Source organism: Coregonus lavaretus, assembly GCF_964263955.1.
Source record: "Coregonus lavaretus genome assembly, chromosome: 26".
In the NCBI taxonomy this organism is placed as follows: domain Eukaryota; kingdom Metazoa; phylum Chordata; class Actinopteri; order Salmoniformes; family Salmonidae; genus Coregonus; species Coregonus lavaretus.
The window spans coordinates 4,514,664-4,636,659 of record NC_140013.1 but is presented as its reverse complement, the minus strand read 5'-3'; the positions used below and the strand labels follow the sequence as shown (position 1 = coordinate 4,636,659).

At 44.2% G+C, this 121,996-nt stretch overlaps 1 protein-coding gene across 1 annotated transcript; it reads left to right on the top strand.

The window, feature by feature from the left end:
- The first annotated feature begins 1,343 nt into the window (after window positions 1-1,343).
- On the top strand, window positions 1,344-109,051 carry LOC311101907 (dedicator of cytokinesis protein 10-like). Its single transcript, XM_084143148.1, has 54 exons — window positions 1,344-1,427; window positions 4,249-4,331; window positions 28,454-28,526; window positions 29,108-29,236; window positions 31,632-31,766; window positions 33,074-33,272; window positions 37,228-37,313; window positions 37,451-37,534; window positions 42,293-42,451; window positions 43,201-43,434; window positions 43,809-43,931; window positions 44,989-45,071; window positions 45,290-45,412; window positions 45,727-45,806; window positions 48,040-48,227; window positions 50,248-50,313; window positions 50,423-50,515; window positions 52,660-52,783; window positions 53,332-53,453; window positions 53,975-54,058; window positions 54,406-54,498; window positions 54,695-54,813; window positions 54,983-55,052; window positions 56,412-56,525; window positions 57,064-57,135; window positions 58,871-59,017; window positions 59,828-59,911; window positions 60,113-60,209; window positions 60,343-60,375; window positions 61,062-61,240; window positions 63,653-63,769; window positions 64,462-64,579; window positions 64,696-64,817; window positions 65,508-65,622; window positions 67,894-67,960; window positions 72,734-72,781; window positions 77,934-78,038; window positions 79,521-79,630; window positions 79,933-80,048; window positions 80,786-80,923; window positions 81,198-81,380; window positions 81,648-81,758; window positions 82,820-83,035; window positions 84,790-84,847; window positions 85,804-85,902; window positions 86,730-86,836; window positions 87,047-87,169; window positions 87,286-87,399; window positions 94,608-94,754; window positions 100,874-101,084; window positions 101,658-101,848; window positions 104,609-104,709; window positions 107,221-107,359; window positions 108,103-109,051. Exons 3-54 carry the CDS (start codon window positions 28,512-28,514, stop codon window positions 108,148-108,150), a joined length of 6,039 nt encoding a protein of 2,012 aa, XP_083999274.1. The 5' UTR covers window positions 1,344-1,427; window positions 4,249-4,331; window positions 28,454-28,511; the 3' UTR covers window positions 108,151-109,051.
- The last annotated feature ends 12,945 nt before the right edge of the window (window positions 109,052-121,996 follow it).

Here is a 121,996-nt window from a genome sequence, read left to right as displayed (position 1 = left end):
GGGGGGGGGTGCATATGTGTATGTGTGACTGTGTCTGGCTCATGCCAGCCATACCAATGTTTTACAACAAGACGGAAGGACAGAAAGACACACACACACTCATTTTGCATTCTGAACACCTCATTCCCCCCAGTGCTTCTGCTTCACCAATGTAAAATAATAATAATATGCCATTTAGCAGACGCTTTTATCCAAAGCGACTTACAGTCATGCGTGCATACATTTTTGTGTATGGGTGGTCCCGGGGATCGAACCCACTACCTTGGCGTTACAAGCGCCGTGCTCTACCAGCTGAGCTACAGAGGACCGCTGTTTGCTCATTAGTGACTTAATTAGCGCGCTAGTGTGACTCCTTAAGACTGCCACTTCATGTTAACTGGTTTTAATTGGTTTTAGGGAAATGACTTGGCCTTCGATCCCTGAGTTGATGTTTAAATGCATGACTCTGCTACTGTGACACACACACACACACACACACAGGCCCGGCAACCTAACAGTCCTGTTTTGTTTGCTGTGTCTCCATAGCTCAACCTAATAGAACTCCAATTCAGTTGCTAATAGACCTACCTAATTCACTTCCAAAACCTAATAAAGTTTTGGAACGTCTTTTGGAACGATTTTAAACAGCTGACTGCAGACACAGTAAATCAGAACCAAGCATTGATCAGAGAGGGCGGGAACTTGGCTGTTCTCAGTGGCTACTTCCCAATTGGCACCCTATTCCCTATATAGTGCACTACTTTTGACTAGAGTCCTATGGGCCCTGGTCAAAAGTAGTGCACTACATAGGGAGCCATTTGGGACACAAGCAGTATTGCTTGTGAGAGCAGTATTTCTCCAACTTTCAATCTTTCCTTCTAGGTATGGATGATTTATTTGAGCCCTTTATTTGAGCCATTTGCTATTTCTGACCTCAATATTTCTGAATGAATTATGATGGCACCGGAGCGCTTGGTCAGATGTTATTCATCAAGTGCTGACACACTGGAATAGGGCTCAGTGATCTGACTGCACATCGTGGTGGTAAAGACTGTATCCTTAGATTTCATATGTCCCTTCAAGCATTTTCATATTCAGACCTGCACATATATCCTATCCCACTCTGCATATGTCAGCTTTTACCTAATCTCAGTAATCCAAAACCAGATGTCGCGTGAACTTTGGCCTCTGGCCAGCTACTGAATTTGGTTCTAGGGGAAGAGGTTGAGAAGTCAAGTCCACACCCCCTCCACCCAGACAGTCTTTCACAAGAGATTCGCTTTTACCTGACATCAAACTGTCCCTCCCCCTCTGATGGTTCCTCCCCATCTGATTTCTCCTCGCCCTCTGTCCCCCAGGTGTCCACAGTGCCTCTGGAGAGACGAACACTGCAGTCCACCGTGCCCCAGGGGGCCGAGCTCCAGGCCGAGTGTCTGCTGGTCAGACAGGTGAGTGTGTGTTTTTGTGTGTGTGTGAGAAAGAGAGAGTGCGCCATGCTTAGCTGACTCCACATTAAGTCTGGCAGGCAGGCAGCTTGGCGTGGTGTGGTGGTTGTGCGGGTAAGGGTCTGGACTATATGCTGTTGTTTACATTAAACATATTCTCAACACAGAGGTCAACATCAACATCATGAGCTCATAAGGCAGTGACATAAGGAACACAGATGTGTTTTGTTCCTCCAGGAGCTGTGTGTGTTTCTGTGTGCCAGCGAGTGTGTGTGTGCGTGTGAGAGAGTGAAGGAGAGTTTCTCTGGCTAGCTATATGAGTGAAAGTGCAAGCCTTCAGAGAGAGAGAGAGAGAAGAAGAAGAAGAGAGAGAGTTCCATAGCTTCCTGGGCCTTGACCCACTTCAGTCCTTATGTACGGAATACATATGAGAAAGTTCCTAACATGTATTCCGTACCCATGCCTTGGAGTTACTGCTCCTCTTCTGAACCAGAGGGAAAGAGAAGTACAGTTGTGCAGCTTGCTGCCGGATCATGTTTCTCTCTGTGGGAATCAACAGCATCTGGAGCGGGGGGGACCCAGCCGTGTTGTTGGAGCTGACTGGACTGCTGCTTCCAATGAGCTCATCTATGGAGCTGAATCATCTGAGGCTGCCTGCGAGGGAGGGAGGGAGGGAGGGAGGGAGGGAGGGAGGGAGGGAGAGAGAGGGAGAGAGAGGGAGAGAGAGAATCCACTGCAGCCGGTTGTTTTGCAGGGGCTCAGCTTAGTTGGGCTGGCTTGCAAAGACACTAAGGGATGTGGTGGGGACTGGGAGGCAGTGAGGTTGCAGCCTAGTGCATGGCCTGCGTCCCAAGTGCCACCCTATTCCCTTTATAGTGCTCGCCCTATTTCCCATTGGGCTCTGGTCAAAAGTAGTGCTCTATATAGGAAATAGGGTGTTATTTGGGATGCACCCTGGGCATGTGTGAGAGCAAGGCTGTGTTTCACGAACATTACTTTATCCATCTAAAGTAGTTGAAAAGTTATGTCTGTGAGTGATATAGACATTTCCCCTCAGTTGACTGTTGTGTTGGATTTGATACAGTGTCTCCTTAGTTATGATAGCTACACAGCCATGACTGCAACCTTTTAAAACATTTGAACCATTTCAGATATTTTTGAGGAACCCTAGAAATGCAAATGATGACGACCAGTTCATTTCCCCTATTGGATGGTCAGTTGAAGAGGTGGATCTGATAAGCCTATACTGTGGCTGTGACCCAAACGGCACCCCATTCCCTTTATAGTGCAATCATTTGGGGTGGTACCCTATGGGCCCTAGTCAAAAGCAGTGCACATTTGGGACACAACCAGACTGCGTGTGCAGGTGTGCCTGTTTTCATGCTCTAATGGTGACAAGTAATGTTTGATGGTGAGGCAGAAGTGAAAGACTTGCAGCACTCTCTGGCTAGGAAGAAGTTATCAAATTAGCCACCCAATGTCTCATTCACATCCTACTGTAGAAGCCTCGCTGCATACGAAAACACACCAGACACAACACCGTCACAGCTTACTGAAGATGGGGTGTGTGTGAGAGTCCATAGAGAGACACAGAGTGAGATAGAGCTGAATGAAAGAGAATGGCTATTTAAGGATGTCCTCCCAGACATGTGTTATTGCCTTGTGGAAGTAAATATGTGTAGAGTGTCTTTAATAATAAATGTGATGATTGCCAGTGGAGCTGTGTTTAAGTGATAGACAATGATACCACCACTCAGACAGAAAGAAGATGAGAATCCACAAAACAACAGAGAAAACATACTGCTGAGAGAAGAGAAAGAGAGGGTGAGAGTGCATGCGTGCGTGAGGGTCTGTGTGTGTGTGTTTACAAGTGAGAGAGAGTGCGCTTGTGCGCAACTGAGCTCGTGTATTCTCTCTGTGAGAGACACAGAGAAGAGAGGGAGAGAAAGTAAGTCTGTAACTCAAGCCCGTGGGACAGAATGTTAATTCAATTCTTCTTATGGTTTGATTACTCTAATCATGGATTCAATCTTGTAAATCTGTAAGCTTGTGGGGCTCTAAGACAACTTGTGTGAAGCAAGCTAGGGCTGCAGAGTCCTCTACAACATTAAGGGTGTGTCCCAAATGGCACCCTTTTCCCTATGGGCCCTGGTCAAAAGTAGTGCACTATGTAGGGAATAGGGTGCAATTTGGGACGTAGGCATCATGTTGTAGAGGGAGGCAGACTCTGCAGCCCTAGCTTGCATCACACTGGGTTGTATGAGGCCTGCTACTCATGTAAAACAAAGCTGTACATTGCCTGTACATTACCATTACTGCACCTTGGATCTACTTATTTCAATGGAGAGAGATTTGTGTGTGTGTGTGTGTGTGTGAGAGAGACTACTGTCTGATAGACATCTGTAGAGCTGTATAAGAACCACATTGTGACAGAGAGGGGATTTCAAACATCAACTACCCATGCCAAGACACACACAAATCTCTATTTTTGTTGATTGAGGACCTCTTTGCTGAGGAATGTGATTGATTGTTTTTCACGAAAAATATATATTTTTTACATTCTCTTTATATTTTTATTTTCTGGTATGTTTCCTATATGTCATTTTTTGTGTAGTTGTAAGATGCAGGGCTTCCTTGCAAAAGAGACCATGGTCTCAATGGTACTCCCTGTTAAAATGAAGGTAAAATAAATACATTAAATAAAACACACAAACACAGTCATATATACAGACAGAATCAACTGTCTGTTATTCACCTGCACTAGGCATTAACAGAACATCTCTCCCCTCCTCTTCCTCTTCCTCTTTCTCCTCCTCTATTCCAGGCCTGCGAGTACTACAACTCCCAACTACACGTGGTCCATTACAAATATGAGGAGTACGCAGGAGATTACCGGCTACTTCCCAGGTACAGAACAGGCTATGAAAGAGTTGCAAAATTCCGGCAACTTTCCCAGGTTGTGAAAGTTACCAGAATTTTACAACCCTTGTCTATGATTACACTTATGTACAGAGCAGTGTGTGTACATATTGTCATTGTTCTGCATAAGAAAAATACAGTACTTCGCCACTTCATGTACTTCTAAGTGTTATGAGTATTGAGTTAGTCAGGGCCCACTCCAGGGCTTAACTGTTTTGACATGGCGTCTTTGTCAGGAACGCATGCCAGACTTTCCAAAAGCGTACTTCACATAAACACTAGGAAAGACGCAGCTGAAAACCTCAGCTAGGCCAGAAGATCCATGGACTGTGTTCCTAATGGAAACCTATTCCCTATGTAGTGCACTACTTTTGACCAGAGTTCACTAAATAGGGAATAGGGTCCCATTTGAGATGCAGCCTCAGTGGTCTGCGGTTACATAAAATGCCTCTCGAAAAATAGCTCTCTGTGATGTCAACAATGGGAACAAAAAACAAAATCGTGGACGTCGGTGGGCTGTGTTGTTGTGTGGCAGGCTGTCCAGCTGCGGGGATGTCAGGGCTGTGCATCGGTTACTCAACCCCGGGGAGACCAACCATCAGAGCAGGGCCTCTTTGACCTCTGACCCCTATCCAGACCACTGTAATGTTCTCCATGTCTCCCATGGGTTGGTTATGTTGGAGTCCTCTAGTTCAGTTCACGTGACCTTTCTGAGTTTGTTGAACTTCAAATCAACATCATATACTGTACATCAACTCTAAAACTGATCCATAGTCTACTTTTGATACTGTGTAGTTAACATCAATAGATATCAAGAGACTGAATGTACATGCTTCTATAGAGGTTATATCCACATGATGAGTTTTCTCTCTGAATCAGTTCCTCTGTCTTTCCCTGGACACAGAGTTGGCAGCGGATCTAGGATCAGTTTGGGAGCTACCACTAGCCTTTGTGAGATACCCTGGACACACAGTTAGCAGCAGATCTAGGATCAGTTTGGGCTCCTCATACGATATGTCTGTGATCCAGTTGACAGATTGACAGCCCAGTTCACTCTGAGCTAGTCGTCTTCACAAGCTGTGTCTCTCCAGAGATCACATAGAAGAGCCTCGAAGTCTGGCATGATGCAAGGCTATTCTAACTGAGGTCCAAACACAGGGGTGTCCCTGAAGATTGCCATTATTATTTGTAAGCCTGTTGGAAACACTTTTAAAAAGATGGCATGTATTATTTTTGCTGGGACTAGTTCCAGTGCTGGGTCTGTTATCCTTATAAAAGAGGGAAGCCTTTCTGTCTCCAGCTCAGAGCACACACACAAACACAGGGTGGCTCATGAACGCGCTGGAGCGAGGGCAACCCTTTGTTGTGTCCTTTTCGGGAGGAGATGGAGAGGACTCGGCCACACATAAGTCAGGGCTCAGCTCAGACACCCAGCCATAGATATAGAAAAGAGAGAACACCTATCTTTGCTATGATGATCACTCCAAGGGGCAATCTGCTGTTTACCAAAACTGAACTGAATATTGCCACTTTAACCGATTTTAAAATGGAGAAATCCCTCAATGGCGTTACCCATACTATAATAAGCTTTTTAGCCAGTCTGCCCTCTATCCAACTCAATGCACCCAGCACCTCTACAGTAAAGCTTACCGTATGCTTCCCAGTCAAAAGAGTTCACGCATATATTAGACAACATTTTTGACATTTGTTCATTTTGGTGTTCGGCAGCGTTCAGCAGTGTTTTTTCCGTCTGTTCGAGCAAATTTTTTTTTTTATTGAGGCTTGTCGAAGTTCGGTAGCCAAAGTTTACGCCCCTTCGTCGGTGATTGGTCAAAAGCAGAGATTCTTCAATGAAGTGTTTGTTGTCATTCAACGACAGACGACTAGTTTTCATACACATTTCACTTGAGAAATACTGCACCAAACATCTTAGTTACATCTGCGCGACCATGACTTCCTCGGCAAAAACGTCAAAACTAATTACAGATTTCTTGACTTATCTTAGATTAATTCTGACTATTTTGAGAAAGTGTACTTGTTGCTATGGCGTCTCAAGAGGGACAAACAGTAATATTGCTGCTTTTTTCTAGTTTTCACGCAAAGGTATTTTAAGGGAGTATGCAAGCGCAGACGTTCACGTCGCCTAGCTGAGTTTTGCTAGGAGCAAACGGAACCTATGTATGCGTACGCCTTCAGGGGAGTGAGAGAGCCAAAGGTTTCTACAGTGGGGAGAACAAGTATTTGATACACTGCCGATTTTGCAGGTTTTCCTACTTACAAAGCATGTAGAGGTCTGTAATTCTGGGGAGGATGGATGGGGCCATGTATCGCGAGATCTTGGCCAACAACCTCCTTCCCTCAGTAAGAGCATAGGTACACTTCAACTGTGAGAGACGGAATCTAAAACAAAAATCCAGAAAATCACATTGTATGATTTTTAAGTAATTAATTTGCATTTTATTGCATGACATAAGTATTTGATCACCTACCAACCAGTAAGAATAATGGCTCTCACAGACCTGTTAGTTTTTCTTTAAGAAGCCCTCCTGTTCTCCACTCATTACCTATATTAACTGCACCTGTTTGAACTCGTTACCTGTATAAAAGACACCTGTCCACACATTCAATCAAACAGACTCCAACCTCTCCACAATGGCCAAGACCCGAGAGCTGTGTAAGGACATCAGGGATAAAATTGTAGACCTGCACAAGGCTGGGATGGGCTACAGGACAATAGGCAAGCAGCTTGGTGAGAAGGCAACAACTGTTGGCGCAATTATTAGAAAATGGAAGAAGTTCAAGATGACGGTCAATCACCCTCGGTCTGGGGCTCCATGCAAGATCTCACCTCGTGGGGCATCAATGATCATGAGGAAGGTGAGGGATCAGCCCAGAACTACACGGCAGGACCTGATCAATGACCTGAAGAGAGCTGGGACCACAGTCTCAAAGAAAACCATTAGTAACACACTACGCTGTCATGGATTAAAATCCTGCAGCGCACGCAAGGTCCCCCTGCTCAAGCCAGCGCATGTCCAGGCCCGTCTGAAGTTTGCCAATGACCATCTGGATGATCCAGAGGAGGAATGGGAGAAGGTCATGTGGTCTGATGAGCTAAAAATAGAGCTTTTTGGTCTAAACTCCACTCACCGTGTTTGGAGGAAGAAGAAGGATGAGTACAACCCCAAGAACACCATCCCAACCATGAAGCATGGAGGTGGAAACATCATTCTTTGGGGATGCTTTTCTGAAAAGGGGACAGGACGACTGCACCGTATTGAGGGGAGGATGGATGGGGCCATGTATCGCGAGATCTTGGCCAACAACCTCCTTCCCTCAGTAAGAGCATTGAAGATGGGTCGTGGCTGGGTCTTCCAGCATGACAACGACCCGAAACACACAGCCAGGGCAACTAAGGAGTGGCTCCGTAAGAAGCATCTCAAGGTCCTGGAGAAGCCTAGCCAGTCTCCAGACCTGAACCCAATAGAAAATCTTTGGAGGGAGCTGAAAGTCTGTATTGCCCAGCGACAGCCCCGAAACCTGAAGGATCTGGAGAAGGTCTGTATGGAGGAGTGGGCCAAAATCCCTGCTGCAGTGTGTGCAAACCTGGTCAAGACCTACAGGAAACGTATAATCTCTGTAACTGCAAACAAAGGTTTCTGTACCAAATATTAAGTTCTGCTTTTCTGATGTATCAAATACTTATGGCATGCAATAAAATGCAAATTAATTACTTAAAAATCATACAATGTGATTTTCTTGATTTTTGTTTTAGATTCCGCCTCTCACAGTTGAAGTGTACCTATGATAAAAATTACAGACCTCTACATGCTTTGTAAGTAGGAAAACCTGCAAAATCGGCAGTGTATCAAATACTTGTTCTCCCCACTGTATCTCTGTCTTGTAATCGTGAGTTAGTACCTAGGCGATCTTATAACTTATACACAGAGCCAGGAGTTTTTCCTGACAATGTGACCTGGTCAGAAAAAACTCTGGGCTCGAGTTAGCCCATGCCTGTGTAGTTAAACAGGCCCTACTACTACTACAATATACTGCTGGACTGTTATGTTGCTATCACAATACAGGTATCAACAGTAGAGTTGAGGTTGAATGTCATTACGGAAGTCTAGTACATCTACGATATGATGATAGGGGACATAGAGAGAGGACATCCTCCTTGTCTGCATCCCATATGGCACCCTATTCCCTACCTGCATAGTGCTCTACTTTTGACCAGAGCCCTATGAGCCCTGTTCAAAAGTAGTGCACTATGTAGTAGGTAATAGGGTGCCATTTGGGACGCAGCCCTTCTCTCTTTCTGCCTGGAGGCTTTTAAGTGTAGTCTTCTCCCCTCTTGACATCCCTAATGGAAGACCCCCCCCCCCCCCCCCCCCGACTGTCTGTGAGGAGGAGAGAAGGAGGGGAGCGGAAGGGAGAGGGAGAGAGAAGTGGGGAAGGCAGAATGAGGTGAGTAGAAGAGAAGAGGGTGGGGAGCAGAGCATGTGAGCGGAGTTGAGCGGGACGGTGCTTGTGCACCACTCCGGCGCTCCATGTCCTTTCCAACAGCTCCGCTACAAACCGCTCAGCGCTCACAGGAAAAAAAAGCTGACGCTCCAAATTCGCTCCATTCATTAAAATCACAATTTAACACCAATCTATTTTTGTGATTACCTGGACCTACCATTTGGTTTTTAAGTATTGAAACCAAACCATATGGATTTGAATTAAAAGTATTTGAATGAACATGAAAAGGTGAATGTAAGAAGCGCACATAATTTCAAATAGTCTACATGTCATATTAAACAGCATATACAGTGCATTCGGAAAGTATTCAGACCCCTTCCCCCTTCCCTTTTTCCACATTTTGTTACGTTACAGCCTTATTCTAAAATGGATTACATATTTTTTCCCCCCTCATCAATCTACACACAATACCCTATGATGACAAAGCGAAAACAGGTTTTTGGAAATATTTGCGAATGTATTAAAAATAGAAAACTGATTTACATAGGAATTCAGACCCTTTGCTATGAGACGAAATTGAGCTCAGGTGCATCCTGTTTACATTGATCATCCTTGAGATGTTTTTTACAACTTGATTGGAGTCCACCTGTGGTAAAATAAATTGATTGGACATGATTTGGAAAGGCACACACCTGTCTATATAAGGTCCCACAGTTGACAGTGCATGTCATAGCAAAAACCAAGCCATGATGTGGAAGGAATTGTCTGTAGAGCTCCGAGACAGGATTGTGTCGAGGCACAGATCTGGGGAAGGGTACCAAAACATTTCTGCAGCATTGAAGGTCCCCAAGAACACTGTGGAGTTTGGAACTACCAAGACTCTTCCTAGAGCTGGCCGCTCAGCCAAACTGAGCAATCGGGGGAGAAGGGCCTTGGTCAGGGAGGTGACCAAGAACCCGACGGTCACTCTGACAGAGCTCCAGAGTTCCTCTGTGGAGATGGGAGAACCTTCCAGAAGGACAACCATCTCTGCAGCACTCCAACAATCAGGCCTTTATGGTAGAGTGGCCAGACGGAAGCCACTCCTCAGTAAAAGGCACATGACAGCCCGCTTGGAGTTTGCCAAAAGGCATCTAAAGGACTCTCAGACCATGAGAAACAAGATTTTCTGGTTTGATGAAACCAAGATTGAACTCTTTGGCCTGAATGCCGCCAAGCGTCACGTCTGGAGGAAACCTGGCACCATCCCTACGGTGACGCGTGGTGGCAGCATCATGCTGTGGGGATGTTTTTCAGCTGCAGGGACTGGGAGACTAGTCAAGATCGAGGGAAAGATGAACGGAGCAAAGTACAGAGAGATCCTTGATGAAAATCTTCAACTGCATACAATTTCATTTTTGTCTTAATATATTGACTTGAAGTACAGCTTAATATAAAGATAATTTACATTTTGAAACATGTTGCTAAAGTGGCGTTATTGGAATGTCGACACACGCTAAAAACTTATTCAAGCCTAACACACGGTATTCACAGAAGGCCACATCGACTAGCAAACAAACAGCAAGTCCTCCCGAATCCCCCCACCAAGACATGGATTAACACGTAAACCCAGAGAAATCTGTAAATCTGAAGGATCTATTTGAGCGAATGGGAAAGATGAACACGATTTTGTTGGATGTTGCATCCGATGTCTCCACGATAAAAACAACAACTACCGAGCTAAAGGAAAAAGTTGATGCGATACAAGAGAGGATGGAGTGGGCAGAGGGATGGATTTCGACAGTGGAGGATGCCATCTCCCGTCTGGAGAAGGGTAATTAGAATCACGAGAAAAAGCTGGATATGTTGTGGAATCGTGTCGACTTGAGAACAGAAGTAGGAGAAATACGGTGAGATTGGTTAATCTGAAAGAGGGGAGTGAGGCTGGCGGTGGACTAACCTTGTGTATGCAGCAAATCATTACAGAAGGATTTGGTTTGATGACAGGCACAAATTCGAAATTGAACGAACCCATCGCAGTTTAACCATGCCTGACGAGAATAGGCCCCCAAGAACAGTCCTCATCTGCTTCCTACGATCTACAGTCCGGGACAAGGTACTTAAAGTGACGAAAAAAAAGGGTGGCGTTCAGTGGGAAGGCCGCCGGCTGTCTTTCTTCCCGGACCTGTCCAAGGAACTGGCAATGAAGAGGAAGAAGTTTGCAACGGCGAAGAAACAACTACACGAGAAGAACGTCAGGCACACACTGGCATTCCCAGCGACCCTGCTCTTTACTTGGAAGGGAAAGAAAAATATTTTCAAGGACAACTTGGAGCCAGAGAGATTCTTGCTAGAGCAAGGTGTTTAGTCTAGATAAAGAAGATGAGTCAAGTTGCCGTTTACTATACAAGTGAAGGTAGCCTATGTATTTGCGGGACTCTGGGGAGTGTTGCGAATTTAGCCTTTCAAGCGCCTCACGGACCATAAGGAATTTTGAGTTAAGACTGCAGGTTATCTTCTGCAGCATCAAAGACAGTTCTGTGATGATTGACTCATCGAGAAGCAACATTACGTACCTAGTTGCTTTGTTTTATTTTGGGATTGGTTTTCTACATTTATTTACACTGGAGCATATATTGTGAAATGTTATATAATTATGTTCATTAGAGTTTGTTAAATGGGACACTTCACGCTCACAGGCTATAACTAATCAGCGCAGATATGGCTAATGGTTATGTAAACATAATCTCTTGGAATATAAATGGTTGTGGTAACCAAGTGAAGAGGAAAAAGATTTTGACATATTTAAAAACAGGCGGATATTGTGTTCATACAGGAATCACATTTAACAGATACAGATGCACTGAAATTTAGAGGAGGCTGGGTTGCAGAAGTTTATCATAGCTCATTTAATTCCAAACAAAATGGGTTGATTATTCTGATAAGCAAAATACTTAATTTTGTAATGTTGAAGCAACACTGATGAGTTTGGCAGGCTTATCTGCATTGAGGCTCTTATAAATGGGATTAAGGTAGTGTTATGCAACATATATGCTCCCAACAAGGAGGACCCAGATTTTTTTTGAGGTCAATGTTATACTGGGAAATATGGAGGGGCAGATCGTCCTTGCTGGAGACTTTAACCAAGTAATGGACAATATTATTGATAGAAGTAAAATGTACAGGTAACTCCATGCCAAAGGATAGACTTGCAATACATATGCTAGCAGAAGATATGGGCCTTACAGACATATGGAGATTAGTCCATCCTAATGATAGAGAATATACTTTTTTTCTCCCAATGTCAAAAGACACACTCCAGAATAGATTTCTTCTTGATAACTAATTTCATGGTTAATAATGTGATTGATTGCAAGATTGGTCCCATTGTCCTCACAGATCATGCTATAGTAGAGTTACATGTTGATATAAACTCCGAAAATATGAGGAAGGGTAGATTTAGACTCAACACCATGCTATTGCAAGATTAGATATTTAGCCAATCACTAGCGGATTATCTTAGATCCTTTTTTGAGATCAACATAGGCTCAACTGAAAAGTTTTCCACAGTGAAAATAATAGCAGATGCGTCCAAAAAAAGAAAGAAGCAGTAAAAATGTATAACAAAAAGGCAGAATATGCATTGTTTAGACTTAGAACCAGTTTTTATGAGGGAGGTGAGAAGACAGGCAGGCTACTAGCAAGACAACAAAAAATGCAGAACACTTCTAAAGTAATTCCAGCAATTAAGAAGGGCAATAAGATGGTGACCTCATCCAAAGAGAAAAACAGTGTGTTTCAAAGTTTTTATGAAGATTTATATACATCCTCCTGTTCAGCGAGCCCCATAGATATGGATACTTTTTTGTCTGGTATAGAATTACCTAGATTATCAGATAGCCAGGTGGAGGACCTGGACTGTACTATAACTGAAGAGGAGGTTAGAGCTGCCATTTTATCTATGAAAGCAGGGAAATCACCTGGTCTGGATGGCCTTCCTGTAGAATATTATAAAAAGTATATTGACATTCTTGTGCCTCTATTGACAGTGGTTTACCAGGAGGCATTTAAAAATGGCTCCCTTCTGGACACCTTTAATGAGGCTTTGATATCGCTGATTCCTAAAAAATATAGAGATACTACAGAACCCGGGAATTTTAGTGCTATCAGCCTCTTACTAAGACCCTTGCGATACGCTTAGAGAAGGCACTACCTAATATTATACATAGTGACCAAGTAAGATTTATTCTGATAATATGAGGCTCTTACATCTCATGTGGTTAAACCGCTCAAATATAATTCCTACCGCTGCTGTCTCCTTAAATGCTGAGAAGGCATTTGATAGGGTAGAGTGGGCTTTTCTCTTAAGAACCCTACAAAATTTTGATTTTGGACCTGACTTTTGTAAATGGATAGGGGTCCTCTATTCCAATCCTAAAGCAACAGTACTTAGGAATGGAATTATGTCTAATTTTTTTGTCTTTCCAGAGGCACAAGGCAGGGTTGCTCACTCTCCCCTCTCCTGTTTACCATAGTTGTAGAGCCTCTTGCGACAATGATAAGAACAGATCCAGAACTAAAGCAGGAAGCACCAGTGACTCGGTTAATAGAAAAGTGGTCAGATGATGCAGATGCTAAGCTACAGGACTGTTTTGCTAGCACAGACTGGAACATGTTCCGGGATTCTTCAGATAGCATTGAGGAGTACACCACATCAGTCAGTGGCTTCATCAATAAGTGCATCGATGATGTCATCCCCACAGTGACCGTACGTACCCCAACCAGAAGCCATGGATTACAGGAAACATCCGCACTGAGCTAAAGGGTAGAGCTGCCGCTTTCAAGGAGCGGGACTCTAACCCGGACGCTTATAAGAAATCCCGCTATGCCCTCCGATACAGGACTAAGATTGAATCGTACTACACCAGCTCTGACGCTCGTCGGATGTGGCAGGGCTTGAAAACTATTACAGACTACAAAGGGAAGCACAGCCGCGAGCTGCCCAGTGACACAAGACTTCCAGACGAGCTAAACCACTTCTATGCTCGCTTCGAGGCAAGCAACACTGAAGCCTGCATGAGAGCACCAGCTGTTCCGGATGACTATGTGATCACACTCTCCGTAGCCAATGTGAGTAAGACTTTTAAGCAGGTCAACATTCACAAGGCCGCAGGGCCAGACGGATTACCAAGACGTGTACTCCGAGCATGTGCTGACCAACTGGCAAGTGTCTTCACTGACATTTTCAACATGTCCCTGACTGAGTCTGTAATACCAACATGTTTCAAGCAGACCACCATAGTCCCCGTGCCCAAGGACTCTAAGATAACCTGCCTAAATGACTACCGACCCGTAGCACTGACGTCTGTAGCCATGAAGTGCTTTGAAAGGCTGGTCATGGCTCACATCAACACCATTATCCCAGAAACCCTTGACCCACTTCAATTTGCGTACCACCCCAACAGATCCACAGATGATGCAATCTCTATTACACTCCACACTGCCCTTTTCCACCTGGACAAGAGGAACACCTACGTGATAATGCTATTCATTGACTACAGCTCAGCATTCAACACCATAGTGCCCTCAAAGCTCATCACTAAGCTAAGGATCCTGGGACTAAACACCTCCCTCTGCAACTGGATCCTGGACTTCCTGACGGGCCGCCCCCAGGTGGTAAGGGTAGGTAACAACACATCTGCCACACTGATCCTCAACACGGGGGCCCCTCAGGGGTGTGTGCTCAGTCCCCTCCTGTACTCCCTGTTCACCCATGACTGCATGGCCAGGCACGACTCCAACACCATCATTAAGTTTGCCGACGACACAACAGTGGTAGGCCTGATCACCGACAACGATGAGACAGCCTATAGGGAGGAGGTCAGAGACCTGGCCGTGTGGTGCCAGGATAACAAACTCTCCCTCAACGTGACCAAGACAAAGGCAATGATTGTGGACTACAGGAAAAAAAAGAGGACTGAGCACGCCCCCATTCTCCTCGACGGGGTTGTAGTGGAACAGGTTGAGAGCTTCAAGTTCCTTGGTGTCCACATCACCAAAGAGCTATCATGGTCCAAACACACCAAGACAGTCATGAAGAGGGCACAACAAAGCCTATTCCCCCTCAGGAGACTGAAAAGATTTGGCATGGGTCCTCAGATCCTCAAAAAAATCTACAGCTGCACCATCGAGAGCATCCTGACTGGTTGCATCACCGCCTGGTATGGCAACTGCTTGGCCTCCGACCGCAAGGCACTACAGAGGGTAGTGCGTACGGCCCATTACATCACTGGGGCCAAGCTTCCTGCCATCCAGGACCTCTATACCAGGCGGTGTCAGAGGAAGGCCCTCAAAATTGTGAAAGACTCCAGCCACCCTAGTCATAGACTGTTCTCTCTGCTACCGCACGGCAAGCGGTACCGGAGTGCCAAGTCTAGGTCCAAAAGCTTCTACCCCCAAGCCATAAGACTCCTGAATAGCTAATCATGGCTACCCGGACTATTTGCACTGCCCCCCCACCCCATCTTTTTACGCTGCTGCTACTCTGTTAATTATTTATGCATAGTCACTTTAACTCTACCCACATGTACATATTACTTCAACTACCTCATCTAGCAGGTGTCCCCGCACATTGACTCTGCACCGGTACCCCCCTGTATATATAGCCTCCCTACTGTTATTTTATTTTACTTCTGCTCTTTTTTTCTCAACACTTTTTTGTTGTTTTATTCTACTTTTTTTTATTAAAAATAAATGCACTGTTGGTTAAGGGCTGTAAGTAAGCATTTCACTCTGTCTGCACCTGTTGTATTCGGCGCATGTGGCCAATACAATTTGATTTGATTTGATTTGAGAAATTAGGGGTGTACATGGAGGAGGAAAAGAACACAAGCTGCTTATGTATGCAGACGATATTCTACTGCTGGTCTCTGATTCTCTTCAGTCTGTACCACCATTACTTACTTGTATTAAATCATATTCTAGTATGTCAGGCTACAAAATTAATTGGAATAAGTCGGAAGCAATACCAATTAATGCCATGTGTTACTCTGGAACCGTTACCCCATTTAATTTCAAATGGGTTCCTACTGGGATGAAATATTTGGGTATTAAGTTGAGCTCAAATTTGGAGGAAGTGATGGGACTAAATTTTGAGCCACTACTAGTCAAGATTAAGGCCAATTTAGAAAAATGGGAAAAGATAAAACTTTCTTTATGGGGAAAGATCTACGTGAATAAAATGGTTGTGGTCGCACAATTTTATTATATCTCTGCAATGTTACCTATGAATATTCCAGACCGGTATTTTAAACAATATGACAAATTAACTAAATACTTATATATGGGAAACAATTTATATATATATATAGGGGAAAAAATGTATTAATATGAAGAAGATGTGCTCACCAAGGGATGTAGGAGGCTTGGCTTTACCAGATGTTAAATTGTACAATTTATCACTAGAAATGGCTAAATTGGCGAATCATTGGGGCAAAGGGAATGCTGGGTTGGATTGGATAACAATAGAACGGGAACTAAGTTATCCTTTCACCCCTGTTGATACTCTGTCAAATAGTCTTACAGGGGCGAGGTCTGTTGAAACTCCCAACCCAATTTTGTTACACTCAAAAGAGGTGTGGAGAACAGTACACAAGGTATGTGGAATGTCACTTCTAAAACAAGGATACTCATCATTGTGGCACAATCCTAGGCTACGGATAGGAAATAAGTCTGTGTACTGGAAACAGTGGCTAATGAAAGGAATTCATACTATAGGTGATCTGTACAATGAAGATGTTTTAATATCATACTCAGATTTGGTACAAAAATATGATGTGGGAGAGAAGGGACATTTCTGGAAATATTTATAATTGAGAGAATGTTTGTTAACCGGCTATCAACAAAATCCAGGAAAGAACCCAATAGCTGAGTATTTGGAATTACCCAAACATAAAGCAGCAATGTATTACTCAATATTTAGTCATCTGCAGAGTAAAGACAGAACGATATGGTAAATTGACCTTAAGTGTGAAATTGAGGATGATACCTGGTTGAAGATCTTGTCCAGCTCAGGGAGGAACATAAGGGAAGCCAGGGGGAAACATACTCAATATAAGATACTACATAGGTTTTATTGGACCCCAACAAGGCTTCACAAGATTGGTCTGACCAATAATTCTCTGTTGGAAATGCAAAAAAGACACTAGAACATTTTTACACACAATATGGGAATGTACATTAGTGCTACCTTTCTGGAAGAATGTTAAAAAATATCTGGAGGAATGGTTGGGGTTAAGAATTCCAGTTTCACTGAGAATATGTCTCTTGGGCGATAGAACAGAGTTACCTAATGTAACAAATGAGGAATTTGCACTGATCACTGTTGGTATGGTTACAGCAGCTAGAGTAACCCTTAGAATTTGGAAGGGTCATGTCACTCCTACTCTGAAACAGTGGATAGAATCAATGTTGGAGGTAGCATCTTATGAACAAATGCTTGCTAGGATCACTGGTAGAAATGACAATTCTAGAAGCTGGACGCGTTTTATTTTCATGTTCCTAAGACTGGAAAGTGATTACTTATGCTTGTGAACCCATTTAGTTCTGTATTGAAGCTTGTGAGCTATGTTGGAGGATATGTCTGGATGTCATATTTTTTGTTTGTTTGTTTGTTTGGCACAGTGGTCTAAGGCACTGCATCACAGTGCTAGCTGTGCCACTAGAGATCCTGGTTCTAGTCCAGGCTCTGTCGCAGCCGGCCGCAACCGGGAGACCCATGGGCGGTGCACAATTGGTCCAGCGTCGTCCAAGGTAGGGGAGGGTTTGGCCGGCTGGACAGTCGTGAAGAGGGCACGACAAAGCCTATTCCCCCTCAGGAGACTAAAAAGATTTGGCATGGGTCCTCAGATCCTCAAAAAATTCTACAGCTGCACCATCGAGAGCATCCTGACTGGTTGCATCACCACCTGGTATGGCAACTGCTTGGCCTCCGACCGCAAGGCACTACAGAGGGTAGTGCGTACGGCCCAGTACATCACTGGGGCAAAGCTTCCTGCCATCCAGGACCTCTATACCAGGCGGTGTCAGAGGAAGGCCCTCAAAATTGTCAAAGACTCCAGCCACCCTAGTCATAGACTGTTCTCTCTGCTACCGCACGGCAAGCGGTACCGGAGTGCCAAGGCTAGGTCCAAAAGACTTCTCAACAGCTTCTACCCCCAAGCCATAAGACTCCTGAACAGCTAATCATGGCTACCCGGACTATTTGCACTGCCCCCCCACCCCATCCTTTTTACGCTGCTGCTACTCTGTTAAGTATTTATGCATAGTCACTTTAACTCTACCCACATGTACATATTACCTCAACTACCTCAACTAGCCGGTGCCCCCGCACATTGACTCTGCAACGGTACCCCCCTGTATATATAGCCTCCCTACTGTCACTTTATGTTACTTCTGCTCTTTTTTTTCTCAACACTTTTTTTTTGTTGTTGTTGTTTTATTCTTACTTTTTTTGTTAAAAATAAATGCACTGTTGGTTAAGGGCTGTAAGTAAGCATTTCACTGTAATGTCTGCACCTGTTGTATTCGGCGCATGTGACCAATAAAATTTGATTTGATTTGATTCCCACGGGGGGCCAGTATGAAAAAAAAACAAAAAACTTATCCATTCACTAACTGTAAGTCGCTCTGGATAAGAACGTCTGCCAAATGACTGAAATGTAAAATGAAATGTTTGTGGAAAAAAGGAAAAATAAATACAACTTTAATAAAATAAAATAAAAAACCTGTTTTTGCTTTGTCATTATTGGGTATTGGGTATAGATTGATGAGGGAATTTTTTTTTTTTTTGAATAAGTCTGTAACGTCACAAAATGTGGAAAAAGTCAAGGGGTCTGAATTTTTTGGCTATATTATTTCAATTATGCGAGTGCAATACAATAAGCTGGTAGGGACATAAAGCTATCAGCATTTAAACAACTTCTTGGTATTACATCATTATAGTCTATAAATTGCACATATAGGCTGTGACTTACTTAGAATTAAATACAAATTAAACGAAAACTGACTTATTAGTACCTTTTGAACTCATTTTTAAAAACACGAGTTTGGCCAGTCTGTGGCTTCAGGCTCATGCGATGGTGCCTGAAAAGCAGGCCAGCAGCAGAGAATACCCTTCCCACACTTGCAGAGCCACAGGGGATGCTAAAGGGCTGGGCGATATATAGAATTTTCGATTAATTTGAATGTATGTTTTTGCGCGATATTCCAAATGCCTGTTTCTCAATAATCAAGGTTTTGTAATGTGTTTTTTTTATGAGCGTTTATGTCCGCTTGTTCTTGTGTTGTATTTTTGGCCCGTCTTTCGCTCCTTCTGTGCTGTGTGCACCTCCCCATTTACACCAGAGATCTGTATATAATGAAGAGATGCACATCTCCACCCTAACAATGGGAGTCGTTGTCCCAAAGGCGGGAAGGCAGGCAACAAGCTTAGGTCCAAAATAAGCTCATAGAAACGCATTGGGCTTATTTTGGACAGATTTTAGCGAGTGTAACCTCTCGCTTCGCCTCTTCCTCTATGATTTACACACACCAAGCCTATCCCCCAGCCTCTCACGCCAACAAAGTTGAGAGGTCACATCTTCCTCTCTGACAAGCGGTTTGAACTCGCTATTTTCATTTGAAGTTTGGTCCAACAGAATGGACACCAAAACACATTGATAATTAAATTATTAGTGGGTCTTATGGTTGTGGAAGGCTTATATTTAGCCTAGGTATAACTTCACAAGCCCTGAATTCCTTAGATTATTGCTGACTGTTTGAAATGCAGTGTATTTGGCCTTTAATTGTACAACAACGCTTATTTAGAGAAAACATAAAACATTTGAGATATATATCGTGAATCGGCCATAAGTTTGAAAAAATTGAGATACGATTTTTAGGCCATATCGCCCAGCCGTAGGGGCAGACAGACCAAGCGAGCGAGAGCTCGCAGCTTTGGACGGGGAGTATGTGGAGCTCCACTGGATATGATGAGAGGCAGCTAACGTAATGAGTCTCCTCCCTCCCTCCTTCCTTCTCCCACCCCTTTCCGTCCTCCCAACAGACAAATTATGGGAGAAGACAGTCTGCAGTCAGTCAGGCCTCCCTCTCGCTTTCTTTTTTTCCTCTGTCTGTCTCTTTCGTGTTCTCCATATGTCTCCCCCTTCCCCATCTCTTCCCTTTCTCTCTCTCTCTCCCTTTCTCTTTCCCTCTCGTTCCCTTCCTGTCTCTCTCTCTCTCCCCCCCTCTCTTTCTCTCTCTCTCTCTCTCTCAATGCAATTCAATTAAAAAGTCATTTTGGCATGGAAATTGTTGTATATTAAGGTTGTACGTTTCGTACCTCCGTACTTACCATAGTTGTATGTGCAAAGCATCATGGGTGTAGAATGTTGTAGAAGAGCACGTTCAGATAAATGATCCCCGTCTCACGTCTCATCATTATTTAATTGTTATAAAGACGTGGTTATGAAACCCACGAGACATAACAAAAGATTGGCGACGAATAAGTCTGAACCTATGGGAACTAGCTATTCTGTCTGGAAGAAGTCGGTTTTTACACGTTTAAAACTGTTATTTTACATGGTACAGTCTAGGCTAATGTTAGCACAGTGTATTGCTAGCAGAGGCAAGTGCATAGTCGAGCTAGCTAAGAGAGAGTGTTAGTATTGTCATCTAGGCTTGAGCGGTATACCGTATAACAGGCTATTTGGAAATAGCCATGGGATGGTTTTTCAATACCGTCAATACCGTTTCTCAAATAATATATATATTTGTAGGTACTTCTTAATGAAATACCTGCAGTCAACTTGTGCAATACATTAGGAGATAAAGCAGATCGTGTTCTTCATTTCACCTGTCACATTATTTGACATTATGAAGCTTACTGTAGTTCCCCAGAACAGTTGAGCCAGTCGTGTGTTTGTTTGTAAACAACGGGAGAAAGCGGGAACGGGCGAGTCCAGTTGTGTATTGACAGGGGTCGCGTTTTATATTGAAAGTCAACGGTGTTGTTTAGCTTCAATAGAGTGATCAGGGATGTACAACTATAGTTTTCCTTCACAGAAAATACATTAGTACAACACATTTGGCAAATCATTTTCATCCGATGACAACAGAAGTGCAATTGGCTGAGTAAATTAGCTTCCAATGAAAAAGCAAGGTATATTTTGCAAAAACGATGCATGGCCATCACATTTTATAATGTTTATCATAGAAATAATGTAGCCAGCTACATTTCCTAATGTTTTGCTTAAAGTTCATCTTGCATTTTACTGGAGAAAAGTAGCTCCACATCAGTCAGAGCGCTGTCTGGCGATAGAATGCCTGTTAGTGAATACTCATCCGAGTGGAGAAGTGCAACTGAAGCACAAAATTAGTCTGATGCCGAGCAGAAATTACAATAAGAAGCATTTTAGATTTGCATTTACAAAACGCAGCAAGAGATTTCTTATGTGTTTTATCTTTTTGTCCTGCGTGAAAGACGTAGAATTCTGCGTTAACCCGACCCCTAAGTTTTACTTGATAGTTATTTAAGTAAGTGGCTGAATTAATAAGGTGACGGGGCATCATATTGTGTTAGCTTTTTGCTATGTTTGATAAGTCAAAGCCATTTGGATGAGTTATCTGTACAGCTGCCAGTGCTATCTTGATTTCCTTGCGTTCTTTTCCTCTCCATTCTCGGCCCATCTGCTCCTCCCTTATCTTCTCCGAGCAGAGCAGGCAGGCCCGTTGCCCTATCGACTCTAGACTTCACACAGACACAGCGTGTAAACATGTTGCTCCAGAGCCAGTACTGTTCTTCCTTCACATAGGCATGCGTCAAAACTTTGTTCATTTTTCATAATGTCTGTCATTTACATTTGCTTGTAAATATCCAAACTCACCAAAAAGGACATTCGGTAGCTCCTACCTATATATGTATAACTTTATGAGCTGGATTGCTGGTCTTTGCAATTCGTTTATTTTCATTTGTGCTCGTTAGCATATTTAGTTAGCAGCCTCCATGGAAACTCACTATTAGTTGTGCTAATTTTGTTAGCATTCTGATCATAAACGGCCAATGGGATTTTTTGCGTTTTTTTTATTTTCTGCACCCCCTTGTGTACTAAGCCGGTTATACCGTAAATGTGAAAAAATGAAAATCTGGATACCGCCCAACCCTATCGTTATGGACGGCAGAAAAGGATTTGAGATACAATTTGGGAAACATTTGGGAAACAATGTGATTAAAAGGGGAGGAAAGCAAAGGGACATTTATTCAACTGTGAAGGTGAACTTTAGGTACTGTCCTTTGCCGTTTGGAATCACAAGTGTGCCAGCGCTGTTCCAGAGGGCGATGGACCAGATCGTGAGTGTATTGCCAGGAGTACAATGCTACCTGAATGACATCCTCGTTACTGGAAAGGACGAAGAGGACCATCTCCAAAATGTAGATTCGACCTTACAGAGATTGAAGGACTACAGACTGCGAGTTCGTAAGGACAAATGTGCATTCTTTCAATCGTCTGTTAAATACCTTGGACACGTCATTGACGCTACGGGCCTCCACAAGGCTCTGTCCAAGGTCAATGCTATCTTGGACAGCCCAGCTCCTCAGAATGTGAGCAAACTACGTTCTTTCCTGGAGTTACTAAATTACTATGGACGCTTTATCCAAAGCTTAGCAACAAAGCTGAAGCCGCTGCATCAGTTGCTTTGTCAGGACAAAACATGGAAATGGACAGAACAATGAAAGGAAGCATTCGTGAAAACCAAGGAAACACTTCTGAAATCTGAGGCATGGACACACTTTGACCCGTCATTGCCCATCCAACTAGCTTGTGATGCTAGTCCATATGGTGTGGGAGCAGTCGTGTCCCATATCATGGCTTCAGGTGAAGGGAAGCTGATCGCTTTCGCATCGAGGACATTGAAGTAAATACGCACTGATAGAACGAGAAGCTCTAGTGTTTGGAGTGCGTAATTTTCACCAGTATCTGGACCGCATACTTGGATTCTGTCACTTGCTACAAGCAGAGTGCAAAGGTGGGCTTTGTTGTTGTCAGCACACACCTACGACATCAAGTACCGCAAGTCAGAACTGCACAGCAATGCAGATGGACTCTCCAGGTTAGCACTACCTGTGGTCAAACCAGATTCATGCCAAGTGGACATCTTCTACTTCAGGCAAGTGGAGAACGCACTAGTCACTTCCTCACAAGTGCGGAGAAACACCAGAAACTACCCAGTGTTATCTGAAGTGATGGACATCAACATCAAAGGTACAGGAGATGCTCCGGAACTGAAACCTTACCTTTCCAGGAGAACTGAGCTGTCAGTACAGACCGGTTGCCTGGTGTGGGGGAGGAGAGTTATCATTACGCCTTCGCTGAGGAAACCAGTGTTACAACAGTTACGCTCAGGTCATTGTGGAATGATTTGCATTGAGGTGAAAGTGAAAACATGTTCCTCATGTCAGAAGGTTCGCAAAGTACATCAACTTCCACCTCTTCATCCGTGGGATTGACCGGAAGAGGCGTGGCAATGCATACACATCGACTTTTTACATTTACGTCATTTTGCAGACGCTCTTATCCAGAGCGACTTACAAATTGGTGCATTCACCTTATAGCCAGTGGGATAACCACTTTACAATATATATATTTTTTTTGGGGGGGGGGTGGGGTGGGGTAAGGGGGGGTAGAAGGATTACTTTATCCTATCCCAGGTATTCCTTAAAGAGGTGGGGTTTCAAGTGTCTCCGGAAGGTGGTGAGTGACTCCGCTGTCCTGGCGTCGTGAGGGAGCTTGTTCCACCATTGGGGTGCCAGAGCAGCGAACAGTTTTGACTGGGCTGAGCGGCAACTGTGCTTCCGCAGAGGTAGGGGGGCCAGCAGGCCAGAGGTGGATGAACGCAATGCCCTCGTTTGGGTGTAGGGACTGATCAGAGCCTGAAGGTACAGAGGTGCCGTTCCCCTCACAGCTTCGTAGGCAAGCACCATGGTCTTGTAGCAGATGCGAGCTTCAACTGGAAGCCAGTGGAGTGTGCGGAGGAGCGGGGTGACGTGAGAGAACTTGGAAAGGTTGAACACCAGACGGGCTGCGGCATTCTGGATGAGTTGTAGGGGTTTAATGGCACAGGCAGGGAGCCCAGCCAACAGCGACTTGCAGTAATCCAGACGGGAGATGACAAGTGCCTGGATTAGGACCTGTGCCGCTTTCTGTGTAAGGTAGGGTCGTACTCTGCAAATGTTGTAGAGCATGAACCTGCAGGATCGGGTCACCACCTTGATGTTAGCGGAGAACGACAGGGTGTTGTCCCCGGGAGGAAGAGCAGCTCCTTCTTGCCGAGGTTCAGCTTGAGGTGGTGATCCGTCATCCACACTGATATGTCTGCCAGACATGCAGAGATGCGATTCGCCACCTGGTTATCAGAAGGGGGAAAGGAGAAGATTAGTTGTGTGTCGTCTGCGTAGCAATGATAGGACAGGCCATGTGAGGATATGACAGAGCCAAGTGACTTGGTGTATAGCGAGACTTCACAGTTCCATTCAAAGACAGAATGTTTCTCGTGGTAGTGGACCTCGTGGTAGTGGCCCAAATCCCTGTCATTCGCAGGAGAAAGAGACGGAGATATCGTGGACGTAAGTCGGGGTGCCATGTAAGGATCCGACGGCGAGCAAGTAAACTGCCTCTTCCATCAATCCTATTAGCCAATGTTTAATCATTTGAAAATAAATTAGATGACCTAAGATTACGGTTATCCTACCAACGGGACATTGAAAACTGTAATATCTTATGTTTCACCAAGTCGTGGCTAAACGACGACATGGACAACATACAGCTGATGGGATATACGCTACATCGGCTGGATAGAACGGTTGACTCCGGTAAGACAAGGGGTGGGGGTCTGTGTATATTTGTAAACAACAGCTGGTGCACAAATCAAATACTAAGGAAGTCTCAAGGTTTTGCTCGCCTGAGGTAGAGTATCTTATGATAAGCTGTAGACCACACTATTTACCAAGAGAGTTTTCATCTATATTTTTCATAGCTGTCTATTTACCACCACAAACCAATGCTGGCATTAAGATTGCACTCAATGAGCTGTATAAGGCCATAAGTAAACAGGAAAACGCTCATCCAGAGGCAGCGCTCCTAGTGGCCGGGGACTTTAATGCAGGGAAACTTAAATCAGTTTTACCTAATTTCTACCAGCATGTTAAATGTGCAACCAGAGGGAAAAAAACTCTAGACCACCTTTACTCCACACACATAGACGCATACAAAGCTCTCCCTAGCCCTCCATTTGGCAAATCTGACCATAACTCTATCCTCCTGATTCCTGCTTATAAGCAAAAACTAAAGCAGGAAGCACCAGTGACTCGGTTAATAAAAAAGTGGTCAGATGACGCAGATGCTAAGCTACAGGACTGTTTTGCTAGCACAGACTGGAACATGTCCGGGATTCTTCAGATAGCATTGAGGAGTACACCACATCAGTCACTAGCTTCATCAATATGTGCATCGATGACGTCGTCCCCACAGTGACTGTACGTACATACCCCAACCAGAAGCCATGGATTACAGGCAACATCCGCACTGAGCTAAAGGGTAGAGCTGCCGCTTTCAAGGAGCGGGACTCTAACCTGCACGCTTATAAGACATCCTGCTATGCCCTCCGACGAACCATCAAACAGGTAAAGAGTCAATACAGGACTAAGATTGAATCGTACTACACCGGCTCTGACGCTCTATACCAGGCAGTCTCAGAGGAAGGCCCTAAAAATTGTCAAAGACTCCAGCCACCCTAGTCATAGACTGTTCTCTCTGCTACCGCACGGCAAGCGGTACCGGAGCGCCAAGTCTAGGTCCAAAAGGCTTCTCAACAGCTTCTACCCCCAAGCCATAAGACTCCTGAACAGCTAATCATGGCTACCCAGACTATTTGCACTGCCCCCCCACCCCCACCCCATCTTTTTACACTGCTGCAACTCTGTTAATTATTTATGCATAGTCACTTTAACTCTACCCACATGTACATATTACCTGAACTACCTCAACTAGCCGGTGTCCCCGCAAATTGACTCTGCACCGGTACCCCCCTGTATATAGCCTCCCTACTGTTATTTTATTTTACTTCTGCTCTTTTTTTCTCAACACTTTTTTGTTGTTGTTGTTTTTTAAAACTTTTTTATAAAAAAATAAAGGCATTGTTGGTTAAGGGCTGTAAATAAGCATTTCACGGTAATGTCTACACCTGTTGTATTCGGCGCATGTGGTAAATACAATTTGATTTGATGTGCAAAGCATCATGGGTGTTGAATGTTGTAGATGAGCACATTCAGATAACGTGAACTGAACTGATCAGTGTTGGAAAAAGTACTAAATTGTAATACTTGAGTAAAAGTAAAGATACTGAAATAGAAAATGACTCAATTAAAGTGAAAGTCACCGAGGAAAATACTACTTGAGTAAAAGTAACTGTTTTTAAATGTACTTAAGTACAGTGGTGTAAAAAGTACATCAAAATCCCTATATATTAAGCAGACGGCAAGATTTTCATGTTTTTATTTTATTTACGGAGAGCCAGGGGCACACTCCAACACTCAGACATCATTTACAAAGGAGTATTTGTGTTTAGTGAGTCCGCCAGATTAAAGGCAGTGGGGATGACAACCTTTTATATTGATAGGTGTGTGAATTGGACCATATTGCTGTCCTGCCTGAGCAATCGAAATGTAACGAGTACTTTTGGGTGTCAGGGAAAATGTATGGGAGTAAAAAGTACATATTTTCTTTAGGAATATAGTGGAGTAAAAGTAGTCAAAAATATAAATAGTAGAGTAAAGTACAGACACCCAAAAAAACAACTTACAGTGGGGAAAAAAGTATTTAGTCAGCCACCAATTGTGCAAGTTCTCCCACTTAAAAAGATGAGAGAGGCCTGTAATTTTCATCATAGGTACACGTCAACTATGACAGACAAAATGAGAAAAGAAAATCACATTGTAGGATTTTTAAAGAATTTATTTGCAAATTATGGTGGAAAATAAGTATTTGGTCAATAACAAAAGTTTCTCAATTATTTGTTATATACCCTTTGTTGGCAATGAAACAGGTCAAACGTTTTCTGTAAGTCTTCACAAGGTTTTCTCACACTGTTGCTGGTATTTTGGCCCATTCCTCTATGCAGATCTCCTCTAGAGCAGTGATGTTTTGGGGCTGTCGCTGGGCAACACGGACTTTCAACTCCCTCCAAAGATTTTCTATGGGGTTGAGATCTGGAGACTGGCTAGGCCACTCCAGGACCTTGAAATGCTTCTTACGAAGCCACTCCTTCGTTGCCCGGGCGGTGTGTTTGGGATCATTGTCATGCTGAAAGACCCAGCCACGTTTCATCTTCAATGCCCTTGCTGATGGAAGGAGGTTTTCACTCAAAATCTCGCAATACATGGCCCCATTCATTCTTTCCTTTACACGGATCAGTCGTCCTGGTCCCTTTGCAGAAAAACAGCCCCAAAGCATGATGTTTCCACCCCCATGCTTCACAGTAGGTATGGTGTTCTTTGGATGCAACTCAGCATTATTTGTCCTCCAAACACGACGAGTTGAGTTTTTACCAAAAAGTTCTATTTTGGTTTCATCTGACCATATGATATTCTCCCAATCCTCTTCTGGATCATCCAAATGCACTCTAGCAAACTTCAGACGTGCCTGGACATGTACTGGCTTAAGCAGGGGGACACGTCTTGCACTGCAGGATTTGAGTCCCTGGCGGCGTAGTGTGTTACTGATGGTAGGCTTTGTTACTTTGGTCCCAGCTCTCTGCAGGTCATTCACTAGGTCCCCCCGTGTGGTTCTGGGATTTTTGCTCACCGTTCTTGTGATCATTTTGACCCCACGGGGTGAGTACTTGCGTGGAGCCCCAGATCGAGGGAGATTATCAGTGGTCTTGTATGTCTTCCATTTCCTAATAATTGCTCCCACAGTTGATTTCTTCAAACCAAGCTGCTTACCTATTGCAGATTCAGTCTTCCCAGCCTGGTGCAGGTCTACAATTTTGTTTCTGGTGTCCTTTGACAGCTCTTTGGTCTTGGCCATAGTGGAGTTTGGAGTGTGACTGTTTGAGGTTGTGGACAAGTGTCTTTTATACTGATAACAAGTTCAAACAGGTGCCGTTAATACAGGTAACGAGTGGAGGACAGAGGAGCCTCTTAAAGAAGAAGTTACAGGTCTGTGAGAGCCAGAAATCTTGCTTGTTTGTAGGTGACCAAATACTTATTTTCCACCATAATTTGCAAATAAATTCATAAAAAATCCTACAATGTGATTTTCTGGATTTTTTTCTTCTAATTTTGTCTGTCATAGTTGACGTGTACCTATGATGAAAATTACAGGCCTCTCTCATCTTTTTAAGTGGGAGAACTTGCACAATTGGTGGCTGACTAAATACTTTTTTTCCCCACTGTAAGTATTTTTACCTAGTTACTTTACACCACTGGAACTGATCCCCGTCTCCCGTCTCATCATTATTGAATTGTTATGAAGACGTGGTTATGAAGCCCACAAGACATAACAGAAAGTGTTAATCACATACATGCCAAAGCAAACACAAAGAAACATATCAAATCTCTCTCTCCCTCACAGGAAGCTGTACAAGGCGGAGAAGTTGCCCTCCCACTCCTTTGAGATTGACCATGAGGACATGGACAAGGATGAGGTCAGGCCTGTTTCATGGATCCTTTTCCCTTTAAAGTGCACTACTTTTGAACAGGGCCCATATGGCTCTTGTCAATAGTAGTGCACTATATATGGAATAGGGTGTCATTTGTGATGTAGCCTGAGTATGATGAATAGTCAGAGGCCATTGATTAGCCCTACTGTTAAACTGTCATAATGCATGTCTGCTCGCATATTTCTTCTGTTTTTGGTCGAGCGCCATTGAGTACAAGCTTAATTCAATTGAGTTCAACTGAGCCAGAATCAATGACTCTCCAAAAACAATATCCTGGCTCCTCCAGGTCTCGGCTCTGTTACAACAGATGTATGTTCCTGACAAATCAGGCATCATAGAATGAAATAAAACAAAGTATCATATTGTATCTCGATGGCAGACATATTTAGACCTTGGTTATTGAGACATGGGTTAGTCCCAAATGGCACCCTTTGTAGTGAACTACTTTTGACCAGAGCCCTATAAAGTTGTATTCCCTAAAAGTAGTGCATTTTATGGGGAATAGTTTGCCATTTGGGACATACCCATCGAGCCTGATTTAAAGATGTTTGTTTTGGTTTTTGCAGGACACAACGTCTTTGTCCTCGTCTAAAGGAGGAGGAGGAGGAGGAGGAGGAGGGATTGGTGTGTTCCGATCGGGGTGGCTCTATAAAGGGAACTTCAATAGCACTGTCAACAACAGCATCACTGTTCGGGTGAGGAAGTGTGCCCCCCCCCCCCCCCCCCCCCCCTCTCAATTCAATTCAAAGGGCTTTATTGGCATGGGAAACAGACACTATATAAAAAAAAGTATGTGGACACTCCTTCAAATTAGTGGATTTGGCTATTTCCCGTTGCTGACAGGTGTATACAATCGAGCACACAGCTATGCAATCTCCATAGACCAACATTGGCAGTAGAATGGCCTTACTGAAGAGCTCAGTGACTTTCAAAGTGGCACCGTCATAGGATGCCACCTTTCCAACAAGTCAGCTCGTCAAATTTCTGCCCTGCTAGAGCTGCCCCGGTCAATTGTATGTGCTGTTATTGTGAAGTGGAAACGTCTAGCAGCAACAACGGCTCAGCCGTACAAGCTCACAGAATGGGACCGTCGAGTGCTGAAGTGCGTAGCGCGTAAAAATTGTCTGTCCTCGGCTGCAACACTCACTACCGAGTTCCAAACTGCCTCTGGAAGCAACGTCAGCACAATAACTGTTCGTCGGGAGCTTCATGAAATGGTTTTCCATGGCCGAGCAGCTGCACACAAGCCTAAGATCACCATGTGCAATGCCAAGCGTCAGCTGGAGTGGTGTAAAGCTTGCTGCCATTGGACTCTGGAGCAGTAGAAACGCGTTCTCTGGAGTGATGAATCACGCTTCACCATCTTGCAGTCCGACGGGTGAATCTGGGTTTGGCGGATGCCAGAAGAACGCTACCTGCCCCAATGCATAGTGCCAACTGTAAAGTTTGTTGGAGGAGGAATAATGGTCTGGGGCTGTTTTTCATGGTTCGGGCTAGCCCCTTAGTTCCAGTTATGGAAAATCTTAACGCTACAGCATACAATGACATTCTAGATGATTCGATGCTTCCAACTTTGTGGCAACAGTTTAGGGAAGGCCCTTTCCTGTTTCAGCATGACAATGCCCCCGTGCACAAAGCGAGGCCCATACAGAAATGGTTGTCGAGAACGGTGTGGAAGAACTTGACTGGCCTACACAGAGCCCTGACCTCAACCCCATCGAACACCTTTGGGATGAATTGGAACGCCGACTACGAGCAAGGCGTAATCGCCCAACATCAGTGTCCGACCTCACTAATGCTCTTGTGGCTGAATGGAAGCAAGTCCCCGCAGCAACATTCCAACATCTAGTGGAAAGCCTTCCCAGAAGAGTGGAGGCTGTTATAGCAGCAAAGGGGGGACCAACTCCAGGTTAATGCCCATGATTTTGGAATGAGATGTTCGACAAGCAGGTGTCCACATACTTTTTGTAGTGTATGTTTACATTGCTAAAGCAAGTGAAATAGATAATAAACATTTCAAATGTCATATTATGCCAATGTACAGTGTTATAACGATGTGCAAATAGTTAAAGTACAAAAGGGAAAATAAATCAACTTCACTGAATGCTCTTTTCTTGTGGCAACAGGTCACAAATCTTGCTGCTGTGATGTCACATTGTGGTTTTTTTACCCAATAGAAATGGGAGTTAATCAAAATTGGATTTCTTTTCAAATTCTTTGTGGGTCTGTCTCTCGTGCTCTCTCTTTGATACCTGTACTCCTTTCTTTTTGAAGTTTCTTCCCCTCTCTCCACCATCTTTTTTCTACATCTTCGTAGGACTCTTTCCTACTACATTCATTTCTCTCACACATACTCTCTCTCTCACACACACACTCTCACACACACACTCACACACACACTCTCACACACACACACTCTCACACACACACTCTCGCTCACACACACTCTCTCACACACACACTCTCACACACACACTCTCTCACACAAACTCTCTCTCACACACACACTCTCACACACACACATTTCTTGACTCTCTCTCTCTCTTTTCTCTATCATCGCACTCTTTTCCTGGTCTCCCTCTCAGCCTCTCCCTCCCATCCTGTCTTCTGACAAAGCAGACTCTTAGTCTGACCGGCCCTGCAGGGTCCTCGCGCTCTTTTATGACCTCATCAGTCCCCTGATTGTGGCTTTATGTTATGGCCTGTTCTCTTCTAAGGAGACCTTGTGTTAATGTAGAGCACCACTGGCCCAGGCCACGTCTAATTTACTGTCACACAGGTCACATAATCCGTGACTGCGTCCCAAATGGCACACTCTTCCATATAGTGCACTACTTTTGCACTACTTTTTCCCCTATATAGTGCACTGCTACTTACCTTTATACAGAGCCCTACCCATAGGGCCCTGGTCAAAAGTAGTGCACTTTATAGGGAATAGGTTGCCATTTGAGACACAACCTCAGATCACGTACTGTAGTGACACGTTCAGTGATGAACAGAGTGTGTTATTGTCTGGGTTAGGGTGACTACGTCTTTATTGCCTGTAATTGATTTTGATGGGGTTGTATTTTTATTTTGACGTCCCTGTAGTCGTTCAAGAGGAGGTACTTCCAGCTGACACAGCTGACTGATAACTCCTACATCATGAACTTTTACAAAGATGAGAAGATCTCCAAAGAACCCAAGGGCTGCATCTTCCTGGACTCGTGTACCGGTGTGATTCAGGTGGGTAGAGGATGATGGAGTCCCAATGGACTGTGAAATTAGATTTACACGCACGCAAGCATGCATGCATTCGGCTATACATACACACGTGCGCATGCACAAATACATACACACACACCACACATATACATAGACACACTTGCTAATGAACTTATCAAGTCAGCAGCTGTAAAACGCCACTGGCACACATTAAAAACCAGTTCCCTATAGACTATCCAATTGAGGAGCTCGGAGTGTTGCAACTTTCCCTGGCTAAGACTCTTGAGAGGAAATACACTGAACAAAAATATAAACGCAACAAGTAAAGTGTTGGTCCATGTTTCATGAGCAGAAAAAAAAATCCCAGAAATGTTTCATATGCTCTAAAAGCTTATTTCTCTCAAATTTAGTGCACATATTTGTTTACATACCTGTTTTTGAGCATTTCTCCTTTGCCAAGATAATCAAGAGGCTGATTAAACAGCATGATCATTACACAGGTGCACCTTGTGCTAGAGACAATGAAAGGCCACTTTAAAATGTGCAGTTTTGTCACACAATGCAATGCCACAGAAGTCTCAAGTTTTGAAGGAGCGTGCAATTGGCAGCCTGACTGCAGGAATGTCCACCAGAGCTGTTGTCAGATAATTTAATGTTAATTTCTCTACCATAAGCTAAAACGTTGTTTTAGAAAATGTGGCAGTACGTCGAACCGGCATCACAACCGCAGACCACGTGTAACCACGCAAGCCCAGGACCACCACATCCGGCTTCTTCACCTGCGGGATCGTTTAAAGGGGGGTGCTGAGGAGTATTTCTGTCTGTAATAAAGCCCTTTTGTGGGAGAAAACTCATCCTCATTGGCTGGGCCTGGCTCCCAAGTGGGTGGGCCTATGCCCTCCCAGGCCCACCCATGGCTGCACCCCCGCCCAGTCATGTGAAATCCATAGATTAGGGTCTATTTAATGTATTTCAATTGACTGATTTCCTTATATGAGCTGCAACTCAGTAAATTATTTGAAATTGTTGCATGTTGCGTTTATATTTTTGTTCAGTATAGGTGTAGTCAGGTCTATAAATGCAGCAGGAAGGCTATCAAAGACCTCTTATTAACTGCATCCCAAATGGCACCGTATTCCCTACATAGTGCACTACTAATGACCAGAGCTCTATGGGTTATTGTAACACAATGTTACAATCTGGATACGATAGGAGATTTCACAGACGCAACCAGTCGTGCACTACCCAAATGCACAAAATTCACTGATTTACTGACTTGTCTGTCAAAGTACTGTGCAAACTAACACTAACCAAAACACCACCTCTAGAACAACCGTCTGAGGAAGCACGCCTTTGAGCTGAAGATGAACGAGGTGACGTACTTCGTGCTGGCGGCGGAGAGCGAGCAGGACATGGAGGAGTGGATCAGTACCTTGACCCGGATTCTCCAGATCAGCCCCAATGACGGGCCCACCCCGCTGATGCAGCTGGACCGCAAGAGTTTAGACCTCATCGACACACGGAAAGGTGAGTACTCTGGACCTCCATACAGATTCAGGATCAGCTTCCCTGGTTCCAGATCTGTTTGTGCTGTCTAGCCAACTTGTTATGTATTTGGCGTGACCATAGGAGTTGGCAAGACAGCACAAACAGACATGGGACCAGGCTACCAGAACCCTAGGGTGGATTACAGAACCATAACAGTAAAATAACTTCATACTTATTTTTATTTGTTATAATTTTTTTACCCCTTTTTCTCCCCAATTTCGTGATATCCAATTGGTAGTTAGTCTTGTCCCATCGCTGCAACTCCCGTACGGACTCAGGAGCAGCTAAGGTCGAGAGCCATGCGTCGTCCGAAACACGACCCTGCCAAGCAGTGCCTTAGACCGCAGCGCCACTCGGGGGAGCCAAATAACATCATACTTAACGAAGTGGCAGAACACATTTGCTGTAATTAAAGTCTGGTATTCATCATGGCTGTAGGATATTCTGCCATGGCTAAGGGGAGACTTAATGTGCGGTGACATGATCCTTATTGTTAGTGTTACACCAGGAAATTCGACCCGGCACAAGGCAAAACACTCCACCTTGGTTTTTATAGCTTAAACAAAGTAAAAAAGCCTCAGTCTCGAATATAACCAAACAAATTGCTCACACCGCCCTGGACCATGGAGAATTGAGGTTGTCAAAACGACTACAAATGATGTAATAACCGTAGTCATCATGGTTCTGTGTTGCTGTACTAACATGGTGTTAAATCAAGTTGGGGGTACGAACTGACCTGAGCCTTATTAGCCATTAAGCTCCATATAATATCACCTGGAAGTGGTGTGGTGTACAGTTTCGTCAACCGCGCTGGCTGGTGGAGCTCCCAGGGCTAATCCATAAACTAAGTCACACTTAGTTAGTTATTATCCAGGTGTAGGAGTAGTGGTGGCTATTCAGCAACCTGATGGTCCGTACCAGGCTGTGAAGCAGCCCGACAGTATGCTCTCTATGGTGCTCCTGTATAACACTGTGAGGGCCCTCAGGGACAGGTCAAATTTCTTCAGCCTCCTGACGTTAAACAGTTGCTGTCGTGCCTTCTTCACCACGGTGTCCATGTGGTTTGACCATTTCAGCTCATCTCAGATGTGTACGCCGAGGAACTTTACGTTTTTGACCGTCTCCACGGCGGCCCCATTGATGAGAATGGGGGCGTGTCAAGCCTGGTTCCTCCTGAAGTCCACAATCAGCTCCTTTTTTTTGCTGACGTTGAGGGAGAGTTTGTTTACCTGGCACCACACCGTCAGAGTGCCTAACTCCTTCCTATAGGCCGCTTCGTAATTGTTGGTAATCAGGGTTACTACTGTCGTGTCATTAGCGAACTTGATGGAGTTGTAACTGTGTGAGGCCATGCAGTCGTGGGTATACAGTGAGTACAGGAGGGGACTGAGGACGCACCCTTGTGGGGCCCCCATGTTGAGGATCAGTGTGGATGAGGCAAGGGTTGTAACCAAAATTATTTTCTAATCGTTTTGTTCCGAACAGAACCACTTTTCTTTTTCTTCGTTCCACTGTTCTGACCAGCAAAATAAAGTTCTGAACCGGTTTGAACCCAAAAAAGTACCCGTCTATAAAGTTCCTTTCTGTTACTTTTTTAACCTGTAAAATCTACAGTTTTGTACATTTAGCTCATTAAATTACTTCACCAATCAGTGCGGATAGAGCAGGCAAGCTTTTAGTTGTTTACATGCGTGATGGACAGACAAGTGTAGCCTATGGCGCAAGATGTGACTGACATTTTATGGGTGGGGAGAGAGCGAGAGGGTTACATTATCTGAATTAGGTCCACAGAATTATACCCAGGAGGAGCGGCTTCTATGAAGGAACTTTGAATGTCCTTTGAGCTAGCTAGCTAACAAGCTTGAGCTATCTAGCTAACAAGCTTGTGTGTGAGAGCGGCACCAGAATTAAAAACACATCTTACCTTTTTGTAGTTAATAAATCCAACATGAAACATGATAACTAGGCCTATAGTATCCTTAACTAGCATTGAAAACGTTAATCCATTATTCTCTAGCTAATAAAAAATCTCTATCTTCGCATGCTTCTAACGTCAGTAGAGTAGCCTATGCTTCGGAGGGGGGAGGGGCAGGTAGCCTAAACAGGCACACACAAAGATTTTCAGCTCGCAGACAGATGCTGGAATACGTTTCTGAGTGACAAAGTGAGGGCTTTGCATAGGCGCTTTTGTTGCCTGCCTGAAACGTAAAAGAAAGTTATTACCGGTTTTCATGCTTTTAAAATAACGGTTCTAGTTCTGGAACAGTATGGATCACTTTCGTTCCCGGTTCCATTTTGGTTCCTTGAAAAATGACTTTATTTTCCGGTTTTCGGTTCTGTTCGCTGAACCTGTTCCAACCCTTTGGACGAGGTAATGTTGCCTACCTTCACCATCTGGGGGCGGCCTGTCAGGAAGTCCAGGACCCACTTGCTTAGGGAGGAGTTCAGTCCCAGGGCTGTGAGCTTTGTGGTGAGTTTAGAGGGCACTATGGTATTGAAGGCCGAGCTGTAGTCGATCAACAACATCTTCACATGCATTCCTCTTGTCCAGATGGATGAGGGCAGTGTGCAGTGCAATGGCGATTGCGTCGTCCGTGGATCTGTCGGGGCGGTAGGCGAATTTGAGAGGGTGGAGTGTGTCAGGGAAGGAGGAGGTGATGTAGTTTTTGACTAGCCTCTCGAAGCACTTCATGATGACGGAAGTGGGTGCTACGGGACGGTAGTCATGTCAGTGGACATCTTGCTGGTAGGGCTAACGGCCTGAGCTAGAGAGAGATTGAAAATGTCAGAAAACACAACAGCTAGCTGGTCTGCACATGCTCTGAGGGCACGGCTAGGGATGCCATCTGGGCCGCCAGCCTTGCAAGGGTTAACACGTTTGAATGACTTACATACTTCCTCAGTGGAGACCATAAGCACTTAGCCCTCGTTGTCCTCAGGGGCTCTCCTCGGCAGCGCAAAGTCGTTTTGCATGAAGAAAAAGGTGTTTAGCTGTCTTTTTGTAATCCGTGATTGTTAGGAGCCCCTGCCACATACGCCTAGTATCCGACCCGCTGAATTTCTCCTCCACTTTGTCCCTATACTTGTGTCTCGCCATCTTGATCGATCTTCGTAGGTCGTATTTGTTCTGTTTAACCACACAATGAGAGGAGAGGAGCAGCAGACCTTGGTGCCCCAGAGCACTAATACACATTCAGGCCCCTGCACTACTTCTGATCTTTCTCTTTCTCTCTCTCTTTCTCTCTCTCTCTCTTTCTCTCTCTCTCTTTCTTTCTTTCTTTCTTTCTTTCTTTCTTTCTTTCTTTCTTTCTTTCTTTCTTTCTTTCTTTCTTTCTTTCTTTCTTTCTTTCTTTCTTTCTTTCTTTCTTTCTTTCTTTCTTTCTTTCTTTCTTTCTTTCTTTCTTTCTTTCTTTCTTTCTTTCTTTCTTTCTTTCTTTCTTTCTTTCTTTCTTTCTTTCTTTCTTTCTTTCTTTCTTTCTCTCTATTCCCCCTTTCTCTCTCTCCCACCCTCTCCCTCCCTCTCTCCCACCCACCCCAATCTCTATCGATGTGGAAGAATACAGCTGTCCATTTCCATCCCTCTCATTGTGTGGGGCCTCTTTTACAGTACCACATAAAAGGTTGACCTACACTGGCTGAATGGAGGGATGGTAGTTAAAGGATAAAGACATACAGTAAGCTCCATTAGAGGCCAGGGGAAGGCCAGTGTGAGAGAGAGAGCTCTCCCCTACTCCTCCTCTCTCCTCCCCACCTCTACCCCTCTCAGAACACACTCAGGGATGGCGGCTTCCATGACAACAGCCTTGCAGTCTCCCTCTCATACAATAGCCATCATTGAAGACCAGAGGAAATAAGCCAATACTAAAAACAGGAATGGTAGACATGAATTTCACCGGAGATGTTGACTGTAACTGTCTCTCTCTTTCTCCACCAGACGTGTGTGATCTGTCTATAAGCGATGTGTGTTTACCTGAGAATGAAGAGATGACAGAGAACGGCATCAACCCTGAGCTGGCCAAGGTGGGTGTGTAGAGATGTAATTTGCTCTACAATTACCCTTAAAAAATTATCAATGCTTCTACTTGTATTATGCACATTTTAATACATATTCTGTATTTTATTTGTGGGGATATCTTCTCTCTTTCTCTCTCTCTCAGTATATCTCTGAAACTGATGAGGTGGTCCGATCGGCCAGAAGAGAAGACAGGCTCAACCTGTTCTCCCTGGACCCTGACACCACGGTAGGTACACTTTAGGGGTTAATATACTGACACCGTAGGTACGCTTTAGGGGTTAATACACTGACACCGTAGGTACGCTTTAGGGGTTAATACACTGACACCGTAGGTACGCTTTAGGGGTTAATACACTGACACCGTAGGTATGCTTTAGGGGTTAATACACTGACAACGTAGGTATGCTTTAGGGGTTAATACACTGACAACGTAGGTATGCTTTAGGGGTTAATACACTGACACCGTAGGTATGCTTTAGGGGTTAATATACTGACACCGTAGGGACCCTGTAGGGGTTAATATACTGACACCGTAGGTACGCTTTAGGGGTTAATACACTGACACCGTAGGTACGCTTTAGGGCTTAATACACTGACAACGTAGGTACGCTTTAGGGGTTAATATACTGACAACGTAGGTATGCTTTAGGGGTTAATACACTGACACCGTAGGTACGCTTTAGGGGTTAATATACTGACACCGTAGGTACACTTTAGGGGTTAATATACTGACACCGTAGGTATGCTTTAGGGGTTAATATACTGACACCGTAGGTACGCTTTAGGGGTTAATATACTGACACCGTAGGTATGCTTTAGGGGTTAATATACTGACACCGTAGGTACGCTTTAGGGGTTAATATACTGACAACGTAGGTATGCTTTAGGGGTTAATACACTGACAATGTAGGTACGCTTTAGGGGTTAATATACTGACAACGTAGGTATGCTTTAGGGGTTAATACACTGACAACGTAGGTACGCTTTAGGGGTTAATATACTGACACCGTAGGTACGCTTTAGGGGTTAATATACTGACACCGTAGGTATGCTTTAGGGGTTAATATACTGACACCGTAGGTACGCTTTAGGGGTTAATACACTGACAACGTAGGTACACTTTAGGGGTTAATACACTGATACCCCTGTAGGTACGCTTTAGGGGTTAATATACTGACACCGTAGGTACGCTTTAGGGGTTAATATACTGACAACGTAGGTACGCTTTAGGGGTTAATATACTGACAACGTAGGTACACTTTAGGGGTTAATATACTGACACCGTAGGTATGCTTTATGGGTTAATACACTGACACCGTAGGTATGCTTTAGGGGTTAATACACTGACAACGTAGGTACGCTTTCGGGGTTAATACGCTGACAACGTAGGTATGCTTTAGGGGTTAATACACTGACAACGTAGGTATGCTTTAGGGGTTAATACACTGACAACGTAGGTACGCTTTAGGGGTTAATATACTGACACCGTAGGTACGCTTTAGGGGTTAATATACTGACACCGTAGGTACGCTTTAGGGGTTAATACACTGACACCGTAGGTACGCTTTAGGGGTTAATATACTGACACCGTAGGGACCCTGTAGGGGTTAATATACTGACACCGTAGTTACGCTTTAGGGGTTAATATACTGACACCGTAGGTACGCTTTAGGGGTTAATATACTGACAACGTAGGTACGCTTTAGGGGTTAATACACTGACACCGTAGGTATGCTTTAGGGGTTAATATACTGACACCGTAGGTACGCTTTAGGGGTTAATATACTGACAACGTAGGTATGCTTTAGGGGTTAATATACTGACAACGTAGGTACACTTTAGGGGTTAATATACTGACACCATAGGTATGCTTTAGGGGTTAATACACTGACAATGTAGGTACGCTTTAGGGGTTAATACACTGACAACGTAGGTACACTTTAGGGGTTAATACACTGACACCGTAGGGACCCTGTAGGGGTTAATATACTGACACCGTAGTTACGCTTTAGGGGTTAATATACTGACACCGTAGGTACGCTTTAGGGGTTAATATACTGATACCGTAGGTACGCTTTAGGGGTTAATATAGTGACACCGTAGGTACGCTTTAGGGGTTAATACACTGACACCGTAGGTACGCTTTAGGGGTTAATATACTGACACCGTAGGTACGCTTTAGGGGTTAATACACTGACAACGTAGGTACGCTTTAGGGGTTAATATACTGACAACGTAGGTACACTTTAGGGGTTAATATACTGACACCGTAGGTACGCTTTAGGGGTTAATATACTGACAACGTAGGTACGCTTTAGGGGTTAATATACTGACACCGTAGGTACGCTTTAGGGGTTAATACACTGACACCGTAGGTACGCTTTAGGGGTTAATACACTGACAACGTAGGTACGCTTTAGGGGTTAATACACTGACACCGTAGGTATGCTTTAGGGGTTAATATACTGACACCGTAGGTACGCTTTAGGGGTTAATATACTGACACCGTAGGTACGCTTTAGGGGTTAATATACTGACAACGTAGGTACACTTTAGGGGTTAATATACTGACACCGTAGGTACGCTTTAGGGGTTAATATACTGACAACGTAGGTACGCTTTAGGGGTTAATATACTGACACCGTAGGTACGCTTTAGGGGTTAATATACTGACACCGTAGGTACGCTTTAGGGGTTAATATACTGACACCGTAGTTACGCTTTAGGGGTTAATATACTGACACCGTAGGTACGCTTTAGGGGTTAATATACTGACAACGTAGGTACGCTTTAGGGGTTAATATACTGACACCGTAGGTACGCTTTAGGGGTTAATACATTGACAACGTAGGTACGCTTTAGGGGTTAATACACTGACACCGTAGGTATGCTTTAGGGGTTAATATACTGACACCGTAGGTACGCTTTAGGGGTTAATATACTGACAACGTAGGTACGCTTTAGGGGTTAATACACTGACAACGTAGGTACGCTTTAGGGGTTAATATACTGACAACGTAGGTACGCTTTAGGGGTTAATACACTGACACCGTAGGTATGCTTTAGGGGTTAATATACTGACACCGTAGGTACGCTTTAGGGGTTAATACACTGACACCGTAGGTACGCTTTAGGGGTTAATATACTGACACCGTAGGTACGCTTTAGGGGTTAATACACTGACAACGTAGGTATGCTTTAGGGGTTAATACACTGACAACTTAGGTACGCTTTAGGGGTTAATACACTGACACCGTAGGTATGCTTTAGGGGTTAATACACTGACAACGTAGGTATGCTTTAGGGGTTAATACACTGACAACGTAGGTATGCTTTAGGGGTTAATACACTGACAACGTAGGTACGCTTTAGGGGTTAATATACTGACACTGTAGGTACGCTTTAGGGGTTAATATAGTGACACCGTAGGTACGCTTTAGGGGTTAATATAGTGACACCGTAGGTATGCTTTAGGGGTTAATATACTGACAACGTAGGTACGCTTTAGGGGTTAATACACTGACACCGTAGGTACGCTTTAGGGGTTAATATACTGACAACGTAGGTATGCTTTAGGGGTTAATACACTGACAACGTAGGTACGCTTTAGGGGTTAATACACTGACACCGTAGGTACGCTTTAGGGGTTAATACACTGACACCGTAGGTATGCTTTAGGGGTTAATACACTGACACCGTAGGTACGCTTTAGGGGTTAATATACTGACACCGTAGGTACGCTTTAGGGGTTAATATACTGACACCGTAGGGACCCTGTAGGGGTTAATATACTGACATTTAGGTACGCTTTAGGGGTTAATACACTGACAACGTAGGCACGCTTTAGGGGTTAATACACTGACAACGTAGGCACGCTTTAGGGGTTAATATACTGACACCGTAGGGACCCTGTAGGGGTTAATATACTGACAACGTAGGTACGCTTTAGGGGTTAATATACTGACAACGTAGGTATGCTTTAGGGGTTAATACACTGACACCGTAGGTACGCTTTAGGGGTTAATACACTGACAACGTAGGTACGCTTTAGGGGTTAATATACTGACACCGTAGGTACGCTTTAGGGGTTAATACACTGACAACGTAGGTACGCTTTAGGGGTTAATACACTGACAACGTAGGTACGCTTTAGGGGTTAATATACTGACACCGTAGGTACGCTTTAGGGGTTAATACACTGACAACGTAGGTACGCTTTAGGGGTTAATATACTGACACCGTAGTTACGCTTTAGGGGTTAATATACTGACACCGTAGGTACGCTTTAGGGGTTAATACACTGACAACGTAGGTACGCTTTAGGGGTTAATATACTGACACCGTAGTTACGCTTTAGGGGTTAATATACTGACACCGTAGGTATGCTTTAGGGGTTAATACACTGACAACGTAGGTACGCTTTAGGGGTTAATATACTGACAACGTAGGTACGCTTTAGGGGTTAATATACTGACACCGTAGGTACGCTTTAGGGGTTAATACACTGACAACGTAGGTACGCTTTAGGGGTTAATACACTGACAACGTAGGTACGCTTTAGGGGTTAATACACTGACAACGTAGGTACGCTTTAGGGGTTAATATACTGACACCGTAGGTACGCTTTAGGGGTTAATATACTGACACCGTAGGTACGCTTTAGGGGTTAATATACTGACACCGTAGGTACGCTTTAGGGGTTAATACACTGACAACGTAGGTATGCTTTAGGGGTTAATACACTGACAACGTAGGTACGCTTTAGGGGTTAATACACCTTGTGCAGAACAGTTGGTGCTACTGCACAGTTCACCTGTTAATGAAGTACTGTTAGGTCAGGGATGGTCATCTCTGTCGCAGGAGGGCCTCTGTGTCTGCAGGCTTCTGGTCCAGACCAGTGCTTACACACCACATTCAACTTCAGCCCACTGATAGATAGTCCAATTGTTTGCCCCTCCTCTGATGTTGTCTGGTTGTGTGTCAGGTGTTGAGGAGTCCGCGGGGGGAGTACCCTAGGGGTGAGGGCCCCCCGGTCCGTCCCTTCGAGGAGAAGCTGGGGAGGAGGTTGATGATCGCCTGTCGATCCCTCAACCTGACGCTGCAGGGCTGCATCAATGAGACCGAGACTGGTCCTGTCACCAACGTAAGAACCCATTTAAAACGACACGTACATCTCATACACGCACACTAACACTCACTCGCACGCATACACACACACAAACACACACACACCCACACAGTTCTCCACAGCTTAATGGTAGGCATGACGGTGTTGCAACTAACAGCGCCGCAGATATTGAGATGAGCTCAATGCAAGACTTTGCTATCACACAGTCACACAGGGTGTCTGTGCATGTGCGCTTCACTCTGCAACAACATGGTAGCTTCGGGACCAAAACAGCGTAAAGGTTTAGCCTGGCACTTCCACACTCATAGAAATTGACCCACTTATGTGTGTACTTTGTACAGGCAACGTCATATCGCTGAGTCTACCTTTAAAACCACACATACCAGGCTCCCTGGGTGTGGTTAGGGTTCAGAAACAACCCTTTATTAACATGCACTACATAACTGATAGTGCTCAATGGTCAATACACGTTTCACTCTAATGTTGTTTACTGTGCTGCAACGGATGATACTATATCAGCTATTGAGTGCAGTGGTCACTGGAAAAATGATGAATGATTTGCGTGGTGCAATACTCATATGCTAATCCTTAAGAGAGTAGGAATAAGAGAAGGTTTGAATCCTAATCAACCTGCCTACATATTGTTTGAAGTACAGTAGACCAACATAGCAAGCATGTCAAAGCTATGTGCTGGAAAACCTTGGTAAAGCCCTGGGTTAAGTTAGGCCTTACAGTGCTCATCACTTGTAATGTATCCCCATCAGATTGAGCCCTTCTTTGTGACTGTGGCCCTGCTGGATGTGCGTGAGGGAAGGAAGGTGTCGGCCGACTTCCATGTTGACCTGAACCACGAGACGGTGCGTCAGATGCTGGGTGGGGCTGGATCGGGAGGGCCCGGGGCGGGGCAGGAGAATGGCCTGAGCTCCCCTGGAGAGAAGAGACCTGGAGACTGTCACCTCAGCCTGGACCTGGACGACTGGCTCCACTTCCCCAAACAGGTACGCTACAGCAACGCTCCGGATAAAGTTTCCCCAAGTTGCAGATCTAGGATCAGTTTCCCCTCCCCCAACCTTAACCTTGACCATTAGTGGGGAATATGCAAAACCGACCCAAGATCAGCCATAGAAGTTGAATTACTAGAAATGGCGTCGCCATTCAAGTCAATAGAGCTGTAATGGCTGGACTAGTGGCCATTTTTAAAAGTGTACCCATGGGAGTAAAGCATGCATCTGTTGTACTCATTCTATTTCTATTGGGTACAGCAACACACAGGGGGGTGGGGCAGAACTGGGAGTGTCATAGGGAGAAGTGTCAAAAGAGAGATCGGATACTTACTCCTTTCTTGTGTGTGTGTGTGTGTGTGTGTACGCAGGCCATCTTCTCAGTGACGAACCCCCACACAGACATTGTTCTAGTGGCGAGGGTGGAGAAGGTGCTGATGGGAAATATTGCCGTGGGAACAGAGCCGTACATCAAAAACACAGACTCCAGCAAGGTGACGCAACTCTACATCACAGTTAAATTCACTCTAACTACCACCCCTCACCTTATAGCAAGGGACTGTATGGTTTCCCATTCATAGCCTATTACCTATGGATAGGGTTGTAAAATGTGGGTAACTTTCCCAAAATTCCCAGGTTTTCCAGAAATGTATTTATTTATTTAATTGAAGTTTTGCAGGTTGGAATCTCTTGAGATGCACGATCTCGTTTTCAAGTGTCCAAATAAAAAATAAAATAAATAAAACAATACTTAGAAACAAGAATAATATGGCAACTACTTTGTAATAATAACAATGAAATAATAATAATTAAAAACAAAAACGTACATTAACAGCGAAAAAATGAAAAAACTACTAATAGACTTGCAACTAATAAAAACTACAAATCCAGGTTAGAAGTATCTCGGAATCAGGAGGTAATAAGCAGGAAATCTGTGAATCCTCCAACCAGGAAAACGTAGGAAATTTGGGGAAATTACAGGAATTTTGCAACTCTACCTATGGAAAATGTATTATGGAACATAAGTGGAGGAGAGTCAATGTGTAGAACTATGTACAGTAAAAGACAGCTTGTTTTTCCCAAGTCCTTAGTAGTGAAACAGCGGTATGCACAACCTTTACAGGGTCTTTCCAGTGAGATTTCTTGTAAAGCTCTATTTAAATGTCCCTTAATCACACAGGGAAGTCAGATGGTTTGGAAAAACATTTTTCCTCATATATTTTCTGAGATTGTTTTCCAAGATGCCCCCACAGAATTCCAAGGAGTGGAATTCTGAAATCCTGGCCTTTGTTTGGGAAGTTGAGTGGATGAGCAGACAGGAGTGCTGCGCCTCCTGCCAGGATCATGACACCCCTGTTGATTTAGACTTGCACTTTATCTACGTCAAGGATAATTTATTTGTGTGTTTTCCGAAACCCACCGGCAGACTTCAAGAATATCAACAATGCAGCCCATTTTTTAAGGAATGTTTCCTTCTCTCTGTCTCTCTCTCTCGCTCTCCCCCTCTCTCTCCCTCTCTCTCTCTCTCTCTCTGTTCCTGTCCCTTTAAAGATGGTTCAAAAGATGCTGAAATCCAACAAGCAGTTCTGCAGTAAACTGGGGAAGTACCACATGCCCTTTGCCTGGTCCATCAGGTGAATGACACTGACCCGCACTGTGTTTCCTGTAATCCTACTCACTCCATATCCATTTATTGACCTTTTCTCCTTTAATGATCCAACTGCAGTAACTGAGTCACACAGATGTCTATAAAGGTGTAGGTAATTGACAAATATCTTACACTCTAAACTATTTTCCTGTCTGTCTTGTCTGTTCTGTCTGTCTATCTGTCTTGTCTCACTGTTTGTCTCAGGTCTGTGTTTAAGGACAATCAGGGGACGGTGGACCGGGAGACTCGCTTCTCGCCCCTCTTCAAACAGGAGAGCAACAAGATCTCCACTGAAGATCTCATCAAGCTGGTGTCTGAATACAGGAGGTAGGGCACCGAAAAGACATCAAGTTTGCGTCCCAAATGGCACCCTATTCCCTATTTAGTGCACAACTTTTGACCAAGACCCTTATGGCTCTAGTTGAAAGTAGTGCACTATATAGGGAATAGGGTGCCATTTGGGATGCATCCCAAATCATGCCAGTTCAACCCCATGGTCCAGATCCCTTTTTAGGTCATAGTTAGGTCGTAGAGTTTGTCATGACCACCTAACCTGACCTGGAAAACTCCTGGCCCTAGTCATAGTGAATGTATGGTGCTCACTGCTCACCCATTCCTTGGCTCTCTCTGTGTCTTTGCAGGGCTGAGAAGACCAGTAAACTGCAGACCATTCCAGGGAACCTGGACATCACTGTGGACTACGTCCCTATGGAGCATCCAAGTAAGTCCAACACTCTTATGTTCTCTCTCCCTCTCTTTATTTTCTCTTCCCTCTCTCTCTCTACCACTCCCCTCTCTATCTCTCTTTCTACCCCTCTCTCTCTCCCTCTCTCTCTATTGTTGATAGTAGCCATCAGTGTAACAGGTTTTACAGATGTCCTCTCTCTCTCTCTCTCTCTCTCGCTCTCGCTCTCGCTCTCTCTGTCTCTCTCTCTACCTCTTTCTTTTATATTTCTCTCTCTCTCTCTCTCTCTCTCTCTCTCTCTCTCTCTCTCTCTCTCTCTCTCTCTCTCTCTCTCTCTCTCTCTCTCTCTCTCTACCGCTCCCACCCTCTCTCTCAATTCAATTCAATTTGCTTTATTGGCATGACGTAACAATGTACATATTGCCAAAGCTTACTTTGGATATTTACACTATCAACATAATTAAAATAATAAGAATCAATATTGTCAATGGGACAACAGTAACAACAATAACCGAGGGTCAAAATAACCATTGAACAATAACAATATAGAGGACATGTGCAGGTTGGTTGGTCTGTCAGACACTGTCCCTCATCTTATGGCAGGCAGCAATGTAGTGCACTGCAGAAAACCTTCCCCAGGTTACTGTTCACACAAATGCCTCTCAATTCAATTTCAATTTCAATTTCAATTTAAGGGCTTTATTGGCATAGGAAACGTATGTTAACATTGCCAAAGCAAGTGAAGTAGATAGTTAAAAGAAAGTGAAATAAACAATACAAAATGAACAGTAAACGTTACACTCAGAAGTTCCAAAAGAATAAAGACATTTCAAATGTCATGTTATGTATATATACAGTGTTGTAACAATGTGCAAATAGTTAAAGTACAAATTGGAAAATAAATAAACATAAATATGGGTTGTATTTACAATGGTGTTTGTTCTTCACTGGTTGCCTTTATCTTGTGGCAACAGGTCACAAATCTTGCTGCTTTGATGGCACACTGTGGTATTTCACACATTAGTAGATAAGGGAGTTTATCAAAATTGGGTTTGTTTTCGAATTCTTTGTGGATCTCTGTAATCTGAGGGAAATATGTGTCTCTTATATGGTCATACATTTGGCAGGAGGTTAGGAAGTGCAGCTCAGTTTCCACCTAATTTTGTGGGCAGTGTGCACATAGCCTGTCTTCTCTTGAGAGCCAGGTCTGCCTATGGCGACCTTTCTCAATAGCAAGGCTATGCTCACTGAGTCTGTACTTGGTCAAAGCTTTCCTTAAGTTTGGGTCAGTCACAGTGGTCAGGTATTCTGCCACTGTGTACTCTCTGTTTAGAGCCAAATAGCATTCTAGTTTGCTCTGTTTTTGTTGTTAATTCTTTCCAATGTGTCAAGTAATTCTCTTTTTGTTTTCTCATGATTTGGTTGGGTCTAATTGTGTTGTTGTTGTCTTGGGGCTCTGTGGGGTCTGTTTGTGTTTGTGAACAGAGCCCCAGGACCAGCTTACTCAGGGGACTCTTCTCCAAGTTCATATCTCTGTAGGTGATGGCTTTGTTATGGAAGGTTTGGGAATCGCTTCCTTTTAAGTGGTTATAGAATTTAACGGCTCTTTTCTGGATTTTGATAATTAGCGGGTATCGGCATAATTCTGCTCTCCCTCTCTCTCTCTACTGTTTTTCTCTCTCTCTACCACTCCCCTCTCTATCTCTCTTTCTACCCCTCTCTCTCTCTCTCTCTCTCTCTACTGTTGATAGCCATCAGTGTTACAGGTATTACATGTGTCCTCCTGCTCTCTCTCTCTTTCTCTCTCTCTCTCTCTCTCTCTCTCTCTCTCTCTCTCTCTCTCTCTCTCTCTCTCTCTCTCTCTCTCTCTCTCTCTCTCTCTCTCTCTCTCTCTCTCTCTCTCTGTCTCTGTCCCTCTCTTTCTTTTCTCTTCCCCCCTCTCTCTCTCTCTCTCTCTCTCTGTCTCTGTCCCTCTCTTTCTTTTCTCTTCCCCCTCTCTCTCTCTCTCTCTCTGTCTCTGTCCCTCTCTTTCTTTTCTCTTCCCCCTCTCTCTCTCTCTACCTCTAACCTCTCTATCTCTCTTTCTACCCCTCTCTCTCGCCATCTCTCTCCCACTCTCTACTGTTTCTCTCTCTCTCTACCCCTCTCTCTCTCCCTCTCTCTCTACTGTTGATAGCCATCAGTGTTACAGGTATTACAGATGTCCTCTCTCTACCTCTCTCTCTATTTCTCTCTCTCTCGCTCTCTCTTTCTCTCTGTCTGTCTGCAGACTGTGTGACGTCATCCTACGTGCCCGTCAAGCCCTTCGAGGACTGCAGCCAGCACCAGGCCACCGTGGAAGTGGAGGAGTTTGTCCAGGACTCCACCAAGTTCACCCAGCCACACCACGTCTACAAGAACCACGTCTACGTCTACCCCCGACACCTAAAATACGACAGCCAGAAGAGCTTTGCCAAGGTACCGTACACACCCAAACCCACACATCCCTTGAGATTTATACTAGATATACTCCGAAATATCATGGCAAGGACACAAAATATGAATCAAACTTAATTTTAAGGAAAACAGACCTGATGTTGGAAAGAAAAAGCCATATGTTGTCATCCAGAGTCACGTTTCTTTATTCTCCAAGCTATAGCACACAATATTTGACATAAAGCAAGTTTACTAAAGTCAACTTTGTGTTTAGGTTTTTGCCATGGAATAATGTAGTATTGTGATACTGGTATAATGATACTGGTATTGTGAAAACTCTACTAGATACGAAGGAAATTACATGTAGTAGACACATAAGTCACATTGTACATACAGTACCAGTCAAAAGTTTGGACACACCTACTCATTCAAGGGTTTTTCTTTATTTTTACTATTTTCCACATTGTAGAATAATAGTGAAAACATCAAAACTATGAAATAACACATATGGAATCATGTAGTAACCAAAAAAGTGTTAAACTAATCAAAACACATTTTATATTTGAGATTCTTCAAATAGCCACCTTTTGCCTTGATGACAGCTTTGCACACTCTGGGCATTCTCTCAACCAGGTTCACCTGGAATGCTTTTCCAACAGTCTTGAAGGAGTTCCCACATATGCTGAGCACTTGTTGGCTGCTTTTCCTTGACTCTGCCGTCCGACTCATCCCAAACCATCTCAATTGGGTTGAGGTCGGGGATTGTGGAGGCCAGGTCATCTGATGCAGCACTCCATCACTCTCCTTCTTGGTCAAATAGCCCTTACACAGCCTGGAGCTGTGTTGGGTCATTGTCCTGTTGAAAAACTAATGATATTCCCACTAAGCCCAAACCAGATGGGATGGCGTATCGCTGCAGAATGCTGTGGTAGCCATGCTGGTTGAGTGTGCCTTGAATTCTAAGTAAATCACAGACAGTGTCACCAGCAAAGCACCCCCACACCATAACACCTCCTCCTCCATGCTTTACGGTGGGAACTACACATGCGGAGAACATCCGTTCACCTACTCTGCGTCTCACAAAGACACGGCAGTTGGAACCAGAAATCTCAAATTTGGACCCATCAGACCAAAGGGCAGATTTCTACCGGTCTAATGTCCATTGCTCGTGTTTCTTGGCCCAGGCAAGTCTCTTCTTCTTATTGGTGTCCTTTAGTAGTGGTTTCTTTGCAGCAATTCGACCATGAAGGCCTGATTCAAGCAGTATCCTCTGAACAGTTGATGTTGAGATGTGTCTGTTACTTGAACTCTGTGAAGCATTTATTTGGGCTGCAATCTGAGGTGCAGTTAACTCTAATGAACTTATCCTCTGCAGCAGAGGTAACTCTGGGTCTTCCTTTCCTGTGGTGGTCCTCATGAGAGCCAGTTTCGTCATAGCGCTTGACGGTTTTTGCGACTGCACTTGAAGAAATGTTCAAAGTTCTTGAAATGTTCCATATTGACTGACCCTCATGTCATAAAGTAATGATGGACTGTCGTTTCTTATTGCTTATTTGAGCTGTTCTTGCCATAATATGGACTTAGTCTTTTACCAAATAGGGCTATCTTCTGTATACCACCCCTACCTTGTCACAACACAACTGATTGGCTCAAACGCATTAAGAAGGAAAGAAATTCCACAAATTAACTTTTAACAAGGCACACCTGTTTAATTGAAATGCATTCCAGATGACTACCTCATGAAGCTGGTTGAGAGAATGCCAAGAGTGTGCAAAGCTGTCATCAAGGCAAAGGGTGGCTACTTTGAAGCATCTCAAATATAAAATATATTTTGATTTGTTTAACACTTTTTTGGTTACTACATGATTCCATATGTGTTATTTCATAGTTTTGATGTCTTCACTATTATTCTATAACATAGAAAATCGTAAAAAATTAAGAAAAACCCTGGAATGAGTAGGTGTGTCCAAACATTTGACTGGTACTATATATGGGACCTCTTTGTGGACACGCATGAAATACTGTATGCTCACATATCTAACAACGTCCTTTTCATTCACAGGCTCGTAACCTTGCAGTCTATGTGGAGTTTCGAAGTTCAGACGAGGAAGTTGCCAAACCTTTGAAGGTATCTCCTCAATATCTTCTCTGTCATTGATAGCATTTAGAGTATCATTGTGGATTTCTTGAAAAACGTCACTTTTCTCTTCATCAAAAAAAAAAACTTGTTTCCTCAGTGCATATACGGCAAGCCTGGGGGTCCAGTTTTCACCACAGCAGCCTGTTCCACGGTCCTTCACCACTCCCAGAACCCAGACTTCTATGATGAGGTGAGTGTGGAATGAGAGTGTTGAAGAGGTGTATGGCTAGAGATGGATGGAGAGGGGGAGAGGCATGGGAAGAGATTGATTGGAAGGGGCACGTGCAGGGCTCTAATTGCCTGGTAGCCAGTTTTGCTTGTGCTTAGGCCAACTCTTTTGATGCTCATTATCATGAATGAGAGAGGCTGAAGCACAATTAGACATGTGCATACCAGGCTAAAGCCCTCACGTTTTAGTGGCTGGTGTAGGATAAAGTTGCCCCGAGATGCTGATCTTGGGTCAGTTTTACATTTCTCCCACTAATGGTAAGGGTTAGGATTGGGGGAAGGGGAAGATGATACTAGATCTGTACCCAGGGGAAACTTCACACCGGAAACTTAGTGGCTCAGTTGATTGTTCACCACTGTGACACCAGTTGTGGCAGTTGTGTCAATTCAACTACTGTGTATATATATATATATATATATATATATATATCTATATACACACAGTGAGGGAAAAAAGTATTTGATCCCCTGCTGATTTTGTACGTTTGCCCACTGACAAAGAAATGATCAGTCTATAATTTTAATGGTAGGTTTATTTGAACAGTGAGAGACAGAATAACAACAAACAAATCCAGAAAAACGCATCTCAAAAATGTTATAAATTGTTTTGCATTTTAATGAGGGAAATAATTATTTGACCCCCTCTCAATCAGAAAGATTTCTGGCTCCCAGGTGTCTTTTATACAGGTAACGAGCTGAGATTAGGAGCACACTCTTAAAGGGAGTGCTCCTAATCTCAGTTTGTTACCTGTAAAAAAGACACCTGTCCACAGAAGCAATCAATCAATCAGATTCCAAACTCTCCACCATGGCCAAGACCAAAGAGCTCTCCAAGGATGTCAGGGACAAGATTGTAGACCTACACAAGGCTGGAATGGGCTACAAGACCATCGCCAAGCAGCTTGGTGAGAAGGTGACAACAGTTGGTGCGATTATTCGCAAATGGAAGAAACACAAAAGAACTGTCAATCTCCCACGGCCTGGGGCTCCATGCAAGATCTCACCTCGTGGAGTTGCAATGATCATAAGAACGGTGAGGAATCAGCCCAGAACTACCCGGAAGGATCTTGTCAATGATCTTGGGACCATAGTCACCAAGAAAACAATTGGTAACACACTACGCCGTGAAGGACTGAAATCCTGCAGCGCCCGCAAGGTCCCCCTGCTCAAGAAAGCACATATACAGGCCCGTCTGAAGTTTGCCAATGAACATCTGAATGATTCAGAGGAGAACTGGGTGAAAGTGTTGTGGTCAGATGAGACCAAAATTGAGCTCTTTGGCATCAACTCAACTCGCCGTGTTTGGAGGAGGAGGAATGCTGCCTATGACCCCAAGAACACCATCCCCACCGTCAAACATGGAGGTGGAAACATTATGCTTTGGGGGTGTTTTTCTGCTAAGGGGACAGGACAACTTCACCACATCAAAGGGACGATGGACGGGGCCATGTACCGTCAAATCTTGGGTGACAACGACCCAAAACACACGGCCAAGGCAACAAAGGAGTGGCTCAAGAAGAAGCACATTAAGGTCCTGGAGTGGCCTAGCCAGTCTCCAGACCTTAATCCCATAGAAAATCTGTGGAGGAAGCTGAAGGTTCGAGTTGCCAAACATCAGCCTCGAAACCTTAATGACTTGGAGAAGATCTGCAAAGAGGAGTGGGACAAAATCCCTCCTGAGATGTGTGCAAACCTGGTGTCCAACTACAAGAAACGTCTGACCTCTGTGATTGCCAACAAGGGTTTTGCCACCAAGTACTAAGTCATGTTTTGCAGAGGGGTCAAATACCTATTTCCCTCATTAAAATGCAAATACATTTATAACATTTTTGACATGCGTTTTTCTGGATTTTTTTGTTGTTATTCTGTCTCTCACTGTTCAAATAAACCTACCATTAAAATTATAGACTGATCATTTCTTTGTCAGTGGGCAAACGTACAAAATCAGCAGGGGATCAAATACTTTTTTCCCTCACTGTATATATATATATATTTCTTTTTTATGTATTGAGGCTTTTGTTTAATGCACTTTAACTAAATTGTGATTTGATTTGATTTTTGTGCCTGTTTGTGAAATGGTCCCTTGTGTCCTCCTCTGTGTCCCAGGTGAAGATTGAGTTGCCCACCCAGCTCCATGAGAAGCACCACCTACTCTTCTCCTTCTACCATGTGACCTGTGACATCAACGCCAAGACCAACTCCAAGAAGAAGGAGACCCTGGAGACCCCAGGTAGGGAGGAAGGAGAAATAGTGTGATCAGTTGGTAGAGCATGGTGTTAGCGACGCCAGGGCCGTGGATTTGATTCCCGCTGGGGCCAGCAGTCCAAAAATGTATGGATAAAAGCATCTGTCAGATAGCATATGTTAATACTGTCTTTGAGACAAGTTTGTCAATGCAGTGGATGGTAGCTAGTCGCCGTTAGCTTATCACTGTGCAGCAACATCGCCTCGGAGTAGGGGATACTGTTGTGATTGTGTTATCGAATTCTGGAGTGTGATGGTGCATGCTACATCTACAGGCCATCACTACTGTGCTCTTGCTTCTGATTTTGCTTGCTCTTTGGCGTCTAGGCCAGGTTGTAAAAGGACTTTGTGACAACTGCTGATATAACAAAGGCTTTATTAATACATTTGATTGATTTGATTTACACATTACATACAGTATAGGGTTTACCTATGTGTTCTTTCTCCTGTGGGGGTGTGTGTGTGTGTGTGTGTGTGCGTGTACGCCCTGTGCATTGTGTGTTTGTGCGCGTGTGTGTGTGTGTTTGATGGCAGTGGGCTACTCATGGCTGCCTCTGCTCAGAGAGGGTCGCCTGGCCTCACAGGAGTTCAACATCCCTGTGTCCTGTAGCCTGCCCCCTGGATACCTGCTCGTCAAAGAACCCGGATCTACTAAGGTAGAGGGAGAGGAGAGGAGAGGAGAGGAGAGGAGAGGAGAGGAGAGGAGAGGAGAGGAGAGGAGAGGAGAGGAGAGGAGAGGAGAGGAGAGGAGAGGAGAGGAGAGGAGAGGAGAGGAGAGGAGAGGAGAGGAGAGGAGAGGAGAGGAGAGGAGAGGAGAGGAGAGGAGAGGAGAGGAGGAGGGAGGGAGGGGAGAGAAGGAGGGAGGGAGGGGAGAGAAGGAGAGGGGAGAGGAGGGAGAGGAGAGGAGAGGAGAGGAGAGGAGGGAGGGTAGAGGAGGAGGGAGGGAGGGAGGGAGGGAGGGAGGGAGGGAGGGAGGGAGGGAAGAGAGAAAATAGGGGGGAAAGTAGAAAGAAAATATTTAGATGGAAGTAGATACAGGAATTGATAGGGAAAGCATTGTTACTTTGGCGAGAGAGAGAGAGATGACGTGAGCACACCAAAGGGAACAACTGTAAAGTGTTAAGCAAGCATGGATCTCCCTGGTGCTCACTGACCCTTCCTCCCACTCTCCCCCTAGAACGGCTCAGATCTGAAGTGGGTGGACGGAGGGAAGCCCATATTCAAGGTCTCCACCAACGTCCTCTCCACAGTCTACACTCAGGTAAAAGTCTAACCTTACCCTCCCACTCCATGGAACCACCACAAGTCAACTTTCTTCTTAAAAAAACAATGTACTTAACCAACCTTTAATGGGTCTCAACTCCAGCAAGTCAATCCTTGTTATCCCATTGTGACTTTTAGGATTGCGCCCCAAATGGCTCCCTATTTTGTGCACTACTTTTGACCATAGGGCTCTGGTCAAAACTACTGTACTATGTAGGGAATAGGATGCCTTTTGGGATGCAGATTCAGTTTGCTCCTGGATTTAGTCATCATCTCCTGTACACAGTCTATCACTCAGTGATGGGGATTCTGGTTGTGACTGTGTCTTCTCTCTTTGATCGCCAGGACCCCCACCTGAACCGCTTCTTCCAGCAGTGCCAAAAACGAGACACGGACCTCTCCCAATCACCTACCTCAAACTTCCTCAACTGCCTGAAGGTCTGGGAGGATAGAGGGATGACTTCACATCTCTCCATTCTGCATTTCACTCCCATACTATAAACCCCATCACTGACACCCCATCTCTATCCTCTCTCTCTCTCTGACTATCTCTATCTCCTCTGTCTATCTCTATATCTCTCTCTCGCTCTCTCTCTGATTCTCTCTCTTTCTCTTTATTTTCTCTCTCCCACAGGGCTTACTGAGCATTGAGAAGATTCCAGTGATAATTCGTTTCCTGCCTGTGCTCTTCAACCAGCTGTTCAAGGTTCTCACCCAGAACGACAACGACGAAGTCACCACCACCACCACCAGGTAGAATGCGGCACTGCAGGCCACGGACCACTCTCACTGCCACAGGATCATGCAGGAATACATGTTGCCAGATAATGAATATTGCTAGCTTAGCAATAAAATGTTGCCAGGTTATGAATGTTGCCTGATGATGACTGAGTGACCACCTTGTTGGCATGTGTTTCACCAGGGTGCTGGTCCACATTGTTGCCAAGTGCCATGACGAAAACCTTGACCACTACCTGCAGTCCTACATAAAGGTATGGTGCTCATTTCATTGAGATGTTAGCCTTGTCTTGCAGGAAGAGCGAGGCTCAGATTCTGCAGTTGTTTAGCCAGGTGGTGTCATAGGGTAGAGGAGAGGGGTTGGGATGAATGGAGAGGAGGGGAAAGGAGAGGAGAGGAGAAGCGAGCAGAAGGGATGAGATGAGAGGAGAGGAGAGCGGAGGGGATGAGAGGAGGGGAGAGGAGAGGAGAGCGGAGGGGATGGGATGAGAGCAGAGGGGAGGAGAGCGGAGGGGATGGGATGAGAGCAGAGGGGAGGAGAGTAGTGAAGGGTAGACAGCTTCAGTAGTGAAGGGGGCTTTGTTTGTTTGTTTGTGTGTGTGTGTGTGTGTGTGCGCGTGTGTACATACGTGTGTGTGGGCAGAGGTGGGGGCTTTGGGGTGTGGTGAGTGCAGGAGCGTGGCTGAGGGGCTAGGGCAATGTGCCCAGAACACTGTGGCCACAGAGAGAAGAGAGAGAGTCTGCCACACACGGCTCTCAGCTCACACACAGACAAGCATGGCTGTGGGGAAGAGAGCGGGGGGGTGTGTCGTCTGGTGGAAGGCAAACAAGGACACTGAGCCGTTTCAATAAGAATGCAAGGCATGCTTGAGAGAGAGAGAGAGGCTTTTTCATGTCTGGTAGAAAGAAAATCAGAATCCTACAATGAATCTTTAAGAGGGGCAGAGAGACAGAAAGAGAAATGGAGGGAGGGTGGAAGGAGAGGAAAGAATGGGAGGGCCACTGTAATGGAACTGCCGTTACTATGGCAACTGATTGGCATGCTGCTCGGGGGGCTAGCAGCAAGCCATTTTGTGCACGTTGTGTGTGCGTGCAGCGTTGCGTGTGTGTGTGTGGTTACCATTGTTAATGAACTAACTCAATTGGGTGAGGTCAGTGGTAATGAGGTGTGTGTGCCATCCACCTACAGTGAGGGTGGAACATTTCGCACAAAAAGAGAAAAAGAGATTGAGTGCCAAAATAAGCACATAGATACAGTACAGAAGCACGTACCCCAATGAATTTGATGTGCCTGGAAAAACTACATTAGATCAAGATTTTTTTATGCATAATTTATTACAAATTTGTCAGACTCAGCATCTATTTCTTCTTCCTCAACTCTGATGAACCTTAATCGGTGTTGTTTTGTTTTTATGTAGGTTTAATTAAATGCAGATCCAAGCATATTGCATGTTTGCTTCCCTTGATGCTAGTAATGGGTGTACAGTATGTGAGAGAGAGAAAAAGTGTCTGTACAGCGCATCTGTGTGTCTGTCTGTCTGTCTTACTGTCTGTGTGTCTGTCTCTCTGTCCGTCTGTCTGATTGACCTTGTTCTCTCCACTGCGGTGGTCAGTTTGTGTTCAAGGCGGAGTCGCACGGCTTCCGGACTGTCCACGAGGAGCTGGCCAAGGGCATGTCCTCTGACCTGAAGAGCAACGAGCAGCTGGCCGTCAGGAACATCCTCAGGGTGAGTCTAGATGGACGCCACGCCCAGTCCCAAATGACACCCTATTCCCTTTATAGGAACCCATAGGGCTGTGGTTAAAAATAGTGCACTATATAGGGAATAGGGTGTCATTTGGGTGGATAGTCCCCTGATCTACAGATGCTGACACTGTCAACAAACTGTCAACTGCAACTCTGTTAACATGCATCTGCTTGCTAGGGTTACGGTTAGGTTTAGGGTTAGAGTAAGGATTAAGGGTTAGGCCTAGGGTTAAGGTTAGTAGATAGTTAATTGAAATGTTGTTGAAATGTTGTTGACAGTTAGTTGGACATCTACTAAACATCTACAAACCTATTTGGGACTATCCAAATAAAGTCATACCTAGAAATGTCATGCATAGCCATGATAGGATTCCTTATCTTACATAACAGAGAAGCCCATCTGCTCTACGTGATATATATCTATCTGAATGCGCCGTTGAATGTGACCCTGAGTTCTTAACTTAACGTGACCCAGATGATCTGACCCCTGTTTGACCTTTTACCCCTGTCTGCTGCAGTTTTCCTGGTTCTTCTTCGAGCTCATTGTCAAGTCCATGGCCCAGCATCTAGTGGACTCAGACAATGTCAAGGTATAGAAACATAAAATATGAAGCTATAATATATGTACATATACACTCCCTGTGAGAGGGGTGGTGGCGAATCAATTAATACAGATTAGCATACCGATAAACAATACATGAGACGAACTCTGTCTTGGTCACACTGAGGAATACATTTTGACATCATTTCAGTGTCATTGTCCCTGTTGTATTTAACTCACGCAAAGAGACAATCACGTTCTCAAACCTCATTACTCAAAGAGTATATCTAATGATTATATTATACACTCACCGGCCAGTTTAGTAGGTACACCCATCTGGTACTGGTCGGACCTCCCTTTGCCTTCAGAACAGCCTGAATTCTTCGGGGCATTCTACAAGGTGTCGGAAACGTTCCACAGGGATGTTGGTCCATGCAGCCCGTTCTATCTCAGCCCAAAGAAGGTTGAGGTCTGGGGACTGCGCAGGCCAATCAAATAAACTGAACTCCCTGTCATGTTCCAGGCGATGTTTTTCAACTCCTCAATTGTCCAGTGTTGGTGATCGCGTGTCCACTGGAGCCACTTCTTCTTGTTTTTAGCTGATAGGAGTGGAACCCGGTGTAGTCATCTGCTGCAATAGCCCATCCGTGACAAGGACCCATCACTGGACCCAACCAACACACACCGTGTAAGGTGCAAAACATGCGTCCGACTTTGACATTGCGAGCATGGGTGAATCGGCCCTGAAGAGCCACATGAAGGGGGAAAGACTCAACGCTGCATCCTGCGCTGGTGCCAGTTCTACATTATATGACTTTTTCTCTGCAACAACCTCCAGAGCTTTTTTGCCAATCGCCTCATTCACAGGGTGCCCGCAGTATTCTGCTTTATCAAGCCGTGCAGTTCTGTTGGCCGTTAACATGCAGTTTTCCTCACACAGCCCACCCGCCCTTCTCCGGGTGGGTTGTGTGAGGAAATAAGTATTGAAACAACGTATATTGAGTAGAAAAGATAGTGATGAACACTACGTTATTTTTTTCTTCATGAGGTTGTGGCGATATACTGCCATCTGGTGGCAACAATAGCATAATATTAGCTATTACAAATTGATGGTCCTTGAAAATAAATATTAGTGCTTGAAAAAGTACTTAAAAGTCCTTGAGTCCTGTCGTGCGTGAAAAGCCCAGGAGGGCGGCTGTTTCTGAGATATTGGATCCGACGCGCCTGGCTCAAAGTCGCTTAGGTCACTTGTTTTGCCCATTCTAACGTTCATTCGAACAGTAACTGAATGCCTCGATGGCTGCTTTATATAGCAAACCATGACCACGTGACTCACTGTCTGTAAGAGCAATCCATTTTCATGAAAGGGGGGGTGTACCTAATAAACTGGCCAGTGTGTGTATATGCCACTTACCAGACACTTTTATCAAAAGCGACTTACAGTACGATACGATAGAATTTATTGTCCATTTACAGGGAAATTCTTTTTGGAAAGTCAGCATACAAATACACAAACACAATACACTATAATACACGGAGTACGGAAAACACTGGAAAGTTAGTACTCAAGTCACACATATTCAGATTCTCTGCGGCCTACTTTCTGACCATGTATTGGGCCTGCATCTGTCCTATGTCCCACTGTACCATTCAGTGCTGTTAGTGCATACATTTTGTAGTATGTATATGTGATCCCTGCTGGAATTGAACCTACAACCTTGGTGTTGCTAGTGCAACTTATACATTAGGCCTATATGTTATTTTCCATATTATGTGTGCCTCAGCTCCCTCGACCACAGAGGTTCCCTTCAACTTACCTGAGTCGTCTGGAGAGCCTAGTCATGACCGTGTCCGACCACATCTTCTGGAAGAACAAGGAGCTGGAAGAGGAGACCCGCAGTGCCAACCTGGCCATGGCAGCCTTTGTCAAGGTGGGCATAACACACATCACAAACACATTACATGCTTAGGGAGCTGTCCTTATCACTTGTCGAGATCAGGCTCAAATGCTGCCAAGGGTAATACATTTGTATTCCCTGACTAATGATACAGAAGCAGAGTTGAATGCAATTAAGCTAACTGTAAATTAAAATGGCTTCCGCTGCTAACTATTGTTAGATATAGATGTCCTTAAAGAGAATCTCCGGTACTTTTGTATACTTTTTAGACGGTAGTTCTGAAAGTAGCACTCACGAGCCAAAAGTGGTCCCCGAAAATTGCATACTACATCACATATGTGCATATATGTGCACCCCTTCATTGCACTCTCTCACGCTCTGCTCTGGGTGCATGATGTGCCTCTTGCTAGATGTCACTCAAATGCGAGGGCTGAAGCTTGTTGGCTAGAACTTGAATTGCTAGGGGGCTGGCCCACATGGGGGAAAATGACGCAGCACAGCTTCCCTAAAAACAGTCGCTTTCAAAATAGGGATTTTGTGGCTAATTGAGGGAAGACAGTAATTCTGCTTATATATTATGCATGTATGAACTACACATTGACACATCCATCCTAAAGCGGGAGGTTTAAAAGATACATTAGTAGTCGCCAGTTTCTGAGCGTGTTTTTAACTGTGTTGTGAAATGATAAAATGGTCTCTCTTTCATGTTCTTCATTAACTAATGCTGACCTCATCCCTCCATCCATCACCTTCTCTTTCCCTACCTCCCTCCTCTCCTCCTTATCTCCCTCCCCCTCTCCCCTCCATCCCTCCCTCCCTCCCTCTTTCCCTCCCTCCCTCCAGCGTTGCTTCACCCTCATGGACCGAGGGTTCACCTTCAAGCTGGTCAGCAACTACGTCAACATGATCACAGCCACTGACAACAAGGTAACACACACACTTACACACACACGTGTGAATAAAGCATTTCCTCATCCGTCGGTGTAATAGCCAATGTCACTCACGGTAGAATAGAATGCAATAGAAAACAATGAAATAGATACTACAATAGAAAACAATGGACTTCAGAGGTGTTGTGGTGTTTTTATTCAGTCAATCGGGTTGTGACCCCGACCTTTCTCTCGACAGGTGCTGTGTGAGTTCAAGTTTGAGTTCCTGCGAGAGGTGTGCAACCACGAGCACTACATCCCTCTCAGTCTGCCCCTCCCCTCCACTCGCATCACAGGTCAGAGATCATCTAGGGTTCACAGTGACCCAATCGAAGTCCGTCTTAGGTTTTAATATCGTTGCATTCATCTTAATTCATTACACCGCTTAACACTTTCTTTTCTGTTCTTTCTCTTTCCTGTCCATTTCAGACAATGCATCACAAGAAATGCAAAGTGCTCAGGGTAACTATCGGTCCTTTTTTGTGATATTCACGATGTTGTACTGATGTTCTTTACCATATGACTGGAACTGGGTGGAATAAACAACTTATCATTTAGTTCTAACATTTAGTGTAGTTGTGGTTGTGCAGGATAATTCTTATATGTGCAGCAGTAGTATATGGCAGTTTTTCAACCTCTGGTACTAGGACCAGCTTTGGTCCCTGAGATGTTGCTAACCAGTCCCTAAAATGATTAGCTGACATCAATTTAGTCAATTCTAAAGTGTTGGTTTTAATGTAAGGGTTCCTCCAAGAAGGAAGGACCATAGCTTTCTGGTCTCTGCTATTAAGAAGGTTGAGAACCACTGGTAAATGAGACTTGGATGCTGTTGGGGCACTGATCTCTCTCTCTCTCTTTCTCTCTCTTTCTCTCTTTCTCTTTCTCTCTTTCTCTCTCTTTCTCTCTCTCTTTCTCTCTCTTTCTCTTTCTCTTTCTCTTTCTCTCTCTTTCTCTCTCTTTCTCTCTCTCTCTCTCTCTCTCTCTCTCTCTCTCTCTCTCTCTCTCTCTCTCTCTCTCTCTCTCTCTTTCTCTTTCTCTCTCTCTCTCTCGCTCGCTCGCTCGCTCGCTCTCGCTCTCTCTGCCTCTCTCTCTCCCTCTTTCTTTCTTCCCCCTAACCGCATCTCTCTCCCTCCTTACTCTCCCCCTAGTGGACGTGCCAGAGTACAGCCTGACGGGCGAGTTCTGCCGGAAGCACTTCCTGACGGGTCTGTTGCTACGGGAGCTGGGCCTGGCGTTGCAGGATGAGCAGGACCTGCGCCACCTGGCCCTCGCCAGCCTCAAGAACCTGATGGCCAAGCACTCGCTGGACGCCCGCTATGCCATGAAGGTACACCACGCACGCCACCACCATGTAGCGGGCACCAGATAATAATATAACGTGTCCCTAATGTCACCCTATTTTCTATATAGTGCACTACTTTGGACCAGAGCCCTATAGTCTAGAAGTACTCTATATATACAAAAGTATGTGGACACCCCTTCAAATTAGTGGATTCGGCTATTTCAGCCACACCTGTTGCTGACAGGTGTATAAAATCGAGCACACAGCCAAACAATCTCCATAGACAAACGTTGGCAGTAGAATGGCCTTACTGAAGAGCTCAGTGACTTTCAACGTGGCACCGTCATAGGATGCCACCTTTCCAACAAGTCAGTTTGTCATATTTCTGCCCTGCTAGAGCTGCCCCGGTCAACTGTAAGTGCTATTATTGTGAAGTGGAAACGTCTACGAGCAACAACGGCACGAAGTGGTAGACCACATAAGTTCACAGAACGGGACCGCCGAGTGCTGTCCTCGGTTGCAACACTCACTACCGAGTTCCAAACTGCCTTTGGAAGCAACGTCAGCACAAGAACTGTTAGTCGGGAGCTTCATGAAATGGGTTTCCATTGCCAAGCAGCCGCACACAAGCCTAAGATCACCAAGGCCAATGCCAAGCGTCGGCTAGAGTGGCGTAAAGCTCGCCGCCATTGGACTTTGGAGCAGTGGAAATGTGTTCTCTGGAGTGATGAATCACACTTCACCATCTGGCAGTCCGATGGACGAATCTGGGTTTGGCGGATGCCAGGAGAATGCTACTTGCTCCAATGCATAGTGCCAACTGTAAAGTTTGGTGGAGGAGGAATACTAGTCTGCGGCTGTTTTTCACAGTTCTAGGCCCCTTACTTCCAGTGAAGGGAAATCTTAATGCTACAGCATACAATGACATTCTAGACAATTCTGTGCTTCAAACTTTGTGGCAACAGTTTGGGGAAGGCCCTTTCCTGTTTCAGCATGACAGTGCCCCCGTGCACAAAGCGAGGCCCATACAGAAATGGTTTGTTGAGATCGGTGTGGAAGAACTTGACTGGCCTGCACAGAGCCCTGCCCTCAACCACATCGAACACCTTTGGGATGAATTGGAACTCCGACTGCAAGCCAGGCCTAATCGCCCAGCATCAGTGCCCGACCTCACTAATGCTCTTGTGGCTGAATGTAAGCAAGTCCCTGCAGCAATGTTCCAACATCTAGTGAAAAGCCTTCCCAGAAGTGTGGACTCTGTTATAGCAGCAAAGGGGGGACCAACTCCATATTAATGCCCATGATTTTGGAATGAGATGTTTGACGAGCAGGTGTCCATATACTTTTGGTCATGTAATGTATGTCTGTAAGAAAGAGGTGTGAAGGTAGGCTAGGGCCATGTAGCAATATTAGCCTGGTTCCAGATCTGTTTCTGTTCTAGTTTAGCCAACTCATCTGATTACCGTTGTGAGTTGGCTGAAGTGCAAACAGATCTGGCACCATGCTGTACCAATATTGATGTTCCACATAGGAAACCAAAATATTCTGATTGGACAGTGTACAATGTACTATAGCTGACAGTAAAAATCACTTTTTAGATATTTGCCTGTCATCACGTCACTTCCAGGAGTGTTCTCTGTGTCGAGATTTTCTCATAGATATTGGGTTGACTAAAAGTGTGTGTGTGTGTGTTAGGAGAGAGAAATCATTAATCTGGGCACTCACACACACACACACCCTATCCTGCGGACCGGTGTACATGAAGCAGGCTAAGTAATGTGCCATTCTCACTGGGACCTCTGAGCACCCGAGGAGAGGAGGTGGGATGGAGTGGGGTGCTGGGAAGGATCCAGGTTGCGTCTCAAATGGCACCCTATTCCCTATATAGTGCCTATAGGGCTCTGGTCAAGAGCAGTGCACTATGTAGGGAATAGGGTGCCATTTTGGACTCAACCCCAGACAGCCAGATCCCATCTGAGATTAGGAGCCTGCCAAACCCAACACTGTACAACTGTTGACAGATCTCTGTTCCTCTCTCAATCAGGCTACAGTTTAAACCCCTGATATTTATTCTCTGTAGGTCTGTCGCTCACTATCGGTCTTTCTCTCTCTTTCTTTCTTTCTCTCTCGGTCTGTCTCAAATTCTCTCTCTATTCTGTCCTTTTCTCTCTCCTCTCTCTCTCTGTTTCTCTCTCCTCCCTATCTCTCTGTTTCTCTCTCCTCTCTCTCTCTGTTTCTCTCTCTCTCCTCTCTCTTTCTCCTCTCTCTCTCTGTTTCTCTCTCCTCTCTCTCTCTCTCTCTCTGTTTCTCTCTCCTCTCTCTCTCTCTGTTTCTCTCTCCTCCCTATCTCTCTGTTTCTCTCTCCTCTCTCTCTCTCTGTTTCTCTCTCCTCTCACTCTGCCACCCCTCCCTCTGCCCCTCCCCCCCCACTCCTCCCTCTCTCTTCATATTCTCCAGGATAAGCAGGCGAGGATAGCGTCCCTTTACCTGCCTCTGTACGGCCTCATCCTGGACAACATGCCTCGCTTCTTCCTCCGAGACCTCTTCCCCATCTACTTCACCTCCAGTGACCAAGTAAGAGCCTCTACTGCAGCCCTGATTGACTGCAGCCCTGCCCAAGTCCAAGCAAAGTGCCACAAAGCTACTGTTGTTGTAGTGATGTCATAGTTTGGCGTGGCCCGCAGTGCTACTTTAGGGTCATGTATGTCCAGTCACAGCCCAGTTCACAGAGGCTAGGGAGGGAGCGGGGTGGGAGGGGGAGAGAGAGAGATAGGGAGAGAGAGGAAGTGCAGGGATAAACGCTTACACAGGCCCAGCCGCTAATGTTACTTTTACAACACAGGAGACAGTAATTAAGCTTTAACAAGGGAATCCTGCATTTATGGTTCCCATTTCTATTAGACGTGCCTCAGGGAGAACCTGGAAGGGAAATGTTTTGTTTTTAAATTTGTCATTGACAGGTAGTGTAATCGAGCTTTACCCAGGCAGACTCTCTAGAGTAATCTCTAGACGCTGGAAAGTGCTAAGTTTGAGTTCTATTTAAACTCTAATATCTTACTCACTGGTGTTTCAGTGAACTGTGTCCCTCTGGCCCAGTGGAGTTACAGTGAAATGTTTCCCTCTGGCCCAGTGGAGTTACAGTGAATTGTTTCCCTCTGGCCTAGTGGTGTCACAGTGAAATGTTTCCCTCTGGCCTAGTGGTGTGACAGTGAAATGTATCCCTCTGGCCTAGTGGTGTTAGAGCAAACTCTTTCCCCCTCTCCAAGGGTTCAAGAGACGACCTGAGTGTGGGAGGGGGCGTGGCAGGTCAGGTGGCTCCCGTCATTCGCCATGGTAACTCGGTGGATGCCTCCTTCTCCAAAGAAGTGCTCAACTCCATCACAGGTAGAGTGTGTGTGTGCGTGCATACTTTTTCATGTGTGTATGCGTGTTTGCAACTGTGTGTGCACCTCTCTGCACATAAACGTCCATAACCTCTAACCCTCCTCCCACTCCCCTAGCCTTCTCCTCCCTGGCTGTTTCCACGGGTAACCATGCCGACTCGCGGGGTTCTCTGATCAGCATAGAGTCCAACCCCAGCACCAGCGACAGGAACAGCGAGAAGATAGACGGATGTGAAAAGGTGAGAAAGATGACAACACTCACTCAGCAGCATTTCATGTCCAGAACACTGAGCTGGCTTAAAGAAAGAACAAAAAGAATATAACTATTGCATAAAGAAGAATGTGTGTCTCTCTCTCTCTCTCTCTCTCTCTCTCTCTCTCTCTCTACCTCTCTCTCTACCTCTCTCTCTACCTCCCACCTATCTCTCTCTCTCTACCTCTCTCTCTACCTCCCACCTCTCTCTCTCTCCACCTCCCACCTCTCTCTCTCTCTCTACCTCCCACCTCTCTCTCTCTCTCTCTCTCTACCTCCCACCTCTCTATCTCTCTCTACCTCCCACCTCTCTCTCTCTCTCTCTCTCTCTCTCTACCCCCCCCTCTCTCTCTCTCGCTCTCTCTACCTCCCACTTCTCTCTCTCGCTCTCTCTACCTCCCACCTCTCTCTCTCTCTCCCTCCCACCTCTCTCTCTCTCTCTCTCTCTACCTCCCACCTCTCTCTCTCTCTCTCTCTCGCTCTCTCTCTACCTCCCACCTCTCTCTCTCTCTCTCTCTCTCGCTCTACCTCCCACCTCTCTCTCTCTCTCTCTACCTCCCACCTCTCTCTCTCTCTCTCTCTCTCTCTACCTCCCACCTCGCTCTCTCTCTCTCTCTCTCTCCCCTCCCTTTCCCCCTTTTCTCTTCCTTCCTTCCCTCTCTCTCTCTGTCATCAGTTTGCCCGTCCTCAGTCTCTGATAGGCTTTGGATCTCGCTTTGACAAGCTGGACCAGGCCGAGACTCGCAGTCTGCTCATGTGTTTCCTCCACATCATGAAGACCATATCGGAGGGTGAGACACATAGGGTTACCTCCATGCAGGTCCTATAATTCACTACAGTATGCGCCAAATGTATTGAGACAGTGACACTATTTATTTTTTATTAAATTTTTTGGCTCTGTACTCCAGCACTTTGGATTTGAAATTATACAATGACTATGAGGTGAAAGTGCAGATTGTCAGCTTTAATTAATTTGAGGGTATTGTCATCCACATCGGATGAACCGTTTAGAAATTACAGCACTTTTTGTACATAGTCCCCCCATTTTAGGGGACCAAAAGTATTGGGACAAATTCACTAATATGTGTATTAAAGTAGTAAAACGTTACGTAGTATGTGGACACCACTTCAAATTAGTGGATTCAGCTATTTCAACCACACCCATTGCTGACAGGTGTATAAAATCGAGCACATAGCCATGCAATCTCCATAGACAAATATTGGCAGTAGAATGGCCTGTACTGAATAGCTCAGTGACTTTCAACGTGGCACCGTCATAGGATGCCACCTTTCCAACAAGTCAGTTCATCAAATGTATGCCCTGCTAGAGCTGCCCCGGTCAACTGTAAGTGCTGTTATTGTGAAGTGGAAACGTCTAGGAGCATCAACGCCTCAGCTGCGAAGTGGTAGGCCACACAAGCTCACAGAACGGGACCGCCGAGTGCTGAAAAAGAACTGTTAGTCGGGAGCTTCATGAAATGGGTTTCCATGGCCGAGCAGCCACACAAGCCTAAGATCATCATGTGCAATGCCAAGCGTTGGCTGGAGTTGTGTAAAGCTCGCCGCCATTGGACTCTGGAGTGATGAATCACGCTTCACCATCTGGCAGTCCGACGGACGAATCTGGGTTTGGCGGATGCCAGGAGAATACCACCTGCCCCAATGCATAGTGCCAACTGTAATGTTTGGTGGAGGAGGAATAATGGTCTGGGGATGTTTTTCATGGTTCGGGCTAGGCCCCTTAGTTCCAGTGAAGGGAAATCTTAACGCTACAGGATACAATGACATTCTAGACGATTCTGTGCTTCCAACTTTGTGGCACAGTTTGGGGAAGGCCCTTTCCTGTTTCAGCATGACAATGCCCCCGTGCACAAAGCCAGGTACATACAGAAATGGCTTGTCGAGATCGGTGTGGAAGAACCTGTCTGGCCTGCATAGAGCCCTGACCTCAACCCCATCAAACACCTTTGGGATGAATTGGAACGCCGACTGCGAGCCAGGCCTAATCGCCCAGCATCAGTTCCCGACCTCACTAATACTCTTGTGACTGAATGGAAGCTAGTCCCCGCAGCAATGTTCCAACATCTAGTGGAAAGCCTTCCCAGAAGAGTTGAGGCTGTTATAGCGGCAAAGGGGGGACCAACTCCATATTAATGCCCATGATTTTGGAATGAGATGTTTGACGAGCAGGTGTCCACATACCTTTGGCCAGTTAGTGTATTTGGGCCCATATTCATAGCACGCAATGTCTACATCAAGCTTGTGACTCTACATATTTGTTGGATGTATTTGCTGTTTGTTTTGGTTGTGTTTCAGATTATTTTGTGGACAATAGAAATGAATGGTAAATAATGTATTGTGTCATTTTGGGATCACTTTTATTGTAAATAAGAATAGAATATGTTTCTAAACACTTCTACAGTAATGTGGATGCTACCATGGTTACGGATAATCCTGAATGAATCATGAATAATGATGAGTGAGAAAGTTACAGAAGCACAAATATCATCTGCACTTTAACCTCATAGTCATTGCATCATTTCAAATCCAAAGTGCTGGAGTACAGAACCAAAACAACAACAAATGTGTCACTGTCCCAATACTTTTGGAGTGCACTGTATATGTATTCTTTGTGTAATTCTGTGGTTAACCCCTTCACTACCGGACCATAGCCAATAGTACAGTGGCCTGGAGGCAATCGGACCATATACGAGGCCTACACGGTAGCCAGGTAGCTAGTACCAATTCCTTAGTGTTAACCTCTTCCATACCGGACCGTAGCCTACAGTAGGGTTGTTACGATACCAGTATACTCAATTTTCCATGGCAAAAAGGAAAACATGAAGAAGTCTAAACTATGCTTTATGTGAAATATTTGGTGCTAGGCTGTTTGTTTCCAACATTAGGACTGTTTTCCTCAAAGTAATTTTGCTTCAGGTTTTGTTTGCTTACCATGATACTTAAGAATATTGCGATACTGGTATGCACTGTTAGTCAATATATTGCTTTTGCACAGTGAAGTAGTACAAGTACAGGTGCATGTGATTTTTTTCTGTTTGCAGAGGTGATGGTTTCCTATTGGCACCGAGCCATACACCAGGAGATCTCCGACTTCTTCAACATCCTGGAGTAAGTATACTCAGTGTTAACACTTCCTCTGTCCCTGTGTAGATGGACAGATACGATAGGTGGATGGATGCATGACAATTATTTTCAAAGACACAACTACCCATATCAGACTTCAAATAAGTAGTTGCAAACGCAAAACTTGGAAGAAGTTGAATAGTAGAAGAATATGGAGAATAATACGAGTGTTCTTGCTGACTCAAGCACACTAATTCCCCTATATTTTAGCCCATTGTAAGGAATGAGAATTGTTCCACCGACTTACACTTTACCCCAAAAAAGAGAAAGGGGCCTTTAAGGGGGTTGGGTATTGGTGCTGGTGTCTCCAATAGTATTGCTTGATGACCAGCAGAAACCTACTAAAGGATCCCCCCCTTGGTGAAATAGAAAAGCTTACATTCTCTAAAGATTAAGTGTGTGATCGTAGTTTGATTATACAACACCACACCTGATAAAAACACTGGCTTAACAAAAAGAATCACATTTGTCATGTATTTTTTGTTTTTGTTTCACTTCTATACAGTTGTGATGTATTCATTTTCAAAATTGTTCTGTATGGCCAAATGAACGGACTTGTCAATCAATTCAAATGTATCGCACTGTATACTTGTACTGTAGGCCAATCACATGCTGAAGAACAGGAACCTGCTGACGGTGTTGTAGTGATTTAAGTTGTTTTTGAAGACCACCCTGCCACTGAGCTGGACATAAGCAATTTCTCCCACCTCCAGTGGAACTATGGCTGCGTTTCTGACACTGTTCCCCCGTTTCCCCCACACATTATTCAGAAATTCACCATTCCTCACTAAAACAACAGAGCTCTCCTTGACACCGTTGTCGTTGTTGTACATTGTGTAACATTCCTTTGACCTTGGTTGTGAAGAAGCCTTGACCATACCGCACAAACACACAGATGTATACTGAACAAAAATATAAACGCAACATGCAACAATTTCAAATATTTTACTGAGTTACAGGTCATATAAAAAAATCAGTCAGTTGAAATAAATTCATTAGGCCCTAATCTTTGGATTTCACATGACTGGGCAGGAGTGCAGCCATGGGTGGTCCTTGAAAGGGGCATAGGCCCACCCACTTGGCAGCCAGGCCCACCCATTGGGGAGCCAGGCCCAGCCAATCAGAATGAGTTTTTCCCCACAAAAGGGCTTTATTACAGACATAAATACTCCTCAGCATCCCCCCACTCCCCCTCAGACGATCCTGCAGGTGAATCAGCCGGATGTGGAGGTCCTGGGCTGGTTTGGTTACACGTGGTCTGCGGTTGTGAGGCCGGTTGGACGTACTGTCAAATTCTCTAAAATGACGTTGGAGGCAGCTTATGGTAGAGAAATTAACATTCAATTCTCTGGTAACAGCTCTGGTGGACATTCCTGTAGTCAGCATGCCAATTGCACACTCCCTCAAAACTTGAGACATCTGTGGCATTGTGTTGTGTGACAAAATTGCACATTTTAAAGTGGCCTTTTATTGTCCCCAGCACAAGGTGCACCTCTGTAATGGTCATGCTGTTTAATCATCTTCTTGATATGCCACACCTGTCAGGTGGATGGATTATCTTGGCAAAGGAGAAATGCTCACTAACAGGGATGTAAACAAATTTGTGCACAAAATCAGAGAGAAATAAGCTTTTTGTGTTCATGGACAATTTCAGAGATTTTATTTTTTCAGCTCATGAAACGTGGGACCAACAATTTACATGTTGCGTTTATATTTTTGTTTAGTGTATTGTAGGGTTGTAGCCATTGCCAGTGTTAGCGTAGATCTTAGTGTACTTTATTGGTGTAGCAATGTTGTTTGGCTCATAGGTACCTTGCTGTTCCGTAGCAACAGAAAAGGCCACACTCATGACTAGGGAAAGGATGGGGAAATGATGGTCAGTTGAGTTTTTCATGAGAGTAAGATTAATTGATTGATTTAAATAGAACATTGCAAAGCCAAATAATAAATAAAGCAATAATCTCACTACTGACAGGATGAGCAAATTACTGTCAGCTTCTTGTTTAGTGCAAGAGTAAGAAATCAGTGAGAAACATCAGTGAATAGTAAAAATATTCCTTGATAACATTGTGCATCTTGATAACATCTTGATAACTCTCTTGATAACATTGTGTGTGTGGGTGCAAGGTTAAGAAACTCTTGTCTACTTTACTATAATCGAGTGTATTTCCCTCACATAAAGTTGGTTCCTGTTTCATTCACGTTTACGTGGCTCAAGCAAAAACACCTTAGTGGTTGGTTGGGAATGGTGCCTCCCACAATTTAGGCAATGGGTGCAGTTGGTGGCTCCACGTGTGGTCTGGGGACGGCAGCGCTACCACTAGACCAGACTCCAGCATTGCCAGAATACCATCGAAGATCATAGTTGGCATCTGTTTCTTTAGAGCTCAAACACACCGTGAAGAAGAATGGTTGCTGTCCTATCGTCTCTGCTGTCCTGAACAGAATATCTGCCAACATTTTTCTGTTAATTTCCAGAAGGTTCTACATGATGAAGCGGTGTAAAAAGCAACTGTTGTTGACACCCAGCAGTTTATTGCTAACACACCGCGGCCATCCGCTGCTTTTAGGCCTTCGTCTTCGCAGTGACACAGGGACGAAAACCTGCAAAGTCATATTGAAAGAAGTCAATCATTGCACACCTGAATGGAGTGGGAAGCGGTAGATCAAACAGGTTCTATCGTATACTTGTAGGCCCAACGGGGAGGGGAGTAAATTGGAACTGGCTGTTTTAGGGCAGCCTAGCGGTTAGAGCGTTGGGCCAGTAACCGAAAGCAAGGCACTTGACCCTAATTTGCTTCAGGGGCGCCGTACTACTATGGCTGACCCTGTAAAACAACACATTTCACTACACCTATCCAGTGTATGTGACAGTAAATGGAACTAGTAGTCTTAGATTCAATCCGGACCACGGAAGATCTGCGTTATAGTACGATTGACATTTTAAGGTAATTTCCGATTGAGCTGACATATGCAGCGTTTACCGTGAGTGTGGTCTCTGCGAATGCTGAAACATTGCCTTTAAAAGTAAATTGCGCTATAATGCGGATCCTCCGTAGTCCGGATTGAATCTAACCCTGACTTGAACTCTAGTAGTTCAACTTAAGTAGGCCTAGTTGAACTTTCCAGCGCTAATGACTTTGTTCTCTCATTACATGGAGGGAGGGAGGGAGGAAGGTGTGCATAGCGGAGAGAGACAGAGGAGGAATGGAATGGTGGGAGACTTGGCAGAGGGGAACGGATGAGACCGATAAAAGAGAGAGAGGGAGAGAAAGAAAGAGAGAGCGAGGGGCTGTGAAACTGATGAGAGAGAGAGAGATAGGCTCCAACTTTTCTCACCTAGCATCCGCTCAGGTCTGCAGTAAATTCACTGTTTCCTGTCTCTGCTGGAGCTTCTCCTATTATAACACACAGCTCCAAGACACAAAGTCTTGAAGGAGTTCCCACATATGCTGAGCTCTTGTTGGCTGCTTTTCCTTCACTCGGCGGTCATCTGATGCAGCACTCCATCACTCTCCTTCTTGGTAAAATAGCCCTTACACAGCCTGGAGGTGTGTTGGGTCATTGTCCTGTTGAAAAACAAATGATGATAGTCCCACTAAGCCCAAACCAGATGGGATGGCGTATCGCTGCAGAATGCTGTGGTAGCCATGCTGGTTAAGTGTGCCTTGAATTCTAAATAAATCACAGACAGTGTCACCAGCAAAGCACCCCCACACCATAACACCTCCTCCATGCTTTACGGTGGGAAATACACATGCAGAGATCATCCGTTCACCTACACCGCGTCTCACAAAGACACAGCGGTTGGAACCAAAAATCTCAAATTTGGACTCTGAACAGTTGATGTTGAGATGTGTATGTTACTTGAACTCTGTGAAGCATTTATTTGGGCTGCAATTTCTGAGGCTGGTAACTCTAATGAACTTATCCTCTGCAGCAGAGGTAACTCTGGGTCTTCCATTCCTGTGGCGGTCCTCATGAGAGCCAGTTTCATCATAGCGCTTGACGGTTTTTGCGACTGCACTTCTTGAAATGTTCCGTATTGACTTACCTTCATGTCTTAAAGTAATAATGGACTGTCGTTTCTCTTTGCTTACTTGAGCTGTTCTTGCCATAATATGGACTTGGTCTTTTACCAAATAGGGCTATCTTCTGTATACCACCCCTACCTTGTCACAACACAACTGATTGGCTCAAACGCATTAAGAAGGAAATAAATTCCACAAATTAACTTTTAACAAGGCACACTTGTTAATTGAAATGCATTCCAGGTGACTACCTCATGAAGCTGGTTGAGAGAATGCCAAGAGTGTGCAAAGCTGTCATCGAGGCAAAGTGTCTATTTGAAGAATCTCAAATATAAAATATATTTTGATTTGTTTAACACTTTTTTGGTTACTACATTATTCCATATGTGTTATTTCATAGTTTTGATGTCTTCACTATTACTCTACAATGTAGAAAATAGTACAAATAAAGAAAAATCCTTGAATGAGTAGGTGTTCTAAAACGTTTGACCGGTAGTGTACACAGACACACACACACACACACACACACACACATACACACACATACATACACATACACACACATACATACACAGACACACACACATACTCATCGTGACTGCACAAACACAGACATGCATCGTGACAGCACGCACAACACATACCCACATGCACACAAACACTTGCAAACTTATACTCAACACACACACACCCTGATGCACACTCTCTCTCCTCTTCCTCTATGCAGGCTGTGTCTCCAGCACTTCAGATTCCTGGGGAAGCGCCACATAGCCAGGTAAGTGTCAGCCTTCCACAGGCTTTTAGCTGATACTATATACCTGCTACTGTTCTTCTTCTCCCACTTAGAGGTTGTGTGTGTGTGTGCGTGCGTGCGCACGTATGTGCGTGTGTGTATGGGTGCGTGCGTGTGTGTGTTCATTGGTTTTACCAATGAAAGACATGCAACAGAACCTTGTGTCAGATTGTGTGAAATGTAATGTTTGCTCAACAGCCAGATACACACACACACACACACACACACACACACACACACACACAAATTCAACCACACACACATTAAACTACCCTCCCCCGAAGTGACACAGTCACATACACACTTAATGTTCATAATGTATGCGCACGCAACCGTCGGTCACTCACAAACTAACAAACGTAATTTGTGTACTGTATGCGTATGCACACACTCAGGCTGCTCCCAGGGTCCAGGGTTGGGCCAACTGACTGTCTCCCCAGCCCCAGCTGCTGCTGCTGTGTGTGTGTGTGTGTGTGTGTGTGTTTGCTTGCCTGTGTCTGCGTCTCCTGCTGCTGGCTGCAGTCGATAGAGGGAGAGAGAGAGAGGGCGGAGAGAAAGGGGGGAATATGATTAATGGCAGACACACAGAGATGTTGACAACGAGGTGGGCGTACTGGGACGTTTCTCACTATCGTGGTTGGCAAGAGCATGGTAGTTGGGGGTGGGGGGGTTTAGGAATGGTGTGTGTATCTGTCTGTTTGGTCTGTCTGTTTGGTGTGTCTGTCTGTTTGTTGGTGTGTGTGGTGAAGAGCCTGATCACCTGGATATACTCTAGTGAGCTCAAACCAGTGTGATATAGTTATTGGTGTACACTTTGTGTGTTCGTGTGTGTCCGTGGATCCTGGAGCAGAGCCATAGGCTTTCCCAGCCAGACTTTTTCTCTTCGCCTGGATTTTGATTCCTCTCTGCTAATTTAATTAGTCCTTATTTCCTCCTCAGTGTGAAGAAGAAGATGTTTATTTTTTCTTCTTGTTCTCTTTTTGTCAGAGCCAACAAAAGGCTGCTAATGTGGTTTGTTTAACTATGTCAGGCATTAGTAGAATAAAGACGAAGGGGCTGGGAGACTTGCGTGTGTCCCAAATGGCACCCTATTCCCTATATAGTGCACTACTTTTGACCAGAGTCCGTAAGTGCACTATAAAGGGAACAGGGTGCCATTTGGGTCACGGACATTGTCTGGGGCTGATAAGTAACATGCAACCTTAATCAGAGAGGCTGCTGGGGGATTTGAATAGGCTCTCTCTCTCTTTCTCTCTCTCTCTCCTTCTCTGAGGGGCCAAGCCTTTGATGTCTGTCTGAACTCTTTTTTGAAGTATGCCTCGTGCATCCACAGCGCTGTTTGAAGGTTTCGCCGAGACATTCCTATAATTTATTCTGTTTCAATTGCGCCTCATTGGTTTTTATTTCCCTCTTCTTACCTCATCCAGCACATCTCTCTGTTGAATGGATACAGCCTAGCAGGAGCATACATCAACACACAACATTTTACATTTTAGTCATTTAGCAGACGCTCTTATCCAGAGCGACTTACAGTTAGTGAATACATATTTTTTTTTATACTGGCCCCCCGTGGGAATCGAACCCACAACCCTGGCGTTGCAAACGCCATGCTCTATCAACTGAGCTACATCCCTGCCGGCCATTCCCTCCCCTACCCTGGACGACGCTGGGCCAATTGTGCCGCCCATGAGTCTCCCGGTCGCGGCCGGTGCGACAGAGCCTGGATTCGAACCAGGATCTCTAGTGGCACAGTTAGCACTGCGATGCAGTGCCTTAGACAACTGCGCCACTCAGGAGACAACACACCTGTAACACTGGTTGTGTCCCAAATAGCACCCTATTCTCTTTATAGTGCATTACTTTGGACCAGAGCCCTATGGCCCCTGGTCCTATTCCCTTTATAGTGCACTACCTTTGACCAGGATATACTACCCCTATGGGTAGTAGTAGGGCAAAAGTAGTAGGGCACACCGCCCTATCCCACCTGGACAAGAGGAATACCTATGTGAGAGTGCTGTTCATCGACTACAGCTCTGCTTTCAACACCATAGTACCCTCCAAGCTTGTCACAATGCTCAGGGCCCTGGGCCTGAACTCCTCCCTGTGCAACTGGGTCCTAGACTTCCTAACGGACCGACCCCAGATGGTGAGGGTAGGCAACAACACCTCCGCCACACTGATCCTCAACACCCCCCCCCCCCCCCCCCCCCCCCCCCCGAGGTGTGTGCTCAGCCCCCTCCTGTACTGCATATTCACCCATGACTGTGTGGCTATGCACGACTCCAACACAATCATCAAGTTGGCTGCCGACACGACAGTGTTAGGCCTGATTACCAAACAACAACGAGACTACAGGGAGGTGGTTAGAGCCCTGGTGGAGTGGTGCCATGATAATAACCTAACCCTCAATGAAAAAACAAAGGAGCTGATCATGGACTACAGGAGACAGCAGAGGGTGCATGCCCCCATCCACTCGACGGGGCCGCAGTGGAGAGGGTAAAAAGCTTTAAGTTCCATGGCATGCACATCACCGAGGACCTGAAATGGTCCCACCATACCGACACCGTGGTGAAAAAGGCGCAACAGTGCCTCTATAACCTCAGGTGGCTGAAGAAATTCAGCATGGCCCTTAAGTCCCTCATGCACTTCTACAGATGCACCATTGAGAGGATTATGTCGGGTTGCATCACCGCCTCTTAGGGCAACTGCACCGTTCACTGGGACAGCTAAGTAGCTGCTCTGAAGAAAGACTCCACTCCAAACCAAGACAACTAAGAAGAAGGACATTGTGACCTCTGGTGGACAACCAGAGCCTTACACAGACACATGACACCACCGAAAAGGCTTGGTTTCACCAGAGATAGACGACGAACAAAGGCATCCACACGTAAATACATTCATGATTTCTTACTCCAAACAGGCGGTGGTTCGTGAGCAAAGTATTATGATTACTTTGAAGGTAGTTTCCAAATGTATCAATGATAAGTGTCTCTTTCTCTTTGTCTCTCTTTCCCTCTCTCTCTCTCTTTACCCCTCCCTCTTTTGGTAACCAAGCAGTCATGTTGTTGTTAGTCCGCTAGGGACTTTTTCTCATGTATTAAGTGTGTATGTTATTCTGTGTTATTATTTAGTTAGCTAGTAAATAAATAATTAAGCCAATTTGTGTAGTGCTGAATCATAAGTAAAGCCGGGGTTCGTGCAGATCCAAGAAGTCTACGACCTTTCAGAATGAGACTGATAAGAGGTAATGATTAATACGTTGACTGTTTTATACATATTGATAGGTAAAGACCTGTTAGAGTTTAATTCGGGAGATGGTAACTCTATAAACAACTTATTCCGTGGTGCCCCAAATCCTAATGAGTTAATTGTTACATTATTAATTTAATTGAGTAACAATTAAACATAGTTTGTTGATTTGATAAATAACAGTCATCATATTAATGAAAGTCACATCACGACAGACCTCAGCAACCCGAGCCAGGGTCTGTTCACTCTGCTACCTTCTGGCAGACCAAGACGGTACAGGTGCATTAAAGCCGGAACCGAGAGACTGAAAAACAGCTTCTATCTCCAGGCCATCAGACTGTTGAACAGCCATCACTAGCCAGCTACCTGCCCGGTACTCTGCCCTGCACCTTGATACTAATGCCACATGTATATAGAGTCATTGAATGCTGACCACCTCATATTCTGTTTATATACTGTTGTTTACTCATTCTATATGTATATAGTGTATTCTCGGCATAGCTCATCCTAATATACCTACTACTGTACATACCATTTTCTTTCCAAATTATATACTGTATACACATCATGTATTTATATTCTAGATTCTGACACAGGCTCACTCTAATATATCTACCCCTGGATTGTTAATTTAACCAGTTCTGCTATTTCTTGATTTCTTGTTTAGATTAATTTAATTATTTGTGTATTTGTATTGTATTTGCGAGACATTCTACTGCACTGTTGGAGCTGGAAACATAAGCATTTCGCTGCATCTGCTATAACACCTGCAGATCTGTTTACGCAACCAATAAGGTTTGATTTGATTTGACAAAGGGAATAGAGTGCCATTTGCGACGCATCCACTAAAAGGCTGTTTCCTATTACACTTGTCAGCGTATCTGTAACATTGATAATACATGAAACACACTCGTAAACACTGATATTACATGTTAACACACTGATTACACTGGTGTGTGTGCGTGTGTGTTTGTTTGTTGACCTTGCTCTTGCCTCTCCCTGTGCGTTGTCTCCTCTACGCTCGATGTATTGATGTGTTAATGGCTGGTCTATGTGACTGCACATTTATTGATGGCCACACTACATGTGTGATGAATGTGGTGCAACCAAGACTGATTTCTTACTGTTTAACCCTAAAACTTATGCTGTGATATTTTTGTGTGTATGTGTGTGTAGCTACTGCATGGCTTTTCTGTTGTCATATGTAAGCTAATGATCATGTAGCATTCATGTAGCATGATGACCATCCTCCTCTCCATCCCTCTTCCTCCATCGTCCCTCCATCCGCTGCTCTAGATTCTCTGTGTTTACTGGCCCTAGTAGCATCAGTGACCTGGCCACTAAGAAATCTGCTAATTGAGATAGCTGGTCTGGTTAGGCTCAATTCACATGTTAATCTCTGTCACCACATACACTAACTACTGTATTAGCAACAAGCAAACTAGGTTGCTTTAACTAAAGCTCTCTGACCCTTGCTTCCAACTAATGCTATCTATAGCCATTAAAATACTTCCAACCTAACGGCAACCTCAACCTAACATTGGAAAAATATATTTGTTTCTCTATCTAACGCCACTAACTCCGCTACTTCGCTGTGGCAGCGTGCCATACTGAAATGACCCCATCCTCTTTCTGCTTGGCTTGATGGCTTTAGCCCACCTGAGCCCATATGTATCAAGCGTTTCTAGGATCAGGACCCACCCTGTCCATAATAATCTGATTCATTATGATCTAAAAGGCTAAACTGATCCTAGATCAGCACTCCTACCCTGAGACGCTTGATAAATACGGGTTGTGATGTTCAATTCAACAACGAGGAGGAAGAGTATGATGATGATGGCGATGGTGGTGTGACTTAACGCTGGTGTCATTGGCTTGTGAACAGGAAGCTAGCGGCCGCAGTAAAGCTGGCCCAGGCCACCCAGAACAATGGCACCCTGAAGGGCTCTAACCATTCCTCCCAGTCCTCCTCAGGCCTGCTCCCTCAATGGTAAACACACAGTCGCTACCTAGGGTCCCTCCACACAGGGCCGAAGTTTTCCCTACACCCAGATCTTGGATCAGTTTAGCATTTACCCCACTAATCGTTAAGGTTAGGAATGGGGGAGGGGAAGCTGATCCTAGATCTGTACCTAGGGGAAACTTCACCTCGGAGCTCCACACAGCGTCCGACACGAATTTACACCCATACGTACCCTTTTCACACTACTGAGCTGAGCCGAGCTGTACTCTGCTGGCCTGGTTACGCATCCACTATAGTTGCTGGAACCGTGCTGGAAAGGACACTGTGAAAATAAAATATTTCAGGTTGGCACAATAGTGAAAAGGGTAATAATAATACAGTGCATTCGGAGAGTATTCAGACCCCTTAACTTTTTCCACATTTTGTTACGTTGCAACTTTATTTTCAAATGTGTGTAGATCGTTGACAAAAAAATGACAATTAAACCCATTTTAATCTCACTTTGTAACACAACAAAATGTGAAAAGGTTTAAAGGGGTGTAGACTTTCTATATGCACCGTATGTAACAATAGCTAGGTGTCTTTAACATGGAGTTGAGTGATAGAGGTAGAAAGGAGCTATTCTGTTTCACTTTATTTAGAACTTTTGTCCAGTAAGCTATACATTTTTTGTCCAGTAAGCTATACATTTTTTGTCCAGTAAACTATAAATTTTTAGTCCAGTAAACTATACATTTTTTGTCCAGTAAACTATACATTTTTTGTCCAGTAAACTATATATTTTTAGTCCAGGAAACTATAAGTAGGGCTTAAACCATCTGAGTTTGTGTACACCATTTGTCCTGTTATGAGTTTAGTTCATCATTCCTGCTCATCAGTGTTGTCTTCATGGTCCTGAACACGTGACCATCCATGGTGGACATTGTGAGTGTGTCATGTGACATAGTGTGGCGGCCACTCTGTTTTCCCAGCATGCCCCTCAGTGTCTACCATACGTGTGGCGTGGTGTAATTGGCTAGTCCTTTGTCTGCATATCCTCCCCCTTTAAAAATAGATAGCCTGTCTTAACAGCAATCCCGTGTAACTACGTGGTCACATTGGAACCTATGCACTTGTGGAGATCTGATAGGATTTGACATGTGCAATCCATAAATGCTCCTCCAAGGTTAATTGGAGATTTCACCGTATTGCTTATACCAATCACATCCTCTCAGATCTCCACAAGTGCATAGGGCATAGGGTCTAGGGGTCCATTTGGGATTGGGCCGCAGTGCAGAATTACAGGCTGTTTTCAAGGCGGAGTGAATATATCGGGTGTCGTGTTCACGAAATGCGAAACATTATGAAACGGGTAAAATGAGCGTTCTTATTGGACAAGTTCACAGAGTATCTCCTTTGTTTCAAAACGTTTTCACCTGATTCGTCCCTGCTGAACACCACCCAGACTTGTGAGGTTGAAAGTTATGTGTTGACCCTCTCACCTCTATCCCCTGACCGTCTGGTCACCAGGATGCTGTCAGGACAGGATGGCCATCGGCACGCCCGCTCCCAGACTATGCCCATCATCCGGGCCAAGAACGCCCTGACCAACCCCAAGCTGCTGCAGATGATGGAGACTGGTAATGCCCCCCAGAGTACACCCGCCTAACAACACTGCTGGGCACTGCCACCCCGGTCCCATTTCAAAACTGTTTAGTTCACATAGTTCACATGTTCCGTTAGTTAGTTAGCTTTTGTTGTCCAATGGCTTTTTTCCTCTTACTAACCATCAACAGTGCTAAGTAATATTACTTAGCTATTACAATTCTGTCTCCAGTGTTGTCTTTTGTTGGGTGTGTGAGGGTTATTGCTAGGGTTAGGGTTGTGCTGTTGTTGCTAGCTGTGCTTCTGTACCATTGACCCTTTCCTGTCCTTCCCTCAGATGGGAACATCCCAGAGGGTGACCACCTGAGCCCGACGGACATCGAGGCCAATCTGTCCACCGAGGTGGCCCTCATCGTACTGGATGTCCTGGGCCTCTTTGTCCATCACCACAAGGTCAGACAACAACACTGACCACTGTCTGAATGGTCAAACACCGATCTCTACAACCTACAGACCTGCTATGGTTGTGCAACTTTCCCAAAATTCCCAGGTTTTCCAGAAATCCCAGTTGGAAGATTCCTGGAATCACGAGGGAATAAACACGCAATCTGGGATTTCTGGAAAACCTGGGAATTGTGGGGGAAATTCCTAGAATTTTGCAATCCTAGACCTGTCATTCATGAGAGCCTATTTTAATACGCCACTGCCATCTTGTGGTTATTACTAAGAACTACAGTGACTTTCTCGCCAGGAATCCACATTAAATATCGCTCTGTTTCACTATTCACTATTGTTTCACTTCACTGAATCTGAGATATTCCGTTTGTATTCCAAGCTAGGGATTTTTATCTTCTGTTGTTCTTGTAGGTTGCTGTGCACTCCTCAATCATCAAGTTGGCTGTCCCTCAAATCCTTCAATTGCTATACTCTGTAAAGCAACCCAGACATGCCGTTTTGTCTGTGTTTTGACCGTACCCATTTATGTCTGTGTCCCAAATGGCACCATTTTCTCTATATAGTGCACTACTTTTGACAAGAGCCTTATAGGCCCAGGTCAAAAATAGTGCACTATAGATGGAATAGGGTACCCTTATTCCCAGACTCAATTGGTACCGGCTGGTGGACGAGATTAAGAATAGGGTGCCATTTGGGAAGAACATATGTTGATTGTTGTTCTTTCTCTCCCACAGAAACAGTTACTGCAGGACGAGGGTCAGAACCTGCTGATGAAGAAGGTGTTCGACACCTACCTCCTGTTCTTCCAGATCAATCAGTCCACCAGCACCCTGAGACACGTCTTCGCTGCCCTGCGCCTCTTCATACAGAAGGTCTGTGCACTAGCTGATAGCTCTCACACACATACACGTATGCAAGCATACATGTGTGCACACACACACGCACACACACACACTAACTGACTTCATGGACACAGAATGATTTCATAGTACATTACTAATGCAAACTCTCTCTCTCTTCCTTTCTCCCCCTCCCTACTCTCTCTCTCTCTCTTCCTCCTTACCCCCACAACTCTTCTCTCTATCTCCTTCCTTACCTCCCCTCTCTTTCTCCCTTCTTACGCCCTCCCCCCCTCTCTCTCTCTAGTTCCCCTCTGCGTTCTTCCAGGGTAAAGCGGACCTGTGTGGCTGCCTGTGCTACGAGATCCTGAAGTGCTGTAACCACCGCTCCAGCTCCACCCAGACTGAGGCCTCCGCACTCCTCTACTTCTTCATGAGGAAAAACTTTGAGTTCACCAAGGGAAAGTCCATCGTCCGCTCCCACCTACAGGTCAGTCAGTGGAGGTGCGGGGTGGGTATGTCTGGGTGGGTGGGAAAGGGTGTGTGTGCCAGAGCTTTCTTTATTTTCACAGTTTTTTTCGGTGAACACAGGGCCTGGATAGAGAAAGGCCACAATATATCTATGGCTTTGTTTACCTCTGAAACAGACAATTTAGCAGCCGATCAGAGACCACACACACACACAGATCGCCACACTGTTTCAGAGCGGTTGTGATCATCACCACACTGTTTCCTGTTCTCTCCTCCATCCCTCCAGCTGATCAAGGCAGTGAGTCAGCTGATAGCGGATGCTGGCATCGGGGGCTCACGCTTCCAACAGTCTCTGGCCATCATCAATAACTTTGCCAATGGAGATGCTCCTCTCAAGGTGAGAACAGGGACTGGACTGAGAAATTTCGGCGTCCCAAATGGCACCCTATTCCCTTTATAATCCACTACAGTATAAATCAGGGATGGGCAACTGGCGGGGGAACACAGTCAGGATCTCAACTTACTGTTGCGAGGTAGAATATTAGAAAACACAAGGTGCAATTTCTAAATTTGGTTGTGCATCAACAGTTTTTCTCTTGTAATGTCAGTCACTAATAGTCAATCAATTAGGCCATGTCAGCAAAACATTTTTGGATTGGTAAGTTAGTCTAGTGGCCAGCTATCTAAACTTGTAGTAACCAAGGTCTAGTTAGTAGTCAGTCTCACTCAGATATCATATTAAAAACTGGAAACATTTCTCTCCGCCCCATGGTAAATGTTTTAGAATTGCCCAAAATCTAATGTTATTTATCACATGCTTCGTAAAACAACAGGTGTAGACTAACAGTGAAATGCTTACTTACAGGCCCTTCCCAACAATGCAAAGAGAAAAAATTGAAATATAATAACACAAGGAATAAATACACAATGAGTAATGATAACTTGGCTATATACACGGGGTACCAGTACCGAGTCGATGTGCAGGGGTACGAGGTAATTGAGGTAGATATGGACATAAAGGTAGGGATAAAGTTTCTAGGCAACAGGATAGATGATAAACAGGAACAGCAGCGTATGTGATGAGTCAAAAGAGTTAGTGCAGTAGCAGAGAGAACAGTCTATGACTTGGGTGGCTGGAGTCTGACAGTTTTTAGGGTCTTCCTCTGACACCGCCTATATGGCAATAGGGTTGCATTTGGGAGTCAGCCCTAGTGTTGAGGAATTAGAGAGTAAGTGATTCCTCTCTTAACTCCCTATATTGACTAATAATGTTTGTATATACTGCGATTGTGTATACTGTCCGTGTTTGATCTGATGTGACGTCATGTCATGTCATGTACATTGTGTCTAACTGAGACACACAGAAGCCAAAAACCCTTTGTCCATGTTTACCACTAAAAGAACAATAAACCTTTATAAACTGTGATGTCAACGTGTATGATCCATCCTTTCTCCCAGAACACACCGTTCCCTGCTGAGGTGAAAGATTTGACCAAGCGGATTCGCACGGTGTTGATGGCCACGTCCCAGATGAAGGAGCACGAGAAGGACCCGGAGATGCTGGTGGACCTGCAATACAGCCTGGCCAACTCCTATGCCAGCACGCCCGAGCTCCGGCGCACCTGGCTGGAGAGCATGGCCAAGATACATGTCCGCAACGGAGACCTCTCCGAGGTACAGTAGGACTGGGTTACTGGGATATGTTATGGGTTATGTGATGTTATGTTATGTATAGGGTACAGAGATATGTACAGTGGGTATCATAAGTATTCACCCCCCTTGGATTTCTTCACATTCTGTTGCGTTACAAAGTGGGATTGAAATTAATTTAATTGAGTTTTTTGTCATAGATCTACAAAAAATACTCCATAATGTCAAAGTGAAAAGAAAATTCTACAAATGTTTACAAATGAATACAAATTAAATAACTAAAATATAGTTGTGGCATAAGTATTCACCCCCTTTGTTTAGGCGAGACTAAATTACACTGAACAAAAATATAAATGCAACATGCAACAATTTCAAAGATTGTACTGAGTTACAGTTCATATAAGGATATCAGTCAATTTAAATAAATTATTTAGGCCCTAATCTATGGATTTCACATGACTGGGAATGCAGATATGCATCTGTTGTTCACAGATACCTTAGAAAAAAGGTAGGGGCGTGGATCAGAAAACCAGTCAGTATCTGGTGTGACCACCATTTGCCTCATGCAGCGCGACACATCTTGGTGCTCCGTTACTGCTTGCCGTGCGGTAGCAGAGAGAACAGTCTATGACTAGGGTGGCTTGAGTCTTTGGCCATTTTGAGGGCCTTCCTCTGACACCGCCTAGTATAAAGGTCCTGGATGGCAGGAAGCTTGGCCCCAGTGATGTACTGGGGCGTACGCACTACCCTCTGTAGCGCCTTATGGTCGGATGCCGAGCAGTTGCCATACCAGGTGGTGATGCAACCGGTCAGGATGCTCTCGATGGTGCAGCTGTAGAACGTTTTGAGGATCTGGGGACCCATGCCAAATCTTTTCAGTCTCCTGAGGGGGAAAAGGTGTTGTCATGCCCTCTTCACGACTGTCTTAGTGTGTTTGGACCATGATAGTTTGTTGGTGATGTGGACACCAAGGAACTTGAAACTCTCGACCCGCTCCACTACAACCCCGTCGATGTGAATGGGTGCGTGTTCGGCCCTCCTTTTCCTGTAGTCCACGATCAGCTCCTTTGTCTTGCTCACGTTGAGGGAGAGGTTGTTGTCCTGGCACCACACTGCCAGGTCTCTGACCTCCTCCCTATATGCTGTCTCATTGTTGTCGGTGATCAGGCCTACCACTGTTGTGTCGTCAGCAAACTTAATGATGGTGTTGGAGTCGTGCTTGGCAACGCATTTGTGGGTGAACAGGGAGTACAGGAGGGGACTAAGCACGCACCCCTGAGGGGTCCCCGTGTTGAGGATCAGTGTGGCTGATGTGTTGTTGCTTACCCTTACCACCTGGGGTCGGCCCGTCAGGAAGTCCAGGATCCAGTTGCAGAGGGAGGTGTTTAGTCCCAGGGTCCTTAGCTTAGTGATGAGCTTTGTGGGCACTATGGTGTTGAACGCTGAGCTGTAGTCAATGAACAGCATTCTCACATAGGTGTTCCTTTTGTCCAGGTGGGAACGGGCAGTGAGGACTGCGATTGAAATTGCGTCATCTGTGGATCTGTTAGGGTGGTATGCGAATTGGAGTGGGTCTAGGGTTTCCGGGATGATGGTGTTGATGTGAGCCATGACCAGCCTTTCAAAGCACTTCATGGCTACCGACGTGAGTGCTACGGGGCGGTAGTCATTCAGGCAGGTTACCTTCGCTTTCTTGGGCACAGGTTCTGCTTGAATGATGTGATGGTATCTGTGATGAAACTGTTCACCTCCTTTCCTCCTGTTCCTCTGTCCCTCAGGCAGCCATGTGTTACATCCACATCTCAGCCCTGATCGCCGAGTCCCTCAAGAGGAGAGGTGAGCACAGCCCGGTGGGCCGCAACATGGCAACAAGCTTCTGCAGTGTGTGTATGTGTGCTCTCTAGCGTGTATGTGTGTGTGTGGAGAACCTCTAACCTCTTTGCTTGTGAGTCTTCTGGACGCTTCTGGCCATCAATTGGCTGGACAGCATGTGTGACATCATCATGCAGCGCTGTGTGCATATGGCTACTTTAGCCTTTCTGCAAACATTTGTTCTGCTGTAGGGGTGGAAATGGTATGAGTGGGTTGATGTGTGTGTGTGTGTGTGTATGTGCATGTACGTGCTTGTGGGTTTGTTATACACTGTGGATGTGTGCATGCTTTTGTGTGTTGGCATATGACTTATTGTGTGTGTGTGTGTGTGTGTGTGTGTGTGTGTGTGTGTGTGTGTGAGAAGAGAGGTTAGTCAGAGCTGAGCTGTGTGTGCTCTGTCTCACAATCCCACTGTCTGGAAAACAATGACATCATCCAATCAGCACACAGAGACCTCAATGTGCTACGGTACTGGCCATCCACTCTTTACTCTCTCATACACAAACATAGCCTGCGTCCCAAATAGCACCATATTCCCTATATAGTGCACTACTTTTGACCAGAACCCAATGGGCCCTGGTCAAAAGTAGTGCACTACATAGGGAATAGGGTGCCATTTGGGACATTGCCCGTGTCTGCTGCTGTGAGTGCGACTTCACATCCTCTCATGTATAGTATGCGCTACTATGACATGGGAACTCGGTGTCTCCATCTGCACGCGTGTGTGCTTGCTAGCCCATGCATGCTTCACCGTTCAGAGCCTGAGCCGTCATCTCTCTCTCTCTTTCTGCCGCCGCTCGCCGTGTGTGGAACGCATGCCCTGTAAACCACTGGCTTGTCATGAAGAGAAAAAAGGCAAAACAGAAGTGAAAAGTTCCAAGTATGTACAGTAAACTCCTATACTCCTCCTTATAACGCAGGCTACTGGAAACCTGACAAGGCCAGGATGTCAAGTGTGGTTCCTGAGGAGCCCCATGTCATTAACTGTAGCCCCTTATTAACCCCCCGAGATGGAGAAAGTGAGTGTGCCGCCCTGGGGCCGGGCCATGGAACAGGGATGCGTAAAGGGTGGGGGGGATTCAAGCTATGCTTACTTCAGAATCAGAACTTTATTCGCCAAGTACATTTACATCTACCAGGAATTTAACGTTGTGAAATGGTGCTGACAGCAGTAAACAGAATATACAGAACGTACACATAATCTACATACAGCATACAATATAGATAGTGAAAACAGTTTACTTGGACCAAACTTTGACTGCAACTAGCAGAATGGAGTCTGAATTCTTACAGGTGCACAGTGTAATGTTTTGAAGTCCACTGCAATGGCTTAACCATACCACTTAGAACGAAGCAATGTATTGGACATGCATTCTAAGTGGTATACTGAACATACCTTATGACTCAAAAGACTAGCAGAATGGAGTCCAGACAGTTATAATGTTTTGAAAGATGTCTTTGGTCTACCTTGCCTTTTGAGAGATGCCTTTTATTGATGTCCACTCAAGTTTCACTTGAAATGTGTAAAGAAAGCACGTTCACAATGAATGGTGTTACTGTTCTTTGTTTGGATTTGTTGATATGGAACACAAGGAATGTTAAGTACCACAGTGTAACTGTGTGTGTGTTGTTACCGTGTGTGTGTGCACACCATGCGAGTGTGTGTGTGTGTGTGTGTGTGTGTGTGTGTGTGTGAGTTAGCGAGAGTGTGTGGTGTATGGGTTCAAACCATTGGATGATAAAATGCACACAAGCATAAAGAAGAGAGTGACAAAATGTTGTTCCTATGAGCTCTCTGCTCCTATGTCCCTCCTTCTCTGATGTCATATCCTGTGTGAAACCTCAGCGTCGTTCTCCATGGGCTGGGCGGCCTTCCTGTGCGTCTCACCGAACGTGAAGGAAGAGGGGGCCATGAAAGAGGACACAGGGACTCAGGATACCCCCTACACAGAGGTACCCTCACCCCCACTGGCTCCAGTACAAATAATTGTATAGATTTTTCAGCTCAGATTTGGAAGATCATTTAATGGCAATACAGTGCAGAGCCAGGGCCCGTATTCATAAAGTGTCTCAGAGTAGGAGTGCTGATCTAGGATCAGGTCGCCCCTCTTATTCATTATGACTTAAAATGCCAGACAGATCCTAACCTCCCTGTTTATGTAGGATACTCTGGTGGAGCAGCTGGAGCTGTGCGTGGACTACCTGTGGAAGTCTGAGAGGCACGAGCTCATCGCCGATATCAACAAACCCGTCATTGCCGTCTTTGAGAAGAGGCGAGATTTCAAGGTGACTGGGGGGATAGGACGAGGTTGTTTCTTGTCCAGGCCAGAAACACTCGGACAGGAGGGAGATAGTGTGATAGCAGTTGTGATTGACATTGTGTGTGTGTGCGTGATCCACAGAGGCTGTCGGAGCTGTACTACGACATCCACCGCTCCTACCTGAAGGTGACAGAGGTCGTGAACTCTGAGAAGCGTCTGTTTGGCCGATACTACCGCGTGGCGTTCTACGGACTGGTAAGTGCCATCATAGCCACAGAAGACACTGAAAATGACAAACACACCTTATAGATAGGTGTGTGTGTACCGTGTACCTAGCCTGAGTGCCAGTCTTTGTGCTATCATGCTAACTCCTTGTTACTCATTGTCATGTTTGGCATCGATCTGGATCATACATACAGACTGGCACTCAGGCTAGCGTGTACCATCCCTGCTCCGGGATTCAGTCCTTCAGGTCTCAGGGGAGGAGGAATGATGTCACAGCGCGATGCTAAACTAGCTTCAACTAGCTTCTACTAGCTTTGACTAGCTTGATAGCCTCCACATCTGCAGCATACAGTACATGCTATAGCCCTCCGGTACGAACCCAGTCTCCTCTGTCTTTTGTCCCATAAGGGACGTCAAACTCCTACATTCACTAAGCTGGTTGGACACATCTTAGAAGAGCCTGAATCCTTTAGACATTGAACCTTTGGGGAATGGAGAGAGGGGTAGATCACAACTGGTCTCTAGTCAGTCTCTTTAATTCCTCCATCTGCTGTGTTTCTTTTCTTCCTTTTGGTTTTTCTGTATCAAGATTGCGGTAAGTTTGTGTCTCTTTTTGTTTCTCATCTTCTTTGCTCCTCTTACCTTCTCTCTTTCCTCTGCTCTCCCTTCACCGGTAGTAGCTTCTCTAACCTGTCTTCGAAGATATATGCTGTATACATATTGTTATGCGCTTCTATATGATATGTATACCTACCGGGATTTGGGGTCGATTCTATATCAATTCAGGAATATAAATGAGGAAATTGGCATTGGAATTTCAGTTTACTTCCTGAGTTGAAGGAATTTATATAGAATTGACCCCAACCCTGATACCTACCCCGATACCTACATCCTATAATCTCCAGTAATCTTTTTCCCTTCAACGATCACAATCTCTAATCTTTAGCTCCTGTGAACAGATCTTAGAACAGTTGGTGTCAAGATGACATAGCAGCATACATGCAGGCAGGCCAGGGCCTGTATTCACAAAGCATCTCTGAATGGGACTGCTGATTTTAGGATCTGTTTAGCATTTTAAATCATAATGAATAAGAGGGGCGACCTGATCCTAGATCAGCACTCCTACTCTGAGACACTTTATGAATACGGGCCCAGGTCATGAATGTTGGAATGTAGGGCTCTTTCTCAACTCATCTCTCCTCGATTCCTCTCATCCCCTCTTCTCACAGCCTCCTTCTCCAAACCGAGGGTCTGAGTGGAGGGACTTTGGACTAGGGTTGAATATTTTCCCAGAATTTTACAAATGTTCCATCCCGAGAATAAATCACTTTTTTCCCAGGTAACCCGGTGTTTCCCGGCAAAACCAGAAGTGTCATTCAAAAGCAGATAAATCATTTAAATAGCCTATGTCTGGATTTGATTAGAGCTTTGATCGAAAATTCAAGCCTGATGCTACCTGAGCCTGATGAGCCATACATTAAATACATTTTATGAGCCCTACATTAAAGACATTTAATGAGCCCAAAAAAGCCCAAATGATTGTGCTGTTATCCAATACATATATATGATACGGTAGGCTACTGCACATTACGCACAACTGAAAAAACATAAAAGCCCATAGATGTAGCTACAGTGAGGGGAAAAAAGTATTTGATCCCCTGCTGACCCACTGACAAAGAAATGATCAGTCTATAATTTTAATGGTAGGTTTATTTGAACAGTGAGAGACAGAATAACAACAAAAAAATCCAGAAGAACGCATGTCAAAAATTTTATAAATTGATTTGCATTTTAATGAGGGAAATAAGTATTTGACCCCCTCTCAATCAGAAAGATTTCTGGCTCCCTGATGTCTTTTATACAGGTAACGAGCTGAGATTAGGAGCACACTCTTAAAGGGAGTGCTCCTAATCTCAGCTTGTTACCTGTATAAAAGACACCTGTCCACAGAAGCAATCAATCAATCAGATTCCAAACTCTCCACCATGGCCAAGACCAAAGAGCTCTCCAAGGATGTCAGGGACAAGATTGTAGACCTACACAAGGCTGGAAAGGGCTACAAGAACATCGCCAAGCAGCTTGGTGAGAAGGTGACAACAGTTGGTGCGATTATTCGCAAATGGAAGAAACACAAAAGAACTGTCAATCTCCCTCAGCCTGGGGCTCCATGCAAGATCTCACCTCGTGGAGTTGCAGTGATCATGAGAACGGTGAGGAATCAGCCCAGAACTACACGGGAGGATCTTATCAATAATCTCAAGGCAGCTGGGACCATAGTCACCAAGAAAACAATTGGTAACACACTACGCCGTGAAGGACTGAAATCCTGCAGTGCCCGCAAGGTCCCCCTGCTCAAGAAAGCACATATACATGCCCGTCTGAAGTTTGCCAATGAACATCTGAATGATTCAGAGGACAACTGGGTGAAAGTGTTGTGGTCAGATGAGACCAAAATGGAGCTCTTTGGCATCAACTCAACTCGCCGTGTTTGGAGGAGGAGGAATGCTGCCTATGACCCCAAGAACACCATCCCCACTGTCAAACATGGAGGTGGAAACATTATGCTTTGGGGGTGTTTTTCTGCTAAGGGGACAGGACAACTTCACCGCATCAAAGGGACGATGGACGGGGCCATGTACCGACAAATCTTGGGTGAGAACCTCCTTCCCTCAGCCAGGGCATTGAAAATGGGTTGTAGATGGGTATTCCAGCATGACAATGACCCAAAACACACGGCCAAGGCAACAAAGGAGTGGCTCAAGAAGAAGCACATTAAGGTCCTAGAGTGGTCTAGCCAGTCTCCAGACCTTAATCCCATAGAAAATCTGTGGAGGGAGCTGAAGGTTCGAGTTGCCAAACGTCAGCCTTGAAACCTTAATGACTTGGAGAAGATCTGCAAAGAGGTGTGGGACAAAATCCCTCCTGCGATGTGTGCAAACCTGGTTGCCAACTACAAGAAACGTCTGACCTCTGTGATTGCCAACAAGGGTTTTGCCAGTGCTAAGTCATGTTTTGCAGAGGGGTCAAATACTTATTTCCCTCATTAAAATGCAAATCAATTTAGAACATTTTTGACATGCGTTTTTCTGGATTTGTTTGTTGTTATTCTGTCTCTCACTGTTCAAATAAACCTACCATTAAAATTATAGACTGATAATTTCTTTGTCAGTGGGTAAACGTACAAAATCAGCAGGGGATCAAATACTTTTTTCCCCTCACTGTAGCTATATGCATTCTTGGGTAATTAAATGAAAGAAGCTCCAGTAGACGAATCTTTTTTAGTGTGAAGTGAACTGTATTACTGTACCATATTCTATTATACTGTATAATATGGACTGGAATTACACACCTCGTTCAAACCATGATGAAGATGAAGAGAACATGCGATTCTGGTGCAGCACATGCGGCCTACAAAGTTAAAAGCATAGGCTAGTGATTTTAATAATAATAATAATAATAGGGCCTATTTGTATAATTAGTAGGCTGACGCATATATACCTTTCATAATATTTATCCTAATCTTATTAGCCTACCTCCTCTTTCTCTATTGTCGCTTCATCCCTTCCTCGCTTTCAACAGTTAAATGAAATAAGTTCCATTGTCCCTATCTTCATCATTCCAATGACATGCTTGAATAATATAGGACTAGAATTAGGTGCAGACAGCTTTCACTTCTCTTCACGAAGATTTAATGGTTATGGGTATGAATAAATAACTGCTATAGCCTACCGCCATTGCGCGTTCGCTCTTCTTTCAAACTACCCGTGAGTTCTATTGGCTGCTGTATTTAACATTCAGAAAACAAGAGCTTGCGTCCCTCTTCGAATTGTCTATTGGTATAAGAAATGCAAAAAAATTAAAATAATCCCGCAAGCTATTCTAGTCTAGCTTTTCCTGCATGGGACTCCAAGAGCTAAGGAGAGATTTTTAAGGAGAGAGGCCAGTGGAGCACAGGTGCGTGCGTATTGCGCAAGAGACAGAGGCTAGTTAGAAGCTTATTATGCATAATCCATCACCTGAAAGAGGTAGGCTAGGACATCTATCTATATATATATATACACTGCTCAAAAAAATAAAGGGAACACTTAAACAACATAATGTAACTCCAAGTCAATCACACTTCTGTGAAATCAAACTGTCCACTTAGGAAGCAACACTGATTGACAATACATTTCACATGCTGTTGTGCAAATGGAATAGACAACAGGTGGAAATTATAGGCAATTAGCAAGACACCCCCAATAAAGGAGTGGTTTTGCAGTTGGTGACCACAGACCACTTCTCAGTTCCTATGCTTCCTGGCTGATGTTTTGGTCACTATTGAATGCTGGCGGTGCTTTCACTCTAGTGGTAGCATGAGACGGAGTCTACAACCCACACAAGTGGCTCAGGTAGTGCAGCTCATCCAGTATGGCACATCAATGCGAGCTGTGGCAAGAAGGTTTGCTGTGTCTGTCAGCGTAGTGTCCAGAGCATGGAGGCGCTACCAGGAGACAGGCCAGTACATCAGGAGACGTGGAGGAGGCCGTAGGAGGGCAACAACCCAGCAGCAGGACTGCTACCGCCGCCTTTGTGCAAGGAGGAGCAGGAGGAGCACTGCCAGAGCCCTGCAAAATGACCTCCAGCAGGCCACAAATGTGCATGTGTCTGCTCAAACGGTCAGAAACATGAGGGTGGTATGAGGGCCCGACGTCCACAGGTGGGGGTTGTGCTTACAGCCCAACACCGTGCAGGACGTTTGGCATTTGCCAGAGAACACCAAGATTGGCAAATTCGCCACTGGCGCACCGTGCTCTTCACTGATGAAAGCAGTTTCACACTGAGCACATGTGACAGACGTGACAAAGTCTGGAGACGCCGTGGAGAACGTTCTGCTGCCTGCAACATCCTCCAGCATGACCGGTTTGGTGGTGGGTCAGTCATGGTGTGGGGTGGCATTTCTTTGGGGGGCCGCACAACCCTCCATGTGCTCGCCAGAGGTAGCCTGACTGCCATTAGGTACCGAGATGAGATCCTCAGACCCCTTGTGAGACCATATGCTGGTGCGTTTGGCCCTGGGTTCCTCCTAATGCAAGACAATGCTAGACCTCATGTGGCTGGAGTATGTCAGCAGTTCCTGCAAGAGGAAGGCATTGATGCTATGGACTGGCCCGCCCGTTCCCCAGACCTGAATCCAATTGAGCACATCTGGGACATCATGTCTCGCTCCATCCACCAACGCCACGTTGCACCACAGACTGTCCAGGAGTTGGCGGATGCTTTAGTCCAGGTCTGGGAGGAGATCCCTCAGGAGACCATCCGCCACCTCATCAGGAGCATGCCCAGGCATTGTATGGAGGTCATACAGGCACGTGGAGGCCACACACACTACTGAGCCTCATTTTGACTTGTTTTAAGGACATTACATCAAAGTTGGATCAGCCTGTAGTGTGGTTTTTCACTTTAATTTTGAGGGTGACTCCAAATCCAGACCTAAATTTGATTTCCATTGATAATTTTTGTGCGATTTTGTTGTCAGCACATTCAACTATGTAAAGAAAAAAGTATTTAATAAGATTATTTCATTCATTCAGATCTAGGATGTGTTATTTTAGTGTTCCCTTTATTTTTTGGAGCAGTGTGTATATATATATATCAATCTTGAATAGACTGCTGGCGCATGCTCTGATTTAAAGCAGCGATATTCGAGTGAGTCAAAACTATGCAGCTACAATTTAAAAAATAAAATCTTTACAATAAAAAATGAAGGTGACCACCGAAAGCCAGATGGAGATGGGTAAATTAGACGCACATTCTGTCCTTATATTACAGTAGCATAGGCTATGCTGCAGAAAATGTAGCCTACCTGTCACAAGAACAAAAGTTACCATGATGAGATGATAGGTCTACATGCATTGTGAACTGCACTCCATACTGAGATGGGCTGTCTGTCCCCACCATGAGCGTTGATGATTGATCATGCAGAGAGTGGAGAGGAGGCCGTAGAGAAACAATATTTCGACATTGCATATAATTTAACAGTTCCATTTCACGTCATGCTGTTGATATAAATCATTTATTCAAATGTACCGGTTTCTCGCAGTTATTTATCCCGGGAAAAGGGAGTGGTTTTGGGCAGTAAATCTCAGTAACCGCGTTCCCACCATTCAACCCTACCTTGGACCTTTTCCTCCAATACGGTTAAGAAAGAGACGAGGGCCTCCCAAGTGGCGCAGTGGTGTAAGGCACTGCATCGCAGTGCTTGAGGCGTCACTACAGACCCGGTGGCACAGCCGGCCGTGACCGGGAGACCGGCGGCGCACAATCGGCCCAGCGTCGTCCGGGTTAGGGGAGGGTTTGGCTGGCTGGGATTTCCTTGTCCCATCGTGCTCTAGCGACTCCTTGTGGCCAGCCGGGTGCCTGCAAGCTGACTTCGGTCGCCAGCTGGACGGTGTTTCCTCTGACACATTGGTGCGGCTGACTTCTGGGTTAAGCAAACAGTGTGTCAAGAAGCAGGGTCGTGTTTCGGAGGACGCATGGCTCTCGACCTTCGCATATCCCGAGTCCGTAGGGGAGTTGCAGCAATGGGACAAGACTGTAACTACCAATTGGATATCACGAAAAAGGGGTAAAGTACAAAAAATACAAATAAAAAAAAAAGGAAGGAAGGAGGATATAGGATGCGAGGAATCGAAGAAAGACTAATTGAGACAGAGCCTAGGAGTTGATTCCAAAGGAAAGAGCACACCGTCTGAAAATAACCCTCATTGCCCTTTGACCCCATGGTGCTTTGAGAATGACCTCTGACCTCTAAATGGCCTCTGTTTTATCTAGAACATAACATTGCAATTTTGTCAGTGCCTTTTATGATTACGATTGTGTTCTAACAAGCTGACGTAACACTAAGAAACATGACTAGACTGATAGGGAAGCGCAGTAAACCACTAGGAGGTGATGTGAGCCTAGATATTCCAGCTAAAGGTTATTCATATTCAGCTAAGTGATGGAAACAGAAACCAAAGGGCCACAGTTGTACACAATACATGCACATATACATACTCTTCAAAGTATTGACGCAAGCATTGCATTCAGACAAACAGACACACACACACACAGAGAGACACATTTACATTACATTTTACATTTTGGTCATATAACAGAAGCTCTTATACAGAGTGACTTACAGTCAGGAGCACAGACAAGCACGCATACACACACACACACACAGGTGCTTGGGTAACATGGTGTTTCTGTAACAGGGTTTCTTTGAGGAGGAGGAGAGTAAAGAGTTCATCTATAAGGAGCCTAAGCTGACAGGACTGTCCGAGATCTCCCAGAGGCTCCTCAAACTCTACTCTGACAAGTTCGGGGCCGACAACGTCAAGATGATCCAGGACTCCAACAAGGTCAGTCTACTATCTCTCCCCAGCTTTCAAACACTGTCACATTTACAGTTGAAGTCGGAAGTTTACCATACACTTAGGTTGGAGTCATTAAAACTCGTTTTCCAACCACTCCACAAATGTCTTGTTAACAAACTATAGTTTTGGCAAGTCGGTTAGGATATCTACTTTGTGCATGACACAAGTCATTTTTCCAACAATTGTTTACAGACAGATTATTTCACTTATAATTCACTGTATCACAATTCCAGTGGGTCAGAAGTTTATATACACTAAGTTGACTGTGCCTTTAAACAGCTTGGAAAATTCCAGAAAATGATGTCATGGCTTTAGAAGCTTCTGATAGGCTAATTGACGTCATTGGAGTCAATTGGAGGTGTACCTGTGGATGTATTTCAAGGCCTACCTTCAAACTCAGTGCCTCTTTGCTTGACATCATGGGAAAATCAAAAGAAATATACCCAAAAATTGTAGACCTCCACAGTCTGGTTCATCCTTGGGAGCAATTTCCAAACACCTGAAGGTACCACGTTCATCTGTACAAACAATAGTACGCAAGTATAAACACCATGGGACCACACAGCCGTCATACCGCTCAGGAAGGAGATGCGTTCTGTCTCCTAGAGATCAAAGTACTTTGGTGCGAAAAGTGCAAATCAATCTCAGAACAAGGAAGGACAAGAACCTTGTGAAGATGCTGGAGGAAATGGGTACAAAAGTATCTACAGTCGTGGTCAAAGGTTTAGAAAATTACACAAATATTAATTTTCACAAATTCTGCTGCCTCAGTTTTTATGATGGCAATTTGCATATACTCCAGAATGTTATGAAGAATGATCAGATTAATTGCAATTAACATTTCCACTGCATTTTAGCCCTGCCACAAAATGACCAGCTGACATCATGTCAGTGATTCTCTCGTTAACACAAGTGAGAGTGTTGACGAGGACAAGGCTGGAGATCACTCAGTCATGCTGATTGAGTTAGAATAACAGACTGGGAGCTTTAAAAGGAGGGTGGTGCTTGAAATCCCCTGTAGCTCAGTTGGTAGAGCATGGCGCTTGCAACGCCAGGGTTGTGGGTTCGTTTCCCACGGGGGACTAGTATGAAAAATGTATGCACTCACTAACTGTAAGTCGCGCTGGATAAGAGCGTCTGCTAAATGACTAAAATGTAAATGTAAAATGTTAATCATTGTTCTTCCTCTGTTAACCATGGTTACCTGTAAGGAAACACATGCCGTCATCATTGCTTTGCACAAAAAGGGCTTCACAGGCAAGGATATTGCTGCTAGTAAGATTGCACCTAAATCAACCATTTATCGGCTCATCAAGAACTTCAAGGAGAGGGGTTCAATTGTTGTGAAGAAGGCTTCAGGGCGCCCAAGAAAGTCCAGCAAGCGCCAGGACCATCTCCTAAAGTTGATTCAGCTGCGGGATCGGGGCACCACCAGTGCAGAGCTTGCTCAGGAATGGCAGCATTCAGGTGTGAGTGCATCTGCACGCACAGTGAGGCGAAGACTTTTGGAGGATGGCCTGGTGTCAAGAAGGGCAGCGAGGAAGCCACTTCTCTCCAGGAAAAACATCAGGGACAGACTGATATTCTGCAAAAGGTACAGGGATTGGACTGCTGAGGACTAGGGTAAAGTCATTTTCTCTGATGAATCCCATTTCCGATTGTTTGGGGCATCCGGAAAAAAGCTTGTCCGGAGAAGACAAGGTGAGAAATAAAAGCTGAAATAAATAATTCTCTCTACTATTATTCTGACATTTCACATTCTTAAAATAAAGTGGTAATCCTAACTGACCTAAGACAGGGAATTTTTACTAGGATTAAATGTCAGGAATTGTGAAAAACTGAGTTTAAATGTATTTGGCTAAGGTGTATGTAGACTTCTGACTTCAACTGTATATGTTTCATATACAGTATTATTCTAAGTGTATCGGCCTCTTTAGTACTTGTCTCTGTTTCTTTCATAGAAAGATTGCTGTCAAAATGTTGTAAATAAATGAATGTACTACTACATTTTGACAGCAATCTTTCTCCATAGAAAAGCAGCCAGTGAAGTAGTGATTCATTTAGACCATGGGTCTCCAACAGGTCGATCGCGAGCTACCAGCAGCTCGCCAAACAATTCTGAAAGTATATGCAATTTTCACGTGTTCCATCGCAGAATGTCATAAACAAATCTCACAAGTATCAGACGCCGCAAGCTCCCAGCTACTACGTGATCAAAGCAACTTGACATTATCCCACCCCTGGTTAGCCACTATTGGCTTAAAAAGCCAAACCTAACACAATATCTGCCAATTAATATCCAGCAATATTGCCCCTGCCTGTCTGTGTGCTGCCCGCGTTTGTCTATCACTCCATGTGTAGCCAGTTGATGTGATAACCATCTAAATTAAATGTTAACTGCAAAGTAGGTTTACCTGGCAGAAGTAGTCCCCTGTAGCTCAGTTGGTAGAGCATGGCTCTTGCCACGCCAGGGTTGTGGGTTCGTTTCCCACGGGGGGCCAGTATGAATTTTTTCTCTCTGGATTTCGCTCTGGATAAGAGCGTCTGGTAAATATGTAAAATGTAAATGTAAGTATATCATGAGTAAGTATATAATTTGTATCTAACTTAGCTATGAAATGAGCAGCAGCAGCATCGCTAGACCGGCCATTAGACTGCACATTCCTCACTCACTAGATGAGCAATTAATGGGGCATTATGCTCAAAAATCTACATTTGTTAGTTTTCGTCCAGGCCTACACATCAGCAACCACAGCTAGTAAAGTCACTGCAACCCTAAACAAAGAGTTTCAGTCAGTTTTAGAAAAGGTGGCCAGTAATAAACTGTTCTTGACCATCTCTAAAACTAATAGCATTGTATTTGGTACAAAGTTCTAGACCTCAGCTGAATCTGGTAATGAATGGTATGGCTGTTGAGCAAGTTGAGGAGAATTACTTGGTGTTACCTTAGATTGTATACTGTAGATTCAATGGTTATAAAGATGGGGAGAGAGCTTTTCTTTTTTGACACCACACTCCACAATGCAAGTCCTGCAGGCTCTAGTTTTATCTTATCTTGATTATTGTCCAGTCATATGATTCAGAGATTCAGAGTGTTTAAAAGGTCACATGTACAGGGTTGCAGGTGTGATTGCAGGGTACAGTGAAAATCAAGAAGGACTAAGTGAAATACAATAATGAATACAAAATAAATAGAAATAGCACTATATACATCATAACTGTAGCAGTGATGAATAACTAAATGTCCATTGGGGGGGAGGCAGAGTAAAGACTTTAGGGGGTGGGGGGGGATGACCATAGGGGGAGCAGCATGGCCATTGAGGGGGTGTGGGGACCAAGTGAAATCAAAACAATACAAATTATATATTATTATATGGTCTGAACCCCGCCCTGTGCAACTGGGTCCTGGACTTCCTGACAGGCCGCCCCCAGGTGGTGAAGGTAGGAAACAACATCTCCACTTCGCTGCTCCTCAACACTGGGGCCCCACAAGGGTGCGTGCTCAGCCCCCTCCTGTACTCCCTGTTGATTACCAACAATGACGAGACCGCCTACAGGGAGGAGGTGAGGGCTCTGGGAGTGTGGTGCCAGGAAAATAACCTCTCACTCAACGTCAACAAAACAAAGGAGATGATCGTGGACTTCAGGAAACAGCAGAGGGTGCACCCCCCTATCCACATCGACGGGACTGCAGTGGAGAAGGTGGAAAGCTTCAAGTTCCTTGGCGTACACATCACTGACAAACTGAAATGGTCCACCCATGCAGACAGTGTGGTGAAGAAGGTGCAACAGAGCCTCTTCAACCTCAGGAGCCTGAAGAAATTTGACTTGTCACCTAAAACCCTCACAAACTTTTACAGATGTACAATTGAGAGCATCCTGTCGGGCTGTATCACCGCCTGGTACGGCAACTGCACCGCCCGCAACCGCAGGGCTCTCCAGAGGGTGGTGCGGTCTGCCGAACGCATTACCGGGGGCAAACTACCCGCCCTCCAAGACACCTACAGCACCCGATGTCAAAGGAAGGCCAAAAAGATCATCAAGGACATCAACCACCTGCCTGTTCACCCCGCTATGCATCAAAGCTGGGACCGAGAGAATGAAAAACAGCTTCTATCTCAAGGCCATCAGACTGTTAAATAGCCATCACTAGCATCACTCCCTCACGACGCCAGGACAGCGGAGTCACTCACCACCTTCCGGAGACATTTGAAACCCCACCTCTTTAAGGAATACCTGGGATAGGCTAAAGTATTCCTTCTAACCCCCCCCCAAATTGTAAAGTGGTTATCCCACTGGCTATAGGGTGAACGCACCAATTTGTGAGTCGCTCTGGCTAAGAGCGTCTGCTAAATGACGTTAATGTGCCCTTGAGCAAGGCACTTAACCCTAATTGCTCCTGTAAGTCGCTCTGGTTAAGAGCGTCTGCTAAATGACTAAAATGTAAAATGTAAATGTAGCACATTACCGGCTGCTGCTGCCTATTGAAATCACTGGCCACGTTAAGAAATTGAACACTAGTCACTTTAATAATGTTTACATATCTTGCACTACTCATCTCATATGTATATACTGCATTCTATTCTATAATATTCTACTGTATCTTAGTCCATGCCGCTCTGTCATTTCTTGTCCATATATGTATATTTTCTTAAATTCCATTCCTTACTAGATTTGTGTGTATTGGGTATATGTTGTGAAATTGTTAGATATTACTTGTTAGATATTACTGCACTGTCGGAGCTAGAAGCACAAGTATTTCGCTACACCCGCAATAACACCTGCTAAACACGTGTATGTGACAAATAAAAATTGCTTTGATTTGATTTGGTCAAGTGCTGCAAAGAAGGACCTAGTTAAGCTGCAGCTGGCCCAGAACAGAGCAGCACTTTTTGCTCTTCATTGTAATCACAGGGCTAATATCAGTACTATACATGCCAGTCTCTCTTGGCTAACAGTTGAGGAAAGACTGACTGCATCACTTGTTTTTATAAGAAACATTAATGTGTTGGAAATTCCAAATTGTTTGCATAGTCAATTTACACACAGCACTGGCACACACACTTACCCCACCAGACATGCCAACAGTCTCCAACAGTCTTTTCACAGTCTCCAGGTCCAGAACAAATTCAAGGAAACGTACAATATTATACAGAGCCATGATTGCATGGAACTCATATAGCGCAAGTGAACAGCAAACGTGTTTAAAAAAAAACGAAAAAGCAACACCTCACGGCACAACGCCTCTCGCTCATGTGACCTACTTTTTGTGTGTACAGATGTAGGATCTTAATTTGAGCCAGTTTGCTACAGCAGGAAAATAATCCTGCAGCAACAGGAAATGTAAATTAGTGTTTTATAAATAATTTAAAAAATGTGTAGGGGTTGATAAATGTTTCATTAGGGCAAATCAAGTCTGACATTTTAAAGTGGAAATTACACACTTTAGAAGCCTTTTAAACCTCAAATACACTACAAGTTTGCATTTCCAGCTGTACAGGAAAATACCTGCAACAACAGGATGATCAAATTAAGATATGGCATCTGTATGTACTGACATGTATGTGTAACCGATAGATTCATACATACACACACGCGCACTACATGTTAATGTTTTAAATGTATGTCAATTCTAAAGTATTTTGTCTGTAATGTATATTTTGTTATGTGTCGAACCCCTGTAAGACTAGCTGTCTCCATTGGTGTCGGCTAATGGGAATCCTAATAAAATCTAAATATACACTTCATCGTTCACCATATAGGTGAACAGATTAGTAGCCTTGCATGCCAGGCTTCTAGGTTGAGCAAGAATACAACTGACTGACTACGCAATACTGACTATGAGACTGACTCAGCGAGATTAAAGAGACCAGCACAAACCTCATTAGACTGATTTTTGAAGAGAGCAGGGTCGTTAGACACCAAATGGTGGAAAACGGACCAAAACCAGGAGAGGCTACCTGAATTTCTCCAATAAGTAACTCTCGTTTTTGTTTGCGAAACATGTTCCATTGCAAAAATATTTTGCTACGGTTTTCTACGGTGTGTAGTAATGAATACGACCCAGACTGTGAACTGATTGTTCTGTTTGACGTACCCACCAGGTAAATCCTAAAGACCTGGACTCCAAGTACGCCTACATCCAGGTAACCTACGTAGTGCCCTACTTCGACGACAACGAGCAGCAGGAGAAGAAGACGGACTTCGAGCGACATCACAACATCAGTCGCTTCGTGTTCGAGACGCCTTTCACTCTGTCGGGGAAGAAACATGGCGACGTGGAGGAGCAGTGCAAGAGACGCACCATACTAACCAGTGAGTTATTAAAAAGGTCATTTTTGCTCATATTTTAATCCAAAGAGCTGTCAACATTGACTGTCACATATATTCAGTATGTGGAATGTGCAGGATTCGAACCTACAACCCAGGTGATGCTGTAACCCACCGAGCCATTGGCTTGTATGGTAGTACACTATACTAATAGGAAGTGTCTGACTAAGCAGTAAATACTGAGCTGTAAATGTTTGAATCACTAGTATACTGACCAGTGCTGTATTCAGTGACTGATTCTGACCAGTAAAGTTATGGTGTAGGTTCAATGGTTTTCCCTTCAAAATGAAAGAAAGATCGGACAGAAATTACTAAAAAAAAAGAAAAACAGTTCTGGTTTAATACAATAAAATATATCCCATCTAGCAGACAATTTTATCCAAAGCAAGTTATTACAGTAGTGCGTGCATAAATGTTTTCATATGGGTAGCCCCAGCGGGCGTCAAACCCACAGTCCTGACTCATGCTCTACCAACTGAGCCACCCAGGACCACAAGGTTTAACCAATTGGTTCCTCATACCTTGTGTCTACTCCCCCTTTTCTTTATCCCCACCCAGCGAACTCCACCTTCCCCTACCTGAAAAAGCGTATCCAGGTGGTGGAGCAGCAGAGTACGGAGATGAACCCCATCGAGGTGGCCATCGACGAGATGTCCTGCAAGGTGTCCGAGCTCAACCAGCTGTGTGCCATGGCAGAGGTGGACATGATCCGGCTGCAGCTCAAACTGCAGGGTAGTGTCAGCGTCAAGGTAAGGGGTAGGGGTGGAGGAGGAGAAAGATGGAGAGAGACACACAGAAGAGAGTTGAGTTGAGAGGACATAGCAGAGCTGATCCACACGTACAGTCACACACCCTGGCGTAGGACGCACCCCTTTATAAAACACCTTTATAATAAAGCATTGCATGCATATCATCGCATTTGCGTGGTTGCATAGAGCAGTAGAGTAGAGGTGCTTGCAGAAGTTGCACACATGGGGAAATCTTTTTGTAGCCTAAGGTCTGGGGGAAAATTTTGCCTTTTATAAACACATTTCATGGATGTCTACGTCATTTTACATGACTGGAGACTTTAGCCTAATATTTTTTTATACCGTACATATGATTGAAATGGCAGGCTACTTGGACACTGACAAACTGAGAATCTAACATCAATAAAAACGATCTTGTTTTGAATCAATCAACAACCTAGGCTTAGGTGTGTGGAGACACATATATTGTACAATATGAGGAAGAAATTATAGTCCAGTTTCACTGACTCACCCATTAATGTGCAGCTCACGCACCGAAGATGGCCGACGCGCTTGTGCCAAAAGCCTCTCTCTCTTGTTTTGGGGCTACTTTGTAAAAAAAATGCTGTTCGCTCAATAGGCCTGTTTGGAAGTTTATAGAATATTTTGGTAGCCTCAGACAGATTAGATTATTTTATTTTCAGCAGGAGCTATTTGTTTTCCAACCTGTGTTTTCCCACGATTGTATTTGAAATATTGCGAAAGGCCTGTTCACTGACAGATTTGCCGCACATTCCGGACTGTAGGCTATGCATTGTAATTGGGCTACTCACAATCCACAGCTAGGCAATACAAATAAAAGCAATTGATCCTCTGTGGCTAAATTATAGGCCTACTCCTGGTGTAGTATTCTGAATTATTTCATTTCTTTCTGAACAGACAGCAGTAATTATATAACTTTTGCAAATGTATTTAAATGGATCAGGTGTGCTGCAGTACCCTTTCCGAGGCTATGATTCTATAAGGAAAAAATGATGAATTGCAACGCTAGAGAGATAATAGTTGCAGGCTCATGTCTATCAGAGCAGAGAGAGGGAGAGAGATCATAGAAAGTTAATCTTATTCTAGTTCTGTGAGAGAGAGGCTACAGGCATGCTTCTCTCACCACAGCAACAGCCACGCGTTGGTCTCTAGGCTACAATGTTGTGCAAACCATAAACCCGGGCCGCCCAACCCAAATCAATTCTTAGAGTATCAGGCACGGGCTGAAAATCTACGTTTTCACAACACGTTAGGGGGCATTAGAATTACAGAGGCAACTCGAATGAACTCTGATCGCTTTTATTCTGGAAAATAGGTTCCGAAACTAAACAGTAAAAATATGAGAGATGCTGGATCCAGTTCCAGCAGGATCCGGCTCAAATTAAGCACTTCGATTTGTGAAACTGCGCTATGCCACTGGTCACACACTGACATGAACGGACACACACTGGCATGTATCCACACGTGGGATATTATTACCATGCAGTCTATGCCAAGACCCTTTCTCTCCAGAATCCCGCCTCTTCTCAGGCTTTTCCCAGCCCTAATCCCCTGTAAACAGTGAAATGTGTGAACACAGCTTGGCTCACAGAGTGACAGCATGAAGCAGGCTAATCTTAATACGCTGTTGCAGTAACAGGGAGATATGGGATTATGGGTCATGGTGAAGCAGCACAAGCTACTTACTGTCTGTCATCGAATGTTTCCTCTATGTAGCCCTCTATCGTTAGCATTAGCCTCCAGCATCACTAGCGTTAGTCTCTAGAAGATTTAGCATTATACTCCTGCATCTTTAGCATTAGCCTCTAATAATATTAATAATTTATTCAACTTTTATAGCACTATTCATTCCATAAAGAATCTCAAAGCGCTTTAAAGCAACACAAAAAAGACGAGCGATTTAGAAAACAACAACATCATTCATGAGATGGAAGGTTATGAGAGGGTCGGAAAATTCATGGCTTGAGTGGTCATCGGAGGGAGGTGGTTAAAGGGAGAGAGCAAGCAAAGATGGTCTCTGGAGCAAGTCCGGGAGCAGGCAGGCAGCCCGGTGTCATCAAGGTGTCTCGCCATCCTTGCTGTCTGTGTGGCTTCTCCATAGTAGGACTCGGATGACGTTTGAGCTCAGCCACTGCTGTTCATGGACTCCGTAGTTGGTGTAGCTAGCTATCTAGTCCTTCACTACTACCAAAATGAAGCACCCACTTGGGTGAAGCTATGGCAGTTACATGGTGCCAGAAAGCACACCACATTTCAATAATAATTCAAGAGTAGCCTTGTCACTTAGTCCTCCTTACGATCCTCATCACTGCACACCGCAGCCGTCTTGCTTTCAGGCTTCTCTCCATCCTCAATCTCTGGACACATGGCTGGCATTCGAATCAAAACAATTGCCAGCTGACATTAGCTAGCTAAGCAAACAAACAAATGACTTGCCAGCTTAAGTTTTAAAAGTCTGGTGTATTCAGATTATATTAATTAGCTATATTTATTGTTCATTCTTAAAACAAAAGGTTTGCAGGGAAGAAATGTCATAAAAATGTATTAATTATATACAAATATTTACAAAATGTACAGGAGCTCTCTGCCTAAGTGACCTCACGGTGCCATGACAACCACAGAATTCGCATTAGCCTCTAGCATCACTATTAGCATTAGCGTCTTGCATCTTTAGCATTAGCCTCTTGCATCACTAGCATTAGCCTCTTGCAGGTGAATAACCATGAACTTACCTTACAGGTGAATGCAGGGCCCATGGCCTATGCCCGAGCCTTCCTGGAAGAGAAAAATGCCAAGAAGTACCCCGACAACCAAGTCAAACTGCTCAAGGAGATTTTCAGGTATTCTTCACAACACTTCTCATGATTTGGATCAAATAAAATACCTTTATGCACCACTTAGCAGATGCTTTTATCCAAAAAGTAAATTTTTAGTTTGATTATGTGTAGGGCTGTTGCGGTGACCGTATTACCGCCACACCGGCGGTTACGAGTCATGAAGGCAGTCAAATTCCACGTGACCGGTAATTAGGCTTCTCCAAGCTTTGATGTTGCTGATGGTCATTAGTAGCCTACCAAACTTGCTAACTGCCTGGTACTCAGCACTCTGTTGTCCCTATAATCACTCTGACATCAATGCAAATGTAATCGAAAATCTAATCAAACACTTCATGAGAGCCCATGAGCTCATGTAGCGCAACATTTCTATAGGCTATGCAATTGCGGAGAAAACAGAGTGATGGCCTCTATTAAAAAGAGGAGTATCCCATCAGCTTTCTATAGGCTAGGCCTACTATATTTATTTCTCAACTTTCCTAATATTAAGCAAATATTAAGCACATTGCTTATCTTTACAACAGGAGTATAGCCTACCTGGCTGGCATGAAAATGAACCACAGGAAAAGCGTCCTCCATTCGCTATTTAAGTGCAGAGATGACATGTATTTTTTCCCCTGCCCCTGTTTCAAGACAGGTGCATGATAATGGTCCATTCTAAATCAAAACGAATTTCACACATATATTATTTATATATATGTAAAGACAAGATGAAATCAAGAATAGTCTGATGGGTGACAATATTAGTATATTACTTCTGAATTATATATTATCACTTGTGAATGATGCCCAGGGTAAGGCAAGAAACAATGCCTTTTTTTTGTGACTTTTCCTAATTATTGTCGCACACTTCTTGTAGCCTAGCCCATAGGCCTATATGTTTTGATAAGGTTTGTATCACAACTAAAGTGGCCAAATAACTTCTTAAAATTAAGCACATGAATCCGCTTTACAAGGGGTGTAGAGCCTAACTGGCATACATAAGCAGCATGTGAGTTTCAAGTTTGGGGAAGATACATTTCACCATATAATAAAAGCATCACGTGCATAATCGCATTTGTGATCACTTTTTATAATGGTGTTTTCCGCTAATGGAACATTCGCGCTTATAGCCTACTACCATGTGTGCATTGCTGCGCTTATAATTTGAAGAATAAGCCTAATAGTTCATCAACATTTTAAGCTAAACGTTCTGATCTGTTGCGTCAGCATCATTGCGTAAAAAAGCGTTTTTGAGGCTAGTGTTTGTATTAATTTGGGATCTATTGAATTCCACAACTGTCCCAGACTATGTTTGGAATATTTATTTCTCGCACAGAATAGAATAGGTCAACTTTTGTACTATGGGGGATAGTAGATTGTCATAGGCTTGTGCTTTTGCTGTTCGTTAGGCCTAGTTGTTGGCTGACAAAAAGTAAATGTGGACAGTTCTTCCAATATCTTCAATATGCACCTCTGAATTGGATAAGGACGCGCGCAGTTGCGTCCCAGATGTGTCTGTCTTCACTTGTAGCCTGTGAGAAAGATCCGATCATGTGGAGAACTGGAGAGCGGGGTGCTTCAGAGCAGGCATTATCAAGTGCTTCTCAAATTGTGAATGAGAGACTGACGAAGTGTGAACAGCCTGCGCAAAAAAACAAAGCAGAGCTCATGCCTTTCAAGGGACTTTTTTCAAATCATCATTAGAGTAGCATCATGCAGCCTTACAATGTATAAAAAAATCAAAACATATAGCCCAACATTTGTAGAACAACTAAAGTACCTATTTCTTTGTTAACCGCTCAACAAAGAATAGCCGCATGTGCGCAATCCCTCAAATAGTTTGGAGAAAATATCCTTTCTATTTTATTCAGCTTTGTTCAGTTGTATTCTTTATACTATAAAATAATATAAAATAATGCCACGGAATTCTAAGCAAATCTTGTCTGCTAAATGAACTAGTGTAGCCCATAGCCATATGGCATATGCAGATCAGGGCCTAACATAAGGACAACTCAGAGTATGCTATTCTGTTCTTCTGAAATAAACTATATTTTCTTCATATCATGTTTCTTTAGACCTGTCTAAAATAAATAAGGATTTATTGTGAAGGTGTAGGCTATATTACATGGATTTATTAGACTTTTTTTAAATGTAGATGTTCCAAAGGTCTGCATCAGTGTCTTGTAGGCTATATGTGGAAGCCAGGAGATGCTAAATGTATTTATGTTAATTAACGGTCAATTACCGTGAGACTGGCAATCACCAGCTGACAAACTTTCGTGACCGCCACAACCCTAGTTATGTGACCCCTGTGGGAATTAGATCCACAACCTTGGCATTGCTAGAGCCACGCTCTTACCAACTGCGCCACACATAGATCGATGATGCATTTGATACGTCTTAAGCAAAAGGGTTGGGGTCAATTCAGGTCAAGATAACTAGAACCCAGAGTTTTTCCAGATCAGATCACATGGTCAGGACGGGGGAAACTCGTGGCCCTTATAGTGCCCTAACACTCTCTGTCTGGCCCTGCAGGCAGTTTGCGGAGGCGTGCGGCCAGGCGCTGGACGTCAACGAGCGGCTGATCAAGGAGGACCAGCTGGAGTACCAGGAGGAGATGAGGGCCCACTACAGGGACATGCTCACCGAGCTCTCCACCGTCATGAACGAGCAGGTCTGAACACCGCCCCGAAACATAGAAACTGCTGTTTCTGTAGACAACTGAGGCTGTATGCATCACATGTCTCAGAATTGGAGTGCTGATCTAGGATCAGCTCCCCCACCCCGTCCATGTCATCTTATTCATTATGATGTTAAAGGAAAAACTGACCCTAAGTCAGCCCTCCTATTGTGAGAAGCTTGATACATTCGGCCAATGGGCTGTTCAATCATTAGCCTAGCTACTTAGAGTAGTAACCTTCACGCTCTTCATATCAATGTTTTTGTTCACTTTCGTGTGGTACAGTTTTGTTCTCACATCATTACTCTTTTTAATCCGTCATTACTTTCTCTGATATCATTGTTTCATTATTTATTTTTTACGCATGAGCTTTTGCTGGATTAGCCAGAGTTTTGTCTCATCTCTTTGTGTTGTTCTCTTTGTTAATTTGTTCTCTTTCATTGGATCTCAGCTGCATAGACACATACTCTCATTCAGTTTCTGTTCCTCTTGCTCTAATATCTCCCTCACTACCGTTTCTAAGACTGGTACGTCACACAATCCCCCCCCCCCCCACTTTACCACACCTCTGGCCCTGTCATTATGGAGCAAGTGACACTGCTGTGCATTATACTAACCTCTCAGCATATATATTTGTGTGTGTGCGTGCGTGCTTGATCGCATCATACATTCATCAGATGTCTGTTTGTGTGATTTGAAACATGAATTTACTATCTATGTCTCTCCTCCATGCCAAGATCCCTCACACAAGACCACCAGGAACAGAACGACACAGCGCTTTCTGAGCAGCCAATAGGCATGCTGGAATCTGACAGTGCCCAGGAGGACACGTTTCCCCAAAATGGCTCCTGGTGACAGACGTCGTTCTTTCTCCTGCCAGGAATTATACAGGAGTGGGGGACTGGAACTTTGACTTTATGGGAACTGGAAAAAAGGGAAGTGGATGGGGAAGTCCAGAAGTCTGTAGACTTTGATTGTGTTAGTCTGGAGTCATGGTAGTCTGGAGTTGTGGTAGTCTGGCATCCCAGTAGTCTGCAGTCCTGGTGATGATGATGATGTCCAGTAGAACAGGCTGCTGTACCGTTACTTTGTTTTGTTTTTAAGGATCAATCCATGTTTGCACTCCCCTGCCGACCACCTCATCTCCTTACTCTGTACACACACACACACACACACACACACACAGACAACACACGCCTTCCCTCCCCAGCCCCATCCCTTTAGAAAATTGTGACCTTAATGAGCTTGAGGTGCGTTCAACAGAGCAAAAGTTTGGTTGTAATTCTGGTCACAACAATGTCGATCATAATTTGTCCATATTCTGTTGGTTATCTTTATGCTGCAAATGTTTGCCATCTATGGTAAGCAATTCCAAAAAGTATTGTAAAATGACAGTTCAAGGAATTCTATAAAGGAAATTAGGGTCACGTTCAGTAGCCAAACATTTTTTTATGTTCCAGATAGAAATACTATGAATACAGCCAACATGATTCCTTCTTCTATAAGGCAGAGAGACATGTTTGTTCCACATCATTTATTTGTTCCACAGCGTTGTGTCCTGCTGAACAGATTGACATGTAGCCTACTTCTTGTTTGATTGAACACACCTCTAGTTCCTGTTTGAATGTAGAACAACTCCGCATAGCTACTTTGTATCCTAACATTCTGGAATTCCTAGCTCACAGATTTTCAAATGGATAGTTTGTTTTATAACATTTTTATGATTGATAATGTTGTTATTATTATTTACTGTACTGTTTTAAATTGTAAATAAGAATTATTAATATTTAAAAAGTATATGATTTTTTGTTTGGCTAAATAAAATAAAAAAGAATGAACAAACTAATGTTTTATTTATAACATTAAAATAAAATGTGTTAACGTCCATTAACCACAGGGTAAGTGAAAATGTCTCTCTAGCACTATATTTCTTTACATACATACAGTGGGGGAAAAAAGTATTTGATCCCCTGCTGATTTTGTACGTTTGCCCACTGACAAAGAAATTATCAGTCTATAATTTTAATGGTAGGTTTATTTGAACCGTGAGAGAGAATAACAACAAAAAAATCTAGAAAAACGCATGTCAAAAATGTTATAAATTGATTTGCATTTTAATGAGGGAAATAAGTATTTGACCCCCTCTCAATCAGAAAGATTTCTGGCTCCCAGGTGTCTTTTATACAGGTAACGAGCTGAGATTAGGAGCACACTCTTAAAGGCAATCAATCAATCAGATTCCAAACTCTCCACCATGGCCAAGACCAAAGAGCTCTCCAAGGATGTCAGGGACAAGATTGTAGACTTATACAAGGCTGGAATGGGCTACAAGACCATCGCCAAGCAGCTTGGTGAGAAGGTGACAACAGTTGGTGCGATTATTCGCAAATGGAAGAAACACAAAATACTGTCAATCTCCCTCGGCCTGGGGCTCCATGCAAGATCTCACCTCGTGGAGTTGCAATGATCATGAGAACGGTGAGGAATCAGCCCAGAACTACGCGGGAGGATCTTGTCAATGATCTCAAGGCAGCTGGGACCATAGTCACCAAGAAAACAATTGGTAACACACTACGCTGTGAAGGACTGAAATCCTGCAGCGCCCGCAAGGTCCCCCTGCTCAAGAAAGCACATATACAGGGCCGTCTGAAGTTTGCCAATGAACATCTGAATGATTCTGAGGAGAACTGGGTGAAAGTGTTGTGGTCAGATGAGACCAAAATCAAGCTCTTTGGCATCAACTCAACTCGCCGTGTTTGGAGGAGGACGAATGCTGCCTATGACCCCAAGAACACCATCCCCACTGTCAAACTTGGAGGTGGAAACATTATGCTTTGGGGGTGTTTTTCCTGCTAAGGGGACAGGACAACTTCAACGCATCAAAGGGACGATGGACGGGGCCATGTACCGTCAAATCTTGGGTGAGAACCTCCTTCCCTCAGCCAAGGCATTGAAAATGGGTCGTGGATGGGTATTCCAGCATGACAATGACCCAAAACACACGGCCAAGGCAACAAAGGAGTGGCTCAAGAAGAAGCACATTAAGGTCCTGGAGTGGCCTAGCCAGTCTCCAGACCTTAATCCCATAGAAAATCTGTGGAGGGAGCTGAAGGTTTGAGTTGCCAAACGTCTGCCTCGAAACGTTAATGACTTGGAGAAGATCTGCAAAGAGGAGTGGAACAAAATCCCTCCTGAGATGTGTGCAAACCTGGTGCCCAACTACAAGAAACGTCTGACCTCTGTGATTGCCAACAAGGGTTTTGCCACCAAGTACTAAGTCATGTTTTGCAGAGGGGTCAAATACTTATTTCCCTCATTAAAATGCAAATGAATTTAAAATGTTTTTGACATGCGTTTTTCTCGATTTTTTTGTTGTTATTCTGTCTCTCACTGTTCAAATAAACCTACCATTAAAATTATAGACTGATCATGTCTTTGTCAGTGGGCAAACGTACAAAATCAGCAGGGGATCAAATACTTTTTTCCCTCACTGTACATAGGGACTACATATAGTACATACTATACATACATACAGTACCAGTCAAAAGTTTGGACACCTACTCATTCCAGGGTTTTTCTTTATTTTTACTATTTTCTACATTGTAGAAGAATAGTGAAGACATCAACACTATGAAATAACACATATGGACTCATGTAGTAACAAAAAAAGGTTTAAACAAATCAAAATATATTTTATATTTGAGATTCTTCAAATAGCCACCCTTTGCCTTGATGACAGCTTTGCACACTCTTGGCATTCTCTCAACCAGCTTCACCTGGAATGCTTTTCCAACAGTCTTGAAGGAGTTCCCACATATGCTTAGAACTTGTTGGCTGCTTTTCCTTCACTCTGCGGTCCTACTCATCCCAAACCATGTCGATTGGGTTGAGGTCGGGGGATTGTGGAGGCCAGGTCATCTGATGCAGCACTCCATCACTCTCCTTCTTGGTAAAATAGCCCTTACATAGCCTGGAGGTGTGTTGGGTCATTGTCCTGTTGAAAAACAAATAAAACTGGCCTTCTTGAGACTAGTTAAGTATCTGGAGCCTCACAGGTCCTCAACTGGCAGCTTCATTAAATAGTACCCGCAAAACACCAGTCTCAACGTCAACAGTGAAGAGGCGACTCCGGGATGCTGACCTTCTAGGCAGAGTTGCAAAGAAAAAGCTCTATCTCAGACTGGCCAATAAAAAGAAAATATTAAGATGGGCAGTCTGAGATATGGCTTTTTCTTTGCAACTCTGCCTAGACGGTCAGCATCCCGGAGTCGCCTCTTCACTGTTGACGTTGAGACTGGTGTTTTGCGGGTACTATTTAATGAAGCTGCCAGTTGAGGACCTGTGAGGCGCCTGTTTCTCAAACTAGTCACTAATGTATTTGTCCTCTTGTTCAGTTGTGCACCGGGGCCTCCCACTCCTCTTTCTATTCTGGTTAGAGCCAGTTTGTGCTGTTCTGTGTAGGGAGTAGTACACAGCGTTGTATGAGATCTTCAGTTTCTTGGCAATTTATCGCATGGAATAGTCTTCATTTCTCAGAACAAGAATAGACTGACGAGTTTCAGAAGAAAGTTATTTGTTTCTGGCCATTTTGAGCCTGTAATCGAACCCACAATTGCTGATGCTCCAGATACTCAACTAGTCTCAAGAAGGCCAGTTTTATTGCTTCTTTAATCAGCTCAACAGTTTTCAGCTGTGATAACATAATTGCAAAAGGGTTTTCTAATGATCAGTTAGCTTTTTAAAATGATAAACTTGGATTAGCGAACACAACGTGCCATTGGAACACAGATATTCCATAAAAAATCAGCCGTTTCCAGCTACAATAGCAATTTACAACATTAACAATGTCTACACTGTATTTCTGATCAATTTGATGTTATTTTAATGGACAAAAAAATTGCTTTTATTTCGAAAACATGGACATTTCTAAGTGACCCCAAACTTTTGAAAGGTAGTGTATGTGTTATGGCATTACATCCCCTGCTATATTGTGGATCGAGAGTTACCTGTCTAACAGAACACAGAGGGTGTTCTTTAATGGGAGCCTCTCCAACATAATCCAGATAGAGTCAGGTATTCCCCAGGGAAGCTGTCTAGGCCCCTTACTTTTTTCAATCTTTACTAATGACCTGCCACTTACTCAGAGTAAAGCCTGTGTGTCTATGTATGCTGATGACACAACATTATACACGTCAGCTACCACAGCACGTGAAATCACTGCAACACTTAACAAAAAGCTGCAGTCAATTTCAGAATGGGTGGCAAGAAATAATTTAGTTCTGAAATATTTCTAAAACTAAAAGCATTTTATTTGGGACAAATCATTCACTAAACCCTAAACCTCAACTAAATCTTGTAATGAATAATGTGGAAATTTAGCAAGTTGAGGAGACTAAACTGCTTGGAGTAACCCTGGATTGTAAACTGTCATGGTCAAAATATATTGATGCAACAGTAGCTAAGATGGGGAGAGGTCTGTCCATAATAAAGCGCGGCTCTGCCTTCTTAACAACGCTATCAACAAGGCAGGTCCTACAGGCCTTAGTTTTGTCGCACCTGGACTACTGTCCAGTCGTGTGGTCAGGTGCCACAAAGAGGGACTTGGGAAAATTACAATTGGCCCAGAACAGGGCTGTACGTTGGCCCTTAAATGTACATAAATGTAACATTAAAAATATGCATGTCAATTTCTCTTGGCTCAAAGTAGAGGAGAGATTGACTTCATCACCACTTGTTTTTGTGAGAAGTATTGACATGTTGAATGCACCGAGCTGTCTGTTTAAACTACTAGCACACAGCTCAGACACTCATGCATACCCCATAAGACATGCCACCCTAGAGGTCTGTTCACAGTCCCCATGTCCAGAACAGACTATGGGAGGTGCACAGTACTACATATAGCCATGACTACATGGAACTCTATTCCACATCAAGTAACTCAAGCAAGCAGTAAAATCAGATTTTTAAAAAACGGATACAAATACACCTTACGGAACAGCAGGGACTGTGAAGAGTCACACACACAGGCACAGACACATGCATACACGCACACATGATAACATACGTACATGGATATTGTGGTGGTATAGTAGTGGCCTGAGGGCACACACTTAATATATTGTGAAATCTGTTGTGAAATGTATTGTAATGTTAAAAAATATATATATAACTGCCTTAATTTTACTGGACCCCAGATAGAGTAGAGATCCTTAATAAATACAAATACAAAAGTATTACAATACCACAATTACAGTAAAGATAACCCTAAGCAAGAAGTTACAGAGAGTCATGATGTACCCAATGCATTCACACATGTAGCTGAACTTTGATGACAATTAGCAGTGTTGAAAGTTGCCTCCAGAAAACATTAGCTATCCATGGCCCTCTTTCTCCAATACCCCCTCCTTCATAGGTCTGAGTGCTGGAGAAGTGGGACTGTATTGTGTTGTATCGTGATGCAGAGGAAGAGGCGCTGTTAGCTAGCTAGATGTCAGACTGACCTGGAGGACTGGATGTGCTGCAGAGTTCTCACTGACCTTTCATTGAGAGAGGAAGAGAGGACACTGTGAATTCAGATATCTGTGCGTGTGCGCACTCGTGTGTACAGTTGAAGTCTGAAGTTTACATACACCTTAGCCAAATACATTTAAACTCAGTTTTTCACAATTCCTGACATTTAATCCTAGTAAAAATTCCCTGTCTTAGGTCAGTTAGGATCACCACATTATTTTAAGAATGTGAAATGTCAGAATAATAGTAGAGAGAAGGACTATTTCTGCTTTTATTTCTTTCATCGCATTCCCAGTGGGTCAGAAGTTTACATACACTCAATTAGTATTTGGTAGCATTGCCTTTAAATTGTTTAACTTGGGTCAAACATTTCAGGTAGCCTTCCACAAGCTAACCACAATAAGATGGGTGAATTTTGGCCCATTCCTCCTGGTTTTGGAGCGATGTCTTCTTCCTTGCTGAGCGGGCTTTCAGGTTATGTCGATATAGGACTCGTTTTACTGTGGATATAGATACTTTTGTACCTGTTTCCTCCAGCATCTTCACAAGGTCCTTTGCTGTTGTTCTGGGATTGATTTGCACTTTTCGCACCAAAGTACATTCATCTCTAGGAGACAGAACGCGTCTCCTTCCTGAGCGGTATGATGGCTACGTGGTCCCATGGTGTTTATACTTGCATACTATTGTTTGTACAGATGAACGTGGTACCTTCAGGCGTTTGGAAATTGCTCCCAAGGATGAACCAGACTTGTGGATGTCTACAATTCTTTTTCTGAGGTCTTGGCTGATTTCTTTTGATTTTCCGATGATGTCAAGCAAAGAGGCACTGAGTTTGAAAATAGGCCTTGAAATACATCCACAGGTACACCTCCAATTGACTCAAATGATGTCAATTGGAGGTGTACATCATTTTCTGGAATTTTCCAAGCTGTTAAAGGCACAGTCAACTTCGTGTATGTAAACTTCTGACCCACTGGAATTGTGATACAGTGAATTATAAGTGAAATAATCTGTCTGTAATCAATTGTTGGAAAAATTACTTATGTCATGCACAAAGTAGATGTCCTAACCAACTTGCCAAAACTATAGTTTGTTAACAAGACATTTGTGGAGTGGTTGAAAAAACCAACCTAAGTGTATGTAAACTTCCGACTTCAACTGTATATGCGTGTGTGTGTTCATTCTGGTCTAAGCAGTACCAAATCACCCTGACACACTCATACAGAAACACAGTAATAGCTTTCTTTATAGTTTGTTCTCTGAAAGGAAGCATATTGAGCGTACTTACCATTTACCACTCACTTCCAGTGGTTCTGGTCTGCATGTGGTGTAAATGAAGCCATGTCTGACTCTGTCTCTCTGGATGTGTCCCAAAAGTGCACTAAATAGGGAATAGGGTGCCATTTTGGAGGCACACATCCTATGCCCCTCTGTCAAAGGAACAACCACTCTTTTGCTTCCTGATGGTTAGGGGAGAGTGGGGTAAGTTGAGCCAAAGGGGTGAATTGAGCCACCCTTGTTTCTAGGAAACCATACACAAAATGTATAATTTGACCAAATATTTAGGAAGAGGTCATCATTTCATGGAGTCTGTGAAGGAAGAATTGGTAAGCAAGTTACAGATGTAGGATCTTAATTTGATCACCCTGTTACAGGATAACTTTTCTGCAATGCAGGAAATTTAAAACTTGTAGTGTATTTGAGGTTTAAAAAGGCTTCTGAAGTTTGTAATTTCCACTTTGAAATTTCAGATTTGATTTTGCCTTACGAACAATAAACTAAACAAAAATATAAACACAACATGTAAACTGTTGGTCCATGTTTCATGAGCTGAAATAAAAGATCCCCACAATTTTCCAAATGCACAAAAAGCTTATTTCTCTAAAATGTTGTGCACAAATTTGTTTACATCCCTGTTAGTGAGAATTTATCCTTTGCCAAGTTAATTCCACGTGACAGGTGTGGCATATCAAGAAGCTGATTAAACAGCATGATCATTACACAGGTGCACCTTGTGCTCGGGACAAAAAAATGTTTGCACAACCGAAGAATTTCTGCAAAAACTGTCAGAAACCGTCTCAGGGAAGCTCATCTGTGTGCTAGTCGTCCTCACCAGGGTCTTGACCTGACTACAGTTCGGTGTTTTAACCAACTTCTTGGGGAAAATGCTCACCTTCAATGGCCACTGGCATGCTGGAGAAGTGTGCTCTTCATGGATGAATCCCGGTTTCAACTGTACCGAGCAGATGGCAGACAGCGTGTTCGGTGTCGTGAGGGCGAGCGGTTTGCTGATGTCAACGTTGTGAACAGAGTGCCCCATGGTGGCGGTGGGGTTATGGTATGGGCAGGCATAAGCTACGGACAACGAACACAATTGCATTTTATCGATGGCAATTTGAATGCATAGACATACCGTGACAAGATCCTGAATCCCATTGTCGTGCCATTCATTCGCCGCCATCACCTCATGTTTCAGCATGATAATGCACGGCCCCATGTCGCAAGGATCTGTAAACAATACCTGGAAGCTGAAAATGTCCCAGTTCTTCCATGGCCTTTTAATGTATCTGTGAACAACAGATGCATATCTGTATTCCCAGTCTTATGAAATCCATAGATTAGGGCCTAATTAATTATTTCAATTGACTGATTTCCTTATATGAACTGTAACTCAGTAAAATCGTTGAAATTGTTGCCTGTTGTGTTTATACAGTATTTCTGTTCAGTGTATATCAACCCCTACAGAAAAAAATCCATTAATTATAATCCACATAACTATAAAAATGTCCTTTGCTGCAGGATTATTTTCCTACTGTAGCAAACTGACTTAAATTAAGATTTAACATCTGTAGGTCCAAAAAACAGATTTTCACAAAGTCAAATTAATTTGTGTTTCATGATGCTTGTATCTAAACCAAAGTAGATCATTTTAAGATTGTTCTATACATCAGTTGGGGTCTCAATAGGCTTCAGAATGAGGTCCTAGCATGAAAGTGCATTCTTGTAGCTGTGTGGGCTAATGTAGTCAAAATGTTTGCCTTGGGGTAAATTGAGCCAATGTCAAGTTGATCAAATTGAAGTGTATTCTTCCCAGGCGTAATTCAATGCATTATTGCTGGGATATGAGGTAACAACAGGGCCTGGCCTATGTTAAAAGTGTTTTAAAAAGTAGTGTTTGTTAGGTGTTAAGCCTGTGTTAAAACATTGTGATTTTGTTGAAGTGGGTTTGGGAAATAAAGATAGACATGGTTTTAAAAAGGTAGTGGTAATATTTCATTCAGTAAATTTGTAAGCGGCTTAATTTACCCTGTCCCGCGGCTCAACGTACCCCATTTTTTTGGGACAAGCTATGTTTTCAAAACTGTAATGTTTACATGAATTCTGATTATTTCCAGGGATACACAACATCCTGAAATATATGTAGATATCTTTGTTAGAAAGAAAACTGTATTTCCCTTGACGGAGTGACGCTGAATGTAAGAAAATTTCTCAACTTACCCCACTCTCCCCTACTGATTGGCTGACAAGTAGGCATAAGAAAGTCAGTGTACTTGTATACAGTCTCTTCTCACAGCCGGTGGAGTGTGCGGAGCACCTTGAGTCTTGCAAGAGAGGCTAGTACTTATACAATACTTTCCATGTGTGAAAGTTGAAAAATTATGTGATTTATAAAATCTATGAGTTGAAGTGTTTCGGACACTTTTCCTCCTTTGCTGTGTTTGTGTCTATTGACCTCTTTTCCTTTGAAAGGGACATTCTGTTTGATTTGGCCGGTGATGGGCAGCAGTCTTAAGAAAAGCTGTGCACTGTGAACATCAGCTTCAAAGCAGTTGAATGGATGAAAGAGGTAAGGCTGCCCTTTGATGAAAGTGTTTTTTAGCTGTGAGTCAACCAGCACTGACCTGGTGTACCCTCCTCCCCTCATTGCAACTCTTGACAGGCTCTGGATATGGCTGGCTTCCCATTGCCCCTTATTAAGGTTGCAAAATTCTGGTAACTTTCCCAAAATTCCCAAGTTTCCCATTGTCTGATGTCAGATGTCGTCACTCCTACACAACGCTTGTCCCTCAGACGGTTTGTCGCGCTATCTGACATAAGACAAGGAGGTTTTCCAGAAATCCCAGTTGGAGGATTCCTAGATGTCCTACATATTCCCTCCTGATTTCAGTAATATTCCAACAGGGATTTTCTGGGAATTTTGGGAATGTTACCAACATTTTGCAACTCTACCCCTTATATTATATCCAGACTCTATGGACCGGTTTCCCAGACATAGTCAAGCCTAGTCCTGACCTAAAAAGCATATTAAATGGAGAATCCCTATTGAGCATGCTGTTGCAGGACAAGATTTAGGACTGGATTTAATCCGTATCGCGGAAAACCCGTGTTAAAATGTTAAGGTAATTTCCGAAATATGGTGGTGGATCTTTGATGTTATGGGGCTATTTTTCTTCCACTTGTCCTGGGGCCCTTAAGATAAGGTCAATGGCATCATGAACTTTACCCAGTACCAGGACATTTTAGCCAAAGACCTGGTTTCCTCTGTCAGGAAACTGAAACTTGTCTGTAAGTGAATCTTCCAGCAAGGCAATAGCCCCAAAATCCACAAAGAAATTGTTAATTGACCACAAAATCAACATTTGAACCCCATAGAAAACTTTTTGGACCTGACTATACGTATTAAGCATATTTCAGTGGTGTGTCCTGGAGAGACAGGGGGAGGTGGTAGAGGGGATGAGGGGGCAGTCTCTGAAGTTAGCGCTCTGATTGATTTCCACTTCAAAGTAGAAGAAAGTCAGAGACCACATTCAGTCAGAGACGTTTTACAGAGATCTGTGAGAGCCCAAAGGCCCACTCCATTACTCTCTCTCTCCTTCTTTCTCCTGTACTGTCTTCCTCGCTCCACACCTAGAATACTCATGGAAAGTTCCAATCACATTGTTAAAGGGCTTAAAGAACTTGTGTTTAAAGCTTGTTGAATGAACTTGTGTTGGAATTATCTAATTATACTGTAACTTCAAAGATGAAAACGTGTAGATTAAGTGTGTGTGTGTGTGTGTGTGTGTGTGTGTGTGTGTGTGTGTGTGTGTGTGTGTGTGTGTGTGTGTGTGTTAGTAATATTAACTCAGGCCAGGATTTAATCTGATTGTGTTCTGTCGTCGTGCTTTGTCGATGCGCTATTTAAAGGTAATTTCCGATTGAGCCGACATAAGCAGTGTTTACCATGAATGTGGTCTCCGCGAATGCAGGAGCAATGCCTTTAAAAGGTGCATTGTCGGCAGAGCACCATCGGATTGAATCCTGGCCTCAGTGTTCCTTGCCAAACTAATTCGTTTTATCATCCCTCAAGTTTTCCTTCACATTAAAGCTCAGTTCTCTGTTTCACACTGGAGCCGACACGTTGGGAGGACAGACAGACCGCAATATGCCTATTTCCTTTGATTCTGTCTCTCTCTCTTTCTCTGTACGTACAGTTGAATTCGGAAGTTTACATACACCTTAGCCAAATACATTTCAACTCAGTTTTTCACAATTCCTGACATTTAATCCTAGTAAAAATTCCCTGTCTTAGGTCAGTTAGGATCACCACTTTATTTTAAGAATGTGAAATGTCAGAATAATAGTAGAGAGAATGATTTATTTCAGCTTTTATTTATTTCATCACATTCCCAGTGGGTCAGAAGTTTACATACACTCAATTAGTATTTGGTAGCATTGCCTTTAAATTGTGTAACTTTGGTCAAACGTTTCAGGGAGCCTTCCACAAGCTTCCCACAATAAGTTTAGAATTTTGGCCCATTCCGCCTGACAGAGCTGGTGTAATTGAGTCAGGTTTGTAGGCCTCCTTGCTCGCACACGCTTTTTCAGTTCTGCCCACACATTTTCTATAGGATTGAGGTCAGGGCTTTGTGATGGCCACTCCAATACCTTGACTTTGTTGTCCTTAAGCCATTTTGCCACGACTTTGGAAGTATGCATGAAAACAGGGTTAAGTGTCCCTGTGGCTTAGCGATATGGGCTCTGAGTAGGGTGGATGGAGGGAGAGAGGGGTTGAAGAGGAGTCAGAGGGGTGTTACAAAATCCTTCTCCCCCTCCTTGTCTCCTGTGTCCATAGGTCTGAGTGTCAGTCAGTCAGTCCGTGTAAAAGCTATTGTGTTTCTCTCCCACACAGACAGGCTCATGTATGATTCACACACTGGCCTGGACACTGCAGGAACAAGCAGGGGGGTCGGATTGCTCTGAGCCAGCAGAATTCAAGAACTGGGTTGTGTCCCAAAATGGAACCCTATTCCCTATATAGTGCACTACTTTTGATCAGAGCCCTATGGGCCCCGGTCAAAAGTAGTGCACTATATAGAGAATAGGGTGCCATTTGGGACATAACTATGGCTGGAGCCACACAACACTTTATTAGCCAGCTTGTAAACTAACTAACGATCATATTAATTAAAATCATTATACTGCTATGTGTGACTTATTTCAGTCAAATAGGTAATCTGGTGTTGTAGTACTTTGTTTTATACAGTATGTTGTTTTGCACTATTTCAGAACTGCATGATTTTTGTGTTATATGGTTTGTTACCATTGTTAAACCTCAATGTGTCTTGTAACGATGAATAGATAAATCAAATGAGCAGTGCACGGCAGTTACCATGGTCATGATTTCTCACTGGTTGTTTGAGCTACTGACCACATGACCTGCATTACAATACCTGACCACACAACTTCTCTCACTGTGCTGGGAAACCGTAACTTAGAGAGTATGCATATTAGTATAATTACCTGTAATGATCATGCTGTTTAATCAGCTTCTTGATATGCCACACCTGTCAGGTGGATGGATTATCTTGGCAAAGGATAAATGCTCACTAACAGGGATGTAAACAAATTTGTGCACAACATTTGAGAGAAATAAGCTTTTTGTGCATTTGGAACATTTCTGGGATCTTTTATTTCAGCTCATGAAACATGGGACCAACACTTTACATGTTGCATTTATATTTTTGTTCAGTGTAGTTTATCAAACATTGCGAAGCCAAACAAGGAGTTTGCTTAGCATAAAAAGACTGGCACTCAAGCTATGCTTTTGCCTCTTTTTTTGTGGTAATGTTTGTTTACAGTAAATAATGACTATGGAAGAATTTGTAGTGACACATGGTGATGGCTTGGCCATCTGTCGTCACGACAACAACAACACCTAGGGTAGGGTTGATTACTGGTGTCGTGAAAGGGGAGAATTGGGCAGAGAAAAGATAGCAGGGATGTATCCCAAATGGCAACATATTCCCTTTACAGTGCACTACTTTTGACGTGGGCCCAAGGGCTCTGCAGTCAATGCATACAACAATAACAGAAATATGCCTATATCTATATTCTAAAAAGTACACACACAAACACAAACACATTTCTGTGTCAATATGTCACATTTGTTCTGCTTTTACCAGATTGTTCAGTACAATTCTGTTTTTGTCCTCATCATAATTTTCTCAATTGGTCAAGATTGCCTTCATGGGCAGATTGGCCATCTGGCAATTCTGGCAAATGCCAGAAGGGCCGGACCATCTTTTATTGGGGTGGGCTGGTCAAAACTGACCCCCCAAAATAATAATGATATATATTAATTTTTTTGTGGGCAGTTTTTTTTAATGCCTTTTGCACTATTTGTCATAATCATCTATATTGAGCATTGGGCTGACCAGTGGGCAACGGCCGGCCCCCCTATCAAAATGGGCCGGCCCGGTGTTCTGATTGGTTGAGGTGGTGCAAATTCACATTCAAAGTCAAACGCACATCATCAAGGAGAGTGAGACCTGCTCTGACTCTATGTCAGTCACTTAGTCAAAACAGAAAGGTGGTGCCGAAAAAGTTACAGACCAAAATAAGGCCTCTTGAGGCCGAAGCTGCTAAATGTGTGACATTTTTTACCAACTTATTTGCTAAAAGTTCTGGTTCTACTGGTCCAAGTGCTGTGTCTGTGTCTGTGAGAAGTTACAGATCAGCTGCTGTGGTGCAGTCGAGGCAGGAAGAAAACAAAGACACACTCACGCACACTGACACAGATCATGTAGCCTACTGCTGCCAGTTACGCCTAATATTTTGGCTGTATATTGTAATTAGGGA

Bases quoted from the DNA above. Each gene is read 5' to 3' on its own strand.
- LOC311101907 (XM_084143148.1), top strand. The intron at 55,053-56,411 runs GTATGGTGCTCA...TGCGGTGGTCAG, and splicing joins ACCTGCAGTCCTACATAAAG to TTTGTGTTCAAGGCGGAGTC. The intron at 94,755-100,873 runs GTCAGTCTACTA...CGTACCCACCAG, and splicing joins TGATCCAGGACTCCAACAAG to GTAAATCCTAAAGACCTGGA.